The sequence below is a fragment of the Cyclopterus lumpus genome, chromosome 12 (assembly GCF_009769545.1).
Source record: "Cyclopterus lumpus isolate fCycLum1 chromosome 12, fCycLum1.pri, whole genome shotgun sequence".
Lineage (NCBI taxonomy): Eukaryota > Metazoa > Chordata > Actinopteri > Perciformes > Cyclopteridae > Cyclopterus > Cyclopterus lumpus.
Genome location: NC_046977.1, coordinates 10,623,533 through 10,762,929, shown reverse-complemented (window position 1 = coordinate 10,762,929; position 139,397 = coordinate 10,623,533). Strand labels below are relative to the sequence as shown.

Sequence of the window (139,397 nt, the reverse complement as noted above, 5' to 3'; positions counted from 1 at the left end):
TGACCAGGGATGGATCGCTTGTGAGGTGGAGGAGGTAAAGTATAGCTGGATCCAAAAACATTCATCATCAAATTAGGCATCCTACCAAAAACTTCCTTGGCAACAAATGTCCCATTGTTTCATGCATTGTTAATAATCTAATTTACTGCTGTAGATAAAGTTATCATGCACTGATTTGGGTTGTTGTTAAAAGGAAGGGAGGAAGAACTTGAATGTACAACCAAAACCTCCTTAACCTTCGTCCAAGTGAAGTTTAGATGCTGGAATATTTATAATGACTGAAGCTGAGTGGTAAACCCCTGGGGTCTCCAAATTAACCCCTGAGGTATCTAAATTAACCCCTGGGGTCTCTAAATTAACCCCCGAGGTCTCTAAATTAACCCCGGTGTATAACTTGAAAGTGAAGTTGTGTTGATACGCAGCGCTCACCTTCATTCTCGTCTGAATGGCCCGGATGTCAGGAACCTCCTGACTGTCGCTGTCCAGGTGCCTTCAGGCGACCAACACACAAACCATTCAGTCGTTGCTTCATGTAAATGTGCCTTAGCTCTTGTAGGAAATTATCAATTAAATCCAGATTTGTATGACAATAACGTTAGTAAAGCATCGTAAATGTTAAGTAGCACATGTTGCAACTTAAAAACATCAATAAATAAATCAATTATTTGTTCAGCACTAATGCATGATGATTTGTTGGTTTTCCTTCCCATTTTTAAATGCACTACGGCAAATGCTGATTAAAAAAACGTATGAATTATTCAAATAATACTTAACTAATTACTTTACAAATGATTAAATGTTTTATATTATTAGACAATTCATTTTTAGGGTATCAGTGATCCATCATAGATGATAGTGTGTTAATTTCATATGAACTCATCACACAGTCATGAGTTCAGGTGCCGTTACTAAACCTTATAAAGTGTTTATGGAACAAGACCAGAAAAACTCACTTGTAAAGTTCCGCTAAGAAGATGTCGAGACGTTTTAGCTCCTCAAACAGATCTGCAAAACCAAGAAATTCGTCGAGAGTTTGAAGTGACCCAAATGAATAGACAACAACAACAACAACAACGTTGTCGACTTGTTCTCACTCTTCTTCTTGTCCCACACTTGCAGCTCCTTGGTGAGCTCCGGTACGACGAGGAAAGTCCTCCATCCCTGACGCTTCTTGGATTTGAGGATGTCGCCAAAGATGTGGTCGCCGACGTAGAGGATGTTTTTACCTCGGACATCCAGCAGATCACAGATGACGTCTGAAGATCCTTTAGTCAAGAAAAGTTTTGATCTGTGTCAATGTCTGCTACGTGTATGTTTAGAGCACTGCGGAGATGATGCTGGTGTATTATGTGTGTGCTGCTTTGTGTTTGTTTATGTGTTCAGTCTAAACCTCCAGAAAAAAAAGCAAAACAATGAATATATGAAAGCACTAGTTGAATCTCACCTCCGGAGTAAACGGTTCCATGTTGGAGGTCGCCTGTGTACGTCCCGATCCGAAGCTTTCCTGTGTTCTGCGTCCCATAATGCAACATTAATAAAAACCTGCTGTGGTTTCAACATTGACGTGTACATGCGTCTACAGTAGGAGTCTTTTTCATACCGTGTCTACTTGTCTCAGCACCGTCCCCTCTGCAAAGAAGAGAGGCTTCTTGGTGTCCACCACGATGAGGTCAAAGAAGGAGCGCCACGGCTTTTTCGGACTTCCAGACTAGAGATGAAGTTGTGTTAAATTGATGTGATTCAATGAAATTGGCATTTTCTGATTCTAAAAAAAAAAAAAGATAAAATTGTCTTACCTTATTTTCAAGCAAGTATTTCATAATGGCCTTGACGAGGAAGGAGGAAACACATTTTGGATGTCTCTTTATTTTCCTATAATATGTGGGAAAGAGTGATAGTCGTGGTTCACTCTATGTTTAGAGGCTCACCTCAGTGTAGCTGTAGTCACTGTTGGTAGCGAGGAAGACCTTGGCCACCACTTTAATCCGTGTCAGGAGCACAGGGAGATTTGGCTGTGAAAACACATTCATTTCTTTATTTCAACTTTTTCTTTTGTCATTTTGGTGCAATATCTTGTCAGTTTACTCACTTCTTTGATCACATATCTGTCCAAATTCTTGATAGTTCTGTCCTTCAAGATTCCCTATGCAGCACAAAGTCTGATTACTCATGCCAACAATGGGGGAAAGAAAACGTTCAAAAGATAATTTGTTAATTTAATTCACCGAGTCGTGAATGAAGTCCACCGTGTCTCGAGCATCCTGGAACATGCTTCTGTAGGACATAAACAAGTCGCCATGCTGGAAACCTTTCAGGAGGCTGGGAGAAATTCAACAGCAGATAAAAGAGAGCTGAAGTTTGATAATTCATTCAGCGGTTCATTTATAAATCATTTGGAAAAACAAAAAGGAATAGTCAAACTTTTATGAGGTAAACAAGTCCACTTACTTTGTGTATCTAGTGCATCTTGTGAAGAAGTCCACAAGGCAGGAGTAGAAGTACGTCTCTGCAGGGTGCATGAAAACACAGGTTAGTGGCACTTTTAGGTTGCTGATATCATATACAAACACTTAAGTTTTGTCTGCACAAATTAGTATTTTAATTATGTTTAATTCTCAAGAGTTTGGGGTAGCAAAAAGGAGAGACACAAAATATTAATATTGTGTCAAATTCCACATTTCTTCAGGTGCATTTTATACCTGAAAGATTGTAGAGAGTGTTGAGAATGTAGAAACGGTCGGTGTCGTCTCTTTGGATGAACTTGTTGGGGTAGTATTTGTGAACGTCTTCTCTGTGGAACACAAACGTAACACGGATCAATACTGCAAACGCACAAACACACGCTAACTGTAAACAAATGTGCTGATCTTAAGTTTCAGGGTCGTGAAAATCGTATGATAATCTATTCAAAAACAATCAAATTAGACAAACTCATGTTTATGAAACCCCACCGAGTCAGCTCCTCTCAGCGATCAGACAGTCTCTTTCATTTTTAATTAAAGTATCATTGAAAACCCTGATTGTCACACTCACATCCAAATTTAGAGTTTTCAATTTACCCAATCTGCATCTCTTTGAACTACTTATCTTAAGTAACCTCTAATATGTATTTTCTTTTTTAAATAACTGTTAAAGGTGTCTTTAATCGATTAAACATGTTGCATTGTTATCTTGATATGTGCGCTCGTCTCTGTCTGATCTCACCTCAGTTTACAGGTGGAGAAGTCCAGCATTAAACCACAATTCATTTCTGTGCTATTTTCTGTCAAGATATTGACTTTACCCTTTGAGGATGTGGAAGCCATGACTGCAGACTAAAACATTCCCATTTGAATCCACCTTCAGGAGGTTCCCGAATTTGGTGTCGATCACTAAACCGCTGAGGGTGGAGAAAAAAATGAATAAAAGGAGGTTAACAAGACATGACATGAACTGACAGTTGAAGCAGTTATTAAGGAGGCATATTTATTTCAGTGCTGCAGCTAGTGATTATTTTCTTTATCAACCAACCTGATTATTATTATTCTTTGGGAGAATTGATTAATCTATTGAAAATTGCCCATCGTAATTTCCTGAAGCCCAAGATGATGTTGGGTGTCAGTTTTGCTTGAAAAATGAACAGTAAATGTATTCTCACTGTAGTTAAAGATGATTATTTTCATCAAGAGACTGATTAATTAACGGACTAATAGTTTCAGATGATTAATTTAATTGTTTGTTAATGAGTTTGTTGAAAACAAGATGGTTAATTAAAGGAGTTTATCCTGAAACTTACAAATGGTCATCTTTGGGAAAAAAGGGTGTTGTTGGTTACATCATTCGTACAATATATAAACTTATGTCTTTCAAAAATGTTGTTCCCTGGACAAGAGACAATGAAACTTTTTTTTAAATTAATTTCATATTCTATTTCTGCAATACCTCAGATGAATTAATTACTTAATTGTTGCATGCAATCAGTTACAGAGGTACATTCAAAACTGACCGCGTGGGGAAGCTGGGGTCGTATGTGTAGCGTAGAAGCTCATGAGGGTATCCAACAGACACCATTCTGTCTCTTATGAGCTCAAAGCCCATGCTCTCGTAGTCAGGAGACTTATACACTGCAACACACACACGCACACACACACACAAACACACACCATTAGCATAATGTCAGTGAATCTGCAGCCAGTTGACGCAGTTCTAATCCATAACCTCCTCATCGTGTCACAGCTCGTTACACACACACAAAGGCCCTTCTGTTACCTACTTGCCATCGTGTAGTCCATGTCAAATCCAAAGCACTGGATGTTTTCCAGGGTCACACTTCTGTTGACGAACACCCTGTGATGACACACAACACACAGCTGAAGTCTACAGACCTATTATCAAACATGTTTGAGCATAGACCTCAGAGTATGGGTTAATTTCACACGCCTGATGAGGTTTAATGAGGATAGGTATGTTGTAGTACTTGTTTGCATCAGGTGTATTGTGTCAGCCTGAGGAGAAGATGTCATCTCAGGTGAAGAGAGCTTTTTGTTGTTGTTTCAAAGTCAATGTGTGTTGCCTCTCTGTGACAGTATTAGGTTTCCTGCTTTATTGGCTTTTTTACATTACGCTGAAATCCAGATATTTCATCAACATTTTGAACTCAATTATTATAATTTTAGTTCCTGGGCTCCTGCTCTGTCAGCAAGGGTGGAGCTGTGTGTAGATGTTATCATTGCCCCAACTATCTCCACCACTGTTTCAAATAATGTACAAATAAAAGGACCCAGGATGTGTTTTCTAACAGACTGCTGTGTTGACTGGTGCAACATGGTTTCCTGGGGCACACAGCTCCCAGATGCTGCGGTTTATCAGTGTCACCCTGACAGAGAGAGCGAGGCCTATCTGTAGCACCTCCAGTCGGCATGGCCCCAGTCACATCCTCCTTTAACCGTTAGATTTAAGGTGGCTGTCAATAATGAACCTGCCAGCTTTTGTTTTAAGGGTTATAGCTGCTGAGACATTGAGGATATTTCTGTGTGTTTCTGATGCAAGAGCGCTTATTGTAGAGGGGCGGCTTCTGGCTTCAGTGTCTGCTGATTACAATAGTTACAGATGGGGTGCAAACCGTCAAGAGGATATCGAGTTGAGGAGGGTCAGAAAGCATTTATGACCAACACCAATTATTCTAATTAGTAATAGCCTATGTATAATGGCTTGTTAATAAAGTAGCTCCTGACCAATGAGACTTACAACAAAAAATGACAAAACTTGTAAACGTGTTGAGTTACTAAAATAGCGCTGAGTTGAAAGGATACTATTAAAAGCAGTAGTGCTATTGTTAACTTCAGAGTATAACAGTGTATTCCATTGATAAAATCAAATGGACTCACATTTGGCCAAAGCTTCTCTTCAACTTGGGCTCTTCAGAGCAGATGCTGGGATCTGAGTCCATCGCGCCCTTCAAATTGTACGCAAAGCCTGCTGATGTCCAACTCCTGCATGTGAGTAATATTCACATGCAACTGCGGCACTTTTCGATGTCAGTCTCCTAATTCCACCCACATTTGGAAGGCGTGAACATGAGTGTTTTTCTCTATTTCACACATAAGCGGACTCCTCCCTGTAGCTGTTTGCTGGTTAAACGGAGCTGCATGGTGCCTCTAAGCCTTGAGCACGTGTCACTCACTCGTCATGCAAGACATCTATTTAGCTTTGAACATGTAGATTGTGTTATCAGAGGCCCACACATGTGCCAGGGCTGCACGCCCGCGTAATAGAAGTTCCCTGATGGAAATCAGTCCCGCTGTGATCCAAACAGCTGAAATGTGTTCATAAAGCAAAAACATGTCAGATAATTGAATCGTTAATTTGTCTTTCACCTAAAGCTAAACCGCACAAGTACAGAAGTAATGTCAGCAACGAGGGCATTAGTATTAAACCCCCATAAAAAAACCTATTGTTTACAGATGTGTGGAGCAGAAACAAACCAAAAGCCCACGATCTGTATGCACATTCATTTAGGATCTTCATGATCTCCAGAGAAAAGACTTTGTTGATTTAGCGGAGATTGAAGAATATCTTGTGTTTTATTGTGCACCGCATGATTTGTACATCTTCATGTCTGACGAGTACTTCTTTATAACGGTTTGGAGACAGCATTCTTTCTGTACAGTGAAATGATTAATGTAAGAAGTTACAGCCTTTTCTGACAACTGTTGTTTCACCACTGCACATATTTTCTGGCATACTGTAAGCTGGGACTTGCATGTGCAAGATACCAAAATTGAGTATTAGGCTTGTAGATACTATCGGTGGGAGATTACTATATATTATAATAAAGGATTATAATAACGAAAGCTGTTTAAACTGATAGTGTTGCCGTCTATAACAACACATATTTTATGGTGACAGTCAGTAAAATAGGCGATTCATCTTGAGGGCAGCACAGACAGCTGTAAACAAACTACTAGCCAGAGGTTGAACCACGGAGACGCCACTGATAACCAAAGATAAAGATGAACACAGCCTTGTTTGCCCAAGTTTAAAAATAAGAGTTTACACTCAAACACAAAAGATAGTGAAGCCACCCTTTATAGTTTACATAGCGGACTAAATGACTGATGTCTGTCATAATATAATCAAACTGTATGAGTTGTGTCTTGTATTTCAGCCACACTGAGTTTTAATCTTCTCTTTGTGATACAACGTGACGTCTTCAAGCTAAATGTTTGCTGTTTGACACTTTATGACTCGTGAAGATTATCACAGTTTGGTCTCGTCTGTTCGGGTTCTTTCGACTTTCTGTTCAGTGGATATTTTCCTCTGCGACCTCTCCCCAGAAGAGTTGCAGTGCATCCTCTCAAACGCATTGGCGGAAATAAAATGTTACATGAAGCACAACACGTCATTAACAGACAATGCATGCATTAGTCCACATCAATTAACACAATGACAAGAACCAGTCACATTTATTCATAACAAAACATGACAAAACAATCCAACAAAACAACGGGACTAAAACACCACACAGTTCCAACTCCTTCTCAATGGCCATGGACGCCATTGATGACAGTCGAGCCTCCACAGTTGCATTTTAGGCCTGGCGCTCGACAGTGGCAGTCGATATTGGGATCGTCACCTGTCAGCTGAAATATGGTTCGTAGTTGGTGGACTGAAAATGATGCACAAATGCTTTTACTTGGTGCTAGCTGTGGGGTTTGTTACGATTTCCCGCTTTTCCTGAAAAAAAGGTAGTTACAGAATGTGTCTGTCTGTAGTTGTTAACGAGTGTTACCTGCTTACATTCAGGTTTACCTGTAAGTCCAAGTAGTTACAGAATGTAGCTATCGGTAGTTAATGAGTGTTACCTGCTTACATTCAGGTTTACTTGAGAGAAATGAAAGGGAAGTTAATAACCAATGAGCGAGAGTGTGAACGAGCAAATTCAAAATACAAGAAATAACTATCGACATCGCTGTATTCTTTGCATTAATATAGATTATTATAATGTCCCAAACTTGACAGAACAAGGGGATTCAAATACGAATGCAATGTATTTAAAAGGTAGTGTGTGTTTTCGGTGTATTTGCCGGCAGCTAGCGGGGACGATGCAGCTTGCAGCCAGTTAAACTTCTTAAAGCTGTGCCAAGCGAGTAGGAGAACTGCGATGGCCGATGCGAAAACGTGATTAAAAACCCGAAACACAACAATTCTTATGTTCAGGTGATGATACTAGAGAAGCTTAGAATGAGCCCTCTAACAGCTTTGTCGTATTTAGGAGTTATTGTTGTAGTGGTGCACTCTGGCTCAACCCTGTGTCTGCGGGTTGGACACAGCATCCTCCTCACAGAAAATGCAACTTATCAGTTGCACAAACGGAAAAGTTAAAGAAAGTTACAGCAGATTAATGCACAAAGAAATTTTATTTCTCTTTTGTAGGTTTAAGTCTTAAAACCGGGTGGATGATGGCACGGGGCACAGTTCAGGATTGTTCGTCCGAGTCTGCATCCTCGTTTAAAAACGGCAGGGTGTCCCGGGGGACAACGTACTCGGCCATGTTGGGGAGCCCGGATACCACGCAGCAGCTCAGGGCACTGCGGAAAATGTCCATGTCACAAGCCTCCGTCCACGCATCAGTCGTCGCGTCGTAGCACTCGACATTTTCGGAGGTGGTGAAGCCGTTGAAGCCCCCGACAGCAAAGAGCCGATCGTCGAGCACTTCGATGCCGAAGTTGCTGCGGGGAGTCAACATGGGCGACACTTCATGCCAGCTGTTGTTCTCGGGGTCGTATGCCTCTGCGCTGCACAGACGGTTGGTGCCATTGAAGCCGCCAACCTTTTTGGAGTGAAATATATTGTAAACAAAAAAGAACACTCACACTCAACTCGTTCTGATTCATCTGTTGACTGTTGACTAAATCACTTCACACAAGTTGGCATGTCACCGTTTCATGTGTACTTACTGCATAGACACAACCTGCATATGCAACAATGCCAATTCCGCTGCGCCGGCTGTTCATGAGGCCGATCATTGTCCACTGGTTGGCCTCCGGGATGTAACATTCAGCCGTTTGCAAGCACTCTGCCCCATTGAACCCCCCACAAATGTAAACCTGAGAAGAATAGGAGAGGTTTTAAGTAAAGAATCACTTCTCCTGGCTTCAACTGGTTATAAATTATACAGAGATATTTCTACTCTATCGCAGGGTGATTCCCATCACCGAGGAATCGCCCTAATCGTCCAACTATTGGTATTGGTCTCTAACAACTAATACGTTGCATTATCTTACCAAAGTTTCTTTAAATCATTATCATTACTTGTCATATCACACCTTGTTGTGCAGCGTTGTGCTGCTGGCGTCGCTCCGGAGCTCTTGCATAGGCGCGATGAGACTCCACTGGTTGGCCTCGGGCCTGTAGCGCTCGGCGGTGTTGAGCCGTGTGCGCCCATCAAAGCCTCCCAAGGCATAGATGCATTCGCCGAGCACGGTGACGCTCACGTAGCAGCGGCGGTGGCACATGGAGGCCGCCTCTTGCCAGACGCGCATGCTCAGATCGAACCGTCGCACGCTGTTGAAATGCTCCACCCGGTCGAAGCCGCCGATGCAGTATAGGCTCCCGTTGAGGATGGCGGTGCCGTGGTAGGCGCGGGGCCGCTCGCAATTGTTTGTCACGTTGATCCAGTAGTCGGCGCGGATGTCGTACGCCTCGATGCCGTTGGTTGGATCGCCGCCGCTCCAGCCGCCGATGGCCAAAAGGATGGCGTTCGGCAGGCGAGGGCGGGCGAGAGGGTTGCTGAAATGAGCAACAGAGGGCCTGCTTGTCCTGATGTGACTTATGGCTTCAAGGGCATCCTGGACCATTGTCACGCACTGAGTGTTGGTATTCACCAGCTCATTGGACACAACTTTGAGCTGCATGTAGTCCAAAGTCGTCAAGGCCAGTCGCACCTACACAGAGAGAAACGGGACAGGATCGTTGAATTGAACTTGATGTACTGGTGACATTCTATATATATTTTAGTCGGGGAAATATTTAATAGCAGACCGTGGATATGCTTTTCAAAGAAAAAACTCTGAGGAATAAGCTACATCTGGCTTGGATACACATACAGTATTAGATAACAGGATTAACGTGCTGTTGGTTTGGACCAGTCTCCTTTCAGAATGTTATCATATAGCGTTTTAACATTTGAAAGGGCAGCAACAAGGTTTTATTGGCTAAGACCAAGTTTGTAAAACACTTTGTCTCTGAAGACAAACTGAATGAAAGCATCCTGAAACTGACTTGGTCTTGGGACTTTAATTTAACTACGGTTGTTAAATTGACTGTTACTGCAATCGGGATAACACCACAGGCCAAATGCTGAAGGTGTTAGTCTAAACAAAGTGACAGAAGGTCATCATACCTTAGACAAGAGCACTGCCACGTGTGCTTTCCGTTCTTCGGGTACGTGGTCAATCCAGCGAAGGACAGCCTCGAAGGCGACGCTCTCATTTCTCACATTGAGGTCGTCTCTTTCGAGGATATCGATAAGTTGCTGCAGGGACAGATGCAGGAACTCTTCGTGGTGAGCGACCTCCTCGAAGTGATCGACCATGTAGCGGTAGGCCCTGTGCTGCAGTTCGGCGGAGAAGACGACGTCGGTAACGCGAAAGATGCCGATGCAGTTCTCTGTGCAGAGCTGCTCCCCGAGGAAGTCGCAGCAAGTCTGCACGACGTCCATCACGTTGAGCTGATCAGCCGCCAGCAGTAGCTCCTGCACGTTTTCTGCCGTCACCGAAACGGTGCCGGTGTACGCAAACTCAATGATGAGCCGCATCATGTCGGGAGACATTCCCGGTATGACGAATACCTTTTTGTCTGGACTCGACCAGCGTTGGAAGAGAGCACTGTGGGTTAAGGGGAGACACAAAAGCAAAAGGGTTGGAAACAGACTTCAGTTTTTCTTCTCACATTGATAACAATGATGATGTGTTCTAGTATGCATGAAAAGAATCGACACACAACCGTGTTATGCATTAAAGAGCAATTATACAACGTTCACCACTGGACATCATTCAGAGTGTAACCCGCAGTAAGGATGTCACAAATATTTGATATTACATTTGTATTTCATTTTTGTTTTCTTTTGTGATCTCAATTCATCTCAGTGTTTTGCAGCTGTGAACAGCTTCTGTGTTCCATTTGTGCGTTGAATCGACCATCTCAATTTGCCTTAAATTAATCTGGTCACTTTTCTGAACACACAAAATACTCAATGCTAAACACTTTACTGATCTGATTAAAAGTAGTAAACTCTGCAATCAATGTAGAGTACAACACTTCATGGAAGTTGATATTTAGTTGTAATGACCTGAATTGAATGTCAGCGAGGACCTTAATTTACCCGTCATCAACCTGATATTTTTCATCTTCTCTAAGTCAATCTCACAAATGCTCTATGAACTCATTACGTATTGTGATTAGTCTCTCAGACCTTTTTTTCTGCCAATTTGAAGGATATACATTCACATGCTTCAGATAATCAACTCACAGGAAGTAGGGGCTACATTTACACAGGATGACCTTGTGGATTTCAAATTCCACATCCTCCACTTTGATGACAGCGTCGCAAAATTGTCCCTCCAGACGGAGATTGTTAAACACAGAGCCCTTGTGCGAAGATTCGGCCTGGTCGCTCATCTTGATTTCCTTGAGCACGAGAGTTTCTTGGTTGTTGGTCTCTTGAGTCTAAACAGGTGTTTTGAGTTCAGGGAGAGAATGTGAGCACACTTCATGGAATGTGCAAGAATTCTAGAATTCTCATTCTTGAATGGATTCTCATTACATCACTGATCAACTAACATCATCCAATTCAACCTGCAGACAGGTTAATGTATTAAGTTATGCATTATTTAATGCTGCAACTTAGTTTGTTTTGTGTATGACAGATCCTCATCCCACATTGCAGAGCTGGTGAACAAGCCAATATGCCAGGATGACAAGAGGTCACAAAGCAAAGGTCACTAAAGACCTTTCTCATCCATGCCCTCATAACCTCCAGACTTGACTACTACAACAGCACCCTCTATGGCTCTCCCAACAAAATCCTCAATAAACTTCAATATGTTCGGAACTCTGCAAATCGACTGCTCACCTCCACCCGCCACTATGAACACATCAACCCGTTCTTATGCTGCGTTCACACCAAACGCGTTGCGTATTTTTCGCGCGAGTAGATCCCATGCAAAGTCAATGCGCAGACGCGTTAGATGCGAATTTGTGTCGGGCGGCGCGAATTGTGCGAATTTTTCTGAAAATTCAGGGGCCCTAAGAAAAATGTGCTTCTACCCCTAACTCAACTTAACACACCTGACTATGCTAAGAAGCCACTATCACTACAAAGGTCGGCCGTTATTAGAAGGCCTACTATGTGATAGCACATAGCTTGGGGATGCCTCCCTGTGTTTTCAGGACTGAGAGACACTAACATGAATTCCACTACATAATACATAAGGTCTTCGGGAGCTATTTATGGTTCTCTATTGGAGGCCTTCTCAGTCACGGTTCAGATATTCTTTGTCTATTTGTTTATGTTTATGCGAGGGAGACAGCTGCCTCCTATGTCCCCAATTCAGACAAATTGCATGTTTGTATGGAATTACTATGGAAACCCATTTCCGCCCATAATACAAATGATGAGATACTTAACCACAAGTCAGAAGCAGCTCTTTGGCATAGGTTACCCACTATTTAACATAGCAATGGATTGTGAGTACATTGAAGACTACTTTAAATGTGGTTTTACAACAGATGAAATACTTCAATTGCTTCCTAATTGTACTAAGCGAACGCACCCTTGAAAGGATTTTAAGCAAGAAGCAGCTCTGGCGTAGAAAGAATAAAACCGATGTGGCTGAGGTGGCCAACTTCATTGACAGACATGTAACCTTTGGTCCAAGCACTGGAAACCAGCGGATTGAGCGATGGTGGCTGATCTGGCGAAGTGAGTGTGTCCCGTTTTGGAATGGACCTATTTGACAAACTGAGAGACATCTCAGTTTGAGAGACATCTTCCTCGAGTCCTTGATCCAGTTTTGTTTTTCTTCAAACGATACAGGTAATTGATACATATACATAGAGGTGATTGTCCAATACTATTTTTAAGAGCCACAAATTACCTTATGTCACATTTAATTTTTTTTTTAATGTTTTCTTTTGTGTCTTGTTTCATTCCACGAGAGAAATGCAAACTTGACTTCTGATAGCAATTGTCAAAATTACAGTTACAGAATGCGATAGATGTAAATATAATTGTAGCTAATATATGTTTGTTGTCCTTACCTTGACTATTTTTAAGAACTGAGTAAAATGCAAAGTCCACACATTTATTAACCAAATTATGTATTCAGATATTTAAACAGTCACGGCATACAAAACTGCATATGTTTTCATTTTAAGTGCAGGAAGACTTTAAAGTAACCCCTCAATAGGTTTATGGATGGTTGACAATGCCAAACTGTCTTTTGGTAAATAATAAGAGCACAAGATTGGACTATTCTGTGATGCCCACCACTGCTCAACCACAGCAATCTCCAGTGCTGTCAGATTCTTGATCTCAGGGACTTTGAATTTCACGAACAAGCCCACAGGTGGCGCAGAAAAACAGGAATGTGAGAAAACTAAAGTATTGCAGTTTCTCCTGGAAAGAAAGCATTTTTGGGTACATTTCTGAATCAGTTTGAGTGAAGCATTTAATCTGATTTCACCTGAATGATCATGAATACACTAGTCTACTGGCCTGTAGCTAATGATGATTATGGGCATACCATTAAGAAAGGGAAAACTATCCCCAGCAAAAACAAGAGTGTTCAGTTTATGATGCAGGCTAAGGTGTTTCCTGCAGCTTTGTACGACTGAGTTCAAATGTCTGATGGAAGAGGAGCTGATACTCCAGCTGAGGGTCAGGAAGATATACATTAAAGTAAGATGCAATCATTGTTGAATACTGAAATGCAAATCCTTGATAAATAAGATATTGAGTGACAAACATACCTGGTCCCCCAGAAAAAAAAAGAAAACGAAGATGAAAATAAGGACCATGCTGCAGTACGACATCCAGGAGGCCTGGCTCTGAAGAAAAGAAAAAGAAAGATCTGTTTTGAGATCTGCTTGAGTTTATGGGTTATTTGAGTTGGTGTCAGTCATCACTCATCATCTTTTAACCATCAAAATATGCAGAAATATATGTCTTGTTTTGTGTTGTGAGTGACATTGAGGAGGATCGGTGTTGCAGACTTTCCCATGTATCCTCTTAACAGCAGGACACATTTAAAAACACATTTACAGCATTTTACCACAGAGGGGAGCTCTAACTATAGGACAGGCATCACAGATGGAGACATCTGTGAGAGAAGAGGAACATTTATTTTTTTTCACAATTGATTTCCGAAATCACAAAAAGAAATAGTAGATAAACAGGACATCTATGTCGGAAGGATATTATACTCAAAATGTCCCTGATTGTAATAGATCAATCAGTGAAATGAGTCTTACACAGGCTGCAGAGGTGGCCAACTCACACGGCCCTATTCCCATGCTGGCATAACGTAACTGGGGTTGTTGGATTCCTGTTGCACCAAACACATCAAAAGAATAAAAGTACACCTGGAGAGAAATATTTGAATAAGAACCAAAGTGCACGTCTATTTGGAAGCCCCTTTAATATGTATACACGTTCACATTCCTATTTTTTTGTTTTGTTTCAAATGTACAACAGGATAACGTCCAGTGAAGAGCAAGTAATGGGGTGTTGTCAAGTTTCTATTTTTGAAAGTAAATGTACTCAAAAGTTTGGTCTGCTTGGATTGGGAAAAGGGGGCTTTCATGGGAAATTAAGCATAATTTCCAGTGGTTTATGGGGCAAGTTGTTCTTTTTACATTTCAGTTTTGGTTGATTGAGCTTTAGAGGTGCTTGTTGGTGCGTTGAAAAGGAGCCAAGCAAACTGTTTCCCTGTGTTTCCAGTCATAAACAGTCATAAGCTAAACAGCTCCTGGGTTAAGCCTCATATTTAAGGGACTGACAATACAGTTATATGTTTCAGCTCGTCTAGCTTGCTCTCGAAATGTCCAAATACTTTAAAAGAACCATTTACAACCTCAACATGGTCCCATTCAGTCCTACGTGTGTATTTTGTCATAATGTTATATCTACAGCTCTGTCTAAATAACACAGCTGTATACTAACACAGACTGGAAGCCTCAACTTTACTCAACACGTGAACAATGCAAGTAATAGCTGTCATGTTTGGGAAATGCAGGGATTATGCGGATCATTAATTATGCAGCCTACATTACCACAAAAGACCTGAAATGTCAGATTATGCAAAGATCCTAGATAAAAAAGTTAGATGACCACAAATGTTATTACTTAATTAGTCTCTCTCAAAGCTGTCGCCGACTGTGGCAAAAATTCTAAATATTCCTTTAACTTGTGTTTTAATCGGGACCCTAAATAATTGGATCTCTACATTTAATATAGAATAACTGATGTTTGCTATTTGCAGTGATATAAATGTGGCTTGTATACAGTGTTTTCTTTTCATGTTGAATGTTTGCACAATATGGTTGACAATCAAAACTGGTCGGACATTTTGTCACACTGTTTATCGGGTGACTTCAACAGACCGTGCCAAGTAATGTTGCAGTGTGTAAGCAGGCAAGCTTTATGGCAATTAACAATATAACTATAACTTATGTTATTATTAACAAGGAATGCTTTTTTTCCAAAAACAGACATTCTTTAAGTGTTTCCTTAAGAAGTGTCACAACATACATCAATATAATAAACCAATATCATTTAAGATTTCATCCATGTTGCCCCCTACAGAGAGGACACAATGGGTCTTTATGAGACATGGGCGGTGTCATTTGAACCGACCACCCAACCTCTTACTTGACTCAGTATCCATGACGCCGGCCACCTCACCTGATCCCCAGCAGCTGACCACTGAGCTTCCTCAAGGAGAGGAAGGTAGCGGTGGCCACCTCACCATCCCTCGCAGGCTCTTCGGGGCACATTCCATAACGTACACAGTGTGAGCTGCAAAATTGATTCCTAGAGGCGTACAATAGGGAAACATACATTTTGAGAAGAGTCAATAATAAACTGTGACAAATTGTCAAGTGAATTTGGTAATCGAAGAAATTAAAGAATATAAAGATGTGATTGATGCCATAGAGAAATAGTCCCACAATGATCATCTCAAAAGACATGACTCTTTGGCTCAAGACCATCAACACAGCTCCAATTATAGCCACAAAATTGCTCAATAAAAGGGATGGCTTTCTGTGGGACAGGAAGACAGAGACTCTTAAACCCAGAGGCCAAAGCAAAATGGAAACAAAAGCTAAAACTTAATTTTGATGGTATATGTAAACCTTTCTCTTTCTTTCCAATGACTTGCTATATTTTGAGATTAGCACCAAAGACCCCAGTAACCCACCGATGCAGAAACGTGAAGGACCAGATGAGAGAGACCTGCCCCTGCTCCAAGGAGACACTGTATCTCTGTAGACATGTTTTATTCACCAGCTCCTTTATACACTGTAATTATAACATTTGTAGTTTCATTTGAGTTATGCACGCATAATGTTGTGTATCAAGTGGTTCGTTCATAGTCGCCTTAATAGCTGTATTAAGACAGTTCTTGACAGTTTACCATGATTTATTTGTTTTGTATTTTACTTACAGCAGAGGGGGAAGTCATCACAGATGCACTGAATCCATATTGAAATGACCCACCAATGGCAGCAATTAAAATAGGACAGTCTACCTGCAGAAATCATGTGAACAGTTATTATGACACATGTCATACATGTCTACATTTAATTTGATATCCAACATGTTGGATCATCAAACCTACTTCTACTTTTACTTAAATCTTACATTTTGTCTGTTGGTTATGTTACTTCTGCAAGCTACAACAATCACTTTTCATACTTAATACACTCTTACTTAATTAATAGAGTTTATTTCAAACCTTCATCCTGAAGATAAGAAATACTATTATCTTAAATCTTGCCTACCACGAGATAAGTACTGTGTTTTTGGTCTGGTTGTTGTCATGTCTGTAGTCTTTTCAAATCAAGCCCACATTAAACTGGTGCAGAAGACTTTTAACTCTGCACTGAAATGATTAACTGGATACTAAACAAACACTTTGTAAGAGTGTGTGTGTGCAAGTGGCTGGCTGTGTGGATTTGTTCGCTTCAGGATTTAGCTTGATGACAAAAGACCTGATGCAGACAGTAATAAATATAAATAGTCCGAGCACAAACAAACGAGACATAACTTTAGAGTTTGGTTGATTTTTATTCATGTTCATTTTTCTGATCTTTGTACAGACCGAGTCGGTTGTTTTTCTGCTAGGCTAAGCGAACCTGCTGTTGGCAGTTATCAAGCTAGTATTTCCATAAAAGTTGAACTATTTCTTTTTAAGGTACGTGATTTCTTCTGATAATCATCACTAGCTGGAATCCTGGTAGATGTGTCCTTTTACCAATGTTGTGCAATGGACCTAAAGAGATTTGACAGTTGTACTAAATTTCATGGCAAGCTATCCGTGTTTGTTGGGAGATTTCACTCAAAACTGCAAATATCAACCTCATGGTGGGTAGAAGAGAATCAAGAGATCACCAAAGTATTTAGGATTCCTCCTCTGGGCCCTATGAGTGTCTCTACCAGATATTATGGAAATTCATCCAATAGTAAAAAAGATATTGTGATACATATAGAAATATTTCACACAAGAAATGTAACACTCAGGGTATTTTTTTAAAAGTCAGGGGATTATTAACGTCTGTGGGGTTCATCCTCACTCATGATCATGTCTTCAACATGTAATGTTAATCCATCCAATACTTGTGGAGATATTGCTAGCATGGCTAAAACATGCAAAAAGAAAATAAACTAATTTCTATAACGGTTTAAAGTGCCACCCTGCTCCTTCTGAGTCAGAGTGAGAGAAACAACAGAAAAGTAAGAGAAAGATTAGGGCACTGAGATGAGAGCGAGAAATATAGAGATGTGCTTTATTGTGTTGAGGAGGGTCAAGTGAGACCAGACACTGATATTAAATGGGAACTGGAGTAAATGCTGCATTTATCCATCCATCCATCCATCCATCCATTATCACCCACTTATCCGGGGTCGGGTCGCGGTGGCAGCAGGTTCAGCAGGCCGACCCAGGCCTCCCTCTCACCCGCAACACTTTCCAGCTCATTCTGGGGGATCCCGAGGCGTTCCAAGGCCAGCCGGGAGATATAATCCCTCCAGCGTGTCCTCGGTCTTCCCCGGGGCCTCCTACCAGTTGGACGTGCCCGGAAAACCTCTAATGGGAGGCGTCCAGGAGGCATCCTGACTAGATGCCCGAATCACCTCAGCTGACTCCTTTCGACACGAAGGAGCAGCGACTCGACTCCAAGCTCCCCCCTGATGTCCGAGCTCCTTACCCTATCTCTAAGGCTGAGCCCGGCCACCCTACGGCTGCATTTAGTCTATCCTATTTTTGAAAGACAAAAGAAACCCTACGAGGTATAGATAATGTTTTATAGACACCTGCTAATGTCAGACAACATGACATCACTGGTATAAAACTCCTTACACTGCACATTTTAAAGAGGTCTGGATCTCTTCAGTAACAACAATGTACACAAAGACCAGCTGTCGAACTGCAAGTCAGCTAAACATCGGCAACTTTATTGTTGGATAGAAGTTATTTTTAACAGCTTGGACTCTATTTGTCAGGCCTCACACTGAGCAAAACACAGATATGTGTGTGTGCTAATTGATATGCTGATTGATCACGGTAAATAGTATACCTGTTGAATATCAGCGTGTTAACAGTATCATTGTGAGCGTGTTATTATGTTGATGATCCCATTTCAATTTCACTCGAAGCACCACACTAGTAATACATTTTGTTTATTATCATTTTTAAGAGCGCTGTGCCTATGTATGGCCTTACCGAGCAGCGATCATAAGCTGCAGTGATATATTTTTGTTTTAATCTATCTGTTGCGAGCCCCCTAGTTTAATGGTAATCCAACATTTATCACTGGCGTAAGCATTTATTGAAGACAGTCCGCTACACTCTTCCATAACCTTCCAGCTAAATGTCGCTTCAGCATTGTCATCGCAGCTGTTATTATATTTTAAATTACAATTATCAAAAAGGCATTTATTGTTATCTTAGCATAGTCTTGCCTTATACACCGTGTCTACTAACCTTTTTTCACATCCACAGCTATGTTATTAGTCATACATTTAGTAAAAGTTAATACCTTGGAAAATGTTTAATTTTCACCTTTTTGTATTATGTAATAACTAATTATTAAAGCTCCATCAAGCCATATTTAACTCTCCAGGCATATAACCGAAGTGCTTGTTGCTAAGGTAAGTGGCTCTTGCTACATGCACAAAGAGTGAGAGTGGTATCAATCAGTTTTAGGGAATGATCAGTTTTTAGTTTATAATTCTTGTTGCAGATAGTTGGGCTTACGTGCTTTACTTGACACAGTTTTACTGCATCTCTGAAAGTTAAAAGAACATTTCTGGACAAACTGCTTAAACTCTGTGATTATCACACAGTAAGTGCAATGGAAGATAAATGATGTCATGATTTGCTGCATTAATTTAATTTTAGCTTAACTTAAACTGCTACATTTGAAAATTATCGATATTTGTTATGAAGGTCACACTCACTGTTTCTTACATATTCAGCAGAAGTGAAGGAGTCATATGAGCATCAGTTCGTATAAGTCACGTTGCCTTAAAGTCACTCTGCCTGGACTGCAGTTCAAAGTCTAATGTTCTGCATGAACAACCCCCAAATGCTTGCTGTGACAAATCTCGGTTGAGTACATTATCAAAGCTTGCCAAAAACATAATCCCTCTTGTATTGACTTTAAATGTGCCATGAGATAGCAGACCGGTGTTCTTTGCATGGACTTTTGAGCCTCTTTTTTTTAGGTCATCACACAAACACTTGGCAGCAGAAACAGATGCTCACAAGGAGTCGTGCCAAACTCGTAAGGTCCTCCCAAGTAGACAGAGAGTCATGGCAACGCTTAATCACAATGAATAATGAATGGTTCACAGGTTTACTTTACAAGGAGCTTTTCAGGTTCAGACACACTCAATATATTCTCATTATCTGAGTATGAACTGCAGTCCAGGCAGGGTGACCTTTAGGCAGGGTGACTTATACGATCTGATGCTCATACGACTCCTTCACCTCTGCTGTAAGCCCAACTATCTGCAACAAGAATTATAAACTAAAAACTGATCATTCCCTAAAACTCTAGCATATGAGTAGATTGATACCACTTTCACTCTTTGTGCATGTAGCAAGAGCCAATTACCTTAGCAACAAGCACTTCGGTTATATGTCTGGAGATATGATGCAATTTCTTCCACTACATTTTAATAAGAAAGCTTTTGAGGCTTTTCACCTGCTTCCAGTGTTAATGCTACGCTAACTGTCTGCTGGCTGTGGGCTCTTACTCTCAGGCTGAAAACTTAACATAACCTCTCTATTTATGTTACTTTTTGACAGATGTGCAGGTAAACATCATCCAGCTGCCAGAGTGTGCTGAAGTGCTGTTTCCTCATGTGGGTGGATGATGGGACGGACTAATAATAGGTTGTAGACCAGACAAGATCAAAGAGCAATAAAGGTAGAAAAGAACGCATCAGGGCAGCTGTGCTCAACGCATTAAGCTTGAACCTGAGTAATGCCATTGGTAACTCTAATTTGTCAAACCCAAACACACAATCCAAAGATAAAACGTACAGAACTATCAAAGCTGTCCTCAAAGTCACGTTGGATATGTTTTCTAATCTCCAGGGGCAGGAAACAGTATGATACTGCTGAAGACAAAGCAGGTTTATTAAAAGGATTTCACAGGTATTGATGGTAATAATAATAACATTCAGTTCCGTCAAATATGTTTTTTTAGGAACCAAACTTGTCAGTCTGTCGGCAGTCAGTCAACACACTTTCTCGCTTCATAATGTACATTCAGCCGCAGTTGGACATCAAACACACTTGTGTTGTTAGTAACAAGACAGACAGACCAATTAAGCTGTGAATATCTGCCCATGCATGCAGGCTTGTTGCCCATTCTTTATATTACAAATGACACATTTACAAACAAACCAGCACAACAGCAATTTATCCCGCTGCTCATCAAACTAGATTGGAAACCTGAGAGTCAAAATCCCATGTCGTATTCCTGGTCATGCCCTTGAGTGTGGCACTTAAACCAGATTGCCAGTAAATCTCCAGCTCAACACAAACGGCTCTTCTGTCAGGTGTGTCGCGCCTTAAAGCCCTCTGGATTCAGGTGTCAGGGACATTAGAGGAGTAATCGGAGTGAAAACAGGTGCAGAATGCTGCTGGATAGTTCCTCACTCGTCAGGTATCAAGTGTCCATAGGACTCAAAGCTAAATAAATCATGTTCAATTATTTTCCAGCACACTGGAGGCAGGTGACATTGGACTTTTTGGTGAAAATTGTGGGGGGGGGAGGATGGATCTGAAAGTACAATTTCACAATTACACTTACTTGTATTGTTTTTCTTTTTTTGTATCAGTTTCTTTAAAATCTTCTTCTGCCTCTGACAGCTGTCTTCGGCCAAAGCTCCGGCCCGGTCCCGTGAGAGCTCCATCTCCCAGCTAACATCAACCATTGTTTGCCACGTTGCTTTTCGTCTGCCCCGATTTTGTCTCCCTGTTGGTGTCCATCTGAGGGTGACTTTGGGGATTCTCTCTGATGGCATCCTAAGTATATAAGGATTCAGCCTTTTTACATGGGGTGCCAAGCACCCCAAATACACTTGTTTATTGACAGTTGGTTTGTCAATTTGGGTGCATGCTTAAAAAGGTCAAGCAAGTATTAGAATGGCTTCTCATACTAAGGCAGAAGGAAATTTAAGAGGCCAATTAGGAGTATGATAGGGGAGCCTATAATTAAATCTGATTTAATTCAATCTAATTATTTACACTTTATGTGTTGTTGTTTTTGATTGACATTTAGATTTGTTTGATTGTTTGAAGGCTAATTTGTAGCATACAGTTAATTGTTTATTGCTGCCCCTTGTGCATCTGTGTAGGTTAACCTATGTCTACATTTAACCTTCCCTTTGTTATGTAAGTTATATTTAATTTGGTCTTAAGTTGCTGTTTCATTGGCCATATTTGGGGTATTCTTAATCATTTGGTATTTTGTTGATTGTAATTTCCATTAAGGCAAGGTAGGGCTGAAGGAAAAACAAGTCCCAACATGCACTGGTTTTACATTGTGCTCTACAATGTTTCCAGGTTTTAATAGTTATTGTATTTTAATTCACTCTTAACAGGCCAGAGGTACATGACAGTGAGTGGGAACAACTGAGCTGCAATTACAGCAATTACTATCCCTACACACAAATAGTGAGAATTATAAACACCACCAAAATCTGAATAAACACTGAATGTATTTTTTGACAAAAGTTTTACAAACAGAGTTTATTCTATTTGCATAAATAATGAGTTGGGTGGAGCTTGATATTGATATTGGTGCCCAACCCATACCTTTTTAGAGTTATTATATATATTATGTATAATGACAATGTGCATATACATCAAGTGAAGGCTTAGATGACCTTCTGACCACAGACAAGTGTCTGTCACGGTGGAAATCTGAGAGACCGCTGGTGGATACCAGCAAACCTCAGATCCAGGAAGAACAATGCGGCTATCGTTTGTCACTTGACATAGTTTCTCTTTTATGATTTGTATGGCTCTCCAGATAAGGAGAGTCTATTTCAGGGAGCTCAGAATTGCCCCGGTGCTCTTTGGAGAAGATGTGGTTATCTTGGCTTCATCGGGTCGAGATGAGGATCAGCCCCTCCAAGTCTGAGGCCATGTTCTCTGCCAAAAAATGTTGGATTGCTCCTTCCAGGTTGGAAACGAGTTTCCTCCCCAAGTGAAGGAAATCAGTGTCTTGGGATCTTGTGCATGAGTGAAAGCCAAATGGAGCTTGACTTTGACAGGTGGATTGGCTAGGTTTTAGCAACAATGCAAGTGCATGATGTGAATATTTTGTCCAGATAATATAGAAACTATGTGACCATTCATGTAATCAGATTGAAGTTACTAAATTCAAACCGAGCTTCAAGCAGAAGGTTTTGTTGACTTTTTTAGATGGTAAAAAGCTGTTTATGTTATTGATTTAATGTGGCTGTTAAAGTTCATTTCTGAATCTAATATTACCCCTAGATTTCTAACCTGAATTTTAGGTTTTAGAGAGAAAATTGTTTTGCATCCACACACTGATCTGTTCAATGCAGTGACAAAGTAAATCTACAGGCCCATATTCACCTGCCGTCAGTGACACGTAGACCTGAGTGTCATCTGCATAGTCATGGTAGGACACGTTATAGCTGCGTATTAGCTGGCCTAATGGAAGCATGTACAGATTGAATAATAGGGGTCCTAGGATTGACCCCTGGGGAACCCCACAGGTCAAAGCCATTTGGTCTGAGACACAGTTACCAATTTCAACAAAATACGTCCTGTCTTCGAGGTAGGACTTGAACCAGTTTAGAGCAGTACCAGAGATTCAAACCCAGATTCTAACCTCTGTAATAAGATCCCATGGTCAACTGTGTCAAAGGCAGCGCTCAGGTCCAGCAGAACTAAGACTGAGACTTTGCCTGCGTCTGTGTTCAGGCGGATATCATTTGTCACCTTGATCAGAGCTGTCTCAGTGCTGTGGTGTCGCCTAAAACCTGATTGGAAAGTATCAAAAGCATTGTTAGACAGGATAAAGTCAGTAAGCTGTTGGTATACAACCTTATAGGACTTTGCCTAAGAATGGCAGGTTTGATATGGGCCGGTAGTTGTTCAGTACTGTGGCATCAAGACTGCTCTTCTCTAGAAGAGGTTTAATGACAGCAGTTTTTAAGGCCTTTGGAAATGTTCCAGTCTGGAGTGAGATGTTGAGGTGAGCGAGTTGTGGTGACAAACTGCTCAGCACAGACTTTAGAAATCTAGTGGGTAACTCATCAAGGCAGCACGTCGATGGACTCAGACTGCAGATGATCTCTTCGACTCTTTTGTCAGTGACAGGTATGAAATGTGTCAGCTCTAGGTGTCTAGCTGGCTGCAGAGTAGATATTTGTGTTGTGGAATTGATGGCATTTTTAATGCCTTGAACTTTGTCATTAAAGAATATTGCAAATGTATTACACTTAGATATAGAATTGAGTTCTAAGGGCAGTGAATCAGGAGGGTTTGTTAATCTGTTTACTGTAGCAAACAGGAACCGAGAGTTGTTACTGCAGTTTGTGATGATTTCAGAAAAATAACTCTCCCTTGTTCTACGCAAAGTCTGGTTGAACACACATAACCTTTCTTTGTAAATCTCAGAATGAACCTGGAGCTTTGACTTGCGCCATTTCCGTTCGGCTCTCCGGCAATCCCTTTTCTGTGCCCTGACCGAGTCTTCTTTTCTCCATGGTGCCTTTGCCTACTTTTAACCATTCTAACCTTGACAGGAGCAATGGTATCCGAAACATTTAAAACACTTGACGTATAAGAGTTCAACAGATCATCAACATTAGAACACGGGGTATTTTCAAACCTATTCATTTTCATAAACTGTGTCCCTGTGCCGTAATTTATGAGTCTTTTTCGAACAACTGTAGACCTAACTGCTGGTTTGGGTGTAACAGACAAGTCAAAGAAAACACAAAAATTGTCAGATAAAGCAACATCAACGACATTCACATTTGAAATAATAACACCCTTGGTAATGAGCACATCTAGAGTGTGCCCTCTGTTGTGGGTGGGCTCAGACACATGCTGAGTTAGACCAAACATATCAAGGACAGCAGTGAGTTCTTTCGCTTGCCTGTCGCTACATGCAACCAGCACAACAAAACAAAGGCAATCTCACCTCGTCATCCTGGGAGAAAAGCGATCAATGTTCTTCGAGCAACCAAAGTAATAAATGTACAGGAATTTGTCATGATGACATTTGTTTAAATACATATTGATATCTTTCACAGCACATATTGACAAGAGTACATCTGAGACACAGATATGCTGCAAAGGGATTGTGTGCCATGGACTCCTTCCATTGCTGTGTACATTCAGACGAAATGAAGTACAGTTTAGATACAAGAATACAGTAGAGGCCAGCGACTGATTGTGACTGAGAAAGTTGTGCTGATTTAATAATTAAAACAAATAAATATTACTATAATTTATATTTCATGTATTTGGATATTATTATATTGTGTTCAGTAGTATGTGCCTCACTCTTATATACATTAATGTGAGACACAGTAAGTGGTAACATTGTTATTTACTGAAGTTGATGAGCAGACTGTTTGTAAAGTGTTTTCTTGCATCACTTGAGAGACTTGCAGTAAAAAAATTGGTTGGTGAAAAATGGCTTAACTCTCAGGAAGAAGCTATTGAGGTCAAAGTTGTCATGATGTTCTCGGTCTTAATGGACCAGGATCAAGGACACTGGAAACTGACTGCTGACTGCGAGGCTGTTTGTGTCAACCTGAGGCACTTTGCTACGTGCCTCACTCCACATTATTTATCTACTTGTCAGATTGATCAAAACACAGTCCAGTAGGTAAACACGTGGCGGTGGGGGAGTAAAGTGGTGCTGACACGGTAATTGTGTGAGGCAGCATTATGTTTCCCTTTCATGGTACACCAGAAGAGAGAGCTGCACAAAGCAAGAGAGGGCTGTATGCTCACAACTCTGAAACAAACCTTTTATTCATGAGCCTAACACTCGTTGTATTATCTGCAGGATTAAAACCACACTTTACCTGAAACTTTACATAAACAGAAATGAGATGACATTTATAATCAAGAAAGGCATCTAACATCTAAGTCTATATTAGATATTCAATAGGAATCAGTCAACAGAGTAAAAATGAGTAAATATGAACGTATATCTCAAAAGGTTTTTCCATTTAAAATTATCATACCATTCGATCTACATTTATATATTGTATGTGGGATTTAACCTGTCTCCTGTACACATGTCAGTCTCCACAGTCACTTCGACCACTAGGGGAAGCAACAAGCAGATCCACACACACTAACACAGAACATAAATGAATAATGTGAATGACTTTTATGAATGCACTTCCACTAATTATAGTGGCTTGATCATAAATCTCTGACTGAATAAATAACTGGGCTTTAGGGCTCTCGTGGGACCTCAACAATGAAAGTTAATCTTTGATCTATATCTAATTGTTTATCTATCTATCTATCTATATATATATATATATATATATATATATATATATATATATATATATATATATATATATATGAGCTCTTTTGCCATGACATTTTACAATATTGTATGCTGATGTTGGAAAGACACAGACAGACAGACAGACAGACAGACAGACATTTCTGTATCTCCATGAAAGTTCCATGAACTTTCAGATTCATAAAATTGAATTATTAACTGACGGTGAGCCTCGATGGTGATTAGGAAGCTTCTGTTTAGATTACTGGGAAGAAAGTCTTCACATAAACGAGGGATAATACAGACTATTCTGTGTGGAAATGTAAAAGATAACTGGAAAACATCCATGCTTCCCCGAATAGTCTCATCGTGGAAATATCGCCATTAATTTTAAATGAACAACTCTCCAGCGCTCCTTCCTCTGTCTGAGTCCCCGCCCACAATAATAACATATACGCTCGGAGAGGGTACCGTGTCCATCCTGTTGAAGATGCGTGGCTGGAATTTATGCAGACTGACTTCATTCACTGGACTCCACACACAGAGAGAATAAAAAAGCTCGGAAGGTAAGGGTGTCACGTGGTATGTGGACCCAGCCAATCAGTAGTAAGTGCGCATTGCGATCCTGTGCAGAGGGCTTGTTTTATTAACGGGTTGGTGGTGATCAATGAGCGAGTGGAGCTGTCCACGGTGCTGAAGTTAGTTCATGATGGACTGACTGCCAGCACCGCGAATAGCAACACATTCATAAATCCTATTCAAAAACAATACATATCACTGTATGTGCATAATGTGATACTATATGCATATATTTTTGTCTCGTCCCCTGCAACTTTGCAGTTGTTTTGATTCTTTATTGTTGTTTGCTGGTTTCGCGGATCATGTTTATGTAGAAAGAGACAATTTAACAACTCCAATGCAACTGAAGCAAGGAAAGCCGTGTGAGCAGAGTGTTCAGCTCTAACCATAATCCCCTTACAAATAAGCCTACAAAAACATAACTCCAATATAGCCTAACAGTCCGAAGACTAAATGTGTTGCTGCTGCATACGTCTGCACGTCGGGATGATTGGGTGTCAGCCTTTGGTTTATGTCTCCACAGCTGCTCAATCTCGGGCAGTTGGCTGTATTTCCTGAGGGCGATATAACTCTTGAACTCCATTAATAACGTATCCACCAGCGGTCACATCAGTCTGTTGCTGCAGACACGAGCCCTGGCCATGTAGGTACAGGCCTGCACGATCACATGGTCAGCGGCCAATGAGCTGAATGGAATCCGCACAGTGTATATCAGCGGTGGCATCGAGCTACGTGTGTTTCATATGAAATCAATACATTGGGAATCAGTCAGGAATTTATGATTAGCCTTGGCATGGCTGATGGATATTGTGTGCTAAAGCTAAATTACATCTGTGGCAGTATCTCACAGTGTAGGCCTACATGGAGTGATGTTTAATAACAGTAAAAAAAAACACACCTTGTATATGTTTTTAATTTACACTTTTAAGACTTTTACTCGCTTCTTGGCTGGAGTTTCAGAAAGAGCTTACTTTTTTTGGTTTTAATATAAGTGCAGATCTCTGTAAAGGTGAACAATTGCAGGTATGATCTAAAAAAAATTAAAAAACATAGCAATAATACTGTTGATCCTGATTAAATAAGGCTGGGCTTCACATCTCATGGTGGCAACCTTTTCATGACGTCGAGGCAGTTGTTTTGGTCCCCCCCTGCCCAATCGGAGGCTCCGCTCACATTCTACCGGAGCCGAAATGGGTCTATTCATGCAGCGGCTCTGTCCTCCCGTAAGTACCATAACGCCCTTCGTCGGGTGCTCTGTGGTACCCGACTGCTGCTTTAAACGGCAACACTGACATGGAAACCCAATTGCAGCTGCAGAACGATTTCTTTCCAGAGCAGCAGTTCCAGCACTGTAAGTACCAGCACTACTGCGGACGGGAGGATCGGATCGGCAAGCAGCACGACCAATGCTGCACCTGCATTAATTGCACCTGTGATGCGAGAAAAAGCCTCATCTTTCGCGGGACGTCGCCGACCACTGTGGGAACTTTAAAGACACCTTCGGAAACGTCTTCGAGGCAAGGTTGCCAGTACAGCGTCTGTGAGTTCACACCCTCTAGTCATGGTAGTTCATCCAGGCATCATCATCCTCACCATCAGCAGCAGCATTGCCGCGATCGGCAGCGGGGCAGCCTGGGCAGCGGCCACAAAGACAGTAACTCCTACAATGAAATAGCCATGAGCAGCTGCAGATACAACGGCGGCGTAATGCGGCCGCTGAGCAACTTGAGCTCGTCCCGCAGAAACATACACGAGTTTGATTCCGAGTCCCAGCCTTTGCAGCCCATCTCAGCCGCAGATGCGTCGGACAATTTAGTATCCAAGCCGGAGAATAATTCCACCACACTGATGCCTTATGCATCGGGAGACGGAGCGGGAGGCTGCGGCCACAGCGGCGGAAAATCGGGGAAAAAGAAGAACCAGAACATTGGGGAAAAGCTCGGACATAGGAGGGCCTTGTTTGAGAAAAGGAAGCGGCTCAGCGACTATGCTTTAATCTTTGGGATGTTTGGGATCGTTGTTATGGTTATAGAGACTGAACTCTCATGGGGAGCCTATGGAAAGGTGCGTATTTACACAAAGCCCACATGTCGTTCAGAGTTTATTTAGTTGCATGTGATTGACGGAGCAGGTCATTCAAAAAACTTATGCTAAAGGTGTTTTAGAAAAACAGTCACTTTAAATAAGTCTAGGCTCACTGCAAAGTGTCCCATAGTCACATTGGCACATGCAGGCCAAAAGGCCCACTGCTGTCAACCACCCAATAACAACAAATATATCACATGTCATAATGTGTTGCGGTACAGCTTAAGAAGCTGAATAGTCACTTCCATGTATTGTTTTCCAGATGTGTGACATGTAGGTTAACTAGGGCTGGTTTACCATCAGAATGTGATTTGATGTTGTGATGTTGTGTGTTGTTTGGCTATAGTGTTGTTGCTCTTTTCCAGGAGTCCCTCTATTCATTAGCGCTAAAATGCCTGATAAGCCTTTCTACAATCATTCTCCTGGGGCTGATTATCATATACCATGCAAGAGAGATCCAGGTAATGTTGTAACACTTTTCTTATTCTTTAACTGTTGCTGTTTACGGGTCAGTCTGCTTTAACAGTAGATCTCTCATCGTAAATGCTCAATTTAATATGAAATTAACACACCTTTACTACTTTACAAGATGCCACAAATAGGTTTGGTTTTGCGGAATATTTGTGTTTTCAAATTAGAAAAGACCCATTTTTATTGACTTGCCAAAATCTACCAAATCAAAGCTAATTGTGAAAGCAACTGAAGTATTACATTTGAGTTTCTATGCATTGTGGGACACTGCAATTACTCAATGAAATCATATGTATACTCTTTATCTTCGTATTCTTCATTCCAAAGCAAAAATGTCTAATGTTTGTTCCATGACTCCAGATTTTAAACGACAGAACATCTATTCAGTCCTGTGATTACATAAATGACTACAGACTGTAGTAGACTGATCATCATCTTTTGAAGCCAGGTTAAAATTCATTACACATTTTAATACGATTTAGGGACTCCTCACATGCAGGATGAGTGGATGAGTATAGATTGCCAGCCACCCTGAGATGTTCCAACACGTGGACAGCTTTATGACTTTTCCTCAGAGTGTTACATTACTTACATTTCTCAGTTCAGCATTTGTGTCTTTGTTGTAGAGCCACAAAATTAATGATGCCACTTCCTGCATTTCTGCAGGGTGGGCGTATGTTGCCAGAAAGCTTTCATCTTAAGATACCTGCTTTTCTTTTTTTTAAATCAGCTCAAAAGAGACAACTTCACTTGAACATGTTAATGGGTGAAATATGGCGATAGAGATTTATTTCAGTTTTTATCTGCAGGTAGAATATGTTTTTGAATAAGAGAAAAAATATTACATTTGGACAAAACATGAGGTTGCTTTTGTATTCAAAGTAGTATTTGCTACAGTATATTCATCAGCCTTGTTGGTATACCTTGTGCTTACAAGTCCCAGGGGAGTATCAGTCATTGAAATAGCCCAACAGTAAAATGTTTTGCCCCTTTCAGAGGCCTCATTGTAAACCTTTCGTTATGAGGGATGATAGAAATGCACATCATTACCATATTTCAATGCATAACAACAATGTTTTCCTTTCCTTGGCAGACAGTTGCTAGTTGGTCTTTATAAATTAGAAAGCATACTGTAAGTTTAGTATCATGTTCATTCTTCCACACCTTTTACTTAATCCTTTGTAAATTATTCAATTCATAAACTGATCTTTTTAGCCTCTTGATTGTCTTGGTGTTAAATAATATATTGATTTCGTTGTGATCTTTCAAAAGTTCATTTTTCATCACAGCAGGTTTCCATTTAGTGATTTTTATAAGCAACTGTGTTCTAGTGGTGTTTGTGCATCAGCTGTATACATTCATGGTCTCGGTTCACAACAAACCAGTTCAATGTTTAGGCAATGGGTTGTGCATATATACAGGTGACTTTGGCTCAGTGGTGAGCAGTGTTGTCACACATCGACGCTACCCCACGTCAATGTGTCCTTGGGCAAGACATTTAACCCCAAGATTGCTCCTGTAGCTGTGCCTACTGTGTGTAAATGTTCTATGAATGATAATTACTCCTGATGTGGCACATTAGCCACTCCCATCAATGTATGAATGGGTGAATGATTTCATGTAGTGTTAAAGCGCTTTGAATGGTCGGAAGACTAGAAAAGCGCTATCCAGGTCCAATTACCATTTACATGTATCTTCACTGTTGTGATGCAGCAGGACATCTGGATTGGTAAATATGGTGATAACGGCAGTTTCCACACTTTCAAAATAGCTGTGAAGCAATATTCTTTCTTTCGCAATATTCTTTCTTTATTTTACCAAATGAACAAGCTTTTCTTTCCATTCCTTTAACCGTCAGTAGCTGCACATTTACCCCACAGGAAGGCTGTTTCAAACCTTTTTGATCTAGATTTCTCTGACAGTCATGTCGATGCCTAAAACATTTTGTACCCCTCTCGCTTCCCGATAAAGATGTTTCCTCTTTTGCTGACCTAGAAAACGTTATTAAGGCAATTGTTTGCCCCAGAGTGGATTACTGCAATGCACTTTTTATCACATAACCCCTCTCCACAATGATTTATATACAACATATTCAAATGTAAAAGCCTGAACACCTAATGCATCCTTTGGAACAAACTATCAGCCAGTTCCTAACCTGACTCTGTCTTACTATTTAAATCCACGTCATAGTATTTGCTTCAACTTCCACCACACCAGCTGCTCCTTTAATTCCCTGCCTGAGGAAATGTTGTGCCTTTTGTTGCTAGTAGCCTATTTCATTACTTGGTTCCTGCAGACTGACTGCTTGCATACACGCACTCACACACACACACACACACACACACACACACACACACACACACACACGTACACGTTTATTCAAAGTCTATCCTGCTAATGACACAGACATGCTCACACAGTTGCTCTGGATGTGTGTGTGTGTGTGTGTGTGTGTGTGTGTGTGTGTGTGTGTGTACGCCATCAATTTAGCGTTGTCAAACTCACAATGGACAGAATATGAAAGAAGATAGAAAGAACCAGAGATAATGATTTTAATTCCACACATTTAACTTCTATGTAAAACCCTAGGCCTACATAACCCAGAATGCAACTTCCCCACCAACAATTTGGTGGGATATTCAGATGTGTTATGCTAGTAGCGGCTAATGTAGCCTATCTAGCTAGCCACATGCAAAGATGAGAAGCGGCCGACAGAGGCCGTGTGGTAAACTCTCTTCTTTCTTACTTCATTTTCGTGTTCACATCCGACTGATGCTGACTAAACCGCAGCTCCCTCTGAAAACACACTTATACAACTGTCCTTTTTTAATCCATATGTCACCATCACACTCTTCTGTTGTGTGATTCAGTACGATGTGTTTTTATTTATTTACTCTCCTAATGTGATTTGGGATATTAGGGTTCTATTTCTAAAGTGCACTTTTCCATGAAAGACATTTTGCTCCTGCAGGGAAGTAGATTATGCATGCACATCCGTGTGTTCACAGATGCCTGTCAGATATAGTTAGAAGCATAAGTCAGAATGAGGAAATATCTCCCCACCACTTCCTACCCCTTAAAACTTTTTTGTGAAGACTGTGCCGTCTCATTTTTATAAGGTACAACAACAGGAAGTTGTTCCTCCTCAGAGTGACTGAAAACTCAAAAGGTCAGGTCAAGCGGTGTAGATGTTGGCCTCCAACTGTCATTTGAATGGTTTTCGGATACGTCTGCTGTACTGCAATGGCGGTGATGGTGACCTTCTAAGTGTACTAATAGAGAGAAACAGTGGGTCCATGTTCAGCTCAATGTCCTTCAATCACCTACAATTAGGATACGTAGCATTAATGTTTAATCCTCTTTGATACACATTGATGTTTTTCAGCAATATTCTGTATCGCTGGCGATCCGCCGGAGGACTTTTTAGATTTCTTTAGTTGAGTTTGCTGCGTTGGCATACAGGGACTTACTGTACAGTGCACGTGGAAATGGAGGTTAGAGTCTGTAGCTGCTTCATGACTTTGATTTGTCCTTGTTAAAGTCTGATATGAGCTACGAGATGGGAGCATCTTCCTGCTCTCACTGCTAAGATGGTTGATGACTTCACATCATTCCCACACGGACAGAAACTGAAATCTTGAGTGTTTTCTCTTCTTCTCACATCAAAGGCTCGCTGCCGAGGGGCATTTGTGTTAAGGCCATTGCTGGGTCGCTATACCTTGTGATGACAGTTCTGTTGAGTTTTCTTAAACTCATGCAAAATGATTTTGGGTCTGTTCTGTCTTTGATGTGTAGTTTCTGTGATAAAAGTCAGCGCTGATGTTTCACAATTACAAAGTATTACATTTTACAATCTGCAGCACAATGCCAAAACGGACAGTGAAGTCAAACGTGGCCGTGCTTGTCACAGTGCCCCTGGGTGGCGTGCCTGTGACAGAGATATGGTCTAAGTACAGGAGACACTTTGCATTTCTCGCAGTGAAATCTGTCCTCTACCTGAGACTCCAGACTGGAGTCAGATAACCACCACTGGCTGGTGACCTCAATGTTTTCACTGAACATACCGGCTTTCAAGGGCAGAGACGCTCAGCCTCCCAATGAGTTGAGAATCCTGGAAATGATTTATTAATGGCATTTACAAAAGTGTGTTCTACATGTGACTTTAAACATGTAGATGCTTTTAGGTTATCAATGAGTTTGGCTGCAGCAGCTAAAGAAAAAAAGATTCATATAAACTTTGACTTTGGCTCAGAGCGGCTTTACTTTGCTTGAATAGGGGAATGTGTACCCAAATGTGAGACTTAATTTAAAAACAAAAGCAAACAAAATCAGAACAAGAGCTTTGGATTTACTCAGCAAAGTGGCCTTTTAGTGGCTCACTTTGATATCATAAATAAAGCATTGCATTAATGTCTATTCGGGCAGAACCTCTCCACCTAATTCACTAATGAGATTGAGCGATTTCATCCTCAGTGACAAGATATATGTTCCCATCTCCACATTACACAGATTAAATATTGAGCCGGACTCCATTAGATATATTGAGCATCGTGAAACCAGTAACCAACCCAACTTAGCATCGCAGGTGAACTCCTCTGAGACGACACCGTGTAGACACAGGACAGCGGCAGACGGAGAATGATCCCTGGACATATTCAGCTGTATTGTCTCTCGACCCGACATGAAGGAAACTTCCCCATGATGAGCAAGTGGCATGCACTCTTAGTGATTAGACTGTATTTAATGTCCATCCGAAAACAAGCTGACAGTAGCCAGTGACGATTTGCCCTCTAATCGTCTTCATGGTCACTGTATCAGCTGTTTGTTCTATGTGATGTCACTTAATGTCCTTTATTGTCAGGATGACATCTTTTGGGAAAGAAAATACATGTTTCCCAGGGTTAAGATTAGAATTGGGTTTGATAAAAAATAAAAAATTCATAAACAACTTGAAGGGTCGGTTTGCCTGAATTACAATAAATAAACATAAAATGTCGCTTGATTTGCTCTAGATTGTGATTCATTCTTCACTCTCTCGGTTTGGTGTGAGAGACATTGTATCTGGAAAGAAATGTTGCTGTTGATTTATTTTCTTTCAGCAATGGTATTCGGGCTGTCGGTAGGTCAGTCGTCCACTTTGATCCAGGTGGAAATCTCTCCATCCAACATTCCATGAAACAGTGCAGACATTGTCATTCTCCAGAGGGTGAAGCCTATTGACTTTGGTGACCCCCTGACATTTACTGTAGGGTCCCCATGAGGTTGACATTTATGGTTCTGAGTGAAATGTTAAAACTATTGGATGGATTGCCACACACTTTGGTACGGACATTTATGTCTCCGTCAGGATAAAGTATCATATCTTTGGTGATCCCTTAAGTTTAAATATGACGACACTGTCACCTCAAAATATGAATTTGTCCAATACTTACGAGACAAATACAATACAAATGGCATTCCCAACATGCTCAGTTGTACTTTATGTGTTGTGCCAGCTAGAACATGTTAGCATGCTTACACACTAAACTAGGATGTTGAACATGGTTAACGTTGTACCTGATACACATCAGTGGTGGCCTAAAGGGGAAAGAAGTGGCTTGTGACCGGAAGGTTGTCAGACCAACCCCCAGTCCGGTAGGGAAAGTAAAAAGCAGCCGTACCTCTCCCTCTAAACCACCACTGACGTTCCCTTGAGCAAGGCCCATACCTGTAGACTCTAGGTATACGCCTGCCGTTGGCCACCTATTTCAGACGGTATTCTCCTCCCCTCGTATCCTGTGTTTAGCGCTACCCAAGACGATTGGGATTGGTTTGAATTGATTGATACTGTGTGGACTAAGACCTTTCTTTAATGCTGACACAGCGCTATGTAGATGGGTCTGGCTATGCAAGACTCCCTTAACCACAGCTGCTCAGTGACCAGCAGACTGGTTGTGCTGGACAGGTGAGAGCATTGCTTTCAGTGTAACTGAGAGAAAAACCATCTGCATGTTAGCTTTTTTCATTGTGAGCATGGTAGCATATTGAAGAACCTTTCCAAAATATGGACAAATAAAACCCCAAAATACCTGCATGCCATGCTACCACTAGTGATTAGTGAGAAAATATATATATTTATATATTCATTTTTTTATTTGAGTAAATTGACCCTTTAAGTAGCTGAATCAGGTTACCAAACTATACTTTTGTATGTTTTTAAGGTTCAGCTTGAAATTGTGTTCCTACTTGTTGATGCAGATTGTGTGAGTTATTCTGAGACCATTCCCCTTTTTAAAGAACAGTTTTTTCTTCTCTATGTTTACCCTCCTTGTTGTAGTCAAAGGCAGTGTTGTAGTTCTTTGGAGGGGTTGTGGGGTGTGTTTGATTCACCTCCGTGCTCCTCCTCAGTAAACATGATTGCCTGATTTATATTGTATGTACAACAAAAGGAACTACAACTAGAGGTCTACTTGACCAATACAAATTAGATAAATTTGGCCTCTATGAGCCTCTTATAGTGTGTCATAGTGCTGATTGCCAGACTGCAGTCTTCTTTGCTTTTAATCTTTAAAGACGTGTTTTAACTTTAATTATGTGAGTTCACATTTAAAATCCATTTACTTGCTGTGTTTAAATTATTTGTCAGCCTTCTGTAACTAATTTAGTGTCCTGTTTCATCAGCTGCCTGGTTTAGGCCTGACTCTCTGTGTCTCCCTCTGCATCATATTTGCATATCATATGCACATACATTGTCGTTTCCTCCACCACTCTGGCATAAAACTGTTGGTTCTGCTGCTTGCATGGAATATTTGATGCTTTGAGGTAAAGGGCCCTTGAGTATTGTATTTCAGGTCACCCATTACCATAATTGCTTTTACCCACCAAGTAGGCTTTCCTTATGCAACCTGCATGTAAATGTTTAATTACATTGTTTTGAGGTAACAAACTTTGTAACTGCCTTTGACAGGGTTGGTTTGTTGTTTAAAATGTAAAATAAAACGCTGCTTGTGCTGTGTGCAAACAATAGATTTAGCTGCTCTCAGAGCTCTAATTCTGTAAGTAAGAAACCGCAGCAGAGTGGAGTCCCAGCTTGTGTTTCCATGTCTACATTACACTCACTTGGAAAGCGAACAAGACGAGCTGTGGTTAGAGTTACACACTTCTCTGACAGGTGTCAGTTTGTTAAAAGAGCTTGGTGTTGCTCATTTGATATGAACAACTGCCTCTGCAAATTTAATTTGTCTGTTTTCTGTGTATGGGGGAAACTCTGATTGTAGCCTTTAAATAAATATAAATGAGCTGCAGAGGCTTTGTGGGTCAATTGTACCGTTTGGTTGGGGACTTGTTTTAGTTGCATGCAGCTCGTTCTGTTTTTGTTCTAATGTGCCGGCTTCTTGACAGTTGATATTTCTTGCACAGTGGCTGTTGGATATATAATTGGATCAGGAGCTGTAATAAGCGTGCTGTGTTTGCTGTTTGGGTTCAGTGAAGGTTTTTGTGTTAAAGCAAAGCAGGCGGCAGAGCTGTATGTCAGAGTGCCTTTGAAGTATGTGGAGCATTCATGAATGTCTATGAGAAAAATGGCAGTGTTACGTTATTGCCTTTTATGTACTTTCTTTGTCCTTGAACATGTTGAATATGGCCTTTTATTTCAATGAGAGAAATATGACAGCTTCAGCAATTTAATTTGTATGTAACATATGACTGCTAAATTTACAATCTAGGTCAATGATCTCATTAGCTCTCCAGGATTGGGACATTTTTTATTTCTATAATGAGAAACGGGGTGCTTCCCGTGTGTTATTTGATTTTTTCAAGAATTAAAAGTGCAATTTTTACTGCTAAATCAAACCCTACATTTCAGACTTAAACAGCTAAGGAAGTGTGTGCGTAATATAAAGATCAATATCTATTGTGTCTGAAAACATATTGTCACCACTAGAAATTGGGGGGTGGGGGGGGAGCCCTGATACAGAGAAATGATTGTTGTCCTCTGCAAGTAGCAAATATACCTTTCCGATCCATGTTTTTGATCCAATCCTGATTCAAACTTGTTTTACTGTAAATGCTGCTCGACATTAAATACAAATCTAGGCCATGAAAGAATTAAAACTTTTGACCATTATAAACTTCTTCTTTGCCATTTATTTATGGAGTTGTGGGGAAAAAGCAACTGAAATCCAAACTGTCTACTTTGAATATCGAAGTAGAGCGGAGCTGATAGAAAAACTGACCTAAACTATAAGCAAAAACATTATATTATACATTATATTTACATGTGATCCCATTTAGAATGACTAATTAATCACGAAGCATATTAAGTAGGTGTCCGACAAAATGTAATCATCTGCAGTTTTTCTTTTCTCCCCTCTAGAAAGGCTTCTGCTCTCACGGCAAAAATAGCCGCGAGGAAACCTCGCTCATATTTGCTGACAGCAACATTTTGTGAAATATCTATTGCCAGTTGTGACGGCCTGTACGCAAGCTGAGGACCTTGAGGTGATTGAGTAGATAGAGCAGGAGCAGCTAGGAGGGAATATCAGTATGGCGTGTCAAAAAGAGGAGTTATTTGAGAAATGTCAGGGAAGCCAATACAATCTGATAGTATTTCATCTTCAACCCATACCTGCAAATACGACCGTAAGCATGACCGGGGTACACTGTGAGTGAGCTGGCGATGGCGGTCATGGGCTCAGCCGTTAGTTCAAGGTGAATGCACCGGGCAGTGAATCTTCTGGCCCACGATAACTGTAGATTGGATTGAAAGCGTTGAGGAGAAGGGAGGGGACGAACAAGAGGAGGGAGCAGCGGTGGCCAAGTGAGGAAGCTATGACGGAGGACAGGGTGGAGAAGAGTGATGAGGGCTGTTGAAATCCACCCACACTGAACTCCCCAATGAAACAGCCTACCTTCTGGTCGGGGTGGCCAGGCGATCAGATGCTAACGCTAATGTGGAGGCGGCAGATGTTCTCATCAGTATAACGCTTTAAAGTTGAGAATGCAAGCTGCTAATGTAAAAAAATTTGAATATCCTTTTTTATTTAAGGAGTCTGAAAGCAGAGAGAGAAACAACGACATTTTTGGACTTATATTTCTGGATTTTTATCTTACTATACATCCCAGATTGCATTCGTTTTTGCTATTTGCTGTATAGACTTCTAGATGCAGGGGCCCAACGTGATGTCTTGTTTTGTTCAACCATAAGTCACATATATTCAATTATATTCACTTTACAGTGATATGAATGACAAAGAAAAACAGCAAATCGTCTCTATTGAGGAGCTTGGATCAAAGTATATTTGGCATGCTTTCACTATTTGTGCTTGAAAATTGACCTTAAATTTGACTCATCGTTTTAGCTCTAACTTTCTACCTTTCAGACAGCCGTTGCATTCCATCCATTTCACTTTAATATGGAAATCATCTTTGGAAATGCCTGCTGAAGCCATGTTTGCCCTTGAAAGAGTGTAGCGTCCTCCCTTTATCATATCAGTTATTTATTATTTTATTTCCACCTCCAAATGTTGTTTAAAACACAGTGAATGTTAGACTCCTAAAAGTGGTCAACATGTTTTTTATATTATTTCTCTTACATTGGGGGGAAAAACTGCTACGGTCTTTAGAAAAGTTGACAAAAAAATATGATTTAATGACTCAAGGCTATTTGTGACTTGTTTGATGGGATTTAATGATTTCCTGTAGCTTGCTGTGTCACCATGATGGAAATTCTACCCTCCATCGGCCTCACTGTGCCCTTTCCTTGCAGTTATTTATGGTGGACAATGCAGCTGATGACTGGAGGATAGCCATGACATATGAGCGCATCTTCTTCATCTGCCTGGAGATCCTGGTGTGCGCCATCCACCCCATCCCAGGGAACTACACGTTTACCTGGACAGCACGCCTGGCCTACTCCTACGTGCCATCCAAGACAGATGCAGACGTGGACATCATCCTGTCCATCCCCATGTTCCTGCGGCTGTACCTCATCGCTCGCGTCATGCTGCTGCACAGCAAGCTCTTTACGGACGCCTCGTCACGCAGCATCGGAGCACTCAACAAGATTAACTTTAACACACGTTTTGTGATGAAGACCCTCATGACCATCTGTCCCGGCACCGTGCTGCTGGTCTTCACCATCTCGCTGTGGATCATCGCTGCATGGACTGTGAGAGCTTGCGAGAGGTGCCTTGATCCGTTTTTCACGCTATGCAGCACTGCTCAGCATGAAACATAGATAAGTCATAAAAATAGATAATGTACACATAGCTCACACTGGGTCTGAACTTCAAGATAAAACGATTTACAAGAAAGAATTAAAGCCTTGCAGTATTCAGACACGTGTATTCATATGTACAGTAATACATTGGATTTGTTTTCTTTTTTAAATGAGAAAACGTGAAGCTGGAGTGCAGCGGGTGCATGAAGGTCGTTTAATCTATTGCATTTATTATTTATTACAGGTACCATGACAACCAGGACATAACCAGCAACTTTCTAGGAGCCATGTGGTTGATCTCAATCACGTTTCTCACTATTGGATATGGGGATATGGTCCCAAACACATACTGTGGGAAAGGAGTCTGCCTGCTGACTGGCATTATGGTGAGAAAGGCAGAATGAGTGCTCCAGTTCTTTTAAAAAATATATTTTTCTGAAATTATACTAACATGCTACTACTGCTTCATGCCTGGAAATAAAGTGTTTCTTGTTATTTCACAGGGCGCTGGATGCACTGCGTTGGTGGTGGCTGTGGTGGCAAAGAAGCTGGAGTTAACCAAAGCTGAAAAACATGTCCACAATTTTATGATGGACACCCAGCTAACAAAAAGGGTAAGTGAAAGCTCCCAAATTCAGCTATTTTGACATCACAGATATTTTACCATTCTGCATTCTTGACTCAAATGTTACCCTTTTTTTCACTTTAGGTGAAAAACACAGCTGCGAATGTTCTCAGGGAGACGTGGCTCATCTATAAGAACACCAAACTGGTGAGGAAGATGGACCACGCCAGAGTCAGGAAGCACCAGAGGAAATTTCTCCAAGCTATTCACCAGTAGGTACCCCGCTCTTAACCCCTGACCTCGCCACTCTTGTCGGTCTAATGCCTTTTATCCCGCAGTGTGTTCACCTGGTTAACCGATGCAACACCAACCTGAAATCTGACTTGTTTGACACCTGTAGCAAAAATACGTGCTCGTATTGCTGAAAATTATTGTACTTATTTCACCTGACTTGACTAACTTTAAATTTGCAGATGTGATATTGAGTTGGCCTGTTGATTCTGCATAATAAAGAAATATGCAGGAAAACTACATTTATGTAAATAGTATCCAATAATACACTGGAAGCTCTTTTAAGTCATTCATATCAAAGGAATCGTCAACTGATATTTTCCTCTGAATGAGATTTGAGGAAACTTCCCAGAGGCTTGTGGGTATATTATGTAAATAGTCCTCAGTTTTACAGAGGTATTCCTGAAACTAATTTTAACTTGAAATATTCTCAAGTTACATAATTCACAGCATATTGATCTCTCTCACCTTTTGCTGTCAGATTGATTCTGTGTGTTTGTTTGGCTGTTATTAGATGTCGGGCTGACACGTGGGTTTCTAGTTTTCTCGCACCTGGTCAGGCACTTACTTGTCAGCTAGTCTTTTAATGGGTCCCTGAAGCCCCCCAACGTGCTATCTAACCGTATTGATTTTAGCCTCACCTTGCTCTTGGTTGTTATTCAACCTACAGTGCTTAAAAGCACATCCAGGTTGTGGCTTCTTGCAATTACATGCAATCAACTCAATGTTTTATGAAAATATGTCACTAGATGAGCAGCGATTTTGTTATTATGTAGCATTATTCACAAGTAAAACGCCTCCTGTTTTTATGTTTTTTTGCTTACTGTGGCTTTATATATATATATGAGTCTTTGTAGTGTGCAACTTTTGTTTTGCTCATTAATCTTACATTTATGTGTCAAAGACATCAGGGTGTTTAATTATAAGGGTGTAGAGGCTGCACAAACTCTTTGCTGCTGCTGCTGCAACCCACATCCAGATGTTTGTGTCTTGGTTGCTTTGTCCAGTCATTCTGTCCTTGCTGTCGTATTCGTCCGTGATGACAGCGTTTCATGTCCACCTCCTGTTCTCTGGGACAGCATAATAATGGAAATCGCTCTGAGCTAAAGCTAAATCTATAGAGAATCAGATTCAGTGGGAATCCAGGCTGTGTGTGCAAGGACAACTGCTCAGCATGGTGTCAACATCCTACCGTCACACCTTTATCCTCTATCTGTCTACTTCATGAGGTAGTGTTTTCACAGGCCTTATCTCTAAGAGTTTTAAGTATTGCTAGTAGGTGAGATGAATAGGACAGGGAGCGGCCCGACAGCCAGCACATCACTCAAGTGGAGAGTTGGAAAAGTCCTACGGCCATCCTTGACCCTCGTGAGGAGATAGCAAACATAAAAGCTCATGTCATTGTTCCTGTTTCCTCTGGGCAAAGCTGTGAGACAGTGTGAAATATGTTCTCAGAAGTCTTCAATCACGGTGAAGGATGTGAGGTGTAAACAGTTGTTAAATGTGGCCACAGACGCTTTGAGGCACTGCCTGCGTCAGTGAATGTTTACAGGAAGTTTGTTTTGATTTACTTTATTTCTGATAACCAGGACTTGTGTCAAAAAAAGGGATTACAATAAGAGAGCAAGCAAAGGTGCAGCTAGCGTAAACAGTCCAAACACAGAGAGATAACATGCAGGTTGCAGGTTGCAGGAAGAAATAAGTCAAGAAATGTTGTTGCTGCTGTTCAGAGGAGAGGTGGCAACGTAGAGATGAGGGCACCAGCAGTAAGATTTGAGCAAACAGATTTTGCCGTCTGAATATGTTTATCTGATGTTGTAATAATTCATTTGTCTACCTTATGTTTCCTTTTTTTTCCTGTTTGTGTCGACACAATGCAATAGAGCTCGAAAGTAAGTCTTCGCCTCACATGTAGATACAGACCTGTTGTGTGCATGCCAAAGAGAGCTTGTCATCGAAACCAATAATGTGACTAAAAAATTACACTCCCTCATTTGATAAGTGAAATTCATGCCATGAAAAAATGTGGTTTGCAATGATTGAATGGTTTCACATGACACAATCATAATGTTGCCAGATTATTTCATTTAAGCTGCTACAAAGGTTTTTATTAGATGTCTGTTCAACTGAATAGCATGTCAATTTGATAAAGTAAACATTAGTCTCACATTTCTATTCAATTGTCAGCATTTTGCTAACAAACAGCTTTAAATAACCAGCAAAAACACCTTTTTACGTCTTAATATTGAGTAGACACATGCTGCACTTTCTGAAAACACGCACAGATGAATATTAAGTGAATTTCAATTATCGGTGATGGAGGGTGTTTTTCTTTCCATTTCTGCATGGATGTGATGAGAATTTGATCTTTAATCAGAAAGCCACTGATTAAACTCCAATCAACTGTGCTTTCACGTACCGAAGGATGACGACTAGAGCTCTACAGGAGACAGACCTGCAGTAACACAAGTATATGATTTACCATATCCCTCAAGTCATGTTATACTGTACAACTTAGCAGTCATGCTCATACAGATCAGGGCTCAGGGTCATCTTTCGGCGTGTGGAACCATTGTTACGCCTGTTGCTATATTTGCAGCCACATTTCCCCCATTTCTCTGTTGGATGACACAGTAGCAAAGACGCTGAAATGGTGTTATCATGGCTGGTAAACAGGATAATAACACATACATACACCTGTCATGCTTTTCTGCACTAAGAAGAATTAGCACAGTTAGCTGTAGACACAGGTTTATCACCCTTGACGTTATTTGGATGATGCGGTCCATCCCACCACAGGCATGACGTTGCACGCATGCAACCAAATGTCTTACTGTATGTCATGTGTGAGGCCATTACAGCTGTGCAGTCAGACCATCCCCATTGGGAACTGTCTCTTTGCATCTACAAGGTTGAAGGGTGAATTGTAGCAAGAGGCAGGACAGTGAGTGCTGGTTAGCTCAGAGATGAGAGGATTGGAGACACAGGAACGTGACCCCAGAGGAAGGTCGGGGTAAAGCCCACAAGCAATCCCGTTTGAGCCCTGTGACTGTGACCGGCAGCATGAAGCTGTCAACGGGGGGAGGAAAAAAATTACGGGCTGCAGAATGCTCCCCCCTCTCCATTACACTGAAGAGAAATTAGCATTTTGTTCCACAATGAGGTATAGGGAGGTCATGACAAAGAACGCAAGTTGAGAGGGTAAAGAATATGGTGCAGCACTAACTGAGATTGCCTTAACTGATTTAGTGGGGTATTAAAAAGCTTAAAGTAGTCGTTTTCCCTTGATGAATAACTAGCCAATTTAGAGTGGCCATTGAAAAGGAGAAATGCCCATGAGGAGTGATTGGCTAAGGGAAGGAGACATGTAGAATATAAAAGACAGGGCACGTGGGCTTCCTTGTCCTTGCCTCAAGCTGCACTGTGCTTTGACCTCACCTCAAAGCTATTGGTCATCCAACTGTGAAATGTGTAATTTCTTGGGTCTGCAAAGTCATTTAACATGAAATACCTATTATCTTTCATCATATTAAATGTCTTTGTTTTTCTTTCATTTGAATACATGAATAATAAAAGTGAAATAGTTTTCTATGCTGTACTTTAGAGTCTGCTCTGTATGAAGCATTTCGGTCCTCAGTTGTCAGGACATCGTCCCTTGCCTGTAGTTTCCATTAGTGACTCCCGTGGCACCCTCTGTTGGTCTAACCCGTCATCTTCACTCCACACGTCCACATCTGCCTGTCTTCAGGAAACAGAGAAATGATCCGGCATTGCATGAGAATGGGTGCATCTCAGCTAATTGGGATACTAACACACACACCCCAAGGGCCCCTTAAATCCCTTCTCGATCTTCATTACTGTTTTCCTTCGATTTACACACAACCTTGTAGTCAACTCAAATTGCATTCATGTCTCAGCCAGTTATAGGTTGTTTTGATTATATTTTTTTAACCAAAACGTTTGCAAACTTGCCGACAAGATGCCGTCAAGTTACTATTCTGTGTGCCGAGTTTAATTTAGCGTGCGTGGGTGATTCTGGAAGAAAACCTCTTTAATATCTTGATGTCGACATATACTGCATAGTTGCTGTTTTTGAGCCCCCCGAGACGATGAGTAAAACAGGCTTTAGAAGCCTAATTAGACAGGAGATGTGAATTATTTAAGCATGTTGTATGAAGTAGGCAAGTTATTTTTCCCAGACTTTACAAGTAGGATTTATAAAAACTAAAAGTCGGCCATAAATTGACTGTCACTGAAAGAAATTATGCCTTTTTATGACTTTTTAAAAACCGGTAATGTTTAATTGTCTATTCATGATGCAAGATTAACACGATTCCTTTAAGTGGCAAATTGTGAAGACCATTTTATTTCTCAATTGTGATGTAGAAAACTATCCACATATGCGCAGATTGCTGCTTTCAAAAGATGAGACTTTAGTCCCCATGTTCACATAAAACAATGTTTGTTATCTGTGGCTATTTGAGTGACTAAATAATTCATAAACTCAAACAGAGAAAAGTTGGTTTAACCAGAAGGAGAACTTACAGCCATTTATGATTATAATCGGACACATCACAAAGCTAAAGGACTTGAGTGGTATGAGCCCGCCTCATTCCTTTATGATGGTTGATGTATTGGTTGAGTTGGACATCGAGCTGGTCTCATTCTCCTCAGTGGCAGCTCTCCCACCCGCTGTGGTCTCCTCTCCACGTGCATGCAGCTCAACCAAACAGACTGACCCCTGCATTCTCTACACACACTGTGCATGTCCTAGGAGTGTTCTCCGTGTGTATGCCTTGTGTGTGCACAAATTTAATGACTAAATTCTGATAGCGTTAATTTATTGGGTTCTGAATGGTCTTGTGTTCAGATTGAGAAGTGTTAAAATGGAGCAACGCAAGCTGAATGACCAAGCAAACTCACTAGTGGACCTTGCTAAGGTAAGCTAGACTTACAGTCTACTGCTGCATCGTACATTAGGACACACAGCTACCCTGATACATTTCTTTCCTTTGTGTGATTTAATTCAATGCATGCTAGTTCACTCGCTGAATTAGTTGTGTTTTCTGATATAATCAAAGTCTACAGGTGTCAAATAAACAGACAGGCTGTTCACGGGGTGGTTAAAAATACATCTGTGTGATGCTTCTGGTTGTCCGCACTCACCTGAGATTCTGATTTGAGTTTTAAATAATAACTTCATTTTATTTCACAGCGTTAATTGCTATCCCCAGGACACTTTCTCTGCAAAATTACTGAATGAGAGTGACAAGAAACCTCTTTTATGTCTGTAGCGTTTTGTATTCTCTGATGTTTGCCTCCAGATGCACTAAACAGAAGCTGACAAACCTCAGGGAAAGACCAGGCAGCTCGCCAGCCTGACACAGCAGAAACAGTAACCTGGGAAGGGAGACACACTGAGATCTGATGATTCAGCGAGAAGTAAAGGCAGAGAGGATAGAAAGGCAGAGAGCTATGACATTCAAACGTACAGCACGGTCAAACTGGATTCAGGCCAACGTGTCATGAAAGTTATTGGCCTAGTTCACCTCGTGCTGTAAAACGGCAGAGAGTCAGGATGTGAGATTGGATATATAATGTGGCTACAGACCTGAGCCACTCAGCTGGATCTGTTATAGTTGCTATAAAAGTCTGTTGCCATAAGAGGGCAGAGTAGCCTCAGTCTCCTCGTGCTCTTAGTGGAAAGATGGGGCTAAATAGAGCTGGACATATCCTTGGCAGCTGCATCGCCACTGCAGTGCAATGTGAAATCCTTCAGATCACAATGTAGCCCCTTAACTCATTATCTCTTCTTCAGTCTCATATAGAATGTGGCTTTTCATTTTATGTGACTCAAGGGATGCACTGTTCGGGTGAATGTTGTTTTTCTTTCCACAGCATTTTCTTCACTTTGCCGTTCCGGCTGAATTACATGTCCTCAAATTGCAAAAAAATTTACTCAAGCTGCAGTTTGAAACCATCTCTGCCACGCTCCTCTCACTTTCTCTCATTCTCCTATCCAGAAATGGGTTGATGGTGTCAATTTGTGGTTTTACTATGCAATTGAAGTGGATCCATAATAATGGCATACATTATTGTCCTCTATTGATGATAGTGGTCCTCTATTGATGATATTGGTTCCCTAATGGTTTACTAGGCCTTTTGTCACTTTTTAATGTGTTCTTGTTACATTTCATGGTTTACACATGAGGCCCAGATTTAGGTGAGTTCAGCTCCACATGCAATCAATGTTTTAGTCAAAGGAATGATTGCATTTGGAAAAGATAATACACAAAAATATTTTAGTAATTGTTTAGCATATACACAAACTGTTTAAACGTTGAATTGCATTTATGAGCCACTGACAAATGTATGCATAACAAGTCAAGGATTACATTAGTGTTTACGTAAGTAATGTCACTAATTCAAACAAACAAGCTATCCCATTATCCACGCCTCAAATCAGAAGAGGACAAGGTAAGTGATGGATGGCTTCGCCTCCAGGCTGCCAGGGAGTAATAGTCCTCTGCTGAATAACACTTCAGTAACCGCCCTCCAGCAGCATCGCCCCCACACCTCATCTGAAATGTGACATGGATTTCTTGAGTGTGCTGTTGACTATTCTTGAAGACTGAACCTCGGAGTTAAAAGGCAGCAGCTAAAGTATATGTACATGTAAAGGTCCGTGAGCAGATGGCTGATGGATCAAAAAAGCAGAAAGCATCATGCAAACTCCACAAGCACCTTTCCAGTCTCCTCAAGGTCATAGGCTAATGTAATCTGGTCCGCATGGAAACATGAAGTCTCGTAAACTGATCATATAACATCTCCCCTTCTCTGCCAGCTTTTAAGGGAAAGTCGGAACATAACATGACATTCGACTGACCTTTTTTAATGTGGATTGCTCTCGCTGGGAAATTGCGGCCAATAAAATGGATAACATAGACTCTGTGATATGGCGCCTAATAAAAGCTTTAACTTGTAGAATTTGATCAGTCAGTTTGGCTTGATTTTCATACTGATATCTGATATTTTCATAACTATTACATGTGGCATGTTGTGTTAGATGCTGAGATCATTGGATAGGTTTACATTTTTTCAACTTTGCCTTGAAATTTTTTCAATCCAAAGCAATCTGATCAATATGAATCTTTCCTTTAATTTCTTTAATGAAAAACAATTAACAGTTGGTAATGGCTGTTGTATTCATGTTCTTTTTTTATTTAAAGTCTGAACTGAAAGTGAATCTCTCAATGTGGAGCTTACAGTTTTCCACTTAATCTCTTTTTTCAGAATGAGCTCTTTCAACTGTATAGGTATTGAAGTGTTGAATAATGGATACATACAGTATATTTCTAGGTTGTCCACCACAAAAAACATCAATTTGGAAAATGATCATGTTAACAGTGTTCCCTCTCCCCTCTTCCAGACTCAGAACATCATGTATGACATGATATCGGACTTAAATGAGAGAGGAGAGGACATGGAGAAGAGGATTGCCCTGCTGGAGACGAAGCTGGAGACTCTACTGAGTAATTTGCAGGCTTTGCCGGGACTCATCAGCCAGGTCATCAGCCAGCAGCACAGGGACTTCCTGGAGGTGCAGCTCCATCCTTATGACAAACACAGCCCTGAGCGCTCACAGTCAGTGTCCCGACGAAGGTCGTCTTCCACAGCACCGCCCACCTCCTCCGAGAGCAGCTAGAGTCCAAGGGGATCGCCTCCACTGAAGACTTTTGCCATCATATGGCCAAGTTGCATTTATCGTAAAGCCTTATGGTTTCAATAAGTATTATCCAAATTCTGATGACAGAATCCAAGATACTGGGAACAATGCATTTTAATGGATAACTTCATGCTGTTGTTTGTTTTTTATTACCTCAAAAGATGATGTTATCCTTGCTCTGGTGACATGACCACAAATAATGGCGCTTCCCTCAGTAAAAGGCCTATCGATGGGGGTACAATATGAACTCTACTCCATCTCTATGCAGAGATAGCCAGTTTTAGGTGGCAAAGTTACCATGTGTGAAACTATTGCACTAAAATAGTGCTTCTCACAGACTTTGTGCTTCTGCTGGCTTGATTCAGTTGCCGGTTTCCTCAAAGCAAACTGAGAAACCACTGAGAAATCAGTCAGGAAGCATGACAGTGATTTGGGGGGAAAGTGCTGTGTTTGATGGACTGGAGTGAACTGAGAGCAGACAGCAGATGAAAATCACTCCTGCACACTGTCACTCAGAGATAACATAAGAAAGCTTGAAATGAGGGGGGGGAAAGCATATATCTTTTAGGTTAGAAACAGCATCAACTATAGCGGTTTTCTTTTGCAGAGTGCCCCTGTAGAATGACTATTTTTGGGGCGACATTGCAAATAATTTAATCCTCTAGTCAAAATGAATGCATCAAAATCTGTACTTGCACTTACTTTTTAATCAATGCACTTCAATGCTGACTGACGTATGATATAAAGATGCGTTGCTCATTAAAAGAAGAACATTTGAGATGTTTGGGCATGGGTTTATTATTGTCAGTTCTCAAGTTGTGGCTAGTGTTGAATCAAGTCAAACCCCTTTTTTGTTTTCCACAAAGAAGCATTAACTTAGACCTGTAGAAGTCTACAGAAATGTATTGAGTGATCACAAACTCAGTAATTATCCAATTAGCCCTTGTCTTGCTGTGTCTCACCTCCTGTCTTTTCTTCTTTCCTGTGCTATTTATGCTTGCTGTCACCCAAGACGGCCAACAACAGATGCTGAACAACAACTCGCTGAAACCGTATCTACCTTTTAAAAAGAAAATGCCTATTTTTATATATTTTAATGAGGACAAGCACACCTCCTACAACTAAACAAACAATAATGGGGATGTATGAAGTAACAGATTCAGCATATGTAGCACATTATTTAATATGTCTTGGACTGGAGTTAAGCTACATAAAGTTGTATTAGGTTATTTCCTGGACTTGATCATAGACTATTTAGAAATTGCATTATTCTTCAGATTGCATTTATTTTTTACAGCAAAGGCATTTGATGACACTGTTGGCTGAGCCGGAAGAGCAATATTCAAGAGCTGGGGAATTTACCAGTGGCTGGCATTTATTAGGTTTGTAGGTTTCATGAATCAAATTAAGATATTTAGATTTTATTAAAATATCCTTCATGGCCTTTCATACAATCTATCTGCGTATCAATCGTTTGAAAAACCCTGATGTGGCCAATACACCCTCTAGACCCTCTAGTAATATTCACAGTATGAACATAGTCGTTAATATAACCTTTTCAAGGTTCACAGAGCATAGCAAGGGTCATCGGAGATCAGCAGATCAGCAGAACCAATCTTGTTCAACCAGCCCAGCCACTAACCAATAAGTCAATCAGATGGTCAACAGAATGACAGATATTCAGTCCACAAACTTCAGCAACATAGAAACCAATGAGAGATTATACTGTATGCGACTTAAACAATAAACAATTATACATAAAAAATATACAATCTGACTGAATTGTTATTGTGTAACAATGTGTAGTAAATAGATCAAGTTAAGTTTGTGTATGTGTGTGTGTGTGTGTGTGTGTGTGTGTGTGTGCGTGCGTGCGTGTGTGTGTGTGTGTGTGTGTGTCGACAAATAATTGTATAAGTTGTGGTCAAAATCACTTTCATGTCATATAATTTGGCGTGATAACCTTTATTGATTTCTCACTGCTTAGTAAGTGGAGACAAATGTAGATGTGCAACTAAATTTAGAACGAAATGTGCCCCAGATGTTGTCTTACAGGATTTGTCGACTCTAAGAGGCTCGCCATCAGTTGGAGAAGAAGTCTTTTGCTTCAGTAAAGGTACCAATATAAATGTAATGTAATACAATGTAAAACAAATATTCCATTACAAGTAAAATACTACATTAAAATTCTTACCTCAGTAAAACCACACAGGTTTCAGCGAAAGAAATACTTAACATTTCCCCTGTGACTGACATATTATTATATATGGCAATATTAGATTGTTACCAATAAACTTTAAAAAGTTAAGATGGGATACTTCTCTTTGGTGGAACATCTAACAACTCACAAATATCTGAAACCTGTGATGAAGAGCTTCAAGTAAACACTGCTCTTTTGTAGAAGGACACAAGCCCAAAAGGCTGGGAGCCACTGGTTTAATCCTTAACACATTTTATACAAGTTATTGCATTTGTAGAATAAATGTAGTGGTGTAAAAAAGTACAATATTTGCCTCTGATGTGTTGGTTAGTGTATAGGAAAGACATCCTATTTGAGTTAAAGTACAAGTAGGCAACCTCCAACATCTTTATAAGAGCATTACCTAAGCAAATATACGTCATTGCTTTCCACCACTGTCCCTTGTAGATGTAAATATGTGGAGGCTTTATCTTTGGCAGCCTTCTTGAGATTGTTTGCAGTGTGAGTCAACGCAGCGGGCAAAATACTAAATGGGCTACGTCATATCCTCGCGAGAGTTCACGTGAAGCAGCGCACAGCTGCACTTGCGTGGTGTCGACTCGTGTACATGCTAAACTTATGCTAACCAACGTCTAACTTTTCTAAATTTCTTAACTTTCTGTAACGTCGGTTGTACAGAGGAATCTCCGTCACAATGAGTATACCTGCCAAAATAGCGGAGATCGAAAGTGAGGTAAGATCGACCGCCGGCCGGCTCACCCAACGAGTCAGTCACGTTTTAGCTGCTAAGCTAACTGCTAGCTAGCAACTGGCGTCATGAGCCTAGCTGCTGCAGCGAGGACACGTATTACTCTTAATATATCTGGCCCATAGTTTCTTGACAGGTTCCAGTGTGTTTTAAACATTGGCCTTTCGGGCTCATTCGACTTGGAAATGTTTCATTAATCTGTTCGAGGAGTTCCTATCCCATCAAATTAGGGCAGTTGGCATATATGCGGTATCGGCGGAAGTTTGGTGTTGTATTTGATCCACCAAACAACCAAATTGAATCTGAAATTCTCTTTAAAAAGAAAGAAAACATTGTTCTTAGAAGCCGGTATTTTCAACGGGTCCGTGTGTGTTTTTTTCCAATTAAAATTGAGTAAACAAAGTCCCATATGGAGGTTATTTTCTGCATTTGAATGCTCAAACGGCTTGAAATGGCTCTACTGAGAGGCCTGGTAAAAACACATTACATTAAAACATAACCACATTACATTGTAGTTATCATTATCTTACATCCTCCGAGCGAGTTACTTTACACTTATAAGTAACTAGTTAACTAACTAGTATGATTATAGAGTTTAAGATATTTAAAGTTAAAAGTATAGGTTCATGATTGTGTTTTCTGCTTTGAAGCGAAAAGTCAGGTTTCCACATGAACACTGAAATTGTTCTTTCCATATTGTAATGAGTCGTCTTTGCGGCCATTAAAGGTCTCTTCCTAATGCACTTCCAGTGTAGGTGATAGAAGACCAAATATACTGTCTCCTTTCTAATATACATTCCCATATGTTATATATATATTTATATGTATTTTATCACAAGCTGATGACTTTCTCTCGTTGCGTAATGTTTAGTTCTACCTGACTGTATACAGTAAAAACTCCCTGTTGCTCTCTGGTTACTACAAGATTGGCATGTAAAGAATAAGACTTTACACTGTTACTGTTAATTGTAGATGGCCAGGACTCAGAGGAACAAGGCCACAGCTCACCACTTGGGTCTGCTCAAAGCTCGTCTTGCCAAACTTCGGAGGGAACTCATCACACCAAAAGGAGGCACTGGTGCTGCAACAGGAGAAGGTATGATCCCAATGTCTAAAAGCGTAGTACTGTATCTACTCTTTTTCTAGGTATAATTACACGCATTTATTATCAAGTTTTTGATTATTTGTGTTTTTGTCTTAGGTTTTGATGTTGCAAAAACTGGTGATGCTCGAATCGGCTTTGTCGGTTTTCCTTCAGTGGGGAAGTCAACCCTGCTAAGTAACCTTGCAGGTGTATACTCTGAGGTTGCCGCCTACGAGTTCACCACTCTTACTACGGTACCCGGAGTCATTCGCTACAAAGGGGCCAAAATTCAGGTACAAAAATGTCTTGCAGAACTGTTTTTCAGTGAGATATGTTTCCAGTGGGTTGCTTATTTTAATTGATGCATCTTCTGCTTCAGCTTCTCGATCTGCCTGGAATCATTGAGGGTGCCAAGGATGGAAAGGGCAGAGGCAGACAGGTCATTGCAGGTAAATATGTGGTTAGTGTAGTCTCTACTTAGACAGGTTTTCATTGACTAAATAGAAAAGAAACAGGATCATACAAGGTACATGTAGTCTTTTCCTTATTGATGTTGTGCATTCCACTTGAAACACTTTTCACTTTTTTCATTATTGTGTGTTATTTGACTAACTGCAGCAAAGAGGTCAAATATAACTTCTTAAAGAGTGGAACTTGATGTTTAGAGGCCAATTTAAACACCCAAGGGTGGTTGTTGTTTTTTCCCCACAATAAGGGCACACACTTGGCTGAACAAAGTTGTACATGTTATTGCCTTACATCTAATGCTTTCGCAAACATTATACACTGTCGCATTTAATTTCATTTTCTGTGTCTGTAAATATGTATCTGTAAATGGTTGCAAATACATACTCTATCTACTGGATTCCTTCATCCACTCTAACTGTCTGCTTCGCCCTCCTCCCTTCTGTTTTAGTGGCTCGAACTTGCAACTTAATCCTGATAGTGCTCGATGTTTTGAAGCCTCTTGGTCATAAGAAGCTAATAGAACATGAGTTGGAGGGCTTTGGCATCCGACTTAACAAGCAGCCACCCAACATTGGCTACAAGAGGAAGGACAAAGGAGGCATCAATTTCACAGCTACAGTATGTCACGCACATAATTACAGAAATGCAAATTCTCAATTTCCACCTTTAGAGAGTCACTGACATGTATAACTTGATGCTTTTAGTTGGATTTAGTGGGACATGAGTGACAGTGTTTTTTTGGTAATTCAACCAAATAATGAGCTGGGAAAGTGAGATTATCACTCTGAAATGTGATAGTCTGGCATGCAGGACTTTAGTTGTCGAGGATATCTGAAAGTCAGTTTGCTTTGATATGTGAAAGCCTTCATTAATCCTTATGTGTATAATGTAGTAATTAAAAAGTTTGCACTGATCTGCGGAATGAAATGCAGACAATGTATTTTTACAGTGGTGTATCACCACTGTAAAAAACACTGAAATACTTTACAATGCTGCCCTCCAGTGGACATGTTTAAGATAGCACGTCACTAAGTAGCTCCTTCATATTTACTCCTGTCATTATGCGATCTGTCAGTATGCATTTTGTATTTGGTGAAAACTATAATGACCTTTTGGCTTTATATCACTTTACTGATAGATTTGTATCATACTGGACTTGGAGCATTAGTTAACTGTCTCAATGTATTTTGTTAATAGTCATCATGCCTTTCATCCTCTTAGTGTGCACAAACCGAACTAGATGGTGAGACTGTTAAGAGTATCCTGGCAGAGTACAAGATCCACAACGCCGACATCACTCTGCGCAGTGACTCCACAGCTGATGACCTCATTGATATGGTGGAGGGAAATCGGTAAGCTGCTGAAGTGCCAGAATGGGCCCTCCTTACTCACTCTCAGTGGGTGTGGCCAGTTAGAATCTAAAATCTCATATAATCTTCTACTACACGACATTGCTATTTATGAATTCATTAAAAAAAATGTCAGACCACTTTTTTAAAAATGCATACGTGTGTAATGTATAAACTAGTTAAGCAATGTCTTTTTTTAACTATAGGATAGCCATTCCTCAATAGTAATTACATATATAAATCTCAGCAAATGTGATCAAATCAAGTATATAGACGATGTGGAGTGGGGTGGGGCTTGTGTACTGGGTCGAAGTCTGCTGTGTAGGATACTGGACAAGGGCTTCCCTTTTCTAGACTGTCTTTTCTGCATTTTATTGCTCGGCAACAGCATAATAACCTAAGACCTGAGTGCATACTCCCTCTACTCATCAAAAACAAAAAAACTTACACTAAATATATTCTTATATTCTTTCTGTAAAGAATACCAACAACATAATATAGCCCATGCAATAACCCACATACCTGCAATTCTATAGTAACAAATGATCTCTGCCTGTGTAAGACCATGAACACTCATGAAATGCTCAAAGGGTCTCAGCAGTACACTCTAGCCTTGCAAGCTACACTGCACTCCTGCCACATATGTTATTTTTTAAGTATCAGTTTCACGTAGGAACAAATACTGCAAAAAGAACAATAGAATTTGCTCATCCTTCAATTAAAAAAAGCTGACGAATCCTAACATTGTTAATTAATAGTGAGCTTTTTCAGTTAACGCAGATATCATAAAGGTGTGAATTCACTTCAGACTACGTTTTAATGTTTACTCGCAATGCAGCAATTGCATGTACAGCAACCACTTACAGTGTCTTCTCAACAGGGTCTACATCCCGTGCATTTATGTGCTCAACAAAATCGATCAGATCTCCATCGAAGAGCTTGACATCATCTACAAGGTGCCCCACTGTGTGCCCATCTCAGCCCACCACCGCTGGAACTTTGATGACCTGCTGGAGAGGATGTGGGACTACCTACAGCTAGTGCGCATGTAAGAGTTGTTTACACAGTCCTGACTATGGCTGTGAAAGTTGGGATTTAAATGGTGCAGAACAAGGAATCTTGAAATATAATTGAGTTCCTTCAGACTGTAAGATTTAACAGATCCTTTGTTTATTTGCAGCTACACCAAACCCAAAGGCCAGCTTCCTGATTACACTTCTCCTGTTGTACTCCCTGATGATCATACTGCTGTCGAGGATTTCTGCTTAAAGATTCACAAAAATCTCATCAAAGAACTCAAGTAGTGAGTATTGGTTTACATCTTTCCCTTTTTTTAAGGTTTTCTTTTCTTTCTTTTAGCGCACAGATTTGATCATGTGTGCAATCTTGTACACATGATCCTACTAACCATTGTTTTTCCTCCATGTTTTTATCTACAGGTGACGTTATTCAGTACATCAGAATAAAGAATAATATATTTTTATGTAAATGACATGTATTAATCATTTTATTTATCTGTAACAATAATATAAATGATCTGCTTTATTCCACATCTGTTTTTTTCAAGGATGACTAACGTTCCTTACTATGGGATAAACAGTCACTTTAATCATTGCCCTCTTTACAGTGAGACGCACCAGAACAGCATTAATTTGAGTCCGGATTAGGATCTGAGATGATGTGTTGCACAAACCTCTCTAAATGGGAGAGCTAGGATCATCAATCTTATCGATATGTGCTGCTGAGCATTACCCACCCTCAAGGGAATTAATGGGTCAAACTGTGACACACGCAATTAGAAAGCCTTTGTAACTCAAGGATGTCATTGTACCCTGTAGGTTACTTTATTGTGCAGAACCATTGTTGCTGTAGCATAATAATAATAGCGAGATCCTTTTATCCCAATGACTTCCTGACTAAATATAGGATAAATAAAATGGTATCTGTATGAATTATTTTCTGGTGTAGTTAAAATGCGGATTACCACATGAGCTCTATGATCCTTTTTTATGGTTCTATAACGAGGTTTAATGTTAACCATGCATAAATAAATTGTATGTATAATAACAATCATTTAAATATTTTTGTCTTTCAGTGCACTTGTGTGGGGATCATCTGTGAAACACAACCCTCAAAAGGTGGGCAAGGACCATGTGATGGAGGATGAAGATGTTATCCAGCTGGTGAAGAAGTAAAGAGCCGGCGTCGACTGCATGGCCCCGTGTCCACGCCAGTGTATCCATAAGAGCATCTGCGTCACGCCATTCCCAGTTCTTTGCTGTAATTTAAAAACCAGTTGACATGAGTGTAATTGTCGCTTTTAAAAGATCCCACATTACTTACCACCATGAATAGAACCCACATTACTTAACACCATGAATAGTTCATATTGAATATTGGTCAAGGCTTGCATTAAAATAAAAACATGAAATCAAGGAGTTTGGGGTTTTTTCTCGTTTTTGTGCAACTTATTTTGTCTTTATCTTGCTTTCAAAATGTCCACACGTCACAAAACTCTTCTCCAGTACGCTGTGGTTTAGTTAACTTTTCCATATATCTTGCCGTCATCGGGGCGGGTTCAATGTTAACATTCATGTGTCAAGTGTAGCCGGGCACAGTTTAAAAAAAAAATCAAGATGATCTAAAGTGCTCCAACTGGTCTGCCTTAGGAGCGTCACTGAAATGTTGCATCGTAAAAGCCTGTGCTCCATCACTAACACGCCACCGTCTCCTTCAGAAGCACGCCGGCGCTAAGCAACAATGTTACTGCGGCCATTTCAGTTTGGCTCGGAGAAAAGAAGTCATTTGAAAGCCCTGTCCAGCTAAACGATTTATGTGACATTGATGATGAAGGCAGTTATTCAGGCTGGTGCGCTGCCCCCTCTCTGGAAGGGACCGCCACTCCGGTTAATCAGTTCACTCACTCAGACGCAGTCTGGGGACATCACACGCCAGCTGTTCACGACTAACACGACTCCACAGAACCAAATAAAGAGCATTTCATCAGAGCTGGGAGCACTTCTGGTAGCTCGCATTATCTGATTTTAATATGGGCAACCTGCATTAGATGGAGCCGCCATTTTGTGTCCGAGCAACTCGTACAGTGACTCAATGGGTTGTGTTGGTGCATCTGTAAGATTGTGGTATAATATAGTCGGATTCACATTTGAAGAATATAGACTACGCTTTATTGAACTCAACAATAAAGATGCATTCAATTTAGCTGATCTTTCCCAAAGCTGTATGAGCTCATTTCATTATGCTGCAAAGATGTCGTTCTGGCCTTTATTTTTTCAGCTTTTTTAAAAATAAACTGACCTTTACATTGCATCTATTATGCCATAAAATGTATTAAACAGGAAAAAGTTGCTGTGTGAAGACATATAAATAACTTAGTTATTACAGTACAAAATATACATAACTACAATCTTGTATACGTATTCCCTAAAATATAAATTATAGCTCAGCCTACTTGGTTCAATAGCAAATAAAATCTCTCAATAGTTGATCCCCAATGATTTGAATCCACTGTGCGGTTGAGGAGAAAAACTGCTGCACGACCACAACAATAATATGTCTACGCTCATACAGGAAGCCATTGTCAGAAGGGCTATTAATATTGTCTATTAATTACTGGTTACACTCGTTTACACCGTCTCATTCTAAACTATGTTAATCTTGGGTGTTTCACAAATATCTAGATATGCAACAGGATTCCGCTTCACCGATATGTAAGAAGCCCGACGGCCCACTCTGAACACTAGAACGGTCAGTGAGGATGCTATCGAGTGTTTTTTATGTTATAGACTACAGTTCTTACTGAGAGAATAGACACGTTTGTAGGAAAAGCTGCAGTGGTTGAGGTTATTGCATGCCTGTCCTGCAGCAGCAGGATCAACCCTCCTCAGACACCACCTCTTCCCCACCCCCCTTTACCCTGTAAATTATAGCAGCACTTTAGCTAATGAAAGAGTTGAAGACCGGGCACTAATAAAAGCCATTAAGTGAATAAAGCACTTCCCCTCTAACAAAATTAAAGAATCTACCCATTTGGAGAGGGAGGACTCTGTATTAATATTTATGAAATGCGGAACCGGCGCCCCCCCCCCCCCAAACTCCCCAACCCACGTCCAATCCCAGCCTGACCAAGTCCTCCTTGCCAGTGCACCTATCCCAAGAGAACATCACCAACCCCTCCTAGCTTGAAGGAGGGGCAGGAGATGAGGACTTGAAGGGTGCTGAGGACGCAGTCAGGACAGTCTGTCTCCAGTTGAGCAAGCTGGAAGACCCCCAAGACTCAGCTCTTCAACCACCCTCAGCCGGCTGCAACTCACACCGACTTCTGGACCAGAGGATGGGAAGGTGGTTTCTTGGAAAGACCAGATGCACAGAAGTGAGTTTCCAAGGACAGCGTCTGGAGGTTGTTAGTTAAATAGGTTATGACTAAGTTTCCTATTTATATATTGTATTGATAGTTTGTTGGGTTTTGAAACTTAGTCTAAAGAATATTTGATTTTTTAAATGTATTTGCTTAGAACAAGATGGTGTTCATTGTAAGTTTTTTTAAGAAAGAACAAACATCAAAAACAAGGTATGGACGTATAATTATGTATCACAATCATCCATGCATAAAACCATCACGCCATCCCATCAGCCACACTGCATCCTTTGAAACATTCTCATTGTTCTGAAAAACAGAGGTCCGTTTCACCATTTTCACCCAAAGTACTCCCGTTTTCATGCCATTTGGTCAACTACAAATGCAGAGGTTTTTCTTTGGCGCATCCATATGCATCGTGGTGTGATTTCATCACACAAAGTGGTTCATTTACCAGAGCTCTAAGTTGATTATCGCCATCTCATTTTACTAAGATGTCCCAGGGGAGCTGAAAGAGAAGGTAACAAGATTGTCAAACCTTTTGGCGAAACAGCTGTCTTAGCTTGATGGTATCATGACTCTTGACATTGCACTCAGTGACCGTTAACATAGTTACGACTAAATAGCCAGAAGGGGGTTGTGCGTTTACTCTAAGAAGACAGCAAATGTCCGAACATGGGCAATAGCAATATAGCAATAATTATCATTCTTGCGTCCATTGGCATCTCTAGACTTATTTTTCTGTCAGTTGCATGTCAAATTTCAGAGATTGGACTCTGTGAGATGCTGCAGTTCCTAAAATCGTTGACAAATAACCCAAACTCTGTTTCCATCAGCAGTTGAAGAACAGCAAACTGACTGATGGAAAACTAATTTGAGCAAGCCACCGTTCTTCAGGTCTGCTGTACATCTTTTTTGAAAATGTTTAATTTTGTTTATGTTTGTTTCAGGAAATAGTGATAGAGTTTTTAGACTTTATTTTCAATCGTGGCGAGTAGACTTGGGCGCGAAGGGAGGGAGGGTGGGGTTTGACGCAGTTTGTGCGCAGGAAGGGTGTAGCCCTTTTTTCCGCAGTGAGTGTGACCTATGACTAATCGCTTTTTTAAATCATGATTTTTTTGCAGATGGTCTTAACTGTAAAAGTGTACACTTATTTTCTAATCGTTATGTAAACCAATGGTGAGATTTGGCTATTTTTATTTTTTGTATCTATCCATGAGCTGGGATCTCCTCCCTCACACCTTTTTCGACACTTGGACTTCAGATACAAACCAACCCATAATTGTCCTTCAACTGCAAGAAGATACTTTGATGATAATGTATTTCTTTTAAGAGTTTTACTACTTGATGAGTTGTTTGATCAAATCAAACAATACGTTTTCTGTTTCAATGATTTTCTCCCTCTACTTCCATTCAAACCAAAGGAAAAAGCTTTCAAGTTCCGTATTTGCCCAGGACCCCATTGTGCTTGATCTAACCATGCAGTGTGTCTTCTGTCCATGGTTGTGCCAAGTACCTTGGAGGCTTGTGAGCACTATCAGCCTTCTGTTGTGAATTCATGAGTAATTTAAAAAGTCAGTAATGTACAGTTTGCGCATTTTTAAAATTTTGAAATAAGCATGAAATGAACTCTCAAATACAAATACAACAGAAATTAAGGTTATAGGGTGTACATTGTTATATAATAACTGTCTCTAATGTTGTTTTTATACTTATTCCGGTTGATCTATCTCATTATGTACTCCAAGATGTAGGTTTGTCACCAATAAATATCATCTAAACATATGGTGTGTTTCATTGACATTCATTAAAATGTTGAAAGAAGGGCAAAAATGGATTTTAAAGAGAGAGAGAGAGAGAGAGAGAGAGAGAAAGGCGGGAGGAGGATTACACAGGGTTTACAGCATTCATATAGATAAAACATTTGATAAAAAGCTGGTTGGTGTTATAAAAGCAGCTTTGTCGAAACGATCAATCACTGTAAATGCTCCGTGGCTTTTAACTATGGCTAAGAATTTCAGACAGTAATGGTCATACATTAAAATAATGTGAACTCTGTTAAGACATCACTTATCTGTAAATCAAACCCTGAGACATGCCGAGACACACACACGTATATGTTTTGTTATATTTTATAGGTGTGTGTGCTCAGCGTCTTATAAGTCATATCACAATGGTGTATTTAACAAATACATTTTAATTGATTAAACCAGACTTGTCCTTTCTTTATGACTCTTATTTGAATGAACTCAGTCGTCTCTGACAATGCACTAACATAACCTACACTGTAAAACATGATGTAACTTCTGAGTTGTCAGAAGGACCATTAGCAATGAAGTACACCAAGAACCTTGGTCGTATTATGTTGTGGCCGATAGATTACAAATGCAATTTGTTCTCTTCCGCGGAGCAATATTAGTGCTTTTTTACATGATTTTTACATACATACATACATGATTGATACAAAATGGCTACTTGACCCCTGCATATTAAAATGCTCAACTTTGGAGCGAAAATAAACATGCACAGCCGGGTACAAAAAACGGTTTTGGTCTCTATAGCTAATACATCCGTTCTTGACAGCTGTACGGGGGACTTTGTTCTATACAACTCACCTTGTTAAATTATACTAAGGCCTAACTTTAGGCATAATTGGGGTGACCTCTTTGCACATTTTAAGCGATAACTGCCGGAATAACCCACGTTAGAAACCTCTGTGTGACGTCACGGAGACTGCGTCCATATTTTCTACCCAATATATGAACATTTACAACATTGTGTACACATATTTACCTCTTGTAAGATCGCCAGAAGTTTGGCTATAGTTTCTGGACAGAAACACTCCCTTGATGGGACTCAAATGGGTTCAATGGATTTTTTTTATTCTCAGTTTACTGAGGAGTTATTGTGCACCAAAGTGGCAAACATCAATTACTGCAGCTCCACGTGCCAACTTTTCTACCTGGAACTATGTACCTCTTTGATTAAGAGTATAATGAGAGTTTAGAAACACTAAGAAAACAAGCATGCCTCAAAGTGAGTAAACACCGCAGTGTGCAACTCGATAGGACAATAATTCAACAAATGTGTTAGTCACTCCTGTGAGCACGGGACTCGGGTCTAGGCGGTCCTTGCGAGGGAGGAGGCGGTGACCCTCGCTCGGGACCGCCTCCAGGGGAGGGACGAGGCGGCGGCCCTCGCTCGGGACCGCCTCCAGGGGAGGGACGAGGCGGCGGCCCTCGCTCGGGACCGCCTCCAGGGGAGGGACGAGGCGGCGGCCCTCGCTCGGGACGAGGCGGTCCCCTCGCCGCCCTCGACCCTCGCTTGTACTAAAGAACAAAGCACTATAGCTGCAAGACAGCACACATCAAAAGGATGCATTGTGTGAATATAATACCCAATACCATATCTCACAGAAAACACGCATATATGTTCAGGGTTCACACTAGTGATAATACTAAGGTCCAACTTTTTTTATATATATTTTTTAATTCTCACGTATACCCCCATTTGAGAAACACTGTTCTCCAACATATGTGTTTCCACTCAAAGGTTTCGATGTTGCAAAACAGCAACATTATTAGCCAGAACCTCAAAGTCCCTGAATTTAAGCCGCTAAATTGAATTTAGCCATCTTTAATTTAATTACACCTGTGCTTTCTCACTGTCATATGTCAACATGTATTTCATGAAAATCCTACTTAAGATTCTCTTGTGAGACTAAGAGGGATGTCAAATACAATATATACGAAAAGACCCGCAGTCACAACTTCAGCCAAAGACAAAATGGCACACATTTCTGTTTGGTAAGCGCAGCTAAAGCCTTTCTTGTTCAACACACTTCTCAACCCCAAAGCTTGACCTACATCAAACTGTTTCTGGATGGTTATTCCTATATTAAAAAAAATATTATAAAAATATGTAATTACACTCTTTTAGCATATTAGATTCTGACCCACATCTCAAAACCATACTACTGATCATAAACAGGTGTTGAGTGTAGTGATGGATGCTATTCTCCCATAATGCAATACTCAAAATAAATGGATGAGCTACTCACAACTAGCTATACTAACTGCTAAAGCAATATACAATGATGAGTACTGCATATAAATAGCCTGCAGTGTGGATTTGAGACACGTGAAGTGGTTAATCTAGTCCCAAGCTGATCAGTAAACTGTGGAGCCTCTCAGTCTGTCGTAACCTTATGCCCAGACGGGGAGTAGAGGGTTTACAGATGATCCCATTAAGACTGGACTAGGCTGGCTGCTTCGCACACAAAAAACGCCACTCACCCTTTTCTCAAGCATAGACAAGGTCAAAACCAAGAATGCTCTGCAATGAACAGCTGAACAGAAACAAATGTATTTACGTTTATTTGATCTGATTAGATGCTCCTCCATTTCACTCAGTCTTGAAATCAAAGGGTAACAAGTGCACCAGATAATGTCCACACACTATTGGTTCCTGTTCTTGAAGTCATTCTCACGATGCAGCAAATCACAAATGTTTTACTGCCTGCGGGAAGAAAAACAAAAACAGTACGTGACAAGTCTTTTAAACTACTGTGGCAAAGACGCAGCATTTACATTTAGAATACATTCACAAACATTGCATTATGTTTAATTGGGTTAATATGATCTTTTGTTTAACCAGGCGGTAAATACAACAAAAAAAACCACAAACACACAAACATTTACTCTGCCAGTTATTTTGAACTACATAGTAGAATTATACATTTTTTACAGTGGGGCTATAATAATATTCAATATTCATACGTTAGACCTTCAGAAAGGTGGATCCCGCTGGACTGCAGCTGATTTACTCTGAAGTACCACCATCACAATTTAGTACAAGATGAGATGTGTTTTAAATACAAATTAATTCTATGATATTTGTGCCAGATGGTTAGGCTGTAAACAGAGTACTGTATTAGGCGATATTTTATTCCACAGAATGGAAAGCTCTCTGTACATTCATAACACCTCCTGCAAAATGAATTACAAAAGCAACAAGCATTATTTGGATAGGTGAATTGTAGAGTTTCAGTACGACCCACATTAATAACAAAAACTGAAGAATCACAATGCAGGATAAATGTGTCTAAGCTTGTTGTGAACAGGGATTTCCAATATGCAGGCGATAGTTTTATGAATGTACAAGACCTACAATATAAAAGAAAACCATAACTCACACAGTACAAATGTATGTGATGTCTGCAGATGACACCAGAATAACAAAGAAATTCTGAGCTAAAATGGGATAAATTCATATTTGTAACTTTTTAACTGAAATACAAAGGGTAGGGTTGCCTTGTTAGTCGAACTAAACTGAAGTGCATCAGTAACACTGTTTGAGGATTTATGTGGTTGTTATAAGACACTTTGCCCCGAATGTTAAAGGACTGGTTTATCTTCAGAAGGCTTGAACAGCCGCAGTGAGCTGAATAGCATGAAACCTCCACTGTGCCGACAGCAAATCAATTTAGAATTCTGTACACATTTCCCAAGAATGGCATCATTAGTTGTTTTTAATCCACCTCATTCTGTCATATGAAAATCAATAATTTATGCTGCAATCAAAAGGAAACCAGTTGCTTTAAATCCATGAACTGAAGAAACATAGCAGAAAGCGTTCCACGCCGAGGCCTCATCTCTTCATCGGTCAGTGTAGAGATGTTGGCTGTATATTAAATAGTGATAATGTCCACCAGAAGCCAGTTGGTTACCATCCTATGTCCGATACTGGACAACAGTTCACTGTAATCTCACCGTAGACAAGACACAGAAAGATAAAACGAGAGAAACAGTGTTTTGGCAAAAGCATCTCTACAATTAGGAATTTTGGCTCGATCTTACCAAGACGTACATTATTACCAAAACAAGGCAAAAAAATGCTACGTCGCATTGCCTGGCTGAGCAAAAATAGTGCCAGCAGTCTGGATGGAAAAGTGTATGGCAACATTTTCCCGAGACAGTCCATTGGTCTTGTGACATCTCATCTACAACCAATATAACATGTCTACGGATGGACATACTGTATATATTTGTCATTAATGTAAGTTGCAACTTCCATTTGCAGCTCATGCAATCTACCCCAAAATAATTGAGGCTGGAGGGTTTGATTGAGGTCCATGTGCATGTGAAAAATACACCAACATAACCCCTGGTTTATAAAATGTCTATCTCAAGCGTAGATCTGTCCCGGACCGGCTGTGCGTGGCTTTTCTCCACTGAGGCGCTCCTGGCTCGGCTGGCGGTTGGTGTCGCTAGATTTGATGACACCTACGTAGTCGTAGATCCCCACTTCCAAGTTCTTGGCCCTCAAGGCAGCAGTATGGAGCTTGTCCAGAAAGTCAGGCATACCTGCCAGGTGCAAAGAGAGAGATTCCCTATTGTCAAAATACCCAAACATGAAATGTCTGTAGAGGAAAGAAAAAATGCAGTGCAATCTGAACGCAACAGCAAATAAAATGGCAACACCTTTGCAGTGTGAGGAGCTCAAGTGTAAAAAAGCCCTACAAAGTTCTTAAACAGTGGAAAGAGCTTACCACTTGACACCATCCAGTTCACACAGTAACGCGGAAAGACAGTCTGAGGATCGTCACTGTAGGTCAGCAGGTAATCAAATCCATTCTGTTAAGAACAAAACACAAACTCAAACTCACTGGCTACAAAACCCAGAATCCTGGATGCAAGTGTAGCGACACATTCACCACAAACCTCATCAAAGGTCTTGTGAGGGCGGATGACCATCTTTGACTGGTATGAATGGACTCTCACAAATGCCTGAGTCTCTGGGACTCTGGGATGCTGCACAGCTCTACAATAGAATTACAAATGTTTTAGAAAAAAATAGTATTGTAATCAAAAAACTAAACTATATTTGACCAAAGAGATATATTATTCTTGAAGTTCCACCTGGATACCAGGACCATCAGGTTGTTGTCTACATCAACATCATAGCGCCGCACATACACATAGTCCCTCGAGTACATGGGATACTGTGAGGAGAGATTAAACATGATTAAATAACAGCTGATGGAACATGGCTAGTAGTTGCTCTTAACCACATGATAAACCAAAGTCACTCAGTTTGCTTCTAAAACAAAACGGAAAAAGTTATCTATAAATACACATTAATTTGAACAAATAACCTTCCCCATTAACTAGGGGAGTTATTGCTTGTTTGTAAACAAATATAGATTTTTTTTTTCATGAACAGATGTGTTTTTAAGATGTAGCCTCTTTCTGATGTCAATCATCTATCATATGGCATAATCTAGTTATTCTTTGTAATGTTTTCCTTATCTGTTATCTGTGGACCGTGTCTATTGTTGTAGTTTTTGGTGGTAAATGAGTTTCCCCACTGGGAATTAATAAAGCTTTCTAATGACACCCAAACATTAAATAGTACTGATAAAAACAACCAAAAATGTTGGAGCTTATAAATACTCCAGTCTTTTTTTTTTTTTTACCGGTCCCAGTTTAATACTGGGTTTCAGTAACCATTTCTACTCATAACACACAGTCAACAGAAACTCACAGGAAAGTGTGTAGCCCAGTGCACAACTTCAGAGCCTGTACAGACATCTCTGTCCACAACCTCAAGCTCGATAACCAGTGCATCCCACTTCTTTCTGTACTCCGTATCCAACTGGGGGAAAGGGGAAAGAATAAGTCACGGGTAAGGAGCTTATTATAGCACACAGCGTGAGTGTCACAGTAGCTTTTGTGCTGCACATACGCATGTTGGTTGTGCAAGTGCAGCTGGTTAATAGTAATGATAAACAAGCTGTCATATATACCATGAACGCAATCCATGCAAAGATTAAAATCTGAAAGTCTCACTTTTATAAATATTAGATTGTCAACAAAATGACTACCATTGCCGGTTGATCCCACTTGTGTCATTGTCATTTAATTTCAATAATAGAAAGATTTCCCATGGTTCTTCAAATCGGACTTCAGGTGTGAGGCGATTGCTGCACACCAATGAGTGCTGCCCTCTCCTCCTGGTGGTTTTCTTATTGTAAGCCAGTATCTTAGGAGAATAAGTTATCTTTTTCACCTAATTTCTTCATTAAATCGAAACCAACATAATCCTAGAAGCACATTAGGACATTATAAAAGTCTTTACCTGTACATTGAAGAACTGCCTTGGGGTGACATCGTTGTAGGAGCCCAACACTGCAAGTAGAACGTAGTGAAAGGATGCTGACTTTTCAGACAAAGTCATACCAATAAATCTACAACCACAGTGCCAGATAAAATTCAAGAGCACAAAATAAACTTGTGAGATTGTGAGTTGGCTGACCTCTGTATTCATAGAGGTGACTGTCGGGTATCGGTCGCTTCCACACTTTGAAGCCTTTTTTCTCCACCACAACTTCCCAACCAGGTTCAAGATGTCCTGCCTTTGTTTCTGTAGTTGTATTTGGACATTTTACAGCCTCCAGTGCCTGTAGCTCAAGTCCACACCTTCAAATGGACGCAAACAACAGCACAGGTTATTTAGCATAAACACAATGGCATTACAGATTGTCACATAATGCTGCAATGCAAATGGTAATAATAACTACATGTTTTACGGTGTTGAGCGGCTAGAACAGCATCAATGATTATACAAGGGACGATCAAAACAACATTCTCAAAAAGATATTCCCTCATTTTGGGTTCTGATGATGATGGCTATCTAAAAAGATATCCTGTAGGTGTGCCTCTTGCAATGTGTCATGCAAGAGGTGTGTCGGAGCACAAACGCAGTGTGCATATAGAGAAAGATATCAAACCTTTGAATCTCTTCATCTTGAATCTTGTCATTCTCCCACATGAAGATACCAGCCAGGGCCGCGACAAGTTTCCCATTCGGCGCGTGCTTGCTCTGAAATCTTCGCCATATGTTACCGACCAGGGTCCACCTGGTCCGCTCGGAGTACAGGTTGGAGTAAAGCTCGCCGATCTGGCAAGCACGCCGGAGCCTCTGTCCGGTTACGAAGCTGCAGTGGTCCACAAATATGGAGAGCAAACCCTTCCTCTTTCGACCAGACCCTGCGGCCTCACTGGCACCTGCCTTCTGGAGCCAGGACAACAGCAGGCCCATGCCCCTGCCCAGCAACGGGACCCTCTCGATTTGTTCTCTGCCCTCCTCGACGGTCCGCTTCAACGACCTGCTGCTTCGTAGCCTCATAGCGTTCACACCGATCTCGCAGATCGGACGACGGGGCACAGAGTGAAACATGACAGCGGTGACCGTGACACAAGATCCCAAAGGCAAAATAAACGTCAGCAAAGTGCAGTCGCTTATATTTAGCTAACAAACTTCGCAGCGAAAGCTATTGATCCGTGGACGTGCACCATGCATTACTTTGTATACAGTTGATTTGACAGACGTCTGGCTAGACAGGCATTACTATATTATGGTTGTAAGGTCAACTACTGAGTCGTATAGTGCATACGAGCACGCGACTTGTAACGCTACCGTTAGCATTAGCTAACGTTATCTGTCTGTCAGTGCGAGACGGACCAACCGCACCCTACACGACCGCCCTTACTTCTTAATCCAAGCTATGATAGCGGCACGGTAAACTATATCGTCTACTGTAACTCCAACACAATAGTCTACCTGTGTATCTCTCCTGGAGACTGCCTCACGTTTTTAAAACTCTAGCAGCGCATTTGACCTCCTTTTCCTCGTCACCCACACACCCACTAGGAAGTCCCGCCTTCTAAACTGGAGAGCGGGCGTTCATTGGATGTTTGTTGGTCTCGGGCCATTCTGATTGGGCCCAGTGGGAGCTCGTCTTAAAATGAGGTGCTCGGTCACCAGCAAGTACGCGATGGACACTTTTCCGCCTCGACCAAAGCTCCCCACTTTCCAGTTCCTTCCATGAACTGAGATCAAATTGTGCGTCCCAGCCCCTCAGGTTAGCCATATAGTGTAGGAGGACATGGTTATTTTCAAACATAGTTCAGGATCAGTGTCAGAATGGTCAGACAGAAAGCTTAGGCCATACTAGAGAGAAGTAAAGTGTAACCATACACTTGTGTTACCCTTCAGCGATGCTGTTCATACTCACAAGTCACAAGGAATTTCACCACGTGTATTTGAGTTAGAAAGATGAATTATTGCATGCAGCAGTCATACTTTTGTGATAAAACAAACGTATTTTATTGTATTTTTATTTACTAAAAACACCACTTTCTAGTTTGTTATTGCGGTGTGACCTTGTAGATACGTTACGTTTCAAAAAGCACTTTGAAAACGTACCCTGATTACTGTTATGATACAACTATGAGACACATATTTGTTTATGACATGTTTTTGTTATCGCTGTGAAATGAGCATTGGTTAATTATTACTTCGATCTAACACTTCCTCAATGTCAACATTTGTTGAAAACGTGTTGTTATCCTTTAGTTTGAGTTTTTCTGAAAGGTGGGGGTGAAATCTATAATAAGAGAGCAATTTTTACATTTTAATCGATCGAATGGTCATACAAAAGCGGATAAAAAAATAGTTTTTAAAATGTTATTACAGTAATATGACGCCAGATGGCTCTGTTTCACCATGCAGAGAACTGGAAGTGTTGCCATAGTTCTGCATAGAATCCTGCACATAGATCGCACATAATAATAATTAAATTAGCTCATGCAGTCTAACACGTCAACAATTGTAAACTAAGAGACCAGAGGTAATGAAATGCACTTTATATTAATACAATCTACAGCATTATTTCTGATCCAAAGATTACATTGACGAAGTTAGTGTAATAAGATAAATACTTCAGACCCTGTGTTGGCTTAATTGATCTTATTGCATTATTACGAGTGTCTTACTCATGAAACAAGTTGTGAAGGAATTCAGTATCATAAGACCATTGCTGGACTCAAGCTGTCTGAGGGGACAGTGATGGAAAAAAACAAGGCATCATCTGCAGTGCGCGCGCAGAAAGTTTTCTAGCAAGGGCAGCCTATTGTGCCACTGCATCATGTTTCCAGAGAGCAACCATACTTTTCTCTAGGGCACACTATATGGCACTTCTTCATGTTCTCTATAGTGGGATGGCACACTATATGGCACTTCATCATGTTATATACTGGTAGTCCACTGAGTGCACATCATAAGACCACGAGACAACTTATGCAAACACAGCACGTGCCTTTGCCTAATTTGTATTATCTGTTACACAAACAAGTCCACAATGTTCTGACTGCTTTCATGCGTTATATTGCATTAAGCAAAATAACTATATTCTGTCAAGTGTCCTTTCTATGAGTTTGGCATTTGACTATTGTTGAAACTGAAGAAGGCTCTCTGTAATTTCAAGTATGTTTAAATTAGGTCCTATTTTGAGTATAGAAGCTAGATAAACACACACCAGAAAACAATTTGTGACACCTCACTATCTTATCTTTCATTAACTCGAGGTCCCTTTTCTAGTTACTGCTAAGGGAGTAAACAAGGGGGCGTAATCGTGAGTAACAGTGTTTTGAGAAGAGAGTTAAAGAAGAGGCAACATATATCTTTTGAAGTTAAAGTAATATAAACATTAAATAATGTTTAAGTCTTGAGATCTAACAGCGACTGTAACCCCTCTCCCCCCTTCAATCGAGTAGTTATGAAACATACGATATTTCTATCCATTCCATTGTAAAATGCTTGTAAAAAGGAGTGTACGTTGATCGTGGCCGACCCTATCGCCCAATAGGTTAGGAACGGGGAAATGTTCCATGATCCTCAAAAGTAGCGACGTCAAGAGACACTGGGGGGAGTGAGGTCGTAATCAAATAACAACATGAGCTGTTATAACAGCGTCAGCCGATTTAAATAAATAACCTCCTGTGTTGTGTTTTGTGAATTCTAACTGTTTTCCTCGTTGATGTCATACAAACACGTTTTGGCTTCACTATTAGTGAGTACAACATATTTGCTTTGCTTATCGAGCACTTCTTTCATTTAGCATATCACGTCTCTCTTGAACACAATAAAAGAACAGTGACCAAAGAAAACGACTATTGTTAGAGGGTGAATGTTATTATCATTTCCGGTCGGATGCACTTGAATGAATGACAAGTCTTCTGTAAAGCAGTCAACATCACCACCACCGGGTGTTTTTCTGTATTGTTTTGATGGGGCATTGTTTCCTTTAGCTGGAAAAGCAGTGACTACTGGGGTTACTATTTGTCGCCTATTATGTGCATACAAGGGTTTGTCTGGAAGTTGGTTATATTACAAGGTATTACAATTAAAACTACTGCATTCAAAATGTTAATTAAGTAAATGTATAGCCTTAGTGTTACCAACACGTATCCAAAATAGGCCCAAGGTGTCAAGTGTTATTTTATCTTAGTATTATATCTTTGGATTATTATTAGTTAGGCATTGATGTGCAGGCAGACTTTATGTTGAAACATGTTGAGGTAAAGCGAATGGTAAATAGTGTTGGATGGATTAATCCATTACAATGAATTGTATTTTATAAACTCACATAATAAATCACGTATTATTATTATCGATTGATTTAACCAGCTTGTTTCAACAGTGCTTGTAACAAACTATAAGTGACAAGGAAATAAAGTTGCCAAAGAAGACTTTCGTGTGAAATGGGATCACCCACTGAGCGCGTGACGAGTAAAAAAAGTCTCGTCTCCAGCTGGCCGGTGGGGCGGGGCTCTTGAAGGGTGTATCCAATAAAAAAGAACCCCCCTGTTCCGTTTACCGGTATGAACGAGTTCTACACATGCGGCTGCGAAGCTCTAAGTCAAACGGAGACGTTTCTGGATTTGTAGTTATTTCACATCCAATCGGTTATTCTTAGACGTGATAGTTTTTATTTTCTAAACGCAAGGCGTCGTTTTTGGAAGGGGCTCTATTTCCATATCAGTTTAATTTGTTCATTATCCCGCGCGCGCTATCGTAACTATACAGTCTGTGCGCGCGCTATTTACCTTACCGGATAGAAATCACTCTTCTTCACAGGACTGACAACCGTGTGGTAAGTTTGATCATTTAGACGTCCTAGCAGAAGAAATATCTCTTTGTGTATTATTCGCTGGACGCCGCAACACGTCCCGCAGTTCGATGATCAACGTAAAGCTTATGCTAACGCTAGCCCGATAAAATAGATCATTGTTCTAGCTACGTGTTTACCACACACCGTTCATTATTAGTTGCTAGGTAACGTAAGTATTCCCGTATGTTGAGACCTAACTAATGTTATCTCAGCGGTTACGTTAAAACGTCTTGTTTGACCTAGGATGGACTGTCTGTTGATTTTGGGTTACCGTTAACACTAACATCACAACTATATAACGTCAATATTGTTCTCAAACCCAGTTTATAATGTGAAAACGCACTCCAAATAGGCGTTTACGTAAATTGTTGAGGTTAACGGTGCTGTCCATCTTGTCCAGCACACACTTCATTACAAAGGGCACGACACACAACGGTGCGTACTACATACAGGCTTGTGTTCCCTGACATTAAGTCACTTCCGGTTGCACCCCCACTCTCTTTTTTCTTTACATAAAACACATTATTGAAACTGCGAATAAAAGGCACAATGGCTATGTGAGCGGACATGGTCGCAAATTAAATGAAAGACTCTGCGGTGAGTCCTGACCGGTCGACCGGTTTCTGTTTTAGCCCTTGAAGCGGTGTGAACAGATGGCCCCCGTGTTCTATGAATGGATGACGACACGTGCACTCGTAGAGACGTTTAACGATTGTAAAGTCTCCTATAGATAAGGCACGCCTTATCGACCAGCCGTACCAAACAAAAACTGTAATCAACCATATATACAAGCCTGGCTAAAATGAGATGACGTTCGTGTAACATACCTCGCTGTTTCTTCCTGCGACATTGACTAAAAATGGCTTCCCATTTGGGTTTTAGGAAAGACTAGAGACCCATGTCCCAGTCCAAGCGTTTTCTAACGTTACTAGTTTTCCACGGCCCTTCCTTCCGTTTTTAAAGATGGAGATCCCCCTGATCTCCATGAATTTCATTAGCATCGTTGTTGTCAGTGTCTCTTCTGCACACTCTTTCGTGACCCTTCACATGAAGGTTAAATTGAATGTAAAGATGCTGTTTGTTAAAGCAGGACTTTTCTGTCTCTTTTCTTTCCAGGATGTACCCCTGCTCATCTGCAGTTACAGTTGCACAATGGCAGTCTATTCAATCAGTTTGATGCCTCGGCACCAAAGGAACAGCAACAAATCTAGTATAATTACAGGATAGCAATACGGCCACACTTTACCTCTTGTTTTCTGGTCAGTTAGACGCATTAAAAAGTTTGCACTGTTAATTAAGGAACCCTGTTTACAAATCGGCAGTTCTGAAGAAGTTAATTATTTATTTAACCATTTACCTCTTAATTTTATAAGCTGCCGTTTAGAAATTGCATTATATAAATAGCTATTTGGACAAGCATTCATTAGCTTTTAAGATTGTGAAGAAATTTCTCTATAGCCTAATTATGGTTTCAACTACTGCCACTGCAATAATACTGGCCAGCACAGTGGGGCTGGTGACCCACACTGCTCTGACAGAGTACACGTGGTTGCTGATTGTCGGCTTCGTCATCGCCTTCATTTTAGCCTTTTCTGTGGGTGCCAATGATGTTGCCAACTCATTTGGCACAGCTGTTGGTTCTGGAGTGGTCACCTTGCGACAGGCATGCATTCTGGCCACCGTGTTTGAGACTCTGGGCTCTGTGCTCCTTGGGGCCAAAGTGAGTGAAACCATCCGCAAGGGTATCATCGATGTGGGCATGTACAATGGCACCGAGCATGTGCTGATGGCTGGATCTATTAGTGCCATGTTTGGTGAGTATCCACAACATATTGTTAAACATGCGGTCATTGAATCCTGTGAGGAATAGGGCTAAAACTAGAATACATTTGCTTGAACAATTCTGTCAAAAATAGATGTATGTGGAAAAGCGGAAATGGAGGTCAACATGTCGGTCTAATGTGATCAATTTATTTCTTCTCATTAGGTTCTGCTGTGTGGCAGCTGGCCGCCTCCTTCCTTAAGCTGCCCATCTCTGGAACTCACTGCATTGTTGGTGCTACTATAGGCTTCTCGCTGGTTGCCAAAGGCCAACAGGGAGTCAAGTGGTTTGAACTCCTCCGTATCGGTAAGTCAGGCACTGACCTAGAAATGTCCTCAGTGATTTGCTTAAGTACATCAGAGACTATATTAACGTAATGGTGTAACTGGTAATGCTGTAACTGGTAATGCTGTGTTATTATAATTCCTCTATCAGTGTTGTGTCTATATTGAGGGCCTTCAATACTGGGTCAACGATTTATTTTATGAATGACTGTTACCGAATCGGAGCTAAATTCACAACACCTAAAATACAACTGTATTTCAAAACTTAAACTTTAATCATAAGTATTTGATATATAAATCAATAGTGATTACAGTAGTCTCTAATGGACTACCCATATGAGGAAGAAAGGACATGTGATGAGCTCACTTCTCTCTCGCTCGCCCTTTTTTTTTTTAATACAAAGAACATCCAGTAATCCGCCTTTTTTTGTGTACATAGTGTTTATTAATTTACCTATATTGTTTTTAGCCATTTTCTCATGTGTTTGTCATACTGTATTGTATCTGTGTTGTCTGGACTGTGCTACTTGGCCAGGTCATCATTGAAAATGAGAATTGGTTCTCAACTGATTTCACCCGGTTAAATAAAGGTCAAATAAATCAAATGTACATCAGAGAACATGAGATAATTTTACTCAAAGTTTTTCAGGAAAATACAGTGACAGTCCTGAATTCACAAGTTGTTGCATTAGATTGTAGATTTCAGGTCTATGTTCTGCTTTGGAAAGGTCAAACCTGACTTCTCAGTTTTAGAAAAATAACAAACCGAATCAAAAATACTAACATTTTAATGTCATTCAGTTATGGAAAGGGCGTGACATTTTTGTACGGCGGGCACAGCGAGGACATTTATTGTTCGCCAGAAGAAGTATAAAACAATCCACCATGCCAGTCCTCAGGATGGGTAGCTATGTTGCCAAAATAACAAAAGAACATCCTTTATCAGGGAAATTATTAGGGTTGCTCAATAGTTGCAACTGGCATTACCTGACATAAAAGCTGAGATGATATTTCCTGGAATTATAGGAAGTAAAAGGGTGTGTAGTTTAAAAAATATAATGTTTTGTCATATTCAATATCCACTAAATTGAAAAACTTTTCGTTTTTTTTCTCCCGCAGTTGCATCCTGGTTCCTTAGTCCCCTTCTGTCGGGAATAATGTCTGCTGTTGTTTTCTACTTTGTGCGCGTGTTCATCTTACACAAGGTAAGCTGTCTTTCATCAAATTGTGACGGTATGTGTTTTTGTAAGTGAGACCTTCCGGGCCGATACGTTTTAGGTGCGTTTCAACACTGCACTAGTCCGCTGCCAAATGAAGTAGAGGAAATGTTTCACATGGTGAGAATCAAGCTACTGTCCTCTGAATCCGTTCCTTATCTACATCATAGAGCTGGAATCAAATTACTGTAACCTGACAGAAGAATAGGGCACCTCTGTTCATACAGTGGACTTGTTTTTTAAAAACTTTGTGCCCTGTTTTGTCCCCGTAGAAAGACCCTGTACCAAATGGATTGAGGGCGCTGCCTGTCTTTTATGCTGTGACTATGGGAATCAACCTGTTCTCCATCATGTTCACTGGAGCTCCGAGTGAGTATCATTGTTTCAGTCATTTTGCTTTGCATGCCTGCCCACAGCTACAGCCTAAAATAAACTGCTCCCTCAGATAGCCGGATGCCCACACGTATTCCAGACTGAACCAGACTGTTTACCATTTTTACAGAAGCTGTGTTTATTTTAACATGTTTTTTTTGGGGCTCTCCTGTTTGTGGTTCTATGTGGGTCATAGCTGGAATGAAGTTTTAGAGCCGTGCCCAACAGGGGGTTGGACATAAGATTTCACTTAACTTGACGTCACTGTCTGCCCTGCAGACATGAAGGAGGAACGAGAAGTAAAGGGGATGTTGGAAATGTTCATAGTTGTCCACTGCCAGTAGTTGTATTGCTGCTCAGAATTAGTATAGTAATGCTCTAAATACTTGTTGGATTTTCAACTTCCAGAATCTCTTCATTAAATGAGCAACTTTTGCTCCTTTTTGTTTTCTTCTCTTTACAGGGCCTAACAGTTCAAGATGTTAGCTGACCTAGGCCATTAAATGGCACTACAGGCCAGAGTTTGACCAGATATTGTGGGCTGGTGTGTGCATACACATCAGCAGCACACTCACAGAGAGGAGAGCACATGCAGTTCCAGCTTAGCCCCTAACCCTGCTTAGTCAGGCACATTCTGTACAGTTGTGTGAAGTCCCTCACACCTCAACACACTGTACACGAGGACCTGTACTTGGGTACCTCACATAAAAAAGGTGTGAGATTGCATTTGACTTCAGACACCCTGAACAAACCCTGTGCGTCTTCTTAAAATTGTCACCCCACTCACACACACAGTCAAAGCCACGGGAATCCACAATGAAGCCAGTTTAACATTAACAGAACATTTATTGTTTTTCTTATCCAAAGCCAGACATGTTTATTTCAGGCCAAGTTACAGATGGTGTACAACATTGGCACGCAACACAACAGAGGCTCATTATTGCTGATATAGGCACTCTAATTCAGCAATGATATCTGCACCCTACTAGTACAGTGTTAGTACTGAATATATCATAGTGGTGCGATTGAACACGAGTCATCCCACAGCACATCCCGTTACTCATTATATACACCAGTGCCAGAGACCTCAAGTCAGCATGTGATTGCAATTTGAGGGTCAGCTGACAATCCTTTACAGATGAGGCATAATGCGACTTAGGTTTTTCACGCCATAAATATCTCAGGTGCTGTCACTCCACTGCAACCCCATTTATTGAAAAATGAAAATCTCCCACATAAACAGAATTGGGGTTTAATTCTTACTCCCTTAAGATGTTCCATAAAATAACTGTTACATAGATATGAAGACATGGTGCGTTCTGAGTCGGTATGAACTCACTTTCAACTCCATTAGGCATCTCAGAGATACGAGTAACTGTTTCCTACATCAGTGGCTTTTTCCCTGAATTCTGTCTGTGTTGCTGGCCTGGTTCTTATTGCATACCAGTGTATGTTTCAACAGTTTGAGTGTCATAGTGACAGTACATTTTGTGACACACACACCAGCCTCAATTGATGAACTCCAATGCGTTTAGCTGGATACACATTTTCTGCCTGGGTTACCCTCTGAAAAACAAACACACAGCAGCGTCGGTTGCTCTGGTGACACCAAGCAATTGGCAACATAAAACCGATGCACACGTTTTGGTATACATGACTTATTTTAACCCGCTTGTGGTCTTCAGAGGCTGCTATTGTCATGGATAGATACTCATTGTCAGGAGTCAACTTTGGGCTTACAGATACCTTCATTGATGAGACTTAATGCAGCTGTTACTTAATCATAATACTCTTGCTAAGTGCTATACTTAGTTCCAAACAAAAGTGAGGACAAATAGGTTTCTTGTCAAGTGAGTCAAGAACTGATCATTTAAGCCATAGTAATTTAAGTTGGTGGTGAGACGCACATACAGTAGTGGGGGGGGGGGGGGGGGGAACAACAACACACCATGTTGTGTAAAGTACACTATGGGAAACAGGTTCAAGGGAGGGGTTTGGAACGCAGCCGTGGTTAAAGTCAATTTCCTGTGCAGTCTCATTCATCCCACTGCATGGCTGTGGTATAAGCTCACCCTTTTGTGTGGGAGTGTTTATCAAACTGCTAGACCTAGGCTTGCTTTTAAATCCTTTCTTTTATATTTTGTAAGAAGTTTCTTACCAACAGTTACTGTGACAAAGAGTAGTCATGTGAATTGTATCGGGGCCCCTTTGTCAGTTGCAGGGTTGTTTTTTTACCCTTATTTTGTAGAATTCCTGTCAGTGCCACAGCACAGTACTGTCGCGCTGTATGCCACCTGTTACTGGATGTCCCACCACATGTGAGCCGATGCACCCCAGTGAAACACAGAAGCTACAGCTGTTACAGCCTCTGTCCGTCTTTTCCTCTTATGTCTCTCCAGTCCTGCCATTGCGTAACTAAGTAAACATCAGTTCGGTGCTCTGCAGTCTCATGCTGCAGCGTGACTCGGTTGAAAGAGTGCACTGTAGACTCCAATGAACACACCGACTGAGACTCTAATCACTTAGTACTGGCTCCTGTTTTCTTTTGTTCATCATGCAGTCCCAAGCCAGTGGAGGTGTTTTTTTTCTTTTCCTTTTCTATTTTTTCTTTCATTATGCATGGGTATGGTCACCTCATCTGAAGTGGAATGTTCAGCAGCTCTTGTTTTTGTTTTTCCTCCTAACCACACTGCTGACTTGCATCCTCTTTGTATGACAGACCACTGCTTCCCTGGGACATTTAAATAGTTTCTGCTGGCATGTGCTGCATTATATGTACCTCTGCTGCACCAGCTTTGCTGCAGTCTTGGCAAGAGGGTGTCTTTATTGCTACAGCAAATATCCCCCCCCTCCTTCTTTTCCCGTTTCTCCTATTTAAGGTCTCCTTTTAAGGAACTCATTGTCATGTGCAGTGTGTGTGCGCAAGGCGTTTTGGGGTCATGGTGACATTTTTTGCTCTGTAACCTTTTTTTAGGTGTTGCAGAACTGTTCACATCTAGGGGTGCACATGCTTTCCATATTTAACTAGGATGTGTCAATGCAGTGATGAACTTACTAACTAGAGCCCAGGTGTTATTGAAGTCATTGCTATACGTAGTTCATTTTCATTCATTTGTGCCATCTACATTTTATACCAGAACACAAGTTCCTCCTAACCTGAACATGTTTACTTGCTCAAATAGTTTCTTGCCTTTTTATATTTTTACATAGTTTTTACATTTTAAGTTTGCTATTTTAGTCAACTTTTTGTATTGTCCACTAAGAAAGGTAGCACTTGCTGCCTTGTTTGTTAAATCTGCCTTTTCTCTATTCTCTTTTGTGTGTGTGTGTCTCATTCTGTCTGTGGCACCTGGCGGTCCTACAGTGCTTGGATTTGACAACATCCCTTGGTGGGGCACCCTGCTCATCTCATTGGGCTTCTCTGTGCTGACCGCCCTTGTGGTCTGGTTTATTGTCTGCCCTCGCCTCAAAAAGAAGATTGAACGTAAGTCACATAAACGTTTTTGATTTTTGGTAACCTGATGATTCAGTTTTCAAATCCTTGTCACCAGTTTCTGCTGACAACTGAAATTATGGTTTTCCTCACTGCCTTTGGACTCAGGATTTAGCCATGCGCTGGTAACCTCACGCTATTCACACCGAGGGCTCATTAATCCGGCAAATGGAGCTCAGGGATATTTTGTCATAATGGAGTCGCTCTAATGAAATTATTGACACCATTTTTTGTTCTATAATCCTAGATTTAAGTAAAACCCATCTGCATTAACACACCAATAGTGTGGTTTTAGTGTTCATGGGAAAAACCTTCATGAATGTTTTGTAGTTATTGTTAACGATACACTGCTTTGTATTCGGTTTACCCCATAGCAGGTCAAGTCTTGCCTTCTTTGTTACTGCATTAACAATTTATTGAGGCAGATTGCAGAATGGCTGTTTTAATTATCTCTAGGGCATAAGCCCTAACAAAGTTGTTCTCATTAATACATACTATATATTCAAAAAGGTTTTTCCTACCTGTAGTAATGTTTATAAAACCATTGTCATATAAATATTTTATATTGTCCATACCTGTCACGAGTCTCCTCTAGTAACAGAAATGGCAGCCTTTTCTGACCACGCTCTATTTGCCTCCATCCTGTAGGCTATCAGCCTAATTGAGTCGTAGTGATCCACTAATTGGTCTTTACCTCCTTGACTAAAATAAGCCTAGGTTGACTTAAGGTGGCGTTTGCACTGTATATGTGGTCAGAAGGCTAAGGGGGACTGAATGCTTCATGTCAACTGGCCTTGACCAGTTTGGATGATGCAACGGGGCCCACTGGTCAGGATACTCCTAGGATTACTGCATAGAAAATATTAACACTGAGTATCTGATTTACTTTAAAACCACAAACGTTACGTGAGCCTCAGGCTGTGCTGAGTCTCATCGTCTTTCATAAGTTAAGCTGCTAGCGGTATTGTAAATATGTTCCTTGTAAGGTCATAATCCATGTATCGGATCTTGATAATGCAGGTAGGACAAAGGTTGTTTTTTTGACGCGTTGTGTTATTCTTGTGACTCCCTACAGCTCTGGTTAAGAGAAAACATCTGCCGTGCTAGTATTTCTTTGTACACTGTATATTTGGCCATGACCCAATCAATATCTCACTCAACTCCTCCCCTATTAGGAGATCTCAAGTCTTCCAGCCCATCAGAGAGCCCCCTGATGGAGAAGAGGGAGCTGAGAGAGGCCCACTGTCCAATCCTGAAACAGACTGCCAAGGAGACCTCTACACCTCCCACCCCAGCTGACAATCAAAGCCCCCCTGCACAGTTCGAGGCTGCCCCGGAGGAGCGCCGGGTAGCATTTGACATTGGAGATTCTGACGATGTTGACAATAATAAAGAACGTAGAGTGGCGTTTGACATTGGAGATTCTGATGACACGGACTACAGCACTGCAAATGGTGGTAAGTGTGCCAGTAACAACATGTATATGTAAACAAAATGATGTAGCATAATAGTATAAGATGGCAATACAATTTAAATGTTGTTTTCTTTTCTGCAGCCCCCACACAGAATCAGTCAAACATTCAGGTCAACAACCAGCACAGCAATGGCTCCACATATTCGGTGAATCAGATCCAGTTCAACAATCAGGTTCAGTTCAACAACCGGCCAGCACAAGTTCCAAGTAACGGTTACAGCCAGTATCACACGGTCCACAAGGACTCCGGCCTCTACAAGGACCTACTCCACAAGCTCCACCTGGCCAAGGTTGGTGACTGCATGGGCGAGGGTGGTGACCGACCTATCCGGCGCAACAACAGCTATACCTCCTACACCATGGCCATCATCGGCATGCACGGAGACTTCAAGCATAAAGAAGGAGACTACCGTGCCTATGAGCAAAGTGACAAGTGCACAGGGTCAGGGGGTCAGGAAAGGAAGCGAGTGCGTATGGACAGTTACACTAGCTACTGCAATGCTGTAGCAGAGCACACGACTCCTGAAGCTCTGGGCGAGGGTGACGTGACACTCGAAATAGCGACGGTGGATGCAGGAAGCAGCCGAAGCTCTCTGGATGATGGGCATGATGCTGACAAGCCGGAAGTGTCGACTCTCTTCCAATTCCTCCAAATTCTCACCGCCTGCTTCGGATCCTTTGCTCATGGAGGAAATGACGTGAGGTATGCAGATTCCCTCCTGAAGATCTTTTTTCTCAAGTTATCAAGCCGATTACTTAAAAAAAAAAAAAAATGTATAAAGCAGTCATCGGCCCAATGTCGTGTTATCAGTCCGGAAGCCAGTGTTGTGTTATTGCTGGTCATCAAGCACGATGGATGACATTTTTACAATCGTGGTTCAACTCAGAAGTTTGACATCTGTTGAAATAATTGTATTTTCCCTACAGTAATGCCATTGGGCCGTTGGTAGCTCTGTGGCTGGTTTACACAACCAGCAGTGTGACTTCAAATGAACCAACACCTATTTGGCTGCTGCTGTACGGGGGCGTGGGCATCTGCGCTGGACTCTGGGTGTGGGGTCGCAGAGTGATCCAGACTATGGGCAAGGACCTTACTCCCATCACCCCCTCAAGGTAAAGACTCTACAGACGGTGCAGAGCACTTCTCTTATTATTTATATACCCACATCCTCTTTAGACATTACCAGACTTTAGCAAAGACTGTTTCCAACACAACTACGGGAGAGACATAAGTGTTTTTATTCCCCTGCAGTGGTTTCAGCATCGAACTGGCCTCAGCCGTGACTGTCGTGGTAGCCTCTAACATTGGCCTGCCTGTCTCCACCACCCACTGCAAGGTAAGCTGGTCAAACACTGTGGTCTGGGAGCTAGACTGAGACACGGGGGAAGAGGCTAGTTAGTGTGAGGTAGGCTACAATAAACAGGATCCCAGTCTGGAAGACGATCCAAATGTGGAGCAACTTTCTCCTCAATAAAATGTTACATTTTAGGTGTGCAAATGGATAATTAGAAGACATGCATTTTAAATAGGATGACGGGATTGATCTGACATCTGCTATGTTTCTAGGTGGGCTCTGTGGTTGCAGTAGGATGGTTGCGCTCAAAGAAGGCGGTAGACTGGCGTCTCTTCAGAAACATCTTCATGGCGTGGTTTGTGACTGTGCCCATCTCTGGTCTGATCAGTGCCGCCATCATGGCCATCTTCATCTATGGCATCTTTTGAGCATTCGGCTGCACCCCAACCAGGGGAGGAGAAAGAAACCGCTTCAGTGCGCACCAGAAGAAAAGGAGTGTAGTTGGAAGGCCAGAATATATCGCTTACCTCAAGCCAACAACTTTGTAAGAAAAGGGAGAAAAAAAATAGAAATGTTTGAAAGGACTTGTGATTATGGGCCTGTGGTTCTTGACTGCATCATTTTCAACATAGAATTTGCTGTTTGTTCCAATTGGGCCACATTATTTCCAGCAGGAAGCTTGCATTTCCTTGTTCTGACTTTCATATCTCGTCATTCTTTAACGAGTTATTCTGAAAGCATCAACTGATTATTATTCTTTTTTTACTTTGCAATTATGTAAATACAACCATGTTCTGTTTTTAATTTTGTTTTACACATTAGAAAGAAGTGAACAATTTAAGATGCAGTATACGCCTTTTGCACATGTCACTCTCAAGTCATAACACATGCTGAAAGTAACGTAGATGCAAAAGCAGTATTTTAAGGTGAATAACAAGTTTGTGTATGTGCGTGTTTTTTAAATTTTGTTCTTCCTCAATTCTAAGTAATTGTTAATGAATTATTCTTTAACCTTCTGGCTTGTATCTCTAAACTGTGGTACATTAGCTTATAGAAGAAAAGTGACTATAAACTGACTTAATTCAGAGAGGTTGGTGATTTTCTACCATACTTAAAAAAACAGGTCTGCAGTGTTTTCTTTGACTTAATTGTCAAACTAGTTTACCATGGTAGAAGTACCAATTGTACACACATGATGATCACTTGCAGAACGATAAGTGAAATGCTGTATCGGTAGCATAAAAGTCACTCTGGCACCCAATTCCTTGAAGTCGATGGATTACATGCAATCCAGTTCTTTTATAAGAACGTCATGACTTTTTTACATTCTCGATCGGCGCACAAATGATTGCCTGATATTAGTTACTTGAATTTGAGAACGTTAACCAATGGAAACACATGCTCTCAAACAAATCTCCTGTTAAAACTTGATGACATCTTTGATGGTTAAATGCCTCCTTCAGCGTTGTTTTTCCCAGTTCACCATGTATTGGCTACGTTCCCTTTTCTGTGAAATGTGCACCCGCCTAGACATTTGGCTAGTTCTAACTACTCTCGTTTGCGGCCTGAAGGTGAATATGGTTGTGAAAGAGAACAGGAACCCAAAAAGTTCTCCATCTGGGTGGTTTGGTGTTACGCTGATCTGGTCTCTTATTTGAAACCGGATGCCACCAGTGAGTCATTTGGCTGCAGTACTAAATGCATATCAGATCGATAGCTGCTGTAGTTGCCTTAATTGTTTTAATTTTCCCTTAGCTACCAAAGAATTTTTTTTTTGTTTTGTTTTTTCTTCTCTCTATGCACATCCACATACTCTGGTCCACATTTGTGGATGAAAAAAAACAAAATAAAAATGGAAAAATACTGGTGTTGAACTTGTTTTTGTTACTAATTTATAATAACGTTTTTTTACATAATCCCCAATACCATCAAAGTATTACAACTCTAAACACAGGTTCTCGTAAAAAAATAGTATCTCGTTAAATATTTTCCAATAAGCCGTTCTAAAACACTGTTCGGCAGTATTTTGTCACTGCGTATAACGGGAAACAAAAGACAACATGTTGTTCAGATAGGTGGAATAGTTCCCTTTTTATTGCCGGTAAGCGCAGTGCAGCTCAGGCAGCGGAGGATGAGTGAGCGCTGGGATCCATGCGCTGCCGTGCTTTCTCACTCCAGTACATCTGTGACGCAGGGACAGAAGAGAGGATTCCTTTACGCCAGCTTTACATCCCCCAACACGCCACAATTCAGAAGATTTCCAGGGTTCTGAACAAATGTATGAATCACATCCAGGTCTTTTCAGATATGACTCACTCACTCCTGCGTGGGGACTGTTGAACGGTGACGGCACTAGTGTGTGATGTTACTGCTGTAAAGCACAAAGGGAGGCCTGTTTCCTCCCCAGAGGATGAAGAGTTACTGCTACGGGATGATTCTTCTCTTTTTTTTTAAAAACCAGTACATGTAGGTCTGCCTTCTCGGGAATTTTACTTTTCTCAAAGAGAAATCCAAAAGACAACTTTTATCACTGCCTCAATAACCTTGAGTTGGAAGTATTTAATCAATTTTAAAACCATCCTTTTGGCACCTTTTATGGCAGGGACGGTGCATCCTTGGTCCAAAAATAACCAGAAGCAGACGATGCAGTATAAATCGAGCACAATAACTACCTGGGGACAGACTTATCAGAGTGCCCTGGATTCTTGTCCTAGATGTACTCGCATACAGGGAGGACTGTGTTCAAATAAACAATCCCAGCATCTTATTTTTTGAGGTCAAGCATCCAACCGATCTCTGCGGCGACTTGAATATCTCTCTCGGACATTTGCTCCGACTGTTTTTAGACAAACCGTTTTAACAAGTTGCCGAGTTGTACATTTGTAATTGCTCTCGAGGCATTTTAAAGTTCTTGATTCTGAAGCCAACCTATGTTTTCAACACTATTTAAAACGAGCTGAGACCGGCTTTGACGGCCTCTGTTGTTCAGTCTATTCATTGCTTAACCTACAATTTAACTTTCACTGTGTTACTCAAAACAGTTCACCACATATTGCCTCAGCAGGTAGTTTGAGTTTAAAAATAAGTGAATCACCCCCGGATAATACTAGTGAACAGATAACATTGCATTCAGCATTTAGGTAAATCAGTACTGTGTAGCATTTAGAAACCTCCACCTTGTTCCCACTTGGTTGAATCATGACTGACTTCATCTACAGAGGAGAAATGAGAAAATAAAGAGTTTACCACCAAGAAGTTATTTGTGAGGGATTCACCAGCACAGTGAGTCAGCAGCTTTTCTTGATCTTACCCAAAGTGCTCACAGTCTCTGGCACTGCATCATGGTGCTCTAGGGAGACATTCAAATGTATTGTAGTTCAAAGAAAATAATAACAAAAGGACAGTAAAAACGCTTTAAAATCACATTGGGCCAAACTCCTGTGTGCTTTCTATTGTTTATTTTGAAATGTTCTTTCAAAGTAAGTTTAACAACTAAACATTCAGTCATCTGTGGTGTAGTATCACTTACCCCGCCTTTGTCTCCCTTAAAAAAATAATAAAGACACAAATTGTCATCACCAGAATGACAGAAGCTGAAATCACATCTTTAATGTGCTGAAATAAACTGCATAGAACATCTTAATGTTACAAACTCACCATCTGCCTCCTCAGAGGACTCAGACTGGGATTCTGTGGGGGGTGGGGGGTGGGGGGGGGGATCAGTCACATGGTTGTGATATTTTACATGGAAGTGTTGTTTGAGATGCTGCAGACCTTTTCCAATCTGTCCTTCAACACCATCTACAGGCTGATACTTGTACAGTAAAACCTCTCACCTTCACCAGCTGTTGCGTCAGAGTTACCGCCTCCCTCTGCTGAAGGAGGATTTCACAGTTATGTAATGTTGAATCTCAGAAAGCCAGCATCTTTTTAAGCCAACAGGATGTGTTTTACACACCTGTGTTGTCGTCCTCAGCTTCAATATGCTCCTCTACTGTTGGAAACATTTCAACAGGGGGCATGAACACACAATCAATATGTGGTCAGGTGTTAATCATAAGCGATTATAACTCACCGGATCCATCTTGGACAGCCTCTGTATGTAAAATATTTGAAAGATTGCATTATAAACTGCAGCTGAATTCCTTTTGAATGCGGTGAAAGCTCATGTAGTTCCTCTTACCAAGGTAGCGCGTTTCCTCATTCTGTTCCTCTGTAACTTGACATTAGAGGGGGAAACACTTGTTTTACAGACTTTACTTAACACATAAAATATATATTTGCTTATGAGGTCACCTCATTTTGTGTGACGGTCATTGCCCTGGACTTTGGTCAAACTTACCATTCATCTGAACGGCCTCGTTCTTTTGAGCGGCCTCAAACTCAATCTGATCTGAGGATAAAATGATGCAAAGCATGAGCCAAACAGGACCACGGGCAGTTTTGGTGATGATACAAATTAAGAAAAGTAGTGTTACAATTTGAACATTAATTTATATCGAAAAATAAAAGTGTCTAGTTTTATCAAAGCGGAGAGTTTACTTGTGTCATTACAAAGCAAATGAAAAGGACTGCCGCTCCTGCTGACAGGTCAATAAACACACAGAACATAAAGTACATAAAACATCAATTTCACACGCAGCAGGTTCTCAAATGCACTGTACCGATTTTCTTCAGTTCAGTTAGCCCATCTGCATGAAAAAAAAACATTTAGATACATGTTGAGGCATGCAAGTCTAATCACCTCACATGATTATTAATCACCAATTACTATTGACAATAATTCCTCACCGTGCTGAGCAACTACCTCCTCTTTCTCTGCAGATTCCAGAGATGCTGAGAGAGCTTTGAATCATCAGAAGTACATCAGTCAGGCTTCAAATAAATACACAACTGAACATCTTCTCGAGTAAATAAGCATGAGGCACAGTCCCACACATTATCATAACAAACAATAATAAAAACAAACAATAGACAAAATGTTGGCCCCAGATCTCAATCAATGGATATCTCCCCCATTTTAAAGTGTTAAATCTTAACAATCCAATCATAACAACGTATTCTTCTTACCAGAGTGAAACGCTGCCGCAGCGAGGAAAACGAATAGTGGCACTAGACATCTCATCTTGGCTGTTGGTCTGGGGACGGGAATTTGTTGGGTTGTTGTCAGTTTACAGCCTCTTATATCTTCAGCCACATCACATGTTTTGCATGGACAGGCGTCTCTGGTACCATTGTCCCTCCCTACCTGAGAGGACAGCTGGGTGGCACATCACCACACAGACGTATCCTTATTCAGGCCGTCAATGCCACCCATTGTTGGCCTTTCAGTCACACAGGCCTTTATTTGGGGAGTTGCTGTGTCTGTTTGATACAAAAGGAAACAAATGGGAGTCCTTGCATCTGAGCTGAAAACAATGTACATTTCATTATGCGGCTGGCAATGATTTCACCACACATCCTTGGCTTATGAATGATGGGATGCAAACAGCCGCAGCTATTAAATGTTTTCACTTTTCCCCTCAGACCTTGATCCGTCATGAAAAGAACTACAGCACATTTTACTCCTGAAAAATGTAATTGAATGAAGTTTTTTTTTTTTTGTGAAGTGAAATGAGATAGAAATGTAAACAAGTGTACAAACTGAGTATGAGCTTCTAATATAAAAGACAACAACAACATGTTCATCAATATCACCAATCTCAACTTTATCTATAAAGCAAGTTTGCAAATGGCGTCATAAAAAGTGAGATCTATTCGAATGTCTCGAGAAGCGATTCAAACGCAATTTGAATAAGTACCAGATTTGCTTCGTAGTAAAATATCAAACAGGAGTACAGAGAAGGTTTCATCCCTTTATTGTGATCGTAACAACTTGCCAAACATACTGTTTGGACTGGAAGGTTTCAATCTTGTTTAAAATCTCAAATAAAACCTTTATATTTGTAATTAAAAGCCTCATTGTATTTGTGCAGAAGAAGACAGTTTTCTTCCTGGTATTTTCCAAAAGAATTAAGTGTGAAAGTGAAACCTTTCTGTCAATTAAACGCTGCTAATATTATTTTAGCGACAACTCCCCCAATAAAAAAACGTTTTCAAAAATCTATAAACATACACCTTTTCAAAGTGCTTGAGAAACAATTAGCAAACTTCTTCCCAAAGTGGCGAACAAACATTAAAGTGATTTAGATACAGTAGTCTTTTGAAGCCACAGCACATCTGACAAGCCACTTTACATGTTACAACAAAACACATAAATGCACCAAACTCGTTTCAGTCTGATCGTCGCGGCCTTCACTTCAATAAAAGCAACACATGAAAACCCGAAGTGAAATGATTTTTTAAAATTATAGGGAGACTTATTACTTAATAAAGACATAAGTCAATTACTCTGATATCTTTAAGGCACCATCATAGTTTTAACGATTTGAATTCACACAATTCTTCAGTGTAATTAGACTGTCCAAATAAAGACTTAAAAAAAGATCAGTACAATTAAATAGTAGGAATGAACACGGACATGTTAATACTTCATAACTGACATCAATAACAAATAATTTAGAAAGACAACGTTTTAGAGAGGCTGAGTCATCAGAAGACACATCCTCAAGAAAAGGACATCTTGGTCAACGTGACACCAACAAGCTGATTTGTTCGATGTAAGCTGTGCCTTGTTCATAACAGCATCTGGGCACATTAAAAAAAACACACACGTAGACAGAGGAACACCTAAAAGTAAATGTTTCTACCCTGGAGTGCAGCGTGGTTCACACTGATTACAAAGCTCAGCACAGCACAGTGTTGAGCCGTCTTTTAGTGGGATTCTATTGAGGCGACTGTTATGGTGATTAGAGGATCATTGCAATTTGTTTCTCAGTTTTGTTCCTATTTGCATAATAACATCTAGGAAAGCAGACAAAATGCTAACATAGAAGTGAGACAGAGCAAGAGGTCGGTTCTCTAAACAGACAGACAAGCTGTAAACAAACAACAAACCCCCCCCAGGTCAACAAGACGCATTTGGAAGAGAAGACAAACAGTGACAGAAAGACTTCCCGATTCAACTTTAAAACACCATATTTGAAGTGGTTTTGTTGGCATAGGAAGTGTTGCTGTGCATCGTGGGATTATTCATGGCTTTACCTCCAAATACAGCGGTTTAGAGAATCTGATTAAATTGTTGACTTGTATACAACATGTCCGATTGCTTGACTGCTGACTGTGTGCTTTGCTTTGTCGGACTTCATTGTAGCAACATCCCTGTTTTACCTGCTGAGTAAACAATGGAAATGATGGTCGCCACAACATCAATAAGTTCAAAGTTGTAATAAATTGTGTTGAGTTTAAAGTGGTACCTGAATCAGATACCTGAATAAAAGTTTGGATTTGCCCTGACAGGACTGTTGTTATAGTGCACTAGGCTTGTCCATGCGTATCTGTGTGGCTTAATACTCTGCTTGAGTGATAGTATTGTATTGCTTTTAGGTTTCTCTCTTCAGAGTTCTCCTCTTAGTCGGGTGTGTAGGTCTTCCTGGTCGATGTTGCCGACCTGCTGGTGCCAGCGGTGGTGCGCCAGCAGGGCCACGTTCCTGGCAGAGAGAGCGCTCATCTCCATGGCACTGGCCGCCCACTCCAAAGCGTTGAGGTAGTACAGCCGGTTGTGCAGGATGAATGGAGGCGTCTTGCGGTGCGGCGGGCGGTAAGAAGGATAAGCCAGCCACCGAGTCTCCGACACTGAATCCCAGGAGAGGAACATGTCCTGCAGCTGCTCCTGGGACAGCGGCTGTGGGGAGAACACCTTCCAGACTTTGGTCTGGCTGGCAGGGGGTCGCTTGTAACCCTCAGGGATGTGCACAGGGTCAAGAGAGCCCAGGCTGTTGATGACGGAGTCCTTTGAGTCTGTGGTGAGGATGTCAGACACAGTGAACTCCGAGGCTTGCTCTGTGGTCCCCAAGTAGGACATGTTCAGCATGCCGTGGACCAGAGTGGAGACAGTCTGGTGGTAACGTCCGGGATAGTGAGACGGGATCGGGGGAGAGAAGCCTGAGAAGGTGATGTCAGATTTTCCCTGGTGAAGCGGCGTTGCTATCACCACTATGTCATACAGAGAGTGTGCTGAGCCTGATTCGCCAACATAATTAACCTCATAGAAACTGGTTGTGGTGCCTAAAGATGGGAGACGGAAGGGCAGTTGAGATGAAATTAATTTGCAAACATTCACATGAGGAATCCATCAGTGGGAGTAAATGGCCAGTTCTGTACCAAATGAAGGAATGTAAAATGTACCTGCTTTGGATGGTCGAACTTTGACTGAAATGGAGGTCACTCTGGCAGGGACAAGCTCACTTTTGCTGTTGTACAGCAGTCCAGAGCACACTCTCTTATTGCCTCCGTCTACTGCCCACAAGCCTGGAGCCGCTCCTGCTAATGACACTGCCCCTTGAAGACAAGACAGACAGTAAATGTTACCTCTATTTTACAGTTTCTTCATCAAAAACCTTCATGTCATGAACCAATTCAAACTCTTACAAACATACCCACAAAACCATTGATGCGAACACTTTGGCCGTAGTTGACACGAGTGATGGGTGCGACCATATTGTTGAGAAAGATTTGTGAAAATCCTTGGCTCATCATCGTTTCCTCCAGGGTCTGATTGAGCAGGATGAGAAAACTATCGCCGCCCATGGCATGAAGGAGCCTATCCACACTGGAGAATGAGTAACCATACTGCTGGTACTGGTAGATCCTGTGTATGAAAAGGTTTCACGTGATCACCTATGTTTATAATCCTGGAACGTATGCCAAAAGAACGAGTTTTAGGAGCCATGACAACCACTTTTCCTCCTCACCTCATGAATTTGTCCATAACACTCTCCACCCACATATGCATTCTGAGAAAGCTGAACCCAAATTGCCAGAGTATGCGTAAGAAATTGACAATAAACCAGTCACTCTCTTCAAACGTGAGCTCCTTTCCATCAAAGATTGCCATTTTAGAGGGGACATCTTTCCTCTGAGGAATACCTACAAAAAAAACATTAAGTAAGTTACTCTCAAAGTTTCAAATGTACTAGACCGCATACCAATAATGGTTACAGTTACTGTGCTGAGTCTGTTTAATTTAGGGTATTGTGACTCCTCCCACTATCTGGGAGGCTGTCCTGGTCATCCTCAGCAGGCAGTTGGCTGACAAGGGAGAGGCCATGCAGGCTATACAAGCTGGCCCTTTGCTGTTTGCCTCTCTTAACTTCCTACAGTTGACATTCACCCTGCAGCAGCTTCTTCTTCTGTTTTTGCACCTTCAACACCTCCACAGCACACATGCCACATTATTCATTCACTTTCATGACTGACTTTGCTGATCTGCCCACTCCATTGTTTGTTTTGTGTTAACTTTATTTCAATGAATAGTTTTGGTGTTGAGAATAACCTTGCGAGGTTTCCCTGAGCCAGTTAGTGACGAATGGAGGCTCGTCTGTGATGCCAACCCGTTTGGTATGGTTAAATCTAGCTTTAGTAGGACAAAGGAGGCTGCTTGTATTTGACCAATTTGGGTCGATCATTGTGGTTTGTTGAGGTGAAGCTCTTTTTATGAGAACAGATTAAAGTGCTTTCCGCAGTTAGTATTTTGACTTTGATTTGGGGAGTTTCAAGCAAGGTTTTAGTTACTTTAAATACTTTTGTGATTCTGTTTTTGCGACAATACATTACCTAATTTTTCCATGAAGTGCTTCATGTGTAGGTTCAGAGGATGGATCACTGAGCCTCCCGTCTCATACTCGTAATCTCCGATCTTCACTGTCGCAAGTCGTCCACCAACGGCTCCTGGTTCAAAGACATCGATCTTCACCCCGGCTCCAAATTCCTGCCTCAGGTAAAACGCTGCAGATGTGCCTCCAATGCCTGCTCCGACCACAGCTTCAAAGCAGCAATGAAAACACAGTTTAATATTTTCAATTGATTGATACAAATAAAAAAAAAGAATAAATGCCGTAGCTGCATATGCACATTTGTAGGCTGATCGTTCTCCAGTTTCATTTTATTATGAAGTCGTATTCCATATTTGACACCTGCAGCTTTACTCATGCAAGTAACATGTGTCTAACATCATCAAATGAATGAGGATCTTTCGTGTTGATTGATGAACTTGACATGTTACAACAGGACATCTAATCGGCAGTTTAAATATTGATGGAATTTTATTGCAAAGACCATGTCCCTCTGAACTCGCAGATAGAGCCACCAGTTAGCAACCTAATACGCACACACCTTATGCAAAATATGCAAATGATGATGTCCGGGTATCTCCTTTTTTGTTATGTGTTATGCAAATGAAATGTGTACGTTTTTTCAACTTGCCGGTGTCTCTGCGACTGTATTCTGGGTAAGGTCACAGTGAGGTTTCTCTCACATAAATATGATATAATGATGAGGTATTTATAGACAGGAGGATGTATGTGTTTTGTAGTCACGTGCACCCTGGGACAGACTCACCTATCCTTTTGGGCTGCTCTTGCAGCCCTGGGGCCGAGGCTAGACTTCTTCTCCCAGTGTGCCAAAGCCCCAGAAACAGCAGGGCTCTCAGGGGCAGAGTTCGTGGATTCATTGTGGGCGTCTAGTTCTCGACTGCACCACGCAGCATCTGTACAGGAGGCGTAAACACGGACAGTTCCGCATATATACCCTTTAGATACAGTCCGAGTTCCGGTAAAAACTTTATCAGTCTTGGTCAAAGGTTACTCCCACAGGAGTTTAAACAAAGGACATTGTAACTTATAGAGTCAAAGGCGTACATGTCTGTCAAATACTTCAGTTAGACACTTTATCGAGAGAGATAGTTGCACGGGGAGGACTCACTATTTCAAAAGTACAGTTGTTGATCGAGAAGTAGCCTTCGCAGCGTGATCTTCGTCACACTCTACAATGAATTCAAAGTCCGGTGAAACTCTGACCACTTAAACAGAAAACTGAACTGGTAACTTAAGCCACAAAGACTAGTAGTGTCAGCAACTAACTAAACTTGTTTAACGGTTGCGTCATGTCGGAGCGCCGTGAACGTCTCTTAATACCGAGACACACTTCCGGGCATGCTTACATTGGAGTACCACAATAAATGCCGTAAATTCTGAATTTGAGATTAAAAACTGAACAAATGTGGAATGTGCAAAGTTTAAACGATGACAGTTGATTTGAGCCTAATCGACGATATATAATTAAGCTTTTCAATTAAATTTCTTTTAAATGCTATTTTGCTATTATAAACAGTAGAAGCGTAATTAAAATCGAGTTAGGAACTAGGATAACGTACTTTTGAAAAAGAGCTCGTGGAGGTTTAAAGGAACTGAGCGTAATATGTCCTATTTCTTGAGTCATGTTATCACGAGTAATATAGAGAACTGTTTATTTCCGAGTCTGCAACTCCTCCATTCCAAAGTCGAGAATTGACAGGAAAACAATTTTGAAAAACACCGGAAAAGGATTCTGTTGCGGAAGTAAACCGGACGTGACGCAAACAACGACTTGAACCATGCTTGAATGGAGGTGACCTTAGTTATCATCAACTTGTGAAGTAAAGGAACTTGGGGTGGACATTACAAGTCAGTCCAGTCTGGTTTAGATTCTAAACGTGAGTATTAGTGAAGACTTCGCTGTGCGAGCAGGACGAACTGAGATGGCAGAGGCACACCAGGCACGTGTGCACAGTGTGGTGGAAGAAATGGTCCAAAGCCTGGAGAGGGACAACATCCGTGTAATGCAGGCAGGTGTTTTTATCTATGGAAACATCATCTGTGCATGTTTGCTTTGTGTGTTTGTACTACACTGATGTGTGTGTGTGTGTGTGTGTGTGTGTGTGTGTGTGTGTGTGTGTGTGTGTGTGTGTGTGTGTGTGTGTGTGTGTGTGTGTGTGTGTGTGTGTGTGTGTGTGTGTGTGTGTGTGTGTGTGTGTGTGTGTGTGTGTGTGTGTGTGTGTGTGTGTGTGTGTGTGTGTGTGTGTGTGTGTGTGTGTGTGTGTGTGTGTGTGTGTGTGTGTGTGTGTGTGTGTGTGTGTGTGTGTGTGTGTGTGTGTGTGTGTGTGTGTGTGTGTGTGTGTGTGTGTGTGTGTGTGTGTGTGTGTGTGTGTGTGTGTGTGTGTGTGTGTGTGTGTGTGTGTGTGTGTGTGTGTGTGTGTGTGTGTGTGTGTGTGTGTGTGTGTGTGTGTGTGTGTGTGTGTGTGTGTGTGTGTGTGTGTGTGTGTGTGTGTGTGTGTGTGTGTGTGTGTGTGTTGCTGCAGGGTCGCATGTTCAGCTGCAGTGCAGACTGCTGTGATCGTCCCACGGACTCCATGTCGGTGGTGCATCGTTGCATCGAGAGGTGTCACACGCCTCTGGCCCAAGCTCAGGGACTGGTCACTTCAGAGCTGGAGAAGTTTCAGGTGAGGACAATCAATGGTGAGCGTTTGTTAAAGTCCTCAGTCAAGCCACATATAGTTGCTGTCCCATGCTCTCGATGACAAGGTTGTGTATCAGTCTGACATTTCTAATAGTTGAAATAGGACCCTCAATCTAACCTGCCACAGACCATGGCCGGTCTGACCCTCATGGGATACCTTATTACACACATTTAAAAAGCAAATGTTTAGTTATTTGTGGACCTGTTTATGTTATTATTTAGTGGTGCTTTTTCAAAGATCTGCAATTAATCAGACTCAATAAAAACAAAGTATACGCACATTGAACCTGAGGTTTTTGGGGCCACTGAGTATCTCGGGGTTGGAAATGGCCAGGCAGAGGTCCCATTGAAACAACATTACAAGGATTGTTTGGAAGATGAAGTGACTATTTTTCTTATTACTGTGTTGCTTCTTTGAGTATTTTTTAAAGTCAGTATATCTGGAGTTCAAATGTATCAGCTGCTGATAACGGTGTGAAACTAGATGAAAACAGGCCATTCTCAATAAACAATCACTGAACAATAGAAGAGTAATGCTCTTTTTTTTTGTGCAGTTCATTTAATAATTTTCCAACGTCCCTGTCTTTTCTTTTCTTTTTGCCAAAAACTTATTTAACAAATATCTCGTCCCATGAGGCAAGCCTGGAAGAGGTTTAAATCGGGTAGTAAAACATATAAAATGAATACCCACAACAAGTCTAACCCCCTTACCGTCCCTCACACTCAACCATTTACCAGGTGACGTTCTTTTTGTGTCGCTTTTATGCCATACAATACTATTTATATATCATTACCTTTTTTAATGACTAACATACTATGACTTGTTGTGACATTTTTATACTAAACTAACATTTATGGCATGCGATATTATGATTTTTTTTAATGACGTCTTTGTGGCATACTATAATTTTGTATCGATTTTTCTTTGACATAATACATTTACTGAAAGAATCTTCTGGTTCAGTTTAAGCCTAAATGCTTAGCTGCCTTGTCACCTGTACATCCTAAACATGTCTACTGGGACTTTTATGTCTATTATTATTATTATTATTATTATTAGGTTTAAACAATCTCTCCTCTCTGCCCCACCAGGACCGTCTGAGCCGATGCACGATGCACTGCAATGATAAGGCAAAGGATCTGTTTGACTCCGGCGCTAAAGAGCCAGCTGTTCGATCCATGATGGACAGCTGTGTGGGCAGTTGTGTGGACGACCACATAAACCTGATCCCCAGCATGACCCGAAGAATCAAAGATAATTTGAACTCTATACAGCAGTAAGGAGAGGGATGGATGACTAGTCCGTCCTGCAGACTCAGTCTAAGGTCATTACACATGCAGAAGCAAAGGGTCACCCAACTCAGCCAGTCTGACCAGTAGAATAGAGGTCTGTAATACCATGAAAGAATGGAGAGTGAAGTTTAACATGGATTGTGTGATACAAAAGAGTTTTGACAAGTTCTCGCGGCTATGACTGAATGCTGCTGTTGTGGAGGTTTAAAACTCCCCACTGAGATTTGTTATCTTACTATGTGTAATCCACAAACTAGAATCTCCCTGTAAACTGGGAACTAAAAGTTTTGCTGGGTTCATGTTTGGAAAACGCATTCTCGTTTATGAACAAGACGCCAACTCAAACACGCATTGAAGAAGAGAAGTGTGCATTAACAAAGATAAATAGGAAAAACTCACTCAGTATATATCTGAGTATCACATTTTAAAATGCCAGAATAGAGTGCACCACCGACGGTCCACATGTGTATCTATTCTTGCATTTTGAATGTACTCAATGTTCAACTCCTCGGTCATATTTGATTTCTGAAGTTTCTCTCCGGTATGAGCCTTCTCGTTCTTTATTTTTTTGTCATTTCATTGTTGAGTTCTGTGATTGTTTGACCTCACGATGATATTTGTTTATATCTGTATTAAAATTATTGTAGATGAACCTGTTTTTGTACTGCATTTTAATGACTGCAAAAATGTCATGTTAGCAAATAATAGCACAAGAAAGGCAACTCTGCAAGGTGCAGTCTGGGTAAACTCATTAAATCTGATGTTAACCTCACATTCAACAGGTCTAAATCTAGTTGTTCAGTTAACACATGTTGATTGGAATGATATCCAAAATGTTCAATGACACACTTTTCTTTAAAAAAACTGTACAATGGCTTGTTTTGACTACAGTATAACTTATATACTATGACTGTTTGAGAGTGTACTTAACCTTACCTATGAATACAGATATAAATGATACATGTATGCAATAAAATTGACAGATTGGTCATCACTTCGAGCGATAAATCACTTCCACTAATAGTATAAAACTATTGTAGCTGTGGGTGTATCCCAGTGACAGTCAAAGTAATAAATCAGGCAAGAACTTTAGTAATATCTTCAGAAGCATAAATACATAAATAACTGCAGCTGTTGGAAAAATAAATAGGATCATGGGCTAGCACCACAACCCGCCTGATGGGCCGTTTTATTGTCCGTTTAGAATTGTATTTTCTTTTGCAAAAAATGAATCCATACAAATTAAGTAAAAAATAAAAACCAAAGACTTCGTAATGGATGTACAGGCAAATCTTACTGTTATCAGTATATGTCTGGGTTACAGATTTCCAAAATTGCCAAAACAAATAGTGACGAAATTTTTAGTACAAAAGTGTAAAACAACATAACTGCAAAGGTATTTCATATGCGATGGGAGCATTCTGAACAGCCTGCTTAAATGCGTCAAACCGAACTGCATGAGAGAGGCCGTGGACTCCGGTAACGAGCGCAAAAGGACATTTGACAGTCTAGCTGGTAAACAATATGGCAACATTTTTCAAAATGATGCTGAATATCAAAAAGTTAGTGTCATTGAACAGACATCCAAGTGTAAACTGTAAATGAGACTAGCACACAAAAACTCCTGAAGGATTATGTCTCATGAAAAAAGATTTAACATAGAGGCTCTTAAAAACGATTACCTGGGCATTGTGACATTACTTTTAGCAAAGTTGTTTCAAAATGATAAATGGTATTTACAAAGTACTTATTATATACTGGGTATAATATGGAAGTGGGGAAGCCGTTTTCTCAATCCTAAAACACATGTAATAATACCAAACTGGATGTCTGTTGAACATAGTCATCAGCTGCCCTGTGAGATTGTCACATTGTGACAAGGGGTGGGGAAATCTGCTTAAGTGGAGTGAAGGTGGTATGTGGCAGCAGGTATGACGCTATCAGATGATAGCTGTCAAAACTTTAATTTACTCATCTTACGTGTTGGCAGAGATCATGTGAAGTACATGTGTCTAGATTGTTTACAACACTGTACACAGACATGATGTGTTGTGTGCCGGCTGCAGTGCAGAGAGCTGTTGACCCCATCACTGGAGTGAAGGGCCACTCTGACATCGCAGTCAATTTACACTAATGTGAACAACAGACTTCAATCTTCCCATTTCCCATGCAAGTCCTTCAATGTCCAGCTTCACCCTACAGAGCAGTTCCTGATGATGTTCCCATTCATATAATATATTAATATAAGTAAATAGTTTTTTTTTTTCCCCCTCTTGAAAAATGGTCCAACATCCCAGTGCAGAGTTCCTGGCAGAGGTCCAACGTTTGAAGCTGCTCCGATGACAAAAGTGGCCTAATCTCTCCTGGCCACTGTCTCTGTGACACGTTGAACCCCATTTGTACTCTCAATGTCCGAAACACTGAGACAAAACATCTGAAACACTGAGACAAAACATCTCACTGTGTTACAAAGCATGCAGATGGTATTTCCAATGTCGGAATGAGGTCGGTGTAACCGTAGCAGTTAATGGCTGCTGAACAGGCATCAAGACACACAGCGAGCAGTGCTTTCTGGTTCTGAGGAATCTGGGCGGTGGTCCGAGTGAGGCGATGTATACAGGAAGTTACAGCACACGTAGAGGGGGAATGTTAACAACCGGCTGTCCAGGTTCATCACCACATACTCCTGAGTCGTTGAAGAGAAGAATATGTCAAATACAGCATCTCATATAAAAAGGTAATGAATGACATGGCAATGGAGACATCTACATTTTAACAGTGCTCACTGACCTGGTCTTTCTCAAGGGTGAGAAGCTGGTAACCTGTTGAACGACTGCAGACCAACTTTCCTCGGCCATCAAAGGAGGCCAGGCGTAATCTGATCACATAAAGATTGTCAAAGGTTCAATTCACACACACATTGTTTAAAAAAAAAGAAGGAATTAAAAAGAATCAGAAATCAGCCACGAAAATTGCAATCGGGTCATCACTATGTCCGAGGATAAAGTCTAACTGTCGGGAGGAAAGTGAATGTTTTTCCCAAAATGTCAACTATTCCTTTAAACAAACACTTAGTTTCAATATATAACGGTTACAACAACAACCAAACAAGCTCAGTTTTACAAATGTGGCTGTGGTCTAAAATGGATAACATACTTTCTATTGTAATTGTAGCAAGTAAGATCATGATTTATTAATTACAATACTATTTACAGTTGATTATTGCATAATTATCACAGAAGTTAACAACTACTCATCATTTTAAACATTCAGATGTACACTTGAAATAAGGAAACAGATCCCAATTATGTTGCAGAACTCCAGAACGTATATCCAACTTACAAAGTCCCTTTTCAGCTTTTGGACTGCAGCACTGTGACTGGAGAGCAACTTTAACAAATGCTAAATCACTAAAAAATTGTTTTGTTTGAGACTATTTCCATATTATAGATGCAGTTTTTAATAGTAGTTGACAGTATGTCATACATGTCTTAGTTTTAGATACACATTCAAAGGTTTGCTGCACTACACACCTGAATGCCAGATGCCTCCGAGATTGCAGACTCACAGCGCCCCCACATGGCTGACTGAGAGTATTTCTTTTGAAGACTATGAAACGGTTTGTGTAGGTCACCAGCAGGTCAAAGCCAAAGTTAAAGCCCGTCCACCGCCAGCAATACTGTGGAGAGGGTGGTAAAAAATGTATCTGTAAAAATGTAACTAAATACATTGTACAGGAGCAGAAGTTACTGTAGAAGCGAGACGGTCTGACTTACATCTCCATCTTTAGTCAGTTTTCTGCCACACCTCATACTGCTCAGCTCAAACTCATCTTTGTTAGCTTCCTGAGGACTAATGACGGACATCAGAGTTGTCATCCGAACAGCATTAAAAATCAGATTCCATCTATACAGTTTTTATGCTTATATAAAAGATGCCGCTAAAAAATACAGGTGAGACTAAAAGTCCACTGATATTACAATTGCTCAGTCTCAGGTTCTTACCCGTTATCGTTGTCAAATTCTGTCCGGAGCATGGCGAACCACTGGTTTTTGTACACCGACGTTAACCAATCTGGGATAAGTTAGAATAGGAAATATTAACAGTGCATAAGCACATTAAAAAGACGATTCCTAGAGATGGAAATGTTAGGTCTGCACGTTTTTATTTTAGTAAATTTTAAGCCTGATGCTTTAAACCACTGATAACAAATTATGTAAATACATTAAGAACAAAATGACATGTAGTGTATTGGTCTACATAATGGGGCTTATTTTCCTAGAATAGTCAGTGAAGCAACAAGAACGCCATCCGTCAAATCCGTCACTGTTTATAGATAATGAAATTAAAGATATATTTTTCCAGAGCAAAGAAGAAACACATTCATGTTGAAATCTAGTCAGACAGAGCCACATCTTACCGGGGGGCAAAATATTATCTCTCTCCAGGATGCGTGCTGATGCCAGATCGTTGATGATATACTGGAGACGAACGTGTCTGAACACTGAGCGAAAAGGTTCGCTGTCCTCGGTGTTCAAGAAGGGCTCTTTTTCACACAGGTCTGGAGAACAAAGTCCATTGGAAACCACATCAAACATTTGTGTGTGGATACTAATGAAAAAGATTACATATGAAGATCCCTCTTTCATAAGATGTTGCCTTACTGTACCTGTTCTGCGTTTGCAAAGCCAGGCATCAGCGTCAGCCAGAAGCTGTTTGATTGGGCCGTCCCATGATGGATTGAGCTGCAGAAACATCCACTTCAGAGTAGAGAAATTACAAAGAGAGCTTTTAGAAACATGCTACAGACAGAACAGGGAGTTATAATATATATATATATATATATATATATATATATATATATATATATATATATATATATGTCATGTACCTTTTTCAAAGCTGTGTATACATCCATTTCCACCTGCATGACAAACAGGTCAGAGGACTGGATGAGTTGCTCCATGACCTCTCCCCTGTAAATGCAGGGCAGAGACAAATGGTGAGTTTAATCATAGATACAATATTTTACACAATGGTTTAAAACATAATTACTAAACACAGCCACATAATTACTAGCCACAGTCCATTGTCATAGCACTAAAACAAAATCCAGACCATTTTAATTAGGCAACACAGTGTACTCATGAGGCCTATCTTAAATTAGATGTGATACCTTCATTATCAGAAGAGATACAGCGGTACCTGAAGAAAGGACATATGCTGGAAGATTATGTAAAAACTACAGAACTGAGCTGAGCGTGCACACACACCCAAGTTCTTTCATCAGGTCGACATTTTGATGGGTCATCAGGTTGTTCAGAAGCCACTCAAGACACCTGCAGAAAGAGATGCACAAACACATACACAGTGGGATGTGAGTACACAGCACAATATACGGTTTTACCCATTAATTACTGGGATTTTAAGCAATTAAAATCTGACTTTTTCATGACTAAATCCAAGCCATAGATGCTGGCACAAGCGTAGTAGCCACACACGGTCTTCGCACTAATGTTTTCCTTCATGGTCTCTCCACACTGCTGGATCAGGCCATCCTGTAGACAACAAAACAAACAAACATGGGATTTGATACATTTTTGTACAACATGACTGTACATACAAAAATAAAAGATGGTAATTTGAATGTACTGACCAGCTGTAGCATACAAGCAGCTGCAAGAATACTGACAACTCTGCTGGGCTTGATCAGGACATCATCCCGGTACAGGGATCCAAATACGACTTGCAGAGCTACACACACACACACACACACACAAACAAACAAAACAGTACATTTCTATCAGAAAACAAACAAACAAACTGCTTTCTTTGACTGTGGTCTTCTCACCTTCAGTGTCGATGTTCTGGTCGGGGATCTCCACGTTGATTTCCATCATGTTGGACTCTTTCCAAGAGCCGCTGAACATGCTGGAGAAATACCCAGACTACAAAATCCAATTAGGAGGGAGAGAAGTATTAACGGAGAGGCAATGATAACTAACATGAAAGGAGATGTCACTGATTGTCTTTGTGCCCTTTACCTGGCACAGGTAGACTTTGTGGAGGTTCCACTCCTGTCCCAGAGCACAGATGCGGATGTCACTGTTTTCTCCATTCAGGAACAAAGTCTGATAAATGTATCGCGATGTACTTTTCAATTTCTTTCTGCTCAAGTTTGGAAAACACAAACAAACAACAGAGGAGAGACAAAAATAAAAGGTAAGAAGAAATATTGATGTCTTTGACGCCGGAATTTTTTTTTTAACCAGACTTACCTGCGAGGTGTATCTAGTATGGCATCGTCCTGCTCTTGGTCGCTGTCACAGTCACACTGGGCATTTCGTTTTCTCTTCTTACACTCACATCCATGCTTGTGGCTGGTACTTGTGCCCTCTGCAGCCTCCTCTGGTCCCTGAGAGGGAGACTGGAACCTACTGCTCAGACTTCCCATCTCTAAACTTCCAAAGAGACGTAACACAAACAAAACAAAGTCTGCTGTTCAGTGTCTTGACATTGCAACAGATCTGCATTGATCAATATAATATCAAAATGATTAGAGCAGATACTTTTAGAAATGTTGGCCTTTGCAGTATTGTGATAAAGCTTAGGTGTTGTGCTTGTGTTGGAGTTATATTACTTTTATTGAGAGTTTCAACTAACAATGAATATAATTCCTGATTAATATGTTGATTCATTTTTCGGGTTGATTGATTGTTTGGTCTATAAAATGTCAGACAATAAGGAAAATCAACAGTCACGGATTTGTGAAGTTGAAAAAAAAAGAATGTTTCTCATTTTTAATTGATAAATGACTTGACTTGATTGATTCGTTATCAAAACTGTTGCTAATTATCTGCTGATGGAAGGATTGACAATTGTTTTTTTTAACACATTCACTTTTCTTAAAGACTGCATGACAATATAACAATGCATTAGCATTAACGTGTCTCTCTTATAAAATAAATTAAATACATTCCAAAATATTTTGAAAGTAACACTAAATTATATGTAGGCCATTTGGTAAAATGTAAACATCGAGTATACACACGTTCATCAAAAATGGCATCGTCTAGTTAAATATTAAAACATAAAGCAAATGACATTGAAACAAATATCTTTCAGTCACAAAGTCTGATGCGAGGTCTCCCTCCTGCCGCACACTGAAACCAGATGCTCAGCATATTTAACAAAAGGACACATGAGCTAACTTACCTGATGATCCGCAGGCCGAGGGAGGGGTGCGGGGTTAATGTGGACGGGAAACACCGGCCGATTATCTCAGACCCGTCAGACAGTCTGCAGACGTTGACGAGCCAGTTGAAGAGGCTAGAACCTAGGAGCTAGCTTAGCTACCGAAAGCACACACGAAAACAGGTCTGAAAACAACAACAGCGTCGCTTCTGACAAGCTGCGGTTCTACACAAGCCTCCGGACCGCAAACCCCTCTTTGGTTCCAGTTACATGTTTCTATATTATTGCAGATATAGACCCAGAGGAGATGCTGTGTTGCTGACCTGAAAGACTGTGGCTGCTTTTGATATTCTTCTTCTCTCGCGAGTTAACGGCAGCATTCTACGACACAGGCGGCCGCTCTGCTCAACGGCGCCCCCTGCCGCGAGATGGATGGATTACATAAACATGGAAACGTCTGTCAAATCTATCATTACGTGTTTGTTTATTTGTTTGTGTTATGTCAAAATCGGTTCACTTTAATAATTATTCCGCGTTGCACCGATACCTTGAATTCACCACAAGCGTTTAAAAAAAACGTGAAAACACGATGACCAGTTTCTCACATTATTCTAGAGCTAAACGCCACTGCTCTTTCGAAGGGCACCGCTGAATCATCAACAGTGTTAGTCGTGGGCTATTACATTAACTTAATAAGCTAACTTTAATACATGCTTAAATAAACGCTAAAAGCAGTAAGGGTGGGAATAGTCACTATTTAGTTATGTGTGAAAATATGACAACTATATGTAAAAGAGTCAATTTGGGATTTCTGTTGGCTAAATTAGGGGGGTAAAAACAACAAAACATCTTTATTTTAATATACATTACACAAATAGTCTATAACTAATACATACAATTTCAAGGAGGAATAGCCATGTTATTTGTACATGCACGCCTATTTAATCAGGGTTTCTCATTGAGACCAGGATTTTCTTGAGAATAAAGATTATTTACATGGGTTTAAAAGAAAAAGCATATTGTTTCACTGGAATCTAAAAACTGCTGATAAACTAAACACAATTAACTAAATCATATACTAAGCTGCAACTTTGTCTTAGTTTTCCCTATAATTGGTGCTAAATTACACATACTTGGGTATAATAAAAACACCTGAAACTAGTGATGTTGAACATATTTATTACATACATTATGTATTGATAGAGTGCACAAAGGTCTTTCTTGTTTTGGACGATGAGACCACTTCCAAACCTCTCACATTGTCACATGCTCCCATCTGAATAACCAACCAGGGAGACCAAGACCACACTGAATGGAGGCTAAACTAATCCCTGAGTTACATACAATGTTTAGTCTTCAAACATCTGCAATGGCCAAAATTGACTACCAGTTTCTACAGAAAACTGAGATTCAGCAGAGATGTTCACCTAGTTATTTTCTTCAGTGCAAACTAAAAACACATCTCTTTCGACTATACCTTGAATAGGTAGCACTTAAATGCCGTAGTAGCACTTAAATGTCCCTTACCGATAGCACTTCAGTAGCACTTAAATGGCACTTACGGATAGTACTTTGTAGTTTGACTTTATTGAAGAAATTGTACTTGCTTGATTCTTGTTGTTCTGAGTTTGGACTCACGGTTTAATGCACTTATTGTAAGTCGCTTTGGATAAAAGCGTCAGCTAAATGACATGTAATGTAATGTAATGTAAAAGATAGAACCCTTAGTTGTTTTAAAAAAGGGTCTCTCATATGTTTAATTCAAAAGCTGCTCAGTAAACAGCATTTAACATCAACAACGCTGACATTGCCACCTGTCTTCAATACTGTGACTGGCCTCAAACTAAAATCCGGAGATTAAATCCCTCATTTTTATCTCTGGGTCAATAAACAAAATGCGGGCAAACAGATATGAATATACAATACGTGACTGCCCTCTCGTGGTATCCTGTGGTATTGCAGTTACGACAGGAGCTTGAATTACTGCAGGAAGAAGAGTAATCAGAACAGTAACAAGATGTATATGTGTGGGACAATGTGATTGTGAACACCCAGTGTAGCAAAGAGAAGAGATGGTTGTTCAGTGTGACTCGCTGACCAGGGGTTCCCTCCTCCTGAGTACAGGATACCTCCAGCTGTGTGCCTCTGTCCATGCAGTTGGAAGGTCATTTATATTTTTTATTTCTTTCTTTTCAGACGCAAGGAAGATTAAAAGGGAGGCAATGTGGGACAACACATGTAAACGTAACCTGATTTCCCACATAAATTACACACAATATACAACAGATACATGTTGACTATTAACGATCATTCAACATTGTTAATGTTTTTAATATTTATGTTTTTTCCCCCTCATATTGTTGTGAACTAAATTCACTTGTTAGTTTTCATTCCATTTTATTAGGGAGGCGTAGCGAAGTGAGTGGTCTGCGAGAACCAAGGGGCGCCGGATATGACGTAGCGGGCCTCCTCGGTGGGCGTGATTATTGGAAGAATCCGCCAATTAACGACGAGTACCTCTTTCACAACATTCCAGTCCCTCCCGAAACCTCCACCTCCTCTCGCTCGCTCCCTCGACTCGCCCGTGTGTGTGGGGCAGTGACACGTAACGTTGTCCCTTTCCTAGACTTGACCAGGCAGTAAACGTCCACCTGGGGCAGGGAGACAGGGCTACTTTGAACCCCCTGTCCCCGATCAAAAGCCATTGTATTCTGAACGTGTTGTAACATGGAGGCGAGAGACGCAACTGCAGGTGAGGTTTTGTTCGCAGTGACAGTCGGTGTTGTTGTTTAGCCAATGTTATAACAAGTTAGACCAATATATACCCAAGGAGTAGCTGCAATCTAAAACACAGTCGTGTTTGGTGTGTATGTATAAGAGCCTTTTAAATCATGCAAGGCTTTTCATGTTGTATACATAAATGCACAAACATTTCGTTGACAAACAATGTCACAATATCTTGCTCTCTGTCATAAACAAACACGGCATTGTAACATTGTAAATTGTGGGGCCTGTTAAACCTCTAGGAGCTCTTGTGAGCAGGGATGGAGAGGAACAAGCTGCAAAGAAGGACACTGATCCAAAAAACCTTGACATGCCACAAACCAAAAGCAAGATGGAGAAGCTCTTTGGGTTCAGGAAGGAGGACCTGACCTCCTGGCACAGCCTGGTGTCCCTCCTGAACCGCCCCACTGACCCTGCATCCCTTGGCATCTTCCGCTGCTTGTTTGGTAAGTTATAATTTACTCAGTACAGACTCTGCCTGCGGGGTTTAAGGGAGTTTTGTAACCGGGTTAAGATAGCTCCTTGGAGCTTTTAAAACACTTGTGGCCTTCCAACGTCATTGTGTGTCTTCCATGCAGGTTTGCTCATGGTTATCGACATCACGCAGGAGCGTGGCCTCAGTCACTTGGACTATAAATACCTGGATGGTGCCCCTGTGTGCCGCTTTCCCCTCTTCAATGTCGTACAGCCACTGCCGATGGATTGGATGTATCTGGTGTATGTGGTGATGTTCTTTGGTGGGTCACACTCCTTATTTAATGTTCGAAACTTATGTCCAAAAGGTTACGGGTTGAAATGCTTCCAACCCAGGGCTTACTGAGGCTTGGTGAGGAAAGGGGACCCCGTCTTTTTGAGTATCAGCGGATGCAAGTGTTTTATAGGAGACAGCTCTGTGGGGTGGCTGTCTACGGTGAAGATCAAAGCACACGTGTACCAGACCTGCAATTTTTCATTTAAAAAATGTAAAAAATCATTAGGGTTAGAAACCTAATACTAAGTGGACAAACCAGCCTGGGTACACATCCATGTTGTACTCTTAATCTCGACACTTCCAGTATTAAGTAACATTTGTTTAACACCAGAGAGGAATATCAAACCCACTTAACTCCTGACATTTACAACATTAACGCGATATGTTAAAATATTGTATATGCAGTAATACTGCTTGTTTTGTATGCGGTACTCCATTTGCAATAATGATCTAAGACAAAATAAACATTGAACTTAACACAAATGTTTAATTCACTTAGTGTTAATTCACTATTTGCACGTTATTTTTAATCGTATTTTGTACAACTGTCTTGATTTTGCCCAACTTTCTTTAGCATATTTGTATTGCACTTCCAGTTGGGGGACTTGCAAGAAACAGATATGTCTCAATACCCTGATGAGTGCCTAGTATGGGTCAAACTCTGAATGCCTCTGAATTTCCCATAATGCAATAGTATATTGCATCTTCTGGTTAGACCCCCATCTGTCATACTCAACTCCTTCCTTTTGTAACATTTAAAATGTTGTCCACAAAAGGCCTTATACAGCTATTTGTATTGTCTGAGTAGGACTCCCTTTGGACCATGTGTAGAAACCGACTAATTAATAGTAACAGCAACAGTTTTTTTATTATTAACTGAAGCTGCTATGTATGTTTCTCACTGAAGGTGCTTTGGGCATCATGCTTGGCTGTTTCTACCGTCTCTCCTGCCTCATGTTCATCTCGACGTACTGGTACATCTTCTTGCTGGACAAAACGGCCTGGAACAATCACTCGTACCTGTACGGCCTCATCGGGTTTCAGCTCACATTTATGGACGCCAATAGATACTGGTGAGATGTTTTTAGGTGTGTTTGCTTGTGCATTTCTGGCCCGTTTGTATGTGAGAGCAGAGGAAGACCTTAATGCCTGTGTCTTATTTGTAGGTCAATCGATGGATTGCGGAGGCCTTCTATAAGAAATGCTCACGTGCCTCTATGGAATTACACCTTGTTGAGGACACAAGTGTGTGCACCAGTGGCTTTTAACAGCTAATACTGTTTATTTTTCAATTAATCATGAACAGGTGAGCTAATGATGTCAATGCCTTTTTTGTTCCTCAAAGATATTTATTGTATACTTCCTCGCTGGACTCAAAAAGTTGGATGCAGATTGGGTGGAGGGCTACTCAATGTCATACCTGGCTCACCATTGGCTGTTTGATCCTTTCAAGTAGGTTTTATTGCTCAACGCCTTTTTATCGCTGACTGTATCTCAGTGCTCCCACTCTGATCTTGCTGTTCACACATTATTTTTCAGAGTGATTCTGCCTGTGGAGTTAGTAAATCTGCTGGTGGTGCATGGAGGTGGTCTTATTTTGGATCTGACAGCTGGCTACCTGCTGTTTTTTGATGCCACACGGCCTTATGCGTTTTTCTTTGTCTCCTACTTCCACTGTATGAACTCTCAGCTCTTCAGCATTGGTGAGTCTGCATTACAAACATCTCTCTTGTTCCCATGGGTACTTTTAATTCAGCCTTTAATTTGCCGTGCATCGTTTTACCTCCAACTTCTTGAGACTGTTTATCCTCCAATAGGGATGTTTTCCTACACAATGATGGCCAGCAGTCCCCTCTTCTGCTACACCGACTGGCCAAGAAGATTCTTTGCACGTTTCCCAGCATTCCTCAGGGCAGTCCTGCCACTCACCTCACCGGACCCTCAGCCCAGTACTTCCTGTGTTTACAATGAGATCCAAAGCACCAGCACCAATCCCCAGGAGACCCCGCCTGTCGCCAAAGCTCCCAGACTGAAATTAAAGCACAAGCTGGCAGCCATCTTTACTATTCTCTACATCACTGAACAGCTCTTCCTGCCTTACTCCCACTTCATCACACAGGTACATTAGTCCATCCACTCTTTCAACATTAAAGATCCGTAAAGACTTTTAGAGCTGATCCAAAGAACCAGTTAGTAAATGGTTGCATAATGTTCTTCTGGCTCCTTTTTCTACACAGAGGCATTCTGTTGAATAGGATTGTACTTTGCTGTCAGCAATAGCTTTTTAAACCCTCTGAGTCACCAGGTCGATTGTTGCTCAATCAGAGTCAACAGTCATTGATCCACAGCAAACAACAGCTCAGGCCGGTTTCAGCACAAGGGCGAAAACCCCAAAGAAGTAGATACTCGTGATATTTTCTTGGTTCTTTATGAATTTAAAGTGTTGGTTTATAGACGGCTTAAATAAAAACTGGTGAAAGGGTGAGAAATGTTCAGAGTGATTTCTATTAGTATGGCATGATCCTAATATTTAGTTTTTCTGCAGGGTTACAACAACTGGACCAACGGCTTGTACGGCTACTCGTGGGACATGATGGTTCACTCCCGCAGCCATCAGCATGTAAAGATCACCTACAAAGATGGAAAAACTGGAGAAATTGGATATCTGAACCCCGGAGTGAGTTACAAGGAAAAACCCTGTCAGACATAGAGTATGTGAGCAGTGCACTTTGTCCTAACGGTATATCATGCAGTGCAGACGGTCATGATGTTGCGTATGTATGCACAAGAGCTACAATGCAAAGCATGTAAGGTTAATTGTGATAAACACTTTAAAGTTTAGATAGCAATGGCTTTGCATGTTGAAGATAAACGGTATCACTCAATACACCACTCCTTGATTTGACCTTTTAAGCGTCAGGATTTCTCTTAATTGCAGTTTGGCCGACTACTAATTAAGACATAATTGGTACTAAAGGTGTTCACACAAAGCCGTCGCTGGAAAGACCACGGAGACATGCTGAAGCAGTATGCCACGTGCCTCAATCACTTCCTGCCCCGCTATAATATCTCTGATCCTGAAATCTACTTCGACATCTGGGTGTCCATCAATGAACGCTTCCAGCAAAGGTATGAGAGCCTTTTGCTTGAGAAAAAGATGCCTTCAATATAATGACATCAGATTCATAAAATGAATAATGTCATAAAAGATCACTATGAACTAGTAAAAGTGTGTTTTAAAACGTGCTCTGGACCTTTCCCTCAGGATATTTGATCCCCGTGTGGACGTTGTGAAGGTTGATTGGTCACCTTTCCGACCAAACACATGGCTGATGCCTCTCCTGGTGGACCTCTCACCGTGGAGGACCAAGTTTCAGGAGATTGAGGGCAGTCTGGACAATCAGACGGAGATTGTCTTCATCGCCGATTTCCCAGGTTACAAATCTCTTTTTGTCCTTTTCATTCATACGGAAAAGTATTGTTATGTTTGTAGTTTGCTACAAGATCCGCCTTTGTGCTAACTAACAGCATGTTACCTTTCAGGTTTGCACTTGGAAAACTTTGTCAGTGAGGATCTGGGCAACACCAGCATCAGTGTTTTGCAGGGCCAAGTGAATGTGGAGATAGTGGAGGAGAAGAAGAACTACACTCTGCAGCCTGGTGAGCAGATGAAGGTACAGCAGCACACTATCCTCACCATTAACATTAAACTGTTTAACCCAGACACTCAAGGATTTACCATAATGTGTGTGTGTGTGTGTGTAGGTATCTGCTGGGGCCTACCACAAGGTGTACACAGTGTCTGAAGTACCGTCTTGCTATATGTACATCTACGTGAACACCACAGAGACGGCCCTCCAGGAGAACTTCACCAAGCTGCATGATCTTCAGGAGCGTGTTCGCAACGGGACAGGTACAAGTTAGGCAGTTAACTCGATGAGGGGGAGCACTTAATAGTGGAATATTGTATGAAAAAATACAGAGCATTGCTCTGATGCCAACACTATGAAAAAAAATGGAATTGTCAAGAGCTCTTAAAAAAAAAAAAAATCAACAGATGCTGACCGGGCTGTTTCCTCCAATAGAAACCGAGCCTCTTCCTCCTCAGCTGCAGCCTCTTATCGCCGCAGACGGTGATGAAGGGTCAGAGGTCAATGCGACGGACCCGATTGTGCAGCTGTTCCTGAAGAGGCAACGGCGTATGAAGGAGGTGAAGAAGCGCAGGGAGGCCGGTGCACTGGAGCGACTGGAGCGCTTTGCAGTGAAGAAGTATTCTACGATGCGGAGGGGGTGAGCGCCGTCTTCGTCTTTGGTTGTATTTACACCGAGAACCTGCTATAAAAAACTAAATTAGTCTGAATGTATCTCGTTAACTCGTTCCCCATCGCGTTTAGATTCTTGATGACAGCCATCGCGATGAGAAACCTGGTGGTTGGTCTCCCTTCTCTCGAACAGCTGACAAGGGAAGTCGCCTTCGCCAACATGAAAGAACCTCAGACCGAAGCCAACCAGGACGAACGGGTGAAAGACGAAGTTGGTCATGGAGAACTTTAAAGCTGTCTAATGTGTCGACTTCCTGGATCACACGTTCCAAACAGATGTGTGTGTGTATGTATTTACTACTGGACTGTTACTGGGACACCGCTGCCCAGAAATCAAAAGGATTTTTAAAAATGTTCTATGCCTCTGAAATATTCTGCCTCTCAGATTATTTCCAAATATAAAGCCAGTATTTTTTTTTTATAGAATTTCTTTGTGAACCTGAATTTATGCAGAGGCCATGTTATAGATGCAGAACACTGTTAACAGATATGTTTTGCAAGAATACATTTTTGCATAAGAATTTTAGAATTAAAGCTGGTTGACTGGGTGAATTTCAAGACACTGACATATTGAAAATTAATAAAAGAATGCTCCATGATGGATGCATTATACTTCATTGTAATTGAAATACTCTAAACTAGTAATTATTCTTTGTTGTGAATTCAAACAAAACAAGCATGTTACTGAACAATCGAGTCCTAAGGGGACCGATCTTGGTGAACATACTGACAGACAGGTTTAGGTTGGTCGATTACTCCTCTTCCTGTTGGTTTATTGCCCAGCACAAATGATTCTGTCCGACTCAGAACAAGCACATTAAAAATACAAAGAAGGATATGTTGAAGTTTACTGTTTTGAGGGAATATACTTCCTTTATCTTCTATGCTAACCCCTATAATGTGATAAAAACTGACTGAAATACAGAACAATTGATCGCATGTCAATTGAAAGGCCTTTTGTAGTGACTTTACTAATAAAAGCTTGTGTCAATTCAGTTGATATTTTAATTAAAACTCTGACAAGAGGGTAGTGGCAATAATAATTTTATTGGTGTCAGTATTCAACATGTCGCCCATCTTAAAGTGCTACAGTTGAATTCCAGTGTTCACTGTAGGTTGACAATATGGCACATAAATGACACTTTTCAAATGGTCAGAGCACAAACGGTACAATGCTGCAAAATATAAATACATATAAATCTATGAGATGGATCTCCAAGAAAAGATTTACTCTGTTAAAACATAAAATCATGATCGGTTTAGTTCAGGTTAATTCCTCAGGATTCAGTATAAATATGTAGTCGTCACTACTGGAGGTCCAGTCACATAATAAATAAGTGTCATCACTTACTGCCCAAATAGTGACATGCGACATATTGTTTCACAAACACAAGTAATTTCAAGTGTACACATCAGGACACGTTTGTACTTCACAAAGAACAATATAAAGACAATCTGTATTTGTATTTCATATTGCACAGTGTTTTACTGGTTGTTAGTCTTGTTAAAATCACCCTCTCTCATTTTAAAATCCTCTGTAAAACAAAACACATTTTGCATCCCTTTTCATGATGGGTAGGACTTCTAATCACCACAAGTGGAAAACTGGCCTTCTATATTATGTGTAAATTAAACATTAAACTTAACAGGACTGGTATTAGTGTTAGATACTGGCCTTTAACAAGTGTTATCAGAAGAAGTACAGTATACTCCTATTAGACTAGTACTTACATTTTGCATGTGCTGTGGGACAACAAACCAGCTCCTCCTGCTTTACTGTCAGCCATCAGTCCTCATATCTCATCATTGCATCTTTTGTTAATAAGTGCAAGTGAAGGAAGGAATGAGACATAAATAATAAATGGAGAAGCACCCTTGAGCTTGCCCTATTCCTCTCTTAAAAAGGGGAACTCCACTTATTGTACACACCAAAGTCTGTATACAGGTCTTGGAGAGTACTACTGTGTATGGGAAAAAGAAAGTTGTATTAAGCCATTTGTTGCTCCAGAGGGAGCTGCCCCAAATCAGATACATTGCCTCCAGTCACTTGAGTCTGTGTCAGTTGGGGCTAAAGACTACAAGTGAAAATGAAAAACATCTGGGAATGTGGCATAATGAAGAAGTGAGCTTACCAGACCGCTGCAGCTCGCTCCTCATCTCTGCTTGAGGCTACATTAGTCGCTACTAGCATAACACACCTGAATCTATGGCCAATCTGTTGATGGTCGAATTGCATTGTGGGTAATGTACGAACCAAGTGAGGAAGAAGAATACATGGAATAAAGAAAAGATAATATCTCTGGTTCTGCTGCATCAACTAGCAGAAGGAGTGCAAGGCTAAATCAGTGAAGTCCTCTTAGACTTGCTCTTGTCTTGTCGGTTCTTCCCCATTTCCATCTTAATGTGTCATTCCTCGCTCACAAGTTGTGCCACATAGGCGTTGTGCCCCAAATCTCAAGCTCCAAACTGAGCTGCTCACTATGGGACTCCTTCACAAATATCTTATGCTCAATAAATGAGCTCAACATCTCAACTTAAATCCTCCCCGTACATGTGGCACATAGCTGCCAACTCCACCACAATGCACAAACACACTCTGAATGTTTCCACGCTCCCCCTCAGACGGCTCAGTGTGGACAAATTCAAAGACTGCAGTACGGATGCTACAAAGGGAGGGGCACATCCCTGTTTGCAGGCCATCATCCAGCTCCACACTCCAGCCCTGTGCTTTGTCTTTACAGGCCCCCTCTGTGTCTGGCAAACTAACCTTCAGTCCAGCTGGCATCAGCAGTTCCTTTCTGGTTCCCCTCAGTTTCAACTTCTGGTATTTACTCACTAAAAGCTCTGAAAGTTCTGCCTACTTTGAACTTCCTCTTCTCTCTATTTCCAGCTGATCCTGTATGTTAATTACTTTAGGAAAGATTTCTCTTTTTTATTAGATACACTCAGAAAAAAATCTTTCAGTCTTTACTTACTTTGATTCTAATACCTCAATCAAGTTAACCTGCGACTGTTAATGTGTCACTGTTTCATATATTGTTACATTTGATCTGACAAGTTTTTGCTTAAATAATTTTTTTAGGATTAAAATCTTTTGAAATATGGGGAAATATTGCTTATTTTGAGAACAACTGATGGTGCTGGTGCCAGTTATTTATCGAAAGAAAAGAACCAAAATGTATGGATTTTTGTTTTATGCTTGGTAAAACATAAATGAGGCTCAGTGTATCTTAACATGTCACATTTTCCATGATGCACACCTAAAATGGTGCGTAAACATGAAGCGTCTGTTTGTGGTGACGTGCCCTCAGATTCGGCTCTGCAGCTCTACCTTGGTTGAAGATCCGGGTAGAAAACTCCATGAACCACACCTTCAATCACAACATTTGAAAATGCATCTGAAAAGGAAAGAAGAAAATAAAAATAAAAAGATGTGTGCAATAGTTTTATAGTTAATTTACCATAAATCACAGGGATATTACGATATAGGTGAAAGTAGCCTGAACTCACCGTGAGCGGTTGGCAGCAGGTAGGGGTCTCTCAGAAACAGCAAGATGGGCTGATGTGAAAGTTTACTGAGAAGAGTCCAAAAAGGAGAAGTCAGAAGGTTTGTGGGCGACTACATGCTCCATATAAATTAGCAGGATGCAGAAATGTAGGTGGGGTCACTGACATGCAGGGTGAAGTTCAAATAGGGATTCACATTTTAAGCGGTGCTAAACAGGACTCTGACCAGCTGTTTCATACAATAGTTGACTGAAAAACAACTCACCTTGATTCTTCTGATTCTGTATCAAACGACCTTGGAGAAGAAAAATATAAGTTAAGCCACATAGCCTTCCAGTAGCCTGGCAACCAACAGTCTTTTCTTATTCGAATGCCACAAAATCGTAGAGTCAACTCACCCACAGCTTTCTGTTTTTGGCACTGAAGGAAAATGGCGGATATTGAGGAAATCCAAGAATATCTTTGGAAGAACTCCATTTTCCATAATTATAGTCTGACAAAGACAAAAACAAAAGCAAATTGCAATGTGCACATGAAGCGGCGGCACTCAACTGAAGTGACCTGAAAGACCTTTTCGCTGAACGACTTGTACAAGAGACAAAATATGTATTTGGTCGAAGAAAGAAAGGCAACGTTCACGATACCGACTCCATATTGTTGTCATGATACTAGAATGTATGTGTGTGTGTGTGTGTGTGTGTGTGTGTGTGTGTGTGTGTGTGTGCGTGCGCGTGTGGAAAAGGGGGAGCAGACATCGCAGCTGGTACCTGCGTATCGAGACTGAGATCAATGAGTATTGAAGCCGGTTCAAATATTCAGTATTGATTCATAGAGATATATACTTTGATATTTATGCATAAAGAAATATAAAGTTTCTTTACTTTGAGCAAACAGTTCCAGCAGGTGGAGTGAAGGTGTGTCAGACTACCTGCAGGTAGAGCTCCAGGCCTTGCCTCCTCTGCTCCACCACTTTGGGAACCCAGTTTCTAACATGTTTGGAAGGGATCTCGGGAGGCTTTATGCTTTTCTTTAGCTGGAGGGATTAAAAAAAAAAAACTCATTAAAAAATATACAGGACAAGCAAAAGTTAGAGCCATACCAGGACACTGAAACCGAAGCAGCTAGATGGAATTCAACTATCATTGATTTTATTACTTTGTGCTTTTTATACTGTGACATGTCAAAATGTTTTGGGTGGAAAAAGGCCTGTACTGAATGTAGAGCTCAGATAAAAACACAATGTGGACTGTTCAGCAGGACAGGAAGAGGAACTCATCGGTGAAGCTACAACCTCAAAGTGGTCTGGTGAACGTGGTTAACCACCAGGGAAGCCCATTAATGATTAATCTATTCATTTGCTGCTGTGATTTCCTAAGCATGCTGTCACACTTCTGTATTTAGTACTAGCTAAATGTTTTGTTTTTAAAGTCTTTGTTGGGGTTGCTCACCATTTTATGCAAAGCGTGGAATTCACTGTAGCGTTTCTCAACAGCGTGTTGTCTACCATTCATCAGCACGTCAATTCTGAAGACCTGAAAGAAAGAAGAAAGGTTTGTACTACTCTTTCCCAAAAAAGGGTGAACTCTGTTGTTGAGAGTCAGTTAAGAGAATCATGATTTATCACCACAGCACATCAGTCAAAAAGGGCCCCTCCCAGTTCCTCCAGACCACAGTAACCAGCTGACTGCAGAGCCGTCCGTTACAGTCCGTGTCAGCTACTTACAAAGAGGAAACATCTGTCTGCTGGTATGTGATCTGTCAGAATTACTGTTAACATCCCCTAACAGACTTTTACTTCCATCCCTATGCTGGATTCTTCTGTAAAATGTGCTTCTTGTTGCCAGCATTATGTAAATGAGGAAATCCACTTATAAACGACGGCAGTTTTGTTCCTGCAATTCAGTACTGGCAACATAACCACATATTGTTTATCCCATAAAAGAGAGCCAACAAGGAAAACATATTAACAAATGCTGCAACAACTCACAACAATAAAATGTAATCATTACTGTGGAGGAAAAGAAAACGTCAAAAAAGAGACTGATGAGGGTTGAGACTCCGGTTATGTAGGAATACAATGCAGAAGTTAAAAAGGAACAGTTTGACATTGTTGGAAACATATTTATTTGCTTGCTTGGAGTTAGATGAGAAGATTAATACCACTTAAAAAAATATATACAGGTCTGTTTAGTAAATATGAAACGTTGCCTGGCTGACTGTAAAGAATGGAAACAGCTACAAGAAAGCAAATAAGTGGATTTCCCAAAGTGCCAAACTACTCTATTACATTTGGGGAACGAGGGCACGGGGTCGGGTCAGGGGAGGGGAGCTAATGCAAATGTGAATCATTTGTGACAGGAAGTTCGGGCATTTCAATCTGGAGGTGTGGACTTTGAAAGACATGAGAGTTTGGACCTAACCAAAAGTCTATTGAATGCATTTCAGGAAATGTAGGCTCCAACATTTACTGGAGGTTGACCACCACACTAAAGACTAAAAAGCAGTAGATCCCTATGTTGCTTAATTGTGACAGTTTTAAAAAACAACACTATTTTTGGTTTAGCCATGTAGGATTAACTTGATGGGAGTTTAAAGGGTTAATTTACACATAATTTGAGGTTCCCGGTGTAATGAATGATGTCATACAGCTTTATTTAAACCAGTCTTAATCTGTCAGACAGCTGGGAATCCTGGGTTGGTTTATAACAGCCGAAACATAAATCCAGAAGTCTTGCCAACACGTTACATTGAAATCTAGAGTAAGAACATTTGCTCTTCAGAACATTTGATTTGACCGACATGTTTACAAACAAGGTCACCTCGCGACTGTGTAGCGTCCGAGCGAGCCGACAGACCTCCGGTAACATGTACGCTGCTCGCCGTTTAATGCATCGGAGTATAAATGTGGAGCCGCTGACAGCAGCGGAGCAGACGACGCGGTTACGGGTATGGAGGGTATGGAGCAGCTTACCGTGTATCCTTTCTCGATCGAGTTGCTTTCTGAACGGAACGACGGGATCGATACTCTGACTGGGTGCATTTTTACTGGAAAAAGCAAGAGTTTTTAGGGTATGTATTATCCTGTGGAACACACACACACACACACACACTCACACTCTCTCTCTCTCTCTCTCTCTCTCTCTCTCTCACACACACGCACACGCACACACTGCTGGTGGTTGACTCCAATTTCTTTGGCAGCTTGATCAAAATCAGTGGCTTCATACATGAACGACGTCTCAGTAGCGCCCCCTGCTGCGCCGGAGGGGACTCCGACAACCAGGTTGGGATTTTACTGTTGTGCAATACAGATCCGTGTCATGGGTGTTAGTTATTACAGCTAACTCGTAATCATTATACATATTATTATAATAATATATTGTGTAACAAACTAATGACCAAATGTATGCAAAAATACAACAAATTCTCATTCCAGCTTCTCAAATATGAGCCTTTGCTGCCTTTTGTATGTTTTATACCTGAATGAAGATGTTATGTAGGGCACTGGGAACTTGTGATGGGCCATTTCTATATTTTCTGACATTTGATCAACTAAACAATTAATGGATTCATCAAAAAATCATCATAATGTGTAAAGAAAATAATCAGAAGAAAATCAGCCATTTAAACCGTTTGTACTCACCATTTTTATATATGGTGATTGTGTGCGTGTGTGTGTGTGTGTGTGTGTGTGTGTGTGTGTGTGGCAAAGACAATAAGACAAAGGCAAGACAGGGGAGTCACCTCAATCTGTTCAGACAAAAAAGTTTTAATTAACTTAGTTTCAACAAAATCTTTTGTCGTAAAGAGTTTCTTTCATTGCATATAAATATAACAATTACATTTCCTTTACAGCTTGTTCATTTTAAAATTGTGATACGATTGTAATGTATTTTATTCTTTGACTATCCTCCAAGTGGTATAAAACACAAGTATACAGTACAATGCAATATAATTAAGAAATTAAAATTATTCTCATGAAAAGATGAGATAACAACAGTATGGAGAAAAACAAGCAAAAACGAATTCAACATTATCCGTCACCTTGGCGTCAGAGGATTCTTACCTTTTCTTTCTAACTTGGGAGTGTTTAACAATTTAAAATGTATTCATCACAAGTGTACATGTATTTCATGATGCTTTCATATGCAGTCCTCTGCCTTGTTATTTACAGAACATCTTTGCTGAGTTCCTGTGAATGATCTAATACCTGAGGGAAGTATTAAAAAAAAAACACACCGTGAGGATTGATAGACAATGCAAGAAATGTCAAAGAAACATGTGTCCCTCAAAACATGATACTCACGATGACATGCGACAACCTGACACATAGGCGTAGTTGCCAGTGTAGCGAACGTCACAGCGCACAACGTTGTTGCTGTAGTCTGATTCTGGTACATGATATTGGGGATTTACACTGATCTGTGGGGAACAACATACACTCAAAGTATAAGAATCAATAACAAAGAAACAAAGCTAAATAAACAGCATGGACTCGAATTATGGAGGCAATGGGATTCCACACAAGTAGCTCTTTGAAAAGGGTTTAGTGTCCGACGAGGAAGATATATGTTGTCTGGTATTTCTAACAAACCTTGAGGATATAGTTTCCAGGTTTCACATCTGTGATGTCGATCCACTGGCAGTCGATGTCTGCGTTGTAGGTATCATAACATCCTGGGCTCAGGCCCTGCACAGTGGACAGAATCCACATACAACACGATATATAAACAAACACACGTCTTATGAAACAATATACGGCTATTATATTGTTACATAGAGAACTGTAACAAAGGTGTTAATGTTTTATTGCAGTATGATATCGAATGTTAAGACATGTTATGATGAAAAAAGAAAAGTAATTAGAAGAAGAAAGAGAATAAAAATCTGCCAGGCAAAATAAAGACAGGAGGTTGGAAAAATAAATAATTTGCCAAACAAGTGATCAGACGTTCAGGCAGGTGGGATCGTCTGACAGGAGAAACAGGAAATCAATAAATCACCACTGGCTCATACAAAAAGGAAATACTAAAAGACAGCTGTCTTAGTATAAGAGCACTTGTTTTTCTTAGTTCCACTTTAAAGAAATGCTCTAACCAATTTTATTTCATTATAAAGTCATTATCTTATATTTCGGTCTGAACCCAAATTAAACTAACTCATTATAGTGTTATTAGTTATCTATTTTCTCCAACCACTATAATTCAATTGCTCTTGTTTACTAAAGACATTTTGACATGTCACAATAGGAAAAGCAGTAGTAAATGACCAAATTATTGATGGCCAAATTCCATACGTTTCTTTATGTATTTATCAGGTATAATTGAGACCTGGGTATGTGAGGTGCAGGCAAATCGCCTGTAATAGCCGTAGTCACAGGAAGTGTCCTCCAGGCAAAAGCTGGCTTTGTGGCCTTCGGCCACCGAGTGGTGAGAGGAGGCATCCAGCAGGTCGTAGTGGCTGAACTCATCCATGCTGTGGAAGTGCCTGTGGATCAGCAGCAGCAGTGTTCAACAACTCCGGCAGTTTTTTATCTCCACTAAGGGAGTTCTAAAACAATCTGGGACTTAGTAAAATAACCAGACACTGTTTGACATGTGGAGACCGTCTTGTTCCTGAGCTACATTTACATAGTTACTGATTATCATGAAATATATATGTTGTTGGACGCTCACTCAAATGACTGCAAGTCTCTGTGACTGCAAACATCACAGTAGTTATGATGTACATGTAGCACCACAGTGTATCTGAATTAGCTTTCACTCTATTATCTCAAAGTCAGTTTGTTTAATGAGACAAAACAGTCTGGACTTTAACACAAATTGACTTTCAAAACACTGACAAAAATCTATACAGTCTACAATAACAGTGTATTGGATCTTTGCCAAATGTGCTCCATTTTGGGGATAAGCACAGTGGCCTGGTTGTTTCACAACATAACTATGGACTGAGGTAGTTTCTGATGGATCAAAGAAAACTGGCACTTTCCCAAAAGCTCAATAAAGGAACAAACACACCAGCGGTTTTCCTTTTATGCTCATTATCCTCATCACATAACTCTATTTTACAATGTCTGGCTTTGCAACTGTATGTTAACTGAATTATGAGGTCATGTGAAGTTCAGTCACATCATCTTTTGAACGTCTAAAGCGAGTTTTACTGCCTTAATGGAGAGATTTTAAATATTTTAAATGACATTTTTAAAAGCCTAACAATGTTAAGAGGACAATTCTGATATCAAAATCTCAGCAAAGTTATACAACACCCAGCTGTGGTTCAACAAGGGGTGCCATACCCAAAACACAGACTGGACAAAACAAATAGTGTAGTGACAAATATCTTGGAAACCACTGATGTGTTGAATAAATTAAAACAACTACATAAAGTTACAATGTGTGAAGAAAAAGTTATGTCTCCAATTGAAACTCTAAATAATATTTAAATGTTCTGATTCAGATCCAGATCTGGTTAATGTTTTCATCCATTACATCTTCATGAATGCATCTAATTGATGTCAGCTTCTTGGCCAGTGAGAACAAATGGTACAAGATAGACTTTCTGTGTGTGATGGTGAGGCGACAGCACTGACATGACCTTATACTCACTGGTGACAGCTGTGCCACTCCCAGGTGTAACGTGGCCTGCTGGGGAGGAAGTCCGCCGTCCCTTGGTTCTTGACTCTCTGGGGAAACCTCAGCAGCATACGGGTGTCATAGTCTCTAACGCTGGCTGTATATGCTGAGCTGCAGGCACAAAGCAACGGTAGAGCATAAGTTTGCAGAAAGAAAAGGTCATATATGGACACGATTACATCACTAAGATTGTTTTTCCTGCTTGTACAACAAATCCCCCCCCCCCCCCCCCCCCCCCACTCCTCTCTGAGCGGAGCAGATTCTCAGTGTCTGAGTGAAGGCAGTCAGTGTGTAAATGGTGGGTGGAAAAATTATTTGGAGGGATGAGGGTTGTTTCTTAGTTTTCTATAATGTGTTTACCATTCAGCCTCGGGGCAAACTATGATTATACTTTACAGAAATCCACCACTCCACCCGTTTAATTCGGTTAATTTGACCTCATCTCCTGTTCCTCTGTGCAGCACTCACCCACAAACACTTCAGGCGGTTGTTATGGCTCAAAGCTCTGTGAATCACACTCTTGGGGACTTGTTTTTGTTCCTCCCTGTGGATACGTCCTGACAGCAGAACTACAGACCTACAGTCCGGACAGAAGACCTACAGACCTACAGACCTACAGTCCTGACAGCAGAACTACAGACCTACAGTCCGGACAGCAGAACTACAGACCTACAGTCCGGACAGCAGAACTACAGACCTACAGTCCTGACCAGCAGACCTACCTCGACAAACAGTTCTCCTCAGCTGCACATCTCAGGTTGTACATTGGGACTCTCTGGACATAAGCAGAGGATTGAATGTAGTAGGCATCAGGTACTAGATCCGGCAGACCTAAAACAACAAACAACATTATAATACTGACAATATATGACGGTTCATAACACACGAATCAATCAGTAAATTAATATGTCTCCTACAGACAAACACAGTAACAGATGGCAAATAGATCGACAAATGCAGAAATGTTGAACCAAGACAGACAATTGATAGCTAGACCGGGAGCATTTAAACACCCCTTTATTCGTCATATCTATTCTCATTAATGTGGTTTTGAGAACCCAACTCTTACCATACTGATGATACCTTGTGCCATATCCGGGTCTCGATCTCCGGCTCGGTCTGTCGTAAACGTCATAATGATTGTAATAAGGGTTATCACTATCACTGGACTTGTAGGGGTCGTAGGGATCATCACCGACCATCATGTCTTCTCTCCGGGGCGGAGGCGGACTGACAGTGACCTTTTCCTGGGTCGCATTGCTGTTCTTCTGCGTCTCCGTGCGCTCACCGACACGGTCAGTGTGACGCTGGCGGTGCTCTTGCCCTCTCACGAGTCTTTGGAGCGGAGACGGGAGCCCGCGGGCTCTGTGCAGATCGGACGCCGGCCGGGGAGGCTGCTGCTGCTGCTGCTGCTGCTGCTGCTGGAGCACTCGTTGGTTCGTGGTGTCCGGATGTCTCACGTCCGCATCACGAATGATGGTGACTGGTCGGGCCTGCACTTGCTCCTGGGATGCGCCCCTGCGCCTCGGTGGCTGATACTCCGAGCCCTGGCTTAAAATGCTAAAAACCTTGCCGTTGTGTGACCACTGTAGTGTCTGCCGGAGAGCTACACTTTGGCTATTTCCTTGTTGGGTCCCTGAATTGGTCTGAGACTGGACAGCTTGCAGGAGGAAAACCAAAAAATAGACGCAGGCATATGCGTAAAGTGGCGTGCCAAATATGCGTAATCCCATTATGAACTCAATTAAAGGAGATTTAATGTGACACAGCGAGTATTTTAAATGAGCTGGGTCGCCCTTGTCTTTGACCTAAATATCCTTCATGAATATTTTAAGGATATTCATTGAGAAGAGAGGAAAAGCTAAGTTTAAATGTATCCGTGTAAACTCATATCGCTCTGCTCCTGTAGCCTGCAGTGAGATGATGAGGAGGAGGAGAAGTTAGAGGAGCAGGAGGAGGAGGTGGAGGAGGAGGAGGAGTTCAGCATTTGTCGTTACTGAATCTGGTGCTGCTGCTCACCACTGACTGGATACGGGATGTGTGATCATTCCCAGCGCATTCCCAAGTGTGTTTGATAACTGTCCGGTCTGTCTCGTTTAAAGATGGTTAATGTGTGTCAGTAAGAGGCAGTGCAACTTATTTTCTTCCTCAAAATGAAATGATGCTATAATCATATCAGATCAAAAACAGATGCAAACCCTCTTCCTACTTCATTAGGACTGGGTTTCATAAGAATAAGACCACCCATTTTCAGGAACTACTGTGTCCTAATTTTGTCTTTGCCAAATCAACAGAAGGTCATGATAAATAGCTCTTTCCTTGACTGTTGGATGAACTCCCAACCTTATTGCAACCGACTCTACCAGAAGTCTCTACACTCCACTTTCTCATTGGAGGATTTCACCAACTCTAAACATTACTCTTGGATGGCCCTGCAACATTTACATTTTCTTCTGGGAAACTATTTGCCACAACCTCCCCTCACCCAATCCTGTCTGTGTTGAGCTTAGCTGACAACGTAAAAGATTAATCATGTGCATCCCATAGTAATCTTCTATTAAGTCATAATTAGTCTACTCTGAGCAATAAACAAAATGAGACTGAGGTGATAGTTGATATCTGCATTACTGCGTCAGGTGACCCCACACTCATAAATCTAGTTAATTTGCTGCATCCTAGTCAAATCACCGCCCTGTTGTTAACACCAGAGGTATAATGCATAGTTTGGGAAACTTAATCCAGGGTTTCCATTTTCCTCTGTTTATCAAACAAAAAATATTTGTAGCATCTACACAACTGGAGGGCTGCTGCTAAACCACAGCGAGTGCTCAAAAGGATTTTGACAGTTTCTCAAATCACAACGTTTTTTGAGAGTTATAGACTCGAAACCAAAACATTTGGATTATATGAGAAGAAGCTTTTTGGCACAATATGAGATTAATTATGAGCTATGTATCTTTAAATTGCAAGCAACAAAATAATGATCAAACAACATACAGATCCCTTGTGATAACAGGTCAATCACAGTGTCCTAAATCCCGACACTAGGGGCTTAGTGCTGACTATGAAATGCTTGTCAGATGGTTGAACAGCATCTTTGCTCATCCCACTGGTTACTCACCAAAATGTGTGTCTCATTGAGATCTAACAAACACATTTCCATTTCCTCATAAAATAAAAACAAAGCCAAACAGGGGCCCTCTCATAAAAGTGTTGCTCCATAACACGGGACAATAACTCTGGAGGGTACCTTTTAACTTCAATTGTTGCATATTTAGATTAAACTTGAGTAATAAAAACACAGTGTGGTGGTGATGTGTACATCAACCCGAGCGATTCCAGTGCAAACTGGTTCTGCCCAAACAGTAGCTGAGAAAGAGACCAAGAACCAAAGTTGGACCAAAAATACTTTCTGGTCTCAGAATGGGTTAAATTGAATGGTAAACTGATTATATCATGCTGTACTTTACAGTTCAACAAGTTGCATTGTTCTTGGATAACGAGGGTGCATTTCATCTCACTTTCATGTGACGTTACATTTCAGCTTGTGCATGAGGGCCAATCAGAGTGGAGTGATATGATCTCCTGAAAATGTGTCCTCCCTGCACACTTATATGAGCTGTTTGAAATGATTAAGACACAGGATTCCAATGGCTCACTGTTCCAAATGAAGATGCTTTTGTGAAACTTGGTTTCACAAGATAGTATTAAAAAATGAAAAGGGTCATGAGCTATGAATCTAGCTGCTCTTTTGTAAAGGTTTCCTCTTTTGTCTTCAGGGAAGCAGTTTTATTTTCATCCAGAGAGGATTTGTTTCCACACAGATGCTCCTTATTTTTAGCCAACATTTGATTGTGTGTTTGCTTGGAGATGACTAAGATACACTTCTCTCAATCTGCCTACAGAGAGTGAAAACTATGTGTTTGTGGGTTTCCTCCTGTCTCTGGAACACCAGACGGTTAGAACCAGCTGCACCGGGTCACCAATGTTTTTCTCTCGTAATTCATTGAACTTTCTCCATGCAAAGTTCTTCTTCTCTCCAGCGAGGGCAGCACAGTGTTTCCCCCACAAAGCTCAAGAGACACATCTGCAAAGAATTAGCCAAGTTCTTTTGTCCACGTAGCTGGAATTCACCCCCATTCCTGTTTTGTTTTTGGCACTGGGCCATGTTAAACAAATTTGAATATATTCAGGTCTGGGTTGCAGAATACGTAAGGAAAATAGTGTCAAGACCTCCTGCGTAAGAGACGTCATTGAATAAAGAAGGAAGAAAAGATCTCCTTCCTTTCATGATGCTAAATGTACCATAAAACCAACACCAATTATTCAGTGCCATCACAGTCAACATCTGGCAGACATTTGCCACATTAACAGCAGCCACCCTCTATATTTAAGGCATATTTTATTGAAATGTGCTCTTGCATGTAATATAAAACCCACATTGCTGCAGTTTTAGTGGCTTTGTTTTCTCAAACGAGGGCTGTTAGAAATCCAGCTTCAGAAGTATCAATCTGAAAAAAGGATTGTTTTCTCCAGTTTTGATCATCTCCCCCATATAAATATACATTTTCATGTCATCCTTTTGACCTCATCACAGTTAAACTACCCATATCTCTCAAAACATCCAGAACAAGCATCAGAATCCTCTACCTAAACCCCACAACGCTATCTCATTACATCCATGCTTCTGTTAATTGACATCTTTTTACACATTCATTTTGTTCCAGCAGATCTTACCGTCTACCCACTAGAAAAGTTCAGCCTACACAAACAAGCTCAGGTTCATCTCAGTGCAAATCTCTACGACAGAAAAAGACAATTCTGATATTTTCTTCCTCATAAATACTGGGTTTCCATTACATGTGGAGCACCAAACTCGGGTTTGCACCACACACACACTCAGCCACCACACACGCACACAGTCTGGTGGACTACGTGGCACTCTGCACAAGCACTGTCGATTCTGCAGCCAGAAGGAGGAGCGCTTTATCAAAACACATCCAAGAAAACTTTACATTGTGCAATAATTCATGCACATGTATGTCCTCCCATTCCACGATCAGAGAAGCGGGTATACATCACAAGTAATCCAGTGAGAAAGAGACTTATTTGCTCCTCTTGGACTTGTGATATTGTATGAGTCATTCTCTGCAGGGATTTATGTGGCTCTCTATTTCCTAAGAAAATAACAAACTTAACTGCAGGGATTACTTTCTGATATAAAATGGAAAAGTTACCATGTGACATGATGATGATTTTCAGTCAAATTCAGATTTTCTTGGCCACTTAGTGGCAGTGGAAACAAGCTGTGAACACATGGACAATGTATTACTATTTAAAGGAATAGTTTGACCTTTGGGGAAATATGCTCCTTTTTGAGTTAGATAAGAAGAATGAAAACATTCTCACACTCATGTCTGTCTGGTAAAAATGGATCTATAGCCAGCAGCTTCTTCGCCTAGCACAACGACTGGAAGCAAGGGCAAACAACTAGCCTTGGTAGGTCAGAAGGTAAAAAGGTTTTAAAAGAATTTACATATTCCATCTCTTTCCTAATATATTTGTTGGCCAGTAACAGTAATGTCCTGAAGTCTCAGAGCCAAGAAATAGTCCGGTGCATCCCTGTAAAAAAACGTCTCACGATTCACTCATGATGTTTTTGTTTAGTAGTGAGCGTTAGAGATGCTGCTCGGAGAGAGGCGAGCTGTAGCTTTATATTTAACCGAGAGCATTATCAATCTCAGTGACTAACACTGTCGCCTCTCAGCGAGGTCACAAGTTAAAATCTTAGCACAGAAACGTCCTGTATAAAGTTTGCGTGTTCACCTCCAGTTTCCTATCGCAGTGTAAACACATGCAGGCCAGGTGGGCGAGAGAATTTACAATGAGCCAACCGCAGATGTAAATGCGAGTGTGTTAGTTTGTCTACCTTCCCCATAGCCAGCTCATGGTGGGGAGGTTCTGGCCTCCAGTGACCAACAAAGTTAAAATGGTGAAGACGATCAACAAAGGAATCAATGTCTTTTCCCCACATCTGATGAATAAAATGTGACATTTTGGAGATGAAGGTAAGTATGTCAGTTTTTCACGCAGCCACAGAAATAGACTACGGGAACATTTGTATATTTGTATATAAATCGTCTCTTGACTAAAACGCATTGGGTTGTGTTCAAATGCAGGACGGTTGCTCAACAATTAACTAAAGAGATGAAAAAAAGAACAACTGCAACTTCGATGGAAATATATTTTCAGATGCAGTGCTTTCAAGGCCTTGTTGTCAGATTGAAGCGGTTATGCGTCACACATTTACACAAAAAGAATGACGGCTCCATCTACAGGAGACACTCGGAAAGTTAAAATGATGATTGCATTTTGGCCTCTGTTGTCCCATTTCAATAACTAAAGTCAATATTAAAATTAAACTAACGGAGCTGTTTTAAGTTTAAATATATTCTGTGATGTATCCCAGCTTGATATTTCTTTTAGCATCATCTCCGCAGAATCTTTTCATTTGACAAACATGCAATTCCTAGATTTTGAAATATTTCTATGAAAGAATTCCTGATGTCTCAGAAATATGACCACATGAACACTAATTTATTTAGTTTCTATAGTTTATTCATAGAACGGAAAAAACAACAGATACATTTTCAGTAAAAAAAATTAAAAAGCCACACAGAAAAGCACAACACACATTTCAAGGTATGCTTACATTTGATCAGTGCCAAATATTTTCATAACTGGCTAAATTGTGGACCAATAGACTGAATGATGTAACAGAGTTGATGAGATTAGCTGTAACAAATTTCATGTTCATTCGGCAAATATTTGTTAATTTGTCAGAAAAATTTAAAAAAGCGTGTACAGTTGTATGATGTGTCCGGTACAAAAAAAACAAAGGAAATGACTAATAATAGATATTTGATATGATTAATGGAAAACCAGATCCTGAAGCAGACAACACTGGTGCATTAAAGGGTAGAGGTTCAGTCTGGAGAGTGTTTGTGTCACGTTCGGTCTGGAAAGAGCATGTGTCCCGAGAAGTAGCTTTTGGTGCTCAGGCCGGTGGTCCCGCTGCTGGCCTCCAGCCACACTTTGTCTCCCGCCTCCAGCTGGAGCAACGTGTCACCTGAAGACAGGTGGTTACCTCCCTGATAAACCTTAAAACCGCGCAGCGCCAGCTTGGAATTAACCTTCAGGTCCACATCTCCCACACGGACAATGGAAATGCTGAGAAAGCTGAACTGATAGACACCGGGGATGACGCATGTAAACAGGCCCGTATTGGTGCTGTAAAGGTTCTGCTTGTTGTAGAGGACTTGGTGGAAATGAATGATTTTCTCTGAGGATGGGTTGTAATCACCCAGAAGGACAGAAAATGCAGATTGGGGCTGTGTAGCATTGGAGTTGAGTATTAGCTTTCCAGGAGGGCCTGGTGGTCCTATTGGACCTGCAGAGGAACAAAGGTATAGATTACATATTGCCTTTGAATCTACTAATAAAAATACATTTTTGATCTGGTGCTACATTATGAATTATTCAGTGGATGAAAGTAAAGCGCACACATAATATACTTGAGAATAGTTTGTTCTGCTACTCCACTACATTTTAGTTGTTGGTGTCGACTACATAGTTATTTTGAATATCATCGTTATACAACATGATCATCTTCTAAAACATGTCGCATTGTTCAAGTTAAAGAAATCTCTTTCATGAAATCCTCATGAAAAAAAGGGTTTTCTTTTTTTAAATGAAAGATAGGTGGACAATAATGACACAATAATACATCTAAAGGACCTGATTGTACAGTGTAAGTTAAATAAATTGGGGAAGGATAAAAGATGGGCGTACTGTAAGAGAGTATTATAAGATCTGTACATGACGTATGTTAATGTTCATTTATATTTCATGTACTTCATATGAGTTGACCAGAGCTTGTTTGTTTTATATGTGGGGTAAATGTGTCGTGATGATGGTGTACGTTTCATATAATGTTTCGCACTATCTACCAGCTACAAAAGGTTGAACAGACAATAACTGAATAGATTACCTCGTTGTCCAGGAGGGCCTTGAGCTCCCTGAGGTCCTGCTGATCTGGCTGGTTCTCCTGGTTCTGCTCGTTCATCTGGTTCACAGTCTGTATATCAAGATATAGATGTTGAACTTATTTAGCCTCATAGTTCTAAGATCTGCTCAAAATGTGCTTGTCACGGTCAACCGTGACTGGAGTAAGGAGCACCTTCACCAACAGGACTAAAAGTTAAGTGTCATGATCTGAACGTGAACTTTTGTCTGGCTTCATTGTGCTCTTAAAATGTGGCTACCGCATGTTAGTACGTAAACCAACCTCATTTTGACTGACTTCCTTACAGTTACCACCCGGGCCTGCAAGATCAAACACCACATATAAAGAACCATTTCCATACAAGAAGAAACAAACACACCAGGTTAAAAACAGAATGAAAAATACAGCAGGTGACAAAAGATTGTGAGTTCGGAGTAGAAAGTCATAGTCAGAAAGTTTGGCGCCGTGCTGTTTCACCTGTGCACGCTCTCTCCCTCCAGGCTGAGAGGTTCAGGCTTCGGAGTCTGGAGCAGCGCACGAGCCGGTTCCTGTTAGAGAGGACGCTGAAGGCGTCAGTGGGGACAGACGTGATACCGGTGTTGTCACAGATGATGCTGGATATGGAGGCCCTGGACAGAGCAGATCTCTGAGCCTGGGTGAAGACGCCCGGGTTCTCGTACCACAGCCTGATTTTTCAAACAATAGATTAGTGTCAACAGAGACTGTGTTTGAAATACATGTTTTCTTAGCATCACTTCATGCATCCACACACATACTGACCTGTCCCCCTGGCGGATCCTCTGGAACTGTGTTGCGATGAGGCAGGAGAACAGAGGCCCCACACGGCCGCCACGGACGAACGGCTCCGCCACGCCTCCCATCCAGATGTCGATGTTGTCGGCCGTACCATAGAGCTGCAGCAGCCTGCGAGCCAGGTCGTTGTTGTTCAAGACCTGAGCGAGCTGCGCCTGATTACTGGGCTGAGACAGGCCACATAACTTGCGCCAGGCGTTGTAACCTTGAAGAATAATGAACACGTCAGCAAGGACAGGATGAGGACCATTTAGAAAGAGAAGGAACATTAGAAAAGGCAAACAGTCAGAGTGAAAGTTGTACCAGGCAATCCGTGGTCACGGCCCCTCTCCATGTTGAGAGAGCCCAAGTCCAAAGCCAGATGCATCACAAACTGGAACAGCTTCTCTCTCAGAGCGTCCACCATCATGTGATCCTGAGTGTTCAGTTTAGCAGGACGGCCGATCAAACCCCGGAGCAGGGGGTCAATGCCACCTGGAGAGAACAAATCAAAGTTAGGGCGACAGTTTGAGAAAGAGCGGTTGATAAGTTGCTGCCCGTCTCTTTGTGCAACTCACCCTCAAAGACGACCCTCCAGGGCGTGAAGAAGGCCTTGAACAAGGGGACGCTGGGGAAACGAGGGTCCTCCCTGTAATTTGCATCCAGACGGGCTAAGAATGGCTGGATGGCCAAGTGGGCGAAGCGGTAAGCTGCTGTTGCAAAGACGTTGGAGATGCTGGGGTCCACGTTAGCATTGTAGCCGGGGTAACGGCCGAGCTGTCTGCGCATCGCGTCGACACCCACAATGTGAGGCAGATAGTCCCTGAACACAAACACCTGAGAGAGACAGGGATCTACTTTGAGGAAAAGACAATGGAGTGTATGACACGTGCGTCTGAGCTGTAAAAACAGAGTCATGATTGCTCACTGACTCTCAGGTTTACCCACCTGTGTGTAAGCACCCATGATCTTGCGGGCCTCTTGGTAGAGTGTCTCACTGTCCCATTGAGGGTTTAGTCTCTTCAGTAAACGAGCCAGGCGGTTATGCTCACGCATGAACAGCGTGTGAATGGACGTCAGAGCGATGTTCTCGTCCACGCGGACGTCGCCTTGCAAACAGAAATGTCCACATCAAATAGTGTTCTTTGCTCTTCACATTCATATGTTTGGCACCTCTTTCTATTAGGAGTTTATGAGTAGCAAATAGTGGATTCATTCATGATTAAATAATTATTTATTAATGCTTTATACATCAGCAATCAGACATGACTAAGAACATTTGAGTTGCTTTTCTTTTTTGTTTGCTTAGAAAAAAAATCACCACTGGATTGAAAATAAACGGCCAAATTGTTAAAATGCACATTTGACGGTATTTGTAGTGAACAATTACATTTAAATTGTGGATGAACATGTATGACTGCAGGCCTGAAGTCATGAAGTGACAAAACAGGTTTCTGTATGAGCAACTTGTTTTCTAATCAGCATGCAGTCTGCAGTCATAAATGTTAGTAGAGGGTCATTGTTTTCTCAAGATAATTCATCGGTTTCTCACACCATAGCAACCCCAAATGCTGATTACAACATCTACAGCGTGTTACTGATCTTTTAAATGATTAATATACTATTCATGAAGCTGATAGTTACAGTGAACTTGTAAGACCACTAACCTGCAATGAAACAGGGCACCTCTCGGACGGTGGTGTCGTTGGTGATTCTTTTGCGGGTGGCACACATGTTGGCCTGGAGGGGGTTAAAGGGCAGCAGCTCACGGCTGTTGTCCCTGAACTCTGTATTCACACGCAGGAGGCCGCCATCATTTTCGAGGTCGCGAAGAAACAGGGCAAGCTTCTCATCAGAGCCGTAGACTTGGCCGAGATCCAGGAAGGCTGTCAGGGCGTTGATCTGCTCCCTCTTGTTGGGCTCTCCACCAAAGTTGTAGGCAGAGTTTCCCGTCCCGCAAACAGGCGCGGATCTGAATGCAGGGATGCAGCTGTCTGGGCCCGAGGGCAAGCGGGGGTCGCCCAGAGGAATCTGTTTGTAGGAAAAAGACCAATGTTTATGGAGGCAATCTTTTAGCGAATGCAACATCGCTGTGCTTGGGTTTGGGTTTTCACACGAACCGCGATGGGGATGCACGGCTCAGTTCTATCACAGCTCTCGTCACAGTTGATCCCATTGCTGAAGGACCGGATGCTGGGGGAGAAGGGCGTGAAGGTGAGATCGTGGTCGTTCCACTGACCAAACAGGGTCACCATGTGAGTGTATTCTGTGTCGTTGACGACGCCTGCGTCTGTTGTGTTTAGGATGTTGTTGGACACCTGTCGCACCTGAGAGTGGAGTAGAGCAGTTTTGTTTTAGTTTTAAATCAGCGTTTACGCATATTAGTCAAAGCATTTGTCTGAGATTTCCAGATTGTACCAATGGGAGCATGAAGTTGTTGAACGTTCGGTTTTTGTTCCAGCCTCTTGGTTGAGAGATGCCGTCTTCATATTCGGCAGGTAGCCAGCGGCTGAAGGGGGTGTTTGAGGCTCCGCGGCGAGGGTCATTCCTAAAAGCCAACGAGGAGACATGTTTGGAAACGCTGCTTGAAAAATCCCAGGGAAGTGAACACATCTTCTGCGGTGTACCACCCAAGATGTACAGGTGTATTTCACAAGCATTTCTTCTGAACGTCAGCAACACTCAATCTCACAGACGATGAACTCATTGCACAGATTCTATTAATTCATCACATTTCGCTACTTGGAACAAAATGCCTTTCTTATTCTAGAATCAAAATAGCCAACCAAAGTTGATAATGAAGACATTTGGTCTCTAGTAAGCTAATTATTATTTTTTTTTAAATGACTTGAATTTGAGGTTTTGTATTATATTTGAAATAATGTTTGCATGCAAAAGTTTATCTATGTTTTGATGTCCAAGATCATGTTAAAAATACAGAAAAAAAAATGCTTCATGAATTTAAAAAGGTGATTTTTCTAAACAGCATATTACGTCACTGGCATGGTTTCTCTTACAGGTTGTTGCAGACGCTGGTGGCTGTGCGATACTCGTTAAGGTTTGGCGTTGTGCGGCATGATGGAAGACTGACCCGAGCCGAACAACCAGATATATCAGCAAGCGTTCTCAGATCCTCTGGGGTAAGCAAATCTAAAAGATGAAAGGCATTTCAAGGATGTGCCAATATTTGTATATTACATTACAAAACAGTTAATATCAGACATTCAGACATTTGTGTGTGTGTCTGTGTGTGCTGTCTTTGCTTGATCTGTCTTACCTGTTGCATTGAGTGAGCGTTTGTGCACATGATGAACCCTCTCGTGCAGCAGACGGAGGGTTTGTGCCATGTAGTCTGCGGATCTCACAGCTGAGCGCGTCTCACCACGAGGCTGCTTGAGGAGACGAAGAGCATCGTGAGGACGCACCATCTCCCTGCGGACTCGTCTCAGACTCCTGGATGGAAAACGTTGCACAGTCAAAAAATGTGGTACGTCCAAATTGTGGTATTTCTTGGGGTTCCCGTACCTTTTTCTAGTTATTACTGAATTACAGTAATAATTGGCTTGCATGACAAATACATAGCTTTTCAGTGTATATTTCTCCTGAATTAATTTGAAAGATAATCTATTTTTACTGTGTGAGATGAAATTATCCATAAAATGAACGTACTCTTCTCTGGAGTACTTGTAGGCATCATCAACGACTTTCTTTGCCTCCTCGAAACACTGCTGAAGGAGAGGGCTGCCAAGATGTTCTCCTGCAAAGAAACAACAAATTCATCAAATTGTTCATCCATTGTGACAAAATGATTTAAAACCTGACCAGTATGTAACACAGACAAATGTCGGTGGTGATTAGAAACATGTTTACAGACTGAGGAACGTCGCCTACCTGCAGGTGTGGAATGGACAGGAATCAGGCAGATGCCCAGCACAAGAAGTGCAGAGAAAAGCATGTCTAAAACAAATAAATTAAAGTCAGCATTCAAACTGAATTCATTGTATTTACCAAAAGTAAAACAATATATTCATTCAGCACCATGTAACATCATACATATCTAAGCATCCAAAACAAAAGGCAAATCTCGTCACCTGTGTCTGTGAAGATTTCCGATACTCTTGGAGATGTGGAGTTTGCGGTGCTGCCATCGTCTTTATATTCAGCTGGAGGGGCGAGGCCTGCATGAAGTGAGGCTCCTGTCAGTAAAGAGAAGTTCCTTCTTCCTCCTCTCTATGTTCAAGGGAATTTCTTAACTCTTATCAATTATTGTCTCATTTGGACAACTTTAATTACCCGTAACACTGGCGGTAGTGATAGTGGTCACAGTAAGGCATTGCAGTGTAATGGCATTATTAGTATTTAAGAATTTTAGTATCAAGCTATTTTAATAAATATGTCTCTTGTTAAAGTTTCTTGTGAAGTATATTTACTTTTTTTGACATTCTTCTTCCCTTCTTGGAAGAAATCATACACACTGTAATTGTTTTTGATATTATTTGACATAACTGGACCCAGTCCTTTCACACTGGGAAACTAGTTTTTAGCCCAGTTTTCTGTAATGTGTTTTTACACAATTTTCTTGCTTTATTGATAGCCGTAGATGTACGTCATAAATAGATATCCAGCATTTGGATGGTTTTATTTGTGCCACTTAACTTAACTTTTGTTAACTGATGTTGCCATGTTGTGGCGGTTGGCCTTCCGTGTTACCACACGGAAACTGAAGAACTTGAGAAACTGATTGAAAAGGGGAAGGAATATACACTTGTTTCTATTAATGCACATTACAAATAAGAGGTGAACCATCTGAAGCCTCTGAATGAAACAATTGTCCCCCAATTTGTCAGGTGGAAGTTTGGAATTCACACCAGTGCAGCAGTATGCTACTGAGCATCACAGGTAAATAAGTAATAGGTTTCATGTGTGAGCCACGGTGGAGCAATGAGGAAAAAGAAAGATAGATATACAGTAAAATATTAGCTTACCTTGAAAGTGTGTATGGGTGTGTGTGGGTTGGGAGCCTTGTGGCTGCTGTAGATTAAAAAACAAATCACAGAGTCCAGACAATGACTAACTGATTGATGACTAACTGAGCCATTGATAACATGAATAACAAGGTTTTGAGAGTATTACATAATGTACTATTTGAGTCCAAAACAGACTATAGGATATTTTGGGATTTTGGAGTGTTGAAATGATTTAAGTAAAAAGAAAAAAATTCAATTTGTACACTTACAAAAATATATATATAGATGCAAAGCTTTGACCTACAAGGTCTTTGTCAGGCGTACGTTACAGATCTCACACGGTGGACAACCTCTGCTGCTGTACCCGACTGCGGGGCTGTGCACACAGACTTCTTTTTTTAAAGAAAGTTTTAAAACAAATTTGTTATGGATTCATTTGCAACAGTGGGCATTATTGAAAAGTTGACAAAGAGGTTGTAGAGATATCTTAAACAAACACACATCACACATCATGCTAGAGCCTCATTGACTACAACTGATTGACAGTACTTTACTGTCATATTTAAAGGAAATGTAGGATGAACTTTTTATGAACAAGAAAGAATTTTCAAAATCACTTTTCGTTTTCATCAATTTCAATGAGAGTTCGGTTTGCCTCCTTGTTAACACAGTACAGGGTCACTTTTCTGTCAGCACATCTTTGTGTTTGCAACATCCACAGGACAGTTGCATTACTCGTCTTCAGTTCCCTCTTTGAAGGATGTCATAAATAACAGAAACCAACAGCAATGGCTGAAACATTGTTACTCAACCTCAAGGTTCAGCAAGAAATCACATTTCTCTAGTGAATTGGTTAATGAAAATGCCAGGTTTTGAACATTTGGTGAGCTGGAGCTTTAATAACGCCTCATAGTTATGTTATTTTTAAGTGTAATTCCCCATGGTCCAGGAAGTAGAGCGGTTTTGGACAATGCATGAGTCATTCTTGCAAGTTCAACTAACAATTACTTGGTTTAAAAATTGTCCGACATAATAAGGAAGCATTGTACTTGGAACCAGAGATAATAAATGCAAGGTGTATTCCTCCAGACTGATGAAGCAAAAAGAAGTTTCCAACATCTTATCTTATTTGTGACTAGACTCCAATCAATTTCCTGATACCCGATGCATATTAAGCTAGAAAAGAACTGCGGGATTATGTGTCTGTCCTTCTATGTGCAAAGCTGAGGCCTAATGAACATAGACACAATTTGCACAAATTAATATGAAATAGTACTAAAAAACATCAGTTCTTTAGCAATCATCCATAGACAAAGACAAACTTGGCAATAAAAGAGCAAAGAAAAATGCAGCTTTCTCGTACAATAGACTTCCTGTCTGAGTTCCAGTTACCACGGTGAAAGACAAAATTATTGAGGTTAGCAAATATGAGCATCAGCTTGCACGAACAGCCGAGCTGTGTTTCGGTTCTTAGAATACATGTATTTGTTCTTACAACTAGGAACTCTTTACTGTATTTTATTGTGTGTAAGTTTACCAGAGCATTAATAAATATTTAGGTCTGTTATGCCATTAAATAAACAGTAGTCGATGAATGTCGTGAGAAAAGCCCATTTGAGGAACACAAGGTCACATTGTTTTTTCACATTTTTAAATCAGTTCAGAGAGCAATTCACCCATTTGTGCATTCACATGTTGACATGTTTAGCATTTACACTCCAAAATGCTTCATTACGTTCACATGTTTGTAAATAAATAAACTGATATTTAGGTTGTGGTCATGATTGTTGTTGTTACAATCAAATACAGATATTTCCTTGCCATAATTTCATTTATCCATGTGACTAAGCCAAGCGCTGAAGTTACTGGGTTATATTTTCTTTTGCCCTTTTTGATCTGAATGAAAAGTTTAGGAAGATGGCCAACAGAGCTCGGCAAATGTGGAAAGAGTTTTATTTCCTGGTGGATGAGCAATTAATCATCGTTTAGGGAATCAAAATCTGCTGAAATGTCAATTTATTTTTAACATCAAGGCAACTCACCTATTAATTCTGAGCATTGATAGCACAGGGATATTGCATATGAGTCTGCAAGTCAGCCTCATTACTGCATCAGCTCTAATTTGTCAAATGAGGTTAATATATTTTGTGGATTGTTAACAGTCGAAAACAGCACAGACCAAACGGCTCCAGCATCTTCATGTTGCAGGTGAAACACACTCAGCAAAGAAAAGCCTAGAATTCACCCGCAGCTCTTCTTAAACCTGCAGCAATGTGCAGACTGTCATCAAACTGGACTGGTCTGCCAACACGGACGCAATCTACAAGAAAGGGCAGAGCCGGCTGTACTTTCTGAGGAGGCTGCGTTCATTCAACGTCTGCAGCAAACTCCTCGGGATGTTTTACCAGTCTGTCGTCGCCAGCGTCCTCTTCTACGCGGTGGTGTGCTGGGGAGGAAACACTAAGAAGAAGGTTGCAGGGCGACTGGATAGGCTGGTGAAGAAAGCTGGCTCTGTGGTTGGTGCTGAACTGGAGTACATCACTGCAGTCTCCGACAAAAGGACCCTCTCCAAACTGCTCCCCATCATGGACAATGAAAGCCATGAAACCATCACTCAACAGAAGAGTCTGATCAGCTGGAGACTGCGCTCGCTGCCATGCAGAACTGATAGACTGTGTAAATCATTCATCCCCAGAGCCATACAACTGTACAATAAATACAATCTGTCAATCAAAGGTACCTCACTAGAAAACCTCAGTTGACAGGCAGTTCACTAGGAACAATGTTTACTGGCTATGTTAGCCTTTTGCACAGCCCCCAACTTACTTACTTACTCACTGTTTACACTGACACTTTTTTTTCACTGACTACTGGCTATGTTGGCCCTCTGCACAACGCCCCAACAATCTTTTTAAATAGTTTAATAGTGTGTATGTGTATATTTGTTTGTGTGTTGTTTGGAGCCACTTGGATCCTGAATTTCCCTTAGGGGATCAATAAAGTACTTATCTATCTATCTATCTATCAAAGAGATTTTACAAGCAACGATGACGAGAACAAAAAGCAGGAAGAAACAACATTTTGCAACGCTGTCATAGAATCCCGCCGCACGATAACCATTGTGACGTCAAATACTTTGAACATTCAACAGCACACGAACAATGCGAAAAACACTCAGTCTCTGTCAGCATCTCTGGTTTTTACTTCCCTTAAAGTGTGTTACAGGCCGCTTATCTAACTACAGGAAGTACAATTCTACGTTGTTAATGTGCACAAATAGTCAACATAGTGACCTCAAGTTGGTGCATGTCCCTGTATAGTATACCATTTCAGAGATGCACAATTCTGGTACAGAGATATGAATTACTGGAAGAACACACTTGTTCTACCATAAACTACTGGTCATAAAGATAAGCAAAGAGACATATTCCGGGAACCATCCAAAGCAAGTAAATGGTTCTAAGGCACTAATATACGTACAGTCAATCAAGGGCACTTGAGCTACAACTAATCCTTTTGAAGAAGTGACTTTACACAGCAAAACATATGAAGTACTTATTCATTCCTGCTAAATCTATGGGGCTTATTGAAAGGATATTATGATGTTATGTGTTAGTGGAAACCATGTTAAACTTTTGTGATTGACACAAAATACATTGAACTGCAGAATAATATTCCAGCGAATATTTATTTTGTGTAGTTAGGCTGCGACCATTTGAGGCTATACCATTCATTCCGTCCAATAAATCTATAAGACGGATGACAGATAAATGAAGATGCTTTGTCATTCTCAGACCTTCACCATGTGGACAACAAACACTAAGTTTCGCCTGAGGGTGGCGCAAGAAAAGCAGACAAGTTGATAACGCTTCAAAAAACGGGTATAGGCCCAAAGATTGTCAAATAATCTAATTATTTGTTTTTGTCAAATGAGTTTTTAATAACAACATTTTTGATGAAAAAAGCTGCGTAATATTATCTCAGTTTGCATTTCTCTGCTTTTTATGTGTTTGTACCATCACCCTTAATGTTTCTGTGTAAATATAGTATGCCAGGCTGAACACTCACAGGCTTTCTTCTTCTTCTTTAACGTCACCTTGTTATGAATTGTGGGTAATTCCCTTGGGCAAAGTCTGCAGAAATGTGGACTCATGGGAACTGTGCATAAAGTGCTAAAATGTGTGTGGAATACCTCTGGCACAGTGGGACAGCCCTAAACCCTCACGGACTTTGTGGGATTTGCACCTCCAAGTCTGAGTCCATGAGTGTGGAGATTCGGATTGACCCTCCGCTGTTCACTTAGTGTTGCTCTATGTTGTCAGACAGATTGTGAAAATACAAGCTGAAATATATACTTTACTCAACCATATCAACCTGCACTTTGAGGCTGAATGCTAATATGCAAAAATTATCATCTCAACATGCAGTTAGCATAACACATATGTTCACATGTTAACATGCTCACTTGTATTCAATAAATTGAATAGCTGTTGAGATATTTCAGTCCAGACCAAAGTGGTAGAATGACCAGCAGACCGACCAACAGGTATTCCCATCCCTAAAACATGATCACTGTGTTTATAGAATCCATCCATTATCTTTAACCGTTTATACTGTTCAGGGTCGTGAGGAGCTGGAGCTGAAGGGCTGACACTTGGAGACAGACAACCACTCACACCTACGGGCAATACGAGTCATCAATGAACCTGAGCTGCAAGTCTTTGGACTGTGGGAGGAAGCCGGAGAACCGGGAGGGAACCCACGCTGCCACAAGGAGAACATGCTCGCCACCACACCACCGTGCAGCCCGTTTATACTGCAGCATCTTTCATATTATTTTAATAGCAACGTGTTTTTGTTTCTTGAAAAATTAAGCTATTGCAGTAAAAAGTGTTGCACATTGTCGGGGCTTTAAATGTACAAATAAACCATAATAGCAGCAGAATTTGTGAAACCAATATCAACATATCAGCTTTTAAGTTGTTAGCGATGTTGTTTATACATCCAGCAGAGAGAGACATTTTCATTCATTTGCTCTTTTAGCTCTGTTTTGGGTCCAACTCTTAAAGGAAATATCTGAATCTTTAGCTGCTCAATGCACCACTATGCTCACCTGCTTATCTCCAACTGTCTGTTCCAAACCCAACGTCCACACTCACGGACTCACTTTGAGGCACGCTCTTGCAAAGTTCATGAGGGTCAGAGGAATGTGTGATATTGTGATATTGGGCTCTATAAAATAAACTGAATTGAATTGAATGTAAAGATTGTCTATGTTACACCTGGTTTATTCATCAACCGTTTCTTTTCATTTAGCTTATTAAAGCTCTTTCAACTAAAATCCGAAAAGAGATTATTTGACAATGACCTCTCGTCTGGATAGGCAAGAGCCTAGATTCAAATTAGGCAGTCAAAAAAAGGCCGTTTTTTTGGCATTTTTATCATCCATTTATTGCAATTAATTCACAGCAAAACTTGGCCCTGATTGAGGTCACAGTAGAAACCCAGAGTACAGCTTCAAGACGGGCATCACGAAGCCTGGACCTGAACTTGCATTTCTTAAAGTTCATAGTCGAGAAAGGCTCCTCACATAGATACTGTATGTGCTTCCAGTGAGGCACATGACCCGACTGGACACTTTTGTCAGCTCAGAGAAGGATGGAGGTCATTCTAGTTACCGCTGCAAAGGAGGTTGTGTTATCAGTTTGATTTGTCTGATTGTCCTGAGATACATTTCATTGATTGTTTAT

The 139,397-nt window shown here is 40.9% G+C and overlaps 14 protein-coding genes across 20 annotated transcripts in view; 5 read left to right on the top strand and 9 right to left on the bottom strand.

Annotated features, from left to right (window-relative positions):
• Nucleotides 1-5,630, bottom strand: part of nt5c2l1 (5'-nucleotidase, cytosolic II, like 1) — a 7,649-nt gene extending 2,019 nt beyond the window's left edge. For 2 of the 4 annotated variants that reach the window (XM_034546771.1, XM_034546774.1), the window contains exons 1-15: nt 5,367-5,627; nt 4,253-4,326; nt 3,986-4,103; nt 3,284-3,379; nt 2,700-2,791; nt 2,449-2,506; nt 2,226-2,319; nt 2,090-2,143; nt 1,929-2,012; nt 1,797-1,826; nt 1,601-1,708; nt 1,445-1,511; nt 1,095-1,265; nt 954-1,005; nt 430-490 (exon numbers count right to left, since the gene is read on the bottom strand). In XM_034546771.1, the coding sequence (XP_034402662.1) occupies nt 430-490; nt 954-1,005; nt 1,095-1,265; nt 1,445-1,511; nt 1,601-1,708; nt 1,797-1,826; nt 1,929-2,012; nt 2,090-2,143; nt 2,226-2,319; nt 2,449-2,506; nt 2,700-2,791; nt 3,284-3,379; nt 3,986-4,103; nt 4,253-4,326; nt 5,367-5,428 (1,221 nt within the window). In that variant the 5' untranslated portion in view covers nt 5,429-5,627. Of the gene's footprint in view, nt 46-429; nt 491-953; nt 1,006-1,094; nt 1,266-1,444; nt 1,512-1,600; nt 1,709-1,796; nt 1,827-1,928; nt 2,013-2,089; nt 2,144-2,225; nt 2,320-2,448; nt 2,507-2,699; nt 2,792-3,283; nt 3,380-3,985; nt 4,104-4,248; nt 4,327-5,366 lie in introns of all 4 variants that reach the window. The other 2 variants (XM_034546772.1, XM_034546773.1) reach the window with 2 other exon arrangements.
• A 2,250-nt stretch (nt 5,631-7,880) lies between these two features.
• Nucleotides 7,881-11,204, bottom strand: LOC117740719 (kelch-like protein 10). The gene is made up of 5 exons (XM_034547257.1): nt 11,012-11,204; nt 9,884-10,367; nt 8,808-9,425; nt 8,439-8,588; nt 7,881-8,311 (listed from the first exon to the last, which is right to left on the bottom strand). The coding sequence occupies exons 1-5, from the start codon at nt 11,158-11,160 to the stop codon at nt 7,958-7,960; spliced, it is 1,755 nt and encodes a 584-aa protein (XP_034403148.1). The 5' UTR covers nt 11,161-11,204; the 3' UTR covers nt 7,881-7,957.
• A 1,123-nt stretch (nt 11,205-12,327) lies between these two features.
• slc2a11l (solute carrier family 2 member 11, like) lies at nt 12,328-16,226 on the bottom strand. Its single transcript, XM_034547260.1, is given in 14 exon segments — nt 12,328-12,490; nt 13,031-13,104; nt 13,106-13,159; nt 13,287-13,414; nt 13,509-13,603; nt 13,726-13,798; nt 13,998-14,124; nt 14,815-14,824; nt 15,446-15,506; nt 15,509-15,576; nt 15,683-15,805; nt 15,920-15,973; nt 15,975-16,063; nt 16,209-16,226. Coding segments are annotated over 14 exon segments (1,137 nt in total).
• Nucleotides 16,227-27,666: 11,440 nt separating this feature from the next.
• kcnn2 (potassium calcium-activated channel subfamily N member 2) lies at nt 27,667-47,688 on the top strand. The gene is made up of 9 exons (XM_034547058.1): nt 27,667-28,437; nt 28,824-28,919; nt 38,675-39,093; nt 39,372-39,513; nt 39,631-39,741; nt 39,837-39,964; nt 41,867-41,875; nt 44,854-44,923; nt 47,413-47,688. The coding sequence occupies exons 1-9, from the start codon at nt 27,667-27,669 to the stop codon at nt 47,686-47,688; spliced, it is 2,022 nt and encodes a 673-aa protein (XP_034402949.1).
• Nucleotides 47,689-50,436: 2,748 nt separating this feature from the next.
• drg1 (developmentally regulated GTP binding protein 1) lies at nt 50,437-55,997 on the top strand. The gene is made up of 9 exons (XM_034547403.1): nt 50,437-50,642; nt 51,630-51,753; nt 51,859-52,034; nt 52,121-52,190; nt 52,658-52,827; nt 53,431-53,561; nt 54,439-54,606; nt 54,739-54,861; nt 55,654-55,997. Exons 1-9 carry the CDS (start codon nt 50,604-50,606, stop codon nt 55,751-55,753), a joined length of 1,101 nt encoding a protein of 366 aa, XP_034403294.1. The 5' UTR covers nt 50,437-50,603; the 3' UTR covers nt 55,754-55,997.
• Nucleotides 55,998-62,293: 6,296 nt separating this feature from the next.
• On the bottom strand, nt 62,294-67,842 carry stard7 (StAR-related lipid transfer (START) domain containing 7). The gene is made up of 8 exons (XM_034547551.1): nt 66,728-67,842; nt 66,253-66,416; nt 66,076-66,125; nt 65,482-65,592; nt 64,857-64,939; nt 64,659-64,758; nt 64,487-64,571; nt 62,294-64,301 (listed from the first exon to the last, which is right to left on the bottom strand). The coding sequence occupies exons 1-8, from the start codon at nt 67,174-67,176 to the stop codon at nt 64,123-64,125; spliced, it is 1,221 nt and encodes a 406-aa protein (XP_034403442.1). The 5' UTR covers nt 67,177-67,842; the 3' UTR covers nt 62,294-64,122.
• Nucleotides 67,843-70,641: 2,799 nt separating this feature from the next.
• slc20a1b (solute carrier family 20 member 1b) lies at nt 70,642-82,772 on the top strand. The gene is made up of 11 exons (XM_034547550.1): nt 70,642-70,933; nt 72,068-72,765; nt 72,939-73,079; nt 74,177-74,262; nt 74,547-74,643; nt 78,011-78,130; nt 79,315-79,596; nt 79,695-80,316; nt 80,541-80,726; nt 80,866-80,950; nt 81,181-82,772. Exons 2-11 carry the CDS (start codon nt 72,417-72,419, stop codon nt 81,334-81,336), a joined length of 2,124 nt encoding a protein of 707 aa, XP_034403441.1. The 5' UTR covers nt 70,642-70,933; nt 72,068-72,416; the 3' UTR covers nt 81,337-82,772.
• A 3,978-nt stretch (nt 82,773-86,750) lies between these two features.
• Nucleotides 86,751-92,014, bottom strand: pcyox1 (prenylcysteine oxidase 1). The gene is made up of 7 exons (XM_034546441.1): nt 91,769-92,014; nt 91,406-91,553; nt 90,623-90,829; nt 89,761-89,935; nt 89,446-89,657; nt 89,195-89,347; nt 86,751-89,074 (listed from the first exon to the last, which is right to left on the bottom strand). Exons 2-7 carry the CDS (start codon nt 91,515-91,517, stop codon nt 88,404-88,406), a joined length of 1,530 nt encoding a protein of 509 aa, XP_034402332.1. The 5' UTR covers nt 91,518-91,553; nt 91,769-92,014; the 3' UTR covers nt 86,751-88,403.
• A 375-nt stretch (nt 92,015-92,389) lies between these two features.
• On the top strand, nt 92,390-95,285 carry fam136a (family with sequence similarity 136 member A). Its single transcript, XM_034546445.1, has 3 exons — nt 92,390-92,669; nt 93,183-93,323; nt 94,433-95,285. Exons 1-3 carry the CDS (start codon nt 92,583-92,585, stop codon nt 94,619-94,621), a joined length of 417 nt encoding a protein of 138 aa, XP_034402336.1. The 5' UTR covers nt 92,390-92,582; the 3' UTR covers nt 94,622-95,285.
• A 507-nt stretch (nt 95,286-95,792) lies between these two features.
• On the bottom strand, nt 95,793-102,196 carry gmcl1 (germ cell-less, spermatogenesis associated). 3 transcript variants are annotated; one of them, XM_034546444.1, is made up of 16 exons: nt 102,151-102,196; nt 101,849-101,985; nt 100,912-101,094; nt 100,678-100,801; nt 100,485-100,581; nt 100,290-100,387; nt 100,079-100,191; nt 99,907-99,972; nt 99,525-99,609; nt 99,303-99,393; nt 99,054-99,194; nt 98,638-98,707; nt 98,410-98,485; nt 98,167-98,312; nt 97,424-97,511; nt 95,793-97,319 (listed from the first exon to the last, which is right to left on the bottom strand). In XM_034546444.1, exons 3-16 carry the CDS (start codon nt 101,085-101,087, stop codon nt 97,179-97,181), a joined length of 1,512 nt encoding a protein of 503 aa, XP_034402335.1. In that variant the 5' UTR covers nt 101,088-101,094; nt 101,849-101,985; nt 102,151-102,196; the 3' UTR covers nt 95,793-97,178. The 3 variants fall into 3 exon arrangements, with proteins under 3 accessions (XP_034402335.1, XP_034402333.1, XP_034402334.1); XM_034546442.1 differs by having other exon boundaries at nt 101,849-102,193; XM_034546443.1 differs by having other exon boundaries at nt 100,912-101,089; nt 101,849-102,193.
• Nucleotides 102,197-104,347: 2,151 nt separating this feature from the next.
• ggcx (gamma-glutamyl carboxylase) lies at nt 104,348-110,679 on the top strand. The gene is made up of 15 exons (XM_034546514.1): nt 104,348-104,579; nt 104,854-105,057; nt 105,190-105,348; nt 106,270-106,435; nt 106,529-106,607; nt 106,708-106,814; nt 106,902-107,065; nt 107,180-107,481; nt 107,908-108,039; nt 108,340-108,491; nt 108,628-108,797; nt 108,906-109,036; nt 109,128-109,275; nt 109,448-109,652; nt 109,757-110,679. The coding sequence occupies exons 1-15, from the start codon at nt 104,555-104,557 to the stop codon at nt 109,914-109,916; spliced, it is 2,304 nt and encodes a 767-aa protein (XP_034402405.1). The 5' UTR covers nt 104,348-104,554; the 3' UTR covers nt 109,917-110,679.
• Nucleotides 110,680-110,712: 33 nt separating this feature from the next.
• Nucleotides 110,713-116,390, bottom strand: snx24 (sorting nexin 24). Of its 2 annotated transcripts, none has more exons than XR_004610600.1 (7): nt 116,163-116,390; nt 114,640-114,723; nt 114,073-114,224; nt 113,590-113,684; nt 113,457-113,486; nt 113,195-113,259; nt 110,713-113,082 (listed from the first exon to the last, which is right to left on the bottom strand). XR_004610600.1 is itself a non-coding variant. In XM_034546515.1 (7 exons), the coding sequence occupies exons 1-7, from the start codon at nt 116,229-116,231 to the stop codon at nt 113,012-113,014; spliced, it is 519 nt and encodes a 172-aa protein (XP_034402406.1). In that variant the 5' UTR covers nt 116,232-116,389; the 3' UTR covers nt 110,713-113,011. The 2 variants fall into 2 exon arrangements, 1 of the variants encoding a protein (XP_034402406.1); XM_034546515.1 differs by having other exon boundaries at nt 114,120-114,224; nt 116,163-116,389.
• Nucleotides 116,391-116,946: 556 nt separating this feature from the next.
• loxa (lysyl oxidase a) lies at nt 116,947-121,741 on the bottom strand. The gene is made up of 7 exons (XM_034546794.1): nt 120,893-121,741; nt 120,546-120,654; nt 119,797-119,934; nt 118,522-118,678; nt 117,786-117,881; nt 117,498-117,613; nt 116,947-117,401 (listed from the first exon to the last, which is right to left on the bottom strand). Exons 1-7 carry the CDS (start codon nt 121,554-121,556, stop codon nt 117,395-117,397), a joined length of 1,287 nt encoding a protein of 428 aa, XP_034402685.1. The 5' UTR covers nt 121,557-121,741; the 3' UTR covers nt 116,947-117,394.
• Nucleotides 121,742-127,156: 5,415 nt separating this feature from the next.
• Nucleotides 127,157-132,845, bottom strand: mpx (myeloid-specific peroxidase). The gene is made up of 16 exons (XM_034546619.1): nt 132,772-132,845; nt 132,572-132,637; nt 132,350-132,437; nt 131,958-132,133; nt 131,698-131,830; nt 131,099-131,228; nt 130,801-131,007; nt 130,348-130,711; nt 129,629-129,789; nt 129,259-129,517; nt 129,005-129,175; nt 128,669-128,906; nt 128,366-128,574; nt 128,171-128,208; nt 127,874-127,960; nt 127,157-127,273 (listed from the first exon to the last, which is right to left on the bottom strand). Exons 2-16 carry the CDS (start codon nt 132,633-132,635, stop codon nt 127,265-127,267), a joined length of 2,334 nt encoding a protein of 777 aa, XP_034402510.1. The 5' UTR covers nt 132,636-132,637; nt 132,772-132,845; the 3' UTR covers nt 127,157-127,264.
• Nucleotides 132,846-139,397: the final 6,552 nt, after the last annotated feature.

Excerpts from the sequence above, each read along its gene's own strand:
- fam136a (XM_034546445.1), top strand. The coding sequence starts at position 92,583 with ATGGCAGAGGCACACCAGGCACGTGTGCACAGTGTGGTGGAAGAAATG. Across the intron at positions 92,670-93,182 it reads ACAACATCCGTGTAATGCAG|GGTCGCATGTTCAGCTGCAG; the intron begins GCAGGTGTTTTT and ends GTGTTGCTGCAG. Across the intron at positions 93,324-94,432 it reads CAGAGCTGGAGAAGTTTCAG|GACCGTCTGAGCCGATGCAC; the intron begins GTGAGGACAATC and ends CTGCCCCACCAG.
- loxa (XM_034546794.1), bottom strand. The coding sequence starts at position 121,556 with ATGGGATTACGCATATTTGGCACGCCACTTTACGCATATGCCTGCGTC. Across the intron at positions 120,655-120,892 it reads CACAAGGTATCATCAGTATG|GTCTGCCGGATCTAGTACCT; the intron begins GTAAGAGTTGGG and ends TTGTTGTTTTAG. Across the intron at positions 118,679-119,796 it reads GAGTGGCACAGCTGTCACCA|GCACTTCCACAGCATGGATG; the intron begins GTGAGTATAAGG and ends GCTGATCCACAG.
- kcnn2 (XM_034547058.1), top strand. The coding sequence starts at position 27,667 with ATGGAAACCCAATTGCAGCTGCAGAACGATTTCTTTCCAGAGCAGCAG. Across the intron at positions 28,438-28,823 it reads CATGGGGAGCCTATGGAAAG|GAGTCCCTCTATTCATTAGC; the intron begins GTGCGTATTTAC and ends GCTCTTTTCCAG. Across the intron at positions 39,514-39,630 it reads GCCTGCTGACTGGCATTATG|GGCGCTGGATGCACTGCGTT; the intron begins GTGAGAAAGGCA and ends GTTATTTCACAG.
- slc20a1b (XM_034547550.1), top strand. The coding sequence starts at position 72,417 with ATGGTTTCAACTACTGCCACTGCAATAATACTGGCCAGCACAGTGGGG. Across the intron at positions 78,131-79,314 it reads CCTCAAAAAGAAGATTGAAC|GAGATCTCAAGTCTTCCAGC; the intron begins GTAAGTCACATA and ends CTCCCCTATTAG. Across the intron at positions 80,951-81,180 it reads TCTCCACCACCCACTGCAAG|GTGGGCTCTGTGGTTGCAGT; the intron begins GTAAGCTGGTCA and ends CTATGTTTCTAG.
- gmcl1 (XM_034546444.1), bottom strand. The coding sequence starts at position 101,087 with ATGGGAAGTCTGAGCAGTAGGTTCCAGTCTCCCTCTCAGGGACCAGAG. Across the intron at positions 100,388-100,484 it reads CCAGAACATCGACACTGAAG|CTCTGCAAGTCGTATTTGGA; the intron begins GTGAGAAGACCA and ends GTGTGTGTGTAG. Across the intron at positions 99,973-100,078 it reads TTGGATTTAGTCATGAAAAA|GTGTCTTGAGTGGCTTCTGA; the intron begins GTCAGATTTTAA and ends CTCTTTCTGCAG.
- ggcx (XM_034546514.1), top strand. The coding sequence starts at position 104,555 with ATGGAGGCGAGAGACGCAACTGCAG. Across the intron at positions 104,580-104,853 it reads GGCGAGAGACGCAACTGCAG|GAGCTCTTGTGAGCAGGGAT; the intron begins GTGAGGTTTTGT and ends TTAAACCTCTAG. Across the intron at positions 107,482-107,907 it reads ACTCCCACTTCATCACACAG|GGTTACAACAACTGGACCAA; the intron begins GTACATTAGTCC and ends GTTTTTCTGCAG.
- stard7 (XM_034547551.1), bottom strand. The coding sequence starts at position 67,176 with ATGTTTCACTCTGTGCCCCGTCGTCCGATCTGCGAGATCGGTGTGAAC. Across the intron at positions 65,593-66,075 it reads GGCAGTTCTTCAATGTACAG|TTGGATACGGAGTACAGAAA; the intron begins GTAAAGACTTTT and ends CCTTTCCCCCAG. Across the intron at positions 64,572-64,658 it reads CTCACAAGACCTTTGATGAG|AATGGATTTGATTACCTGCT; the intron begins GTTTGTGGTGAA and ends TGTTCTTAACAG.
- drg1 (XM_034547403.1), top strand. The coding sequence starts at position 50,604 with ATGAGTATACCTGCCAAAATAGCGGAGATCGAAAGTGAG. Across the intron at positions 54,607-54,738 it reads TACCTACAGCTAGTGCGCAT|CTACACCAAACCCAAAGGCC; the intron begins GTAAGAGTTGTT and ends GTTTATTTGCAG. Across the intron at positions 54,862-55,653 it reads CTCATCAAAGAACTCAAGTA|TGCACTTGTGTGGGGATCAT; the intron begins GTGAGTATTGGT and ends TTTGTCTTTCAG.
- snx24 (XM_034546515.1), bottom strand. The coding sequence starts at position 116,231 with ATGCACCCAGTCAGAGTATCGATCCCGTCGTTCCGTTCAGAAAGCAAC. Across the intron at positions 114,724-116,162 it reads CGATCGAGAAAGGATACACG|GTCTTCAGAATTGACGTGCT; the intron begins GTAAGCTGCTCC and ends TCTTTCTTTCAG. Across the intron at positions 113,685-114,119 it reads GCCTGGAGCTCTACCTGCAG|ACTATAATTATGGAAAATGG; the intron begins GTAGTCTGACAC and ends TGTCTTTGTCAG.
- mpx (XM_034546619.1), bottom strand. The coding sequence starts at position 132,635 with ATGCTTTTCTCTGCACTTCTTGTGCTGGGCATCTGCCTGATTCCTGTC. Across the intron at positions 131,831-131,957 it reads ACGCTCACTCAATGCAACAG|ATTTGCTTACCCCAGAGGAT; the intron begins GTAAGACAGATC and ends TTCATCTTTTAG. Across the intron at positions 130,712-130,800 it reads AGCCGTGCATCCCCATCGCG|ATTCCTCTGGGCGACCCCCG; the intron begins GTTCGTGTGAAA and ends TCCTACAAACAG.
- pcyox1 (XM_034546441.1), bottom strand. The coding sequence starts at position 91,517 with ATGAATCCACGAACTCTGCCCCTGAGAGCCCTGCTGTTTCTGGGGCTT. Across the intron at positions 90,830-91,405 it reads AGAGCAGCCCAAAAGGATAG|CTGTGGTCGGAGCAGGCATT; the intron begins GTGAGTCTGTCC and ends GCTGCTTTGAAG. Across the intron at positions 89,658-89,760 it reads GTTATGGACAAATTCATGAG|GATCTACCAGTACCAGCAGT; the intron begins GTGAGGAGGAAA and ends TTTCATACACAG.
- LOC117740719 (XM_034547257.1), bottom strand. The coding sequence starts at position 11,160 with ATGAGCGACCAGGCCGAATCTTCGCACAAGGGCTCTGTGTTTAACAAT. Across the intron at positions 10,368-11,011 it reads AAATGTAGCCCCTACTTCCT|TGCTCTCTTCCAACGCTGGT; the intron begins GTGAGTTGATTA and ends CTTAACCCACAG. Across the intron at positions 8,312-8,438 it reads ATGCAGGTTGTGTCTATGCA|GTTGGCGGCTTCAATGGCAC; the intron begins GTAAGTACACAT and ends CACTCCAAAAAG.